This window comes from Pinus tabuliformis, chromosome 5_2 (assembly GCF_031772625.1).
Source record: "Pinus tabuliformis cultivar Carrire ecotype Pingquan chromosome 5_2, CPIR1, whole genome shotgun sequence".
Taxonomy (NCBI): domain Eukaryota; kingdom Viridiplantae; phylum Streptophyta; class Pinopsida; order Pinales; family Pinaceae; genus Pinus; species Pinus tabuliformis.
The window spans coordinates 548,210,082-548,354,260 of record NC_142306.1 but is presented as its reverse complement, the minus strand read 5'-3'; the positions used below and the strand labels follow the sequence as shown (position 1 = coordinate 548,354,260).

The following is a 144,179-nucleotide window of genomic DNA, read 5'->3' as shown; positions in this document are numbered from 1 at the left end:
CATCTTTTCTACTGATCAGAACGTCTAGAAAGGGGATCTTACCATTCTCCTCAAGCTCCATCGTAAATTTGATATCGGAAGATATAGAGTTAAGGTGATTGAAGAACTTCTCAAGCTCTGCCCTACCATGAGTCCAATTCAGGTTGGTGTCATCGACAAATCTTTTCCACCATGCTGGTTTTAGGTGGAATGAGCCAAGGGCTTTTCTTTCAAAGTACTCCATGTATAGGTTGGCCATGATAGGTGAGAGCGGGGAACCCATGGCGACTCCAGAAATTTGTTCATAATAGTGATCTTGGAAACTGAAAAAAGTGGACCGCAAACAGATTTCTGCAAGCTTCGTTGTTTCAGTATCGGTGGCCATCTTTATAACTTGAACAGCTTCATCAAGAGGAATCTTCGTGAACAAAGATACGACATCAAAGCTTACAAGAATATCATCCTTATGCACTCTTTTATTCTTAATGAGCTTTACAAAATCACTTGAGTTTTTTATAAAAGAGTCAGTGTTACCAACCAAAGGTTTTAGGATCTTAGCTACATACTTGGCTAATTCATAGGTAGGGGAACCAATGGTGTTAACAATTGGTCTAAGGGGAACCCCTTCCTTATGGATCTTTGGTAATCCATAGATTCTAGGAATAACCTCATTCTATGAGGGAGATGTTGGGTAGGAAACAATCAAGCCTGGACTAATATGACTTGGGCCAAGGCACCTATTTGACCAGGTAAATTTTCTTATTGAGAGCTTAAGATAAACTAACTACAAAGAGGAAATTAAGTCCTCCATTTGTTCTCTAGATGGGTCTCTGATAATTGAGCCCCCCTTTTTCCCAATTGTACAGCGTGGTGTTGAAATTGGTAACTAGAAAGTAGTTGGATTCCCATTCAATATATTTTAGATTTAATAAGGAGGACCAATAGGCTAATTTATCAAGGTAAGTATTTGGCATGTAAAGATTGATAAAGTTAACAATCTTATCCCAAGGGAGGTGAAGAAGAAAAAATGTCAACTAATGTGCTGAAGGAAGGACCTGAATTAGCTGAAAATAGGAGGCAAACCACATTGTTCACAGGCCTCCTGTGGCTCCTCTTTAGTTGATTTCTTTAGCCATATTGTTTTTCCAAATTTTCCTACATTTATGGAGGATAGCTAACTCCATTTTACTCTCACGGAGTATGCATATTTGGGGTTTTTTTGTTTTGATTATATTTTTTTTACTGAAGTATGTTTTTCTTTGCTTCCTAGACCTTTGCAGTTTCAAGACATGGCTTTCTTCATTTAGAATTTGATTTGGGGGATCCTCTAGAGGGAGGGACAAAACTACTTTGAACTTTGGAGCTTCTAGTGTTTGGATTATAACAACTAGTATTTTATTTTAAATATTAAAAAATTTAAGTATTTATATGGAGAAAAATATCAAACATTGAATATGGAATTTGATCCAAATTGGATCATTATATTTTTTGTCATCCATATCGATGCATTTAGAATGGAAAAAGTGGAGGAATCAATTCATGGGACTGTTTTTACCGACGGGACCAAGTTTGGTGAAATGGAGTCTAAAACCTTCCAGGAACATTTTGAGGCATCAAACGATGTTTTTTTTTGAAGTTAAAACTTTTTCATCTTAATGTAGAACCTTTTCATGCTATTCTACACACAGAGACCTTTCCAACGGTGCAAGAAGCACGTCAATTAGAGTCCATATGCAAAAGTTATGCCACTCAGAAGTTGACCTTCTTGTTTTCACACCTATAGTTTGGGAGGATGCTGCGTCAGCCCCCATTATTCATGGAAAAGGGGCTAGACACGTGTTTGTGATGTAAAAGACTCTAGAAGAGTTGATGTGGTCAAAATTAACCACTAGTAGGCTATTAAGTTGTGTTATAATCGAGACACTAGGAGGAAGAGGCATTCCATTCTTTCGAGAGAATTTTGTTCCATATCTGAGAAAAAATAGGCAGGAGAGATAGGAGGTAGAGCACATGGAGAGGATTTGTGCACTATAGTAGCCCACATACCATAGGCATTACTTCTTTGTACCTGTAGCCATATTTCCAGACAGAGAAATAGAGTGAAGCAACCTCACCTTCCACCTGGGTTTTCTCCCGAAAGGGATTCCTAAATATCATATATTATGTCTTGTGTGTGTTTGTGTGCTTATTTTGTCGTTGTCTACTTTTCTGCATAATTTCCATTCGCATGCATGCACTAATTACAATTAAATCCACAAACCTTAAAGTTTAATAAATTGTAATAATGTAGAATTTTCAGAGTTTTAATATAATATTGTTAGATATGTTGTGACGAACTGTCCAATGGAATATCCATGGTAGTTTATGGATCATTTGGTATCAGAGCTAGGTTTCTTTGGTATTTGTGGATATTTGTAGGGGATCTAGGTCGGCAGGGTTGAAAACTGTAAAACCCTAATCATGATCGATGAATATGTAAATGAACCTTGTGATCCCACAGAGGTGAGGTTTTTGCAGCTTGAACAACAAGTCACAGATATAAACCTCAATATAAACCTCCTCATGGTGGCTCGAGGAAATAAGCTGAGGATATTTAGAGAAGATGGGGGTTCGAATGCAAAGGAAAAATCAGAAGGGGGATCGGGAATACATGGAGAACCAGCTGAAGAAAGGACTCAGAAAAGATCAACCTAGTTCGAGTGCCATGAATCAATCCCTATTCAAAATGGAAACAAAAGTCGATATCAAGACGTACCATGACGAGATCAACACTTTGAAGCCGAATCACTGGTTGTAGCAACTGGAAGTTTATTTCAACGTCCATCAAATTGAGGAGGGGTAAAAGATCTCATTTGCGTGACTGAAATTAGAGGGCCATGCACTGACTTGGTGGGAGAGTCGCACGGAAACCCTAAGGTTGGAGGGAGAACCTGTAGTGACTAAGTGGGAGGATTTGAAAACCCTCATTAAGTCACAGTTTTATCCCCTTGGTTACGTTGAGTACCAATGGATCCGGTGGCATTACTTCAGGCAAAAGTTGGGACAAAGCATGCAGGAGTACACCACATAATTTTGAAAGATGGCTATGGTGTTGGGTATCTCTCCAAGAAGGCATATGTACTCCTCAAGTATTCGGGGGTCTACACCACCATCTGCGTGAGCAAGTGATGTTGTTCAAGCCCAAATCGGTGGACGAGGCTTATGTACAAGCACAATACCTAGAGAACATAGGCCTGAAAAGAGCATAATCAAGTGGATCGAAGCAGAAGGAGAAAATGGAAGCTTCTAAGGAGGGGAAGAAGAAGCAAAAAGGGGGAAAAGATAAAAATACAATGGCCACAACACACTAGTGCAAAGATCCTAACAACCACTACAACCACTGCAAGATTGATGGCTATATAGAATAGAAGTGTTGGAAGTTGCATCCAGAGCTAAACCCGAGAACAAGAAGAAAGATAGTAAGAAGAAGAATCTCATGGCCATTGATTCGAGTAACCAAGTTGAAAGCAACTCAGACGTGGATGATAAGATCGTTTGTACATCAGTGCAAAAGGAGGTGAATTTGAATAGACTTCAACAACAAGAAGAGAAATGACCAAACTATTCCATATAAAGATACAGGTCAAGAAGACAAAGATTGATGCTTTGTTTGACTCAAGATCGTAGGGGAATCTCATTGCAACAGAGCTTGTCAAGAAGTTGGGGATAGAAGTTTGTGATCATCCAAACCCATATCCATTGGGATGGCTAAATAAGGATGCAGAGTTGAAGGTAACAAAACGATGCAAAATTAGATTTGATATCAGTGCTGATTTTATTGATGAAGTAGATCTGGATGTGGTTCCCCTTGATGTATGTGGAGTTGTGTTTGGGAGTCCATACATGTACATGCGTGATGAAATATTCATGAGGAGAGCTCACCAATACTGACTCATCAAGGATAAAAAAAAATTCATCATCAACATGCACAAAGGAAAGTCAAAAATTTCACTAGTAAGTGCCAACCAAGCCAAGAAATTGATCAGTTCCGACAAGAAGAACATTTATTGTTTTTAAGAGAAAGTCAGTCTAAATAGAAGTCAATAAGAGGCAAGGCATCCCTGAAGGGGTGTATTAAGAAACAAAAACAACAATTGGAGGATTTGTTACAAGCATACAAGGATGTGTTCCGAGAGCCCAACGGTTACCACCTAAGAGAGAAGTGGAGCACGAGATCCAACTATTTCCATACTCCCCATTGCCAAATATTGGGTTGTACAGACAATCTATTATAGAAGCAAGTGAGGTGAAGAAACAATTGCAACAACTGCTGGAACAAGGTGTCATTCAACCGAGTGGGTCACCCATCATCATTGTGCTAAAGAAGGATGTCACTTGGAAAATGTGTATAGATTATAGGGCATTGAATAAAATCATGCTCAATAATAGAGGCCCCCTACCCAAGATAGATGATCTGCTAGATTAGTTGCAGCAAGCAAAGTATTAAAAAATACAAACAAACAAACAAACAAACAAACAAAACAAACAAACAAAACAAAACAAAAAGACAAAACAAAACAAAAAAAAACCAAACAAAAAAACAAAAACAAAAAAAAACAAATAAATAAATGAATAAACATTTAAATAAATAAATAAATTATTGTTAATCAGTTAGTAAATTGAAAGCCGAAAATAAAAGAAGACATCAAATATTTTTCAATTAACTATTAATAGCTCCATGATTTGCCCTGATGATGGACTCACTAAGCTAGTCTGGAACGTTGGTTTCAAAAATTGTTTACAAGTTTTTCCACAAAAAAAGAACCAAAAAAAAAGAAGAAAAAAATAAAGAAGAAGAAGCAAAGTATTTCACCAAGCTGGACTTGAAGTCTGGATATCACCAAGTTCAAGTCAAAGAAGAAGATACATGGAAGATCACCTTCAAAACCAGGAAAATGTTTGTATGAGTGGTTAGTTATGCCATTTGGCCTATTAATGCACTAGATATGTTTATGAGATTAATGAATGATATACTTCGCCCTTTTATAGATTCATTTGTTATTGTCTATCTGGATGATATACTAGTATATAGCGCTACTCGGGAAGAGCATATTTCACATTTGACATAGGTGCTGGAAACATTTAAGAAGCACCAGCTTCTAGAAAATCTCAATAAGTGCGAGTTTGTTCAGCGGTCCTTGGTGTATCTGGGGTATGTAATTAGTGGAGGAGAGCTAAAGATAGATCCTTCCAAGATGGAGGCCACCATGAAATGGCTAGTGCATACTAATTTTCTAAGGTCAGGAGTTTCATTGGGGCAACACAATACCTAAGGAAATTCATAGCCTCATTTTCAGCGGTAGCAGCACCGCTCCACGCCATAACAACAAGTGGCAAGAGTTTCCAGTGGGGAAAAGTCAACAAAAGGATTTTGAGGAGCTAAAGAAGAAGATCAATCAAGCACCAGTTTTGGCATTACTAAACTTTTAGTGTCCCTTTGAAGTGGAGACATGTGTGAGTAGGTATGTTATGGGAGTTGTCTTGACACAAGGAGGAAGGCCTGATTGCTACCATTATGAAGTATTTCATGGGGCAGTTCTTAACTACCGTACCTATGATAAGGAGCTCTATTCCATGGTGCAAGTTGTGAAAAAGTGGAAGCACTATCTGATGGGAAAGGAAACAATGATCCACACAGATCACCATCCATTACAGTACTTGCAAGCCTAGTGTAAGCTACAATAGACCAGGCATTACAAGTGGATAGGGTTTTTACAACAATTTCATTTGGTGATCAAGTATAAGAAGGGTAGCACAAACAATTTGGTCGATATGCTTTCAAGGCCACCCACATCAAAGATTAGAACTTTGGGGACTCTTATGCACATGGAGCCATTCACCTATGATGCATATAGAGAGGCATATTCAGAATATGGTGACTTCAAGGAGGTGTATAAAAAGTTGCAAAGTCAGAGTCATGTGTACGATGGTGACAACACCATTCACTCCCATCTCCAGGATGGGTTACTCTACAGGTTGGATAAGTTATGTGTTCCTAAAGGTGAGCATTTGCGACTAATTAAAGAGGCTCACACCTCCAAGATTGCAGGGCACTTTGGTGTAGGGAAGACTGTGGCTAACTTGCAAAGGTATGTGTATTGGCCCAAGATGCAAGAGCAAGTAGCTAGGTTCATAAGACGATGCATGCTTTATTGTACCAGCAAGCCTGGCAACAGGAAACAGGGTCTGTATCATCCCTTACATGTACCTACTCGTCCTTGGGAAAGCATTTCCATGGACTTTGTGGGAGGTTTACCGACAACAAAGAAGGGACATGACTACCTATTTGTGTTAGTTGACAAGTTCAACAAGATGTGTGTTCTGATGTCCTGTAAAAATACCATCAACAGACAAGAAGCAACAAACTTGTTCTTTGGATGGGCCTGGGTGCACTTTGGGATACCAAGGAGCATCATTTCAGACATGGAAACAATATTTCTCAGTGCATTATGGACTACATTGTGGGAGAATATGGACATAAAGTTGAAAATATCTACAACATTCCTTCCACAAATAGATGGACAAACATAAGTAGTCAATAAGACTTTGGTGCAACTTCTGAGGGGATACAACGAGAAGCATCTAAAGACCTGGTATGAAAATATGGTATAGATACGACATTCTTATAACATAGCAACCCACACTTCTATAGGAAAGTCTCCATTTGAGACTTGTTTTGGATATTTTCCACCTTCACCTTTGGATATTGCATATAGGAAGCAAGGAGGAGTGAGGAAAGATCTTACAGGAGATGCTTTGAGAACTGAAAAATTTATAGAAAATTTAAGGTAAATCCATCTATAGGTACAAGAAACATTGCAGAAGTCACGGGAGAAGTATAATGCTAGGCATTATCATCACAAAACAGAGAAATCATTCAAGGTGGGAGACAAAGTATGGCTACAGTTGAACAAGGAGATGTTACAAGGGCCTAACAAGAAAATCAAGGCTCTAAGGTATGGTCCCTTTGAGATACTGGAAAAGGTGGGTGATAATGCCTATCGACTCAATTTACCACCATATATGCACATTTATTCGGTTGTGAATGTAGATAATTTGAAACTCTATGAGACTTCCACGCTAGATCAGGAAGAGGAACAAATCCTACCTTGTATGGAGGATTTGGCACCAGACACTCAGGAAAAGATGAACGAAGATACATTTTTGTAGAATAATTCTAGAACTACAAGACAATGGCAGCATGACCTTTGGTAGATTAGGTTGAAGGGATAGCTTCCAGACAAAGCTAAATGGTACACCAGAGAGAAGGTAAAGGAAAATTGTTCTCACCCCATTCAGTAAAAGCTTTTGGGGACCAAAAGCCTCCCAAAATGGGGAGGTGTGATTCAAATTGGATCATTATATTTTTTTTCATCCATCTTGATGCATTTGGAATGGAAAAAGTGGAGGAATCATCTCATGGGACCGTTTTTACCAGCAGGACCCAGTTTGGCGAAATAAGATCTGAAACCTTCCAAGAGCTTTTTGAGGCATCAAACGACATTTTTTGGTGGTAAAACTTCCTTTCTATAACACACCATCTTTTCACGTTATTCTACACATAAAGACCTTTCCAGTGACACAATATGCGCGTCAATCAGAGTAAGTATGCAAAAGTTATGCTACTCAGATGTTGACCTTCCTATTTTCACACCTATAGTTCGGGAGGATCCTGCGTCAGCCCCCATTATTCATGGAAATGGGCTAGCCACATGTTTGTGATGTAAAAGACTCTATAATAGTTTATTTTGTAACTCTAGTTAAGAGTTGATGTAGTCAAAATTAACCACTAGTAGGCTATCACGTTGTGTTATAACCGGACCATTAGGAGGAAGAGGCATTCCATTATTTCGAGAGAATTTTGTTCCATAGTTGAGCAAAGATAGCCAAGAGAGATAGAAGGTAGAGCACATAGAGAGTATTTGTGCACTGTAGTAGCCCACGGGCCATATGCATTACTTCTTTGTACTTGCAACGATATTTTCAGATAGAGAAAGAGAGCGAAGCGACCTCACGTTACACCTAGTTTTTCTCCTGAAAGGGTTTCCCAGAGAACATATCATGTGTATTGTGTGTCTGTGTGTGTGTGTCCATTTTGTCGTTCTCTACTTTTCTGCATAATTTCCATTCACAGGCATGCACTAATTATAGTTAAATCCAAATATCTTAAAGTTTAATAAATTGTAATAGTGTAGAATTTTCAGAGTTTTAATATAATATTATTAAATCTATTGTGACGAACTGTCCAATGGAATATCCACGATAGTTTATGGATAACCATTTGAAAAGAAAAACACTACAATTTCTCTCAACACTGCAGAGCTATTGAGAACCCAACTCACCTTTGGTAGTTTCCATTAAATATGAACCATTAGTCTTAAGTTCTTTAAGTCTCTATTGGGCCGCCAAATTAACATTCACTTTCACTCTATTTTTCACCTTTATCCTCATTTTGTCACCTCATTCCATCACATTATCATTACATAACCCTACATTATCATTACTACATGAGTTCACATTTACATTTTCCAAAGTTATTAATTTCATGTATTTAGAGTGATTTTATGATTAAAAGTTAGAGAAGTAACATGTATTTGCTTATACCTAAAAGTGGATTGAGTTTGATGACACATGTAGATCATTTGGAAGCTTCCAAGACACCCTTACGTGGCCTCCCAAGATCAAATTCGAATTTCAACTCAAGAGGTGGACCATATTCCAAGGAGAAAGATCATGGAGATCTTGATGTGTCATGGGATTTGTATCTAGTATTTAGGGATAAGTTGAGACAAGTATGGATCTAGTAGATATTTAAGGGATCTGCATTTATTGAGTAGATATCCCTAATTCATATATAAATAAGAGAAGCATCTTTCAAAGGAAGGGGAACAATTATCAGTTATTCATTGCATCAGATTTATGATTGTTCATTCAACATGAATAATATCATTTTCTCCAAATCACGAGTTATGAGTGTTGTTTGATTCTTAAGGTGTGATAGTTGTTTATGTGTGCTCATTGAGGAATGGAAGGATCCCCATAACGAGATAAGTACACTTTGTTGTAGAGTAATGTTGTGAATATACTAATTTTAATTCTGATGTTCATCTTATTTCTTTGTTGTAAATACTTGTAGATAATTTTAGTGTGAATTCATGTTATGGCCATGTTTTGTTGTGTGAAGGTTGATCTCCTTTTAGTAGTTAGTTTTTATGTGAGAAGGACAACCAGGAACCCCTAAGTTAGGAGCCTTTTCTCCATGAGCTAGACTGAACTGAAACAAGATTTACTTTCTTATATGCTTTCCTAGATTACATTTATGTGAAGATTGATTTCCTTTCAGTAGCTAGTTTTTATGTGAGAAGGACAACCAGTTCCTCCTAAGTTATGAGACTCTTCTTCATGAGCTAAGAACTGAACTGAAAACAATATTTACTTGCTTTCATTTATATGCTTTCTTTCTTGCTTTCTTAGGTGTTTGGCAATGTTATTATAGAAAGATTGTAGAAGGACAATCAGGACTCTTGAACAAGAGACTCTTATCTATCTTCTAAAGTATACTAATTCCATTAATCAAACATTTGTAATATGCATTTCCATTCTAAATAAACTTCCTACACCTGTTTCATCTGAGGTCCCATATATTTTGGTTTGATTCTAAGTTTACGAAACCCTCGGGTTGACAAATTAAATGATAGGGATTTAACAGACAATTAAATTGCCCAACATTTTGGTGTCGTTGTCGGGGAAGCAAATTTAGATTTAAGCTAGTTAGGAGGATTGTTTAAGAAGCATTTTTATTTAGGGTTAATTGCATTTAGGAATTTTCATTTAAGTTTATTCTCATATTGAAAACATAGAAATAGAATAGAAATAAAAAACCCCCATTCACTAAAAAAAAACAAAAATACAATAAAAATCCATCTTTATATATGGAAGAACGATGAGTATAAGTTTGGAACAACTCACTCAGATCCTAGCAAGAGTCAAGATCTCCTCTTCTTGCGGAGAAGAGATATTGACAACAGCCAAAAGCTTAACTACTCCTCTAGAAGAAAACAATGAATTAACATTCGAAGAATCATGTATATTTGATGATGAACAATTATTTGAACAAGAGATTGAGAAGGACAAAGAGAAGTTGCAGCATGATCTGAATCAGAGTGGAAATCATGCCTATGAAAGCCTTATCGAAAGGTGGTTTCAATGGTTTCAAACAAGTACGAGGTTAGATCAATTTCATTTTTGTTCTTATTTCATTAAATCACACTCACAAAAACTAGATTCGATCATCCTTGTATATTTTCATTTTAAAATTGCAAAATTGAAAATGAACATATTTTTACTACTATTGCGTGAATGGTTACATTGGAAATTTAATTACACGTAATGGTTTGTAATTTTCAATTAGCATAGAGTAGGTAGGATGATATTTTCAATCTCGAATAAGTATGCTCTCCTCCTGTGTTTTCAATCTCGAGGATCAAAAAGTAGAATGTTTATAAATGTTTTCAAGGTTGCAATATACTTGTCTCCATTTGCTATTTTTTTTTCATCCTAAATCAATAAAAGAATCCTAAGTTGTTTAGATTAGAATAAAATTTAAATTCTTTATAAAAAAAGATTCTAATTTTAAAACTATACATATATATATATATATAATAAAATTCATTTTTTTTTAAGATTTTGATTTTAATAAAAAATAAATTACAACAAAATTCAAATTCTTTAAAAAATTAATTAAAAAGAAATTTAGGAATTAAATTCAGTTTGTTTTTAAAGATTTAAAAATAAAATAAAAATATCATTAGAAATAAATTTATTTATTTATTTTTTAATTTGTTGCAACATAAAAATTAAAAATATTTAAGAATAGAATTTATTTTTAATATGTAATTTAAAAAAAATAAAATTAGAAAATAATTCATATATATATATATATATATATATATATATATATATTTTAAACAAACATAAAAATAGAAAAGATTAAATATAGGATTTAATTTTTGTAGTTTTTAACACAATAACAAAATAAACAATTAAAAATTTTAATTAAAAAAATAATAATAGGGATGGGAAAGAACTTTTGAGGACTTAAAACAAGAGCAAGATGTTATTGAAGATGCTGCTAAAAGGGTGATCTTGTTGTATGGCAAAAACCCATGAATGCAGTTTGTCAGATTAAGTAAGCTACAGGAAGAAGGACTTGAGACCATTTGACGTTCTTTCGATGCACAGAGGACGATGCGTAGGCATGGAGAGATTGAGATCGGGGATGAGATCATTTAGCTGTTCGTTTCGACAATGAGGACAAGGAACGAAAAATCTTTTGATGAAGGAAACGAGGCAAAGTTTGTCATGGCGGGGAAGCGACATCATAGTTTCAACTCTGATTGTCGACGAATTCCTAAAAGGCAAGCCATGAATGTTTTTGTGCATAAGCTTCAGACGCATTATTTGTCCATCATCAATAGCTTGTGCTTGTAACGCCCTGAAAATGCACATTGTATAGAGGCACACTGATTCCCATTTAAGGAATAATCCCAATGGTCACTAATTCGAGTCACGGCTTTGTCATATGCCCATTATTTAGAACAACTTCGAAGGGGGATACCAAATGAACCAGTTGCTTCGCTTGAGCTAGCCCATTCGCTGTTGTCCATCTTATCGCCTTGCAAGCATTATTTCGTGCGCAATTATAGATTTACAATCTCGCCTTTTGCTCTCGGCCAAACTGATCCAGATTCGAGTAGATATGTTCCAGCAAAAGCTCCGGAGCAACAATCCACAAATAGGTTGTCCAAATTTCAAGCTTGTTATCGTTGGCAATGGAAGCACCAGGAAGACAATTTGTGTCAAACAGTATTTAATTGGAGAGTTTAAATGGAAGTTTATCCTCTTGATTTATTTACAAATTCGATTTAATTGCTCGGATACTACGCTATTATCATGGGCTATTATTATCATGGGATAGTGCGCTATTATCATGTTCCCCAACAAATTATCTAATCTGTATTATGTGGGCCTATGAGTTTTTTTATTTCATTAATTGCACCATCCACCCCAGCAATAAGACCGGCTTATTTTGATCCAGAATTTCGATTTCTTCAGCATGAGAAATCTCTAGCTCAAGAATTCATTGAACAATCAGCGATGTAGGCGAAGTAATCTGGCTATTGCAAAGTCTTTTATGGATGTTTCAACTGCCCATAATTTTTCATGCGATTTCCAGTATCCCTAAATCCCAGGCTTTAAGGTGTTATATAAAAAAAGGATTTACGTGGAGAGGCAGAAGGGAGAATCAGAGTAAAGGAGTTTCGGGAAGAGTTTAGCTACGTCAAGGGTTTTCGCGCAGCTATACAAGGATTTAGTGCATCTATACAGAGGCTTAAAAAAACACAAGATTCGCTCACGACAAAAAACAAAGTAAAATAGAGTAAGTTTGGAGTAACACAATAAAACTTAGGATTAAATTCTAATTCATGAAAATACATTCATATGAGACTGCGGCTCATTCACCAAGTAAAAACAAAGGTTTATAGTGATTTACACTTCACCAGGGGTTGCGGAATAACACACAGTAAAACACAGTAACTGTTGCTTTTATGCGCCCACGAAAATTTGCTCCACGATTTTCTCTCCTCACAGACTCTAATTGTCTAACTTACCCAACCTCTATCGCTCTCTCTACAACAAAATGACTTTTACATTCATGTTTATCTCAAAATATAATTTTACATTAATACATGGCAAAGCAAAATAATTCATACACTGTTGTTGTTGAGTGTGGATAGTAATTACGCAGGTGTTTGTGGAGTGTGGCCAACAGTCGCGCAGTAAATACTTGCCCATATTTTCCAAACTTCACTAAATGCCTTAACTTCTGTGATGTATTCCAAAATGGTCCACACGGTACTTATATTATGGTTTCAATCCTTCCATCTTCAAACAGAGGCACAACCTGTAAAAATACTTTTGATAAGTATGGTGGCTATCAGGGTGTTTATTGCAGTGGTTGGGACTATTATTTCCAACACTCCCCCTTAATCACAATTGCTGCTATTGACAATCCCCAAATAGTTTTTGAGATCAACAAAACTTTCACGTGCCAATGGATTTGTGAAGATATCAACAAATTGTTCTTGTGACCTGTAGTGCTGCAACACAAATTCATCATTGTTAATCAACTCTTTGATAAAATGATATTTAGCATCAATATGCTTGGTACTCTTGTGAAAGACTGAATTCTTTGACAATGCAATTGCTGAGGTGTTGTCGCAGAAAATAGTTGTCGTTCCTTCTTGGTCACGACGAAGATCCCTCAACATCCTTCTCATCTAAACTGCCTGACACGTTGTTGTTGTTGCTGCGACATATTCAGCTTTTGCTGTTAACAGTGACAATGTTGGCTGCTTCTTAGAGGCCCATGAAATGGCTCCACAACCCAAATAAAAAACATATCTTGATGTTCTCTTTCTGTCATCGACACTTCCTACCCAATCATTGTCAGTGTAACCAACTAGCTTGAAATCACTTGTTGTTGTGTACAAAATGCCATACTGTTTTGTCCCATTGACATACCTTAGAATCCTTTTTGTTGTTTGCCAATGTGTCTCTTTGGGTGTCTCCATGAACCTTGACACCAAACTTACTGCATTCATTATATCCAGCTTAGTGGCGGTCAAATACATCAAGCTGCCTATCATGCTTTTGTATAATGTTGGATTGACATTGCTGTTGCAATCTTCTTTGCTCAACTTTAACCCCATGATAGTTGGAGTTGGTGCGGGCTTGCTATTCTGCATTTTAAACCTCTCCAAAATGTCTACCACATACTTCGCTTGAGAGATAAAAATGCCATTTTTTGTTCGCTTCACTTCTATGCTCAAAAAATATCTTAACAATCCCAAGTCAGTCATTTCAAATTCACTTTTCATGACTTGTTTGAAATTATCGATGACGAAATCACCACTACCCGAAAGAATCAAATCATCTACATATAAGACGACAATAAGCATCTTACCATCGCTCTCTTTGATGTAGAGAGTGGGTTCACCATCACATTTGTCGAAACCATTGTCCAACAAGTAGGTATCTATCCTGCTATACCATGCGCACGGTGCTTGCTTCAACCCATAAAGAGCTTTCCTAAATCGATACACTTTGTCTTCTTGGCCTTCAACCTCATAACCAGGCGGTTGCGCAACATACACTTCCTCTTTTAGCACTCCATTTAAGAACACTGATTTTACGTCCATTTGATACACTTTCCATTTATGCTGCGCGGCAATTGCCACAACTATGCGCACTGTCTCCATCCTCACGACTGGCGTGAACGTCTCCGCGTAATCTCTTCCATGTTGTTGCTTGTATCCTTTAACAACTAGCCTTGCTTTATGCCTTTTAATCTTTCCCTCAATGTTTCTTTTGGTCTTATAGACCCACTTCACTCCAATGACATGTTTTCCTTTCGGAAGGTTCACTAACTCCCATGTGTCATTCCTTTCTATTACTTCTATTTCTTCCTCCATTGCTGCAACCCATTTTTCTTCTTTGACTGCATCCTCAAAATGGATTGCGTCATCTACATGACAAAGCAAGGCAAATAAGGAATTCAGACCAACGCTACTATCAACTTCATCTTGCTCATAAATTTCATTTAAATTTCTAAGTTTTGGTCTTCTTATGCTTGCTGAAGATGGGCTTGACATGTCACTTGGTGTTTTGCTTTGTAGTGTGCTTGGAGAAGCACTTGCTTGGTTGCGCGAAATTGTCATATTATTTGTTGATGGTGTTGCTTGCTGCCTGCTTTGTTGCACTTGAATAGGAGTAGAGGGAGTCACTATTGAGGAATTACTTGTTGTTGTTAATTCCTCTTTGTCCTCATGTGGTATACATGCTTTAACATTGACTGTCTTCTCTAAACTTCCATCCCATGCTTCCTCTTCTATAAACTGCACATCTCTGCTGATTATGACCTTCTTGGTTAATGGATTGTAGAGTTTGTATGCCTTGGATTCATCACTGTATCCAACAAATATACATTTCTCCCCCTTGTTGTCCAACTTCTTCCTCAACTCATCTGGGACATGTGCATACACCACACATCCAAAAACTCTCATGTGAGTGACACTATGCTTTCTTCCACTCCATGCCTCTTTAGGAACTATGTTCTGGACGCTTTTGGTTGGACATCTATTCAAGATATATGCTGCACAAGCGACAACTTCAACCCAATAATCATTTGGCAAATGCTTTGCCTTCATCATACTCCTTGCCATTTCCATAATGGTCCTATTCTTTCTTTCTGCCACACCATTTTGCTGAGGTGTATACCTTGTTGTAAATTGCTTGTGAATTCCATGCTCCCTGCAAAAATGAAGGAAATCATTTGAGATGTATTCTCCACCTCTATCAGTCCCGAGGACTTTGATGTAGTGTCCACTTTGCTTCTCAACAAGAGCTTTGTATTGGCGAAAGCGCTCAAACACTTCACTTTTCTATTTTAGGAAATAGACCCATGTATTCCTTGTGTAGTCATTTATGAAGGTCAATAAATAGTGGCTACCACCAATTGATGGTGTCTACATTGGTCCACATAAATCTAAGTGGACAATCTCCAAAGGTGCCTTTTCCCTTACTGACTTTCCTGCTGGAAATGTCTCTCTATGTTGCTTGCCCAAGATACATCCTTCACATAGGCTGTCCGGTTTTTCTATGAGTGGTAGTCCCTTCACCATGCCTTTCCTATGCAGCAAATTCAAACCTCCAAAGTTGAGATGTCCAAATCTCAAATGCCATAACCAATTTTCATCTTTGACCTCTACTTGAAAGTTTACTTGTATGACAACTGCATCTTTTCTTGCATCCTCTTGTGAGTTCATTGAGAGTTGTGCTTGTGCACCTTCTCTTTGAAAAGCTGACCTTATTTTAGGGGAAACATTCTATTGTTTGTCATCTGAACCTTTGCAATCAACTGTCTTCTTGGAGGTCTATCCAAAATTGTGCACACATCATTTTTGAAAAAGACATTGTAGCCCTTTTGTATGAGTTGTCCAATGCTCATGAGGTTATGCTTCAGACTGGGGACAAAGTAAACATCTAAGATGTACTTCTTCTCCCCCTTCTTTGTTAGGATGTTAGCTCTTCATTTTCCCATGATAGAGACTTTTCTATCAATCCCTAATGTCACTTCAGATTTCACACTTTCATCTAGATTGGAAAACATTTCTGTGTTTCTTGACATGTGGTTGCTACAACCTGAATCTAGATACCATATATCACTTTGTTTTTATTGTGCTACATTACAAGCTAAAAACATGTTATCATGGTTCTGACTTTCTTTTGTAAAATTTACACTTGGTTTGTTACTAATGTCATATTTCTTCTTTCTACATTCATTTGCATAATGACCATACTTCTTACAGTAATGACATTGAACTTGAGATTTATCATACCTCTAACCTTGTGCTTGATTTTGGCTTGGGCCTTGACTTGGATTTTGATTGCTGCCTCTTCCACTTGAGCTTGAAGGGCTGCTTCTTCCACTTCTGTGTGGGCTTCTTCCTCTTCCTCTAGCATATGATCTTGCTCTACCTCTACCTTGACCAAATGAAACTTGTGTCTTGAAGGCATGCTCCAATGAGGAGCTTGTTGCTCTATTCAGTCTATGTTCATGAGAAATCAGTGATGCATTAAGCTCATCCACTGAGAACTGTGAGAGATCCTTTGTCTCTTCTATGGCCACAACAATGGCATCAAACCTTGCTGACAAACTTCTCAAAACTTTCTCAACTATTCTTCTTTCCTCAAGTGTCTCACCATGAGACCTGATTTGAGTAACCAACCCACTTACATGTGTAAAAAACGAGTCTACATTCTCACTCTTTCATACACGGTTTTTCAAAATATCTTCTCAACATTTGCAACTTTGTTGTCTTGACTTTTGCCATGCCTTGGTAGGATGTTTGGAGGGTGTCCCATGCTTACTTGGACTTCGTTGCTGCTGCAACCCTTGGGAAAATACTTTCATGAACTACTTGGAAAATATAGAATATGGCTTTTGAATCCTTCTTCCTGTTGTCCCTTAACAAATCTCTTTCTGCTTGAGATAAGACATTGTATGTTGTTGCATCTGTTGGTTCTTGAAAACCATTCTCCACCAAATCCCAAATGTCTTGAGAAGAAAACATGGCCTTCATTGTAATAGCCCAATAACCATATTTTTTGCCATTAAATTGAGGTATTTGAGGATTAGTCAAGCTTGTGCTTGATGTTTCCATTTCTGAGTGTAAGAAAAAAAACTTTCTACCTGCTGGTAAATATGCTAAAAACAATCTGCCCTCAAAACAATTTTAACTGCTAGTAAAAACACTTGTTTTTTTACACTAACAAAGTTTAACCCACTCCGATACCATGTTAGAAAAAAAAGGATTTACGCGGAGAGGTAGAGGGGAGAAACAAAGTAAAGGAGTTTCGCTAAGAGTTCAGCTGCGTCAAAGGTTTTCGCGTAGCCATAGAAGGATTTCACACAACTATACAGAGGCACAAAAAACACAGAATTCACTTACGATAAAAAAGAGAGAGTAAAACAGAGTAAGCTTGGAGCAACACAATAAAACTTAGGATTAAATTCTAATTCATGAAAATACATTCATATGAGACTGCGGCTCATTCACCAAGTAAAAACAAAGGTTTATAGTGATTTACACTTCACCAGGGGTTGCGGAATAACACACAATAAAACACAGTAACTGTTGTTTTCACGCGCCCACCAAAATTTGCTCCACGATTTTCTCCTCAGACTCTAGTTGTCTAACTTACCCAACCTCTATCGGTCTCTCTACAACAAAATGACTTTTACATTCATGTTTATCTCAACATACAATTTGACATTAATACATGACAAAGCAAAATAATTAATATGCAGTTGTTGTTGAGTGTGGACAGTAATCGTGCAGGTGTTTGTGGAGTGTGGGCAATAGTCACGCAGTAATACTTGCCCATATTTACCAAACATCATTAAATGACTTAACTTCTGTGATGTGTTGCGGAATGGTCCGTGCGGTACTTCTATTATGGCTTCAGTCTTTCCATCTTCAAATAGAGATGCAACCTACAAAAATACTTCTGACTAGTATGGCCGCTATCAAGGTGTTTATTGCGGTGGTTGAGATTATTATTTCCAACATAAGGCAGAGGAAGAGAATGTTGGTGGAGGTGAAACTGGTGTCGTGGCTGTTGGATCAAATAAATATTTGGGCCTGTCACCGATGCTCATTTGAAAATCAAAGAAACCCAACTGGATATTGGAAATGTGGGCAGAGACGGATCACCCAGAGACGTTGCGGTGCAAAATGAATGGATATCTGTAGATCCATATCTGAGGCAACGTATGAAACAACCCAATGATGGGCTCTATCTCCAAAATTTTCAGTTAAATCAGGCAATCAAATCTCGTGCAATAGGGAAAGTAGTGGCATATGCTAATTTGAAGTTTGAAGATGGGGATCTTGTTTCAGGGCTTTATGAAGTCTCTGAGTATGTTGTTGTTCCAGTAGTGATTCTCAGAAAAAATTGACACCAGTGTTGCTAAACCATTCTATTATTTTGGACTTCTGGGGATGCCCGCCTTGACTGCATGGATTGGTTTCAAGATCATCGAAAACCCTAAGCCCGGGGATGAAGTATTTGTCACAGCTGCAGCAGGAGTAGTGGGAATGGTTGTTGGGCAGCTTGCCAAAATCAAGGCTGTCTTGTTTTGGATAGTGCAAGTAGCGATGAGAAGATTCTGAGAAATATACCAATGTGAGCAGGTTAACCTGTTCAAGGAAGAATTGGGTTTTGATGATGCAGTAACATCCGAGACTCCAAGTTCATTGATTTCATCAGATTCTAATGCAGCCGAAGATTTCATTGAGGTGAGTGAGTAAATAGAGTCGAACATGTCTGAAGATAGCACAACCAGATTGCCTCATGTTCAAAAAGGGAGAAATGGTGGGTGGCCTGAACATTGCAAGGGCGGTGCCTTCATAAAATGGGTAGAAAAAGGGGATATTGTCATGAGAAAGGAACCAGTTTTAGCCATCTCACAATCCAAGCTGAGAAACAAATTCACAGAAGGAGAAGAAGATAGTGAATTAACTGATGCTAATGCAGAGCGCAAGAGGAGGAAGAAAGTCAATCACAGTTGAGCGCAGTCCTCAGATCTCCTTTGAGCTAGACTTTTGATCCCAAAATTGGGTGAGCACTTCGCTGAGCTGAGTTGTATTGCAGAAATAACCTACCTTCTGCGTATCAACATCTGCAAGACAAAGCAAAAATTGAAAGGAGATGTGATTCTTGTCAGAGCTCGTTGCAAAGCAAGTTACAACGGTGAAATTGCTTGAAATCCTTTGGCCATTAAATTTCAGGCATTATGATTTTTGCATTTTTACCCTTTTTGGCGTTTAGGTTTTGTGGGTGTACTGTGGTAATTGGTATCTATTGTTGCGTTTAATACTACTTTAGGGTTTATTATTTGCCATACATAATCTAGTTACGAATGGCGATTTAATGTTTTTAGGTTCTCTATATCCATCTGTTTTCATTGAATAGTTCTTTGTATTTTGTTTTTGTTAAACTAGGTAAATTTTTGTCTCACCAAACACTAATTATGTAGGTTTTCACTTCTTTTTTCTTCATCTTAAAAAAAATAAAAAAATCAAAATCAAAATCAAAAACAATTTTTTTGTGATTTTATTATTATTTATAACAATACAAAACAAATTTTAGTTTTTGAAAAAAAATAAAATCAAAACAATAAAAAAAATAATAATTCAAAACAATTAAAATCAAAACAAATTAAAAAAACAATAAAAAAATGAAAATTTTGCAAATAGACATTTCATAACTCTTGAAAACAACTTATGCTAACTTGCTTTCTTGGAGTTACTTCAAAGGAACTTGCACGCAAAGGCAACAAGTAAAAAAATCATTTCATTTTATTTTGGTTGCTAAGCATTCATACTCATTCCTGCATTTTATATCTTTCAAAAAGCTCTTACAATTTTCATGCAGGATTTGTGCTAAGCTTTTACAGGTGCGCGACAATCCAAGTCCATACAGATGTGATCTCTAGAAATCACAATAAAACATGCATCATTAAAGCTTGAAGGAGCTAATTCTCAATTACATATGTCGTGACATTTGTCGCTACACAAAAATATTTTGCGTCATGATATGTTTACCCACACTTCTCCTTCAAAGCCTCATCAATCATCCATGTTAAAGTCCATTGATTCATTGCCTTATCCATCATGACTTCATACATGTCTACTTTTATGAGTCGCATACATTTTTGCCTACTTTTCAGTGCATCTTTTTACCTCATGAATAAACCATCTATCTCTCTACATTTCCTTGTTTTCCTTGCCATAGAAATTGTTTGACCATAACATCTTGTATCTATAGTCCTACCAATCATTTTGTACGAACTCGCATTGACTGATGTGGGAATCCTTAAGGCCCACCTTTCAACAAGTCTTGACCCATCAACCTCAGTGCCTTATGTGGGACAAAGACTAGAGTCATTATTAGTACCTTGAGGCTTGCATGCCCTAATGATAAGTTTTCTCGCCAACGAACAACAAGAATACATTAATGTCCCTTGTTTGTTGGATCTTGCAAGTGGCTCAACATTAGCTCATTTATTCACAATTTGCAAGATGGACTTGGGTACCTTGGCACTCATTGATATTAATGGTGAGTTTGCCTCGCATTGGTTAACGAAATTCATCAATGGCTGATAATCCAATGACTTCTTTCCATGTTCGACATTGACACATTTATTCACATGGGAAGAATTGTGCCACGATATGGGACGACATGAAGACTATATGATTCAGTACCATATTCAACAATATTTTATACTTTGGAACATATTTAATAGCAGTAATAAATGATCCACATTCACGACTTCATCCATCATGTATGCAACCAAGACACATATCACATTCTTGTATTATTCATTCCATGTTTCAGCAGCAGGAACTACAATTTTCTACATATACACAGTTTGTCCACTTAGATAAGTAAAGATATGTTCTTTTCTAGCTTTTTATCATACAATTCCTTTGATACTGAAGTTATAATTTGTAAAAAATACGTCACCATGTTCATGTTCATACCTCATATTCACATTCATATTCCATTATCACCTTTCATATGTCATATATGTTCTAACCAACATACTTTTCCAAACAACTACTACTGCATTATGATTCAAACGTTACATGTTTTGCAAATAATGATCGAAGAATGAATGGTTGATTAAATGTTTTCAAAGTCTTTTGATGCAACACAAAGACAAAGAAAGTATTGTTACACAAGGACCAATACTAATCAAATTTTGGCTGCCACACAAGAACCAACAAAAATAATATGTTGCAATCAAATATTTATCAAAAAGAACACTTTTCAAATAGGAACAAAGTTGTTAAAAAGAAAATTATGCAAAGCTAAAAAATCGATATCAACCAAAGTTCATATAAAACCAAGACAATGCAAAAAGATTAAATCATGATAAAGTGAACCAATGCAATAGATTGCATGAGGACATGCAATAACTTAAGTTGGGGGGTATGTTGGGCCGCCATATTTAACATTCACTTTCACTCTATTTTTCACCTTTATCCTCATGTTGTCACCTCATTCTATCACATTATCATTACATAACCCTACATTATCATTACTACATGAGTTCACATTTACATTTTCCAAAGTTATTAGTTTCATGTATTTAGAGTGAATTTATGATTAAAAGTTAGAGAAATAACATGTATTTGCTTATACCTAAAAGTGGAATGAGTTTGATGACACGTGTAGATCATTTGGAAGCTTCCAAGACACCCTTATGTGGCCTCCCAAGATCAAGTTCAAATTTCAACTCAAGAGGTGGACCATATTCCAAGGAGAACGATCATGGAGATCCTGATGTGTCATGGGATTTGTATCTAGTATTTAGGGATAAGTCGAGACAAGTATGGATCTAGTAGATATTTAAGGGATCTACATTTATTGAGTAGATATTTCTAATTCATGTATAAATAAGAGAAGCATCCTTCAAAGGAAGAGGAGCAATTATCAATTATTCATTAGCATCAGAGTTATGATTGTTCATTCAACATGAATAATATCATTTTCTCCAAATCATGAGTTATGAGTGTTGTTTGATTCTTAAGGTGTGATAGTTGTTCATGTGTGCTCATTGAGGAATGGAAGGATCCCCATACCAAGATAAGTACACTTTGTTGTAGAGTAATGTTGTGAATATACTAATTTTAATTCTGATGTTCATCTTATTTCTTTGTTGTAAATACTTGTAGATAATTTCAATATGAATTCATGTTATGACCATGTTTTGTTGTGTGAAGGTTGATCTCCTTTCAGTAGCTAGATTGTATGTGAGAAGGATAACCAGGAACTCCTAAGTTAAGAGCCTCTTCTCCATGAGCTACACTGAACTAAAACAATATTTACTTTCTTATATGCTTTCCTAGATTACATTTATGTGAAGATTGATTTCCTTTCAGTAGCTAGTTTTTATGTGAGAAGGACAACCAGTTCCTCCTAAGTTAGGAGACTCTTCTCCATGAGCTAAGAACTGAACTGAAAACAATATTTACTTGCTTTCATTTATATGCTTTCTTTCCTGCTTTCTTAGGTGTTTGGCAATGTTATTATAGACAGATTGTAGAAGGACAATCATGACTCTTGAATAAGAGACTCTTCTCTATCTTCTAAAGTAAACTAATTCCATTGATCAAACATTTGTAATATGCATTTCCATTCTAAACAAACTTCCTACACCTATTTCATCTGAAGTCCCATATATTTTGGTTTGCTTCTAAGTTTACGATATCCCCGGGTTGACAAATTAAATGACAGGGATTTAACAGAGAATTAAATCACCGAAGAGTCTCCATTCTCATCACATAGAAACCTGCAAGGTTATGCAAAATGTCTCTAGTAGGTAGACCAAAAAAGAGGAAGAGACAACCAATGCTTCCATTTCACATCTTGGCTACGATACTTTTTATTTCCATCACTTCTCTCTACATTCTCCAAACAATTAATTCACTTCTCCTTCGTAGATAGTGAAAATTTTCCTTTTCTCAATTGTACAAACCCTTGAAATCTATCATTTTTGCATTTTTGCTTTCGATAGTAAAAAAATACCCAAGCTTACTATTCAATAATTTGCTGCAAGTTAGATGATCTTATCCAAAAGCTCAAATCCAATATGTAGTCTATGTTGGTAGATCAATTCAAATAGTACCTAAAATGCTAGTCGAACTTAAAAACTGTAACATCTTGTACTCTGGGTAGATGCCCATTTTAAATTATTCCCCTTATCCCAAGGAAAATGCACACAACATATTCAACTACACCTATTAAACAAATAAACACCCTTTGCTACACCTTTTAAATAAATAAATACATAATAATAAAAAATGGTAAAGAGAAAATGCAATATCTTTAAGCATCAAATCCATAACTACCAACTTACTAATCTTACATTTTGAAATTTACAAATTCAAACTCTCTATACATATTATATAATCAATATCAATTCAATCTTTGGATCTTAAAGACAAATTGAGAACTAAAAAAAGCTTATTATCATGGACTAAGTGATCCTATTCAATTTTCCTCCTTAACATTGGAGGTTGTAGTGTAATCCCAATATGTACCAACAAGAGACGTGTCATAGGCATCTGTAGCTAGGGATGAACTACATTCAATCATATTGATTTGGATAATCTTGACAAATGTTAAGCGACTAGCCTAGTTAGTTAAAAACCTTCTTGTAAAAACAAAAATTATCAAAACCAAAATAAAAATAACCTTTCCTCTAGTGCCTTTATCTCTTAATGCAGGTAATATAATGGTGTTTTAACAAAAAAGTTCCCTTTGGTTAGAGCGGGATGTATTTTCTCACCACTTACGTAAATTTCCCAACACTTTGCATTATATAGTCAATAAATCACATCAATCCTTATTGACATAAATTAAGAAGATTGATTTCCTGATATAAAACATTGTGAAGGGTGGCTATTTAAAACGAAAATACTACCTCTACTATGCAAGAGTTTGTCGTGTGAGATTAAATATAACAAAACACTACCTCCCCTATGCAAGAAATTAAAGTAATCATAGATCAATTGAACTAGGGTTAATCGATGGATGAACACAATAGAATAATAAAACACAAAGAGGACAATGATTGAACATTTGTAGTGAGTAGTTCATTCATCTAAAATTTCATACTAATCAAAGATTATTAATGCCATACATCCATCCAATGACTCATTGAAATCTTCTAGTGAAAGCATTATCATTTGCATTGATTAAATAGAGTGAATGCATATATTTGAAGTTATTGAAAATAAAGGTTGAATGCACAATCATGAAAAATAAGCCACCACTCTTTGTAATGCACAATAGACTTTATAGACCCCACAAAGGGTGGTGAAGAGTTATATTTCATTAACCACTACCCACTATGAGCATTTAAGTTTATTTAAGTTTATTGGTAAATGGTACTTGAGATTCAATAATAACATTCCGTCCAAGTGACATCCTCCAACATATTTCCAAATTGTAAGCAAACTACTGACATTTTATGAAAATTATCACTTGCCATAAATACATTTTTGTGACTTATCAAATTCTAACATTACTATCCCCTTAATATTTAGATTTGATGGATGCATATTTTGCCTATCAAACTCTAACCTTGCTGTCCCCTTAAAAGAAGACCTTGAATATAATAAAAAAACATCTAATGTGATTCAAGATAAGATATTTCTTTGTTTAAATGATATCTTTGAATGCACAAATAAATTTAACAATCTGAAAAACCTTACATCTTAATTTTTCCCAATTTCTAACCAAATTTCATTTTACAAAAACAAAAAGCAAGAAGTTGGGTGGTTACGCTTTCTTTAGAATTGAGATTTTCCCCGTTTCGGAACAAATTTCAATTTCCTTAATTAAAAAAATAAAAAACACTAGGAAAAAAGCCAAAAAAATTGCTTTGTTACACTTCTGCCCATCCCCTCGCTCAAGGCCGCTCGAGGAAGAAGACATTTGAACTTCGGGCCGTAAATGGCTCTAGAGCAGGCGACAACCAAACCGTTGAAAGGGAAGCAGTAATCCAAATGGCTGTAATCTAAGCCAAGGTTCCACTCCGGGTGTTTCTGTAGAAGCACCATGTAGTAACAGTCACCGAGAAGGACCACATCGGCACAATTTCATCGGTTTCCGATTTCTAAACACGCTTAATTCACGAGTACGCAACTACTTTTCCAGGTACCTATCTTGACATTTCATGTCTTTTAAATTAGACAACGTGAATTCAATTCACTGAGTCAAGACTGATTTGGTGCGTCGTTTTTGAACTAAAACTGAAAAATTACTTGAGTATGTGGTTTCTTTTTGAAATAAAAGATATCAATTTTCATTAATAGTACAATATATAGAACAAACTGGGGTTTAGATAGTTCTTGATCCCATTCTCTTAAGATTGTTTTTCCTACATAGGCCATATACCTACTTGTAAAAGGGGGCTGTGAACAAAGAGCTCCTCAAACTTCTTAACACACTTATGAGACGTCCGATCTAGTGGATATAAAAAAGATACTAAACATATCTATACTGATAAGGCCTGGTATAGTTTTTATCTATAAACATCGAAGAGATAGCAAACAAATAATACCCGACAAACTTCGATGAACCAAAAGGCCAGACATGATATCATTTCTTTCTGCAACTTATTTATTCAAAATTTGTTGGTTGTGCATGATGATGATGATGGGCTTCGTTCCCTCTGACAATCATTTGAACTCTTCCTTCTAGAGTTTGATTATCTTCTAGCCAATGTAAGGGTTCACATATGTAGGTAAATAGTAGGTCTACCTGGAATTGGCCAGCATGAATAGTGAGTGACGAATTGGTCTAAGTAGAAGATTATATTAATCATTCACACAAACGGTTGCAAATGATTGATATTATTACCTTTTGGGATTGTTGGGAGATATTCTCCTATTTCTAAGAGTTACCACGTAATTATCATCATTCTCCTTATATATTTGGTTAATTGAGCACTTCTCTGTTTATTTTTGAAAATTTGGATCATAACAAAGAGAGGATCTTGACACATAGCTCCACCTCTTATTTTCATGCATCTAGGCTTCCTCCTTTGTTGTTCCTTTTGTTTGCCCCGGCTTTATATTTGGTTAATTTAGCATCTGTGGTGATTTATGTTCTCTGGTTATTTATGTGAGAGGATCTTGACGCATATATTCACCTCCTATTTTCATGTTTCTAGGCTTCCTCCTCTGTTCGTTTGGTTTGCCTTGGCTTTAGCCTCCATGGTTAGCCATCAGGTATTTTGTTCCCCAACCTTTTTACGTGGGTGAATATTATTTCAAAGAAGGCCAGTAACAGTACACTAATCTTCTCAAGGATTTGCTTTTGCCTTCCAGTTTCACATTGCCTTTATACTCTATCCTACCTTCAGGGCTTCAGTCAATAGCTTCCAATTGGTCCCATCAAGCAGGTATCTATGTCCTTCATTTGCAGCCAATTTAATTCCTTCCAGAACTGCTATTGCCTCTGCCTAGTTATTAGTTGCCTTCCCTAGAGCTTTACTGAAACGTGTGAATGAGAAACTGGATTCACGTTTGAGGCACCTTCAAAATTCAGTTTTATGAAGGGAGGTCCTGGAGGACTACACTGTGTTTCTCCTTCGGATTGTTTTTCCATTTCTCCCCTTTGTTTTTAATTTCCAGATCCTCTGTACCACAATCTTGTAATAGTTTTTCTTGTTCTGGGCTTTTAAAGGCCTCTTCCTTCCTGGGTATTGCCTTCATTGTTTCAATTTTATTTTCTCTGGTTTGAGCATTGTTGGCCTATTGATGGCTCTTGACCCTAAATATCCTTGCCCATTGCCATCCTCATCGATCTTTCTATTAGGAGATGTTTGAGAGTTTCCTCCTCCCTGCAATTATAGCATAAAGTGGGTCTTTGAATTCCCTTTCTCTGGAACTTGTCCTGCATTAAAATTCTGTTTTGGATATGCTAATTTGGGACATTTATTTTGGTCACACACTCTTCACCAATTTCTATCTTTGATGTTTTTGTTCATTTCTTAGAAGAGGAGTGTAGAAATGTGTTTTACTAAGAAAGATCCTGAGCAACCCATTCCCCATTGAAGTTGCTCTGCCTTTTGGAATAAGGAATCTTCGTTAGTTTTTCTTAGGCAGTTTCGCTCAGGCCATTAGGCCAAGTGGTTTTAGTTTTCCATTGTCTTTCTTTTAAAACGATATCACCCATTGATATTCTGCAGTATCTCAATAGTCAACTATTTTGATCCACCTTCAAAGATTTTCTTTATTTGGGTCAGGACGGAGTCTGTTTCTCCCCTTTGTTTTAAATCTCCAGATCCCCTATACCACAACCTTGGAGGAGTTTGTCTTTATATGGGCATTTAAAGGCCTCTTCTTCCTAGGTTATTGCCTTCATTGTTTCAATTTATTTCCTCTGATTTGAGCATTGTTAGCTTATTGAAAGCTCTTGATCCCTAAATATCCTTATCCATTGCCTTCCTCATTGATCTTTCTCTTAGGAGATGTTTGACAGTTTTCTTCTTCCTCCAATTATTGCAAAAATCGTATCCTTGAATTCCCTTTCTCTGGAGCTTGTCGTGCATTAAATTTGTTTTCTAGATATGCTACTTTGGGACATTTATTTTGGTTGCACACGCTTCACCAAGTTCTATCTTTGATGCTTTTGTCCATTTCTTAGAAGAGGAGTTTGTAAGCTTGTTTTGCTAACAAAGATCCCGAGCAATCCAATCCCCATTGAGATTGGTCTTCCTTTTGGAATAAGTGATCTTCCTTAGTTTTTCTTTGGAAGTTTGGCTCAGGCCATTATGCCAAGTGGATGTTATTTTTTCTTTGGAAATTTGCCTCAGTCCATTAGGCCAAGTGGATGTTAGTTTTTCTTTGGAAATTTGACTCAGTCCATTAGGCCAAGTGGATGTAATTTTCCATTTTTTTCCTTTAGAATGATATCACCCATTGATATTGTGCAGTATCTCAACAACAACTGTTTAGATCCACCCATTACCTTCAAATATTTTCTTTATTTGGTCAGATCTGAGTCTTGTACCAAAGGATGTCATTGATTCCAATCCCCATTGAGATTGGTCTTCCTTTTGGAATAAGTGATCTTCCTTAGTTTTTCTTTGGAAGTTTGGCTCAGGCCATTAGGCCAAGTGGATGTTAGTTTTTCTTTGGAAATTTGACTCAGTCCGTTAGGCCAAGTGGACATTAGTTTTTCTTTGGAAATTTGACTCAGTCCATTAGGCCAAGTGGATGTAATTTTCCATTTTTTTTTTCTCTTAGAATGATATCACCCATTGATATTGTGCAGTATCTCAACAACAACTATTTAGATCCACCCATTACCTTCAAATATTTTCTTTATTTGGTAAGATCTGAGTCTTGTACCAAAGGATGGCATTGATTCCAATCCCCATTGAGATTGGTCTTCCTTTTGGAATAAGTGATCTTCCTTAGTTTTTCTTTGGAAGTTTGGCTCAGGCCATTAGGCCAAGTGGATGTTAGTTTTTCTTTGGAAATTTGACTCATTCCATTAGGCCAAGTGGACATTAGTTTTTCTTTGGAAATTTGACTCAGTTCATTAGGCCAAGTGGATGTAATTTTCCATTTTTTTCTCTTAGAATGATATCACCCATTGATATTGTGCAGTATCTCAACAACAACTATTTAGATCCACCCATTACCTTCAAATATTTTCTTTATTTTGTCAGATCAGAGTCTTGTACCAAAGGATGGCATTGATTTCAATCCCCATTGAGATTGGTCTTCCTTTTGGAATAAGTGATCTTCCTTAGTTTTTCTTTGGAAGTTTGGCTCAGGCCATTAGGCCAAGTGGATGTTAGTTTTTCTTTGGAAATTGACTCAGTCCGTTAGGCCAAGTGGACATTAGTTTTTCTTTGGAAATTTGACTCTGTCCATTAGGCCAAGTGGATGTAATTTTCCATTTTTTTTTCTCTTAGAATGATATCACCCATTGATATTGTGCAGTATCTCAACAACAACTATTTAGATCCATCCATTACCTTCAAATATTTTCTTTATTTGGTCAGATCAGAGTCTTGTACCAAAGGATGGCATTGATTGCATGAGTCATCCTAGAAGAAAGCTTTTTCTCTGTTACAACATAGTAGTTTAACACCCAGAAAGTGTAAAGTCCTAAGCACCAAAGTACTAGCTTTGTGTAACTCAAGAAGGCTACCCATTGTTGCCTCAGTTGCTCTTCCTCTCACTTTAGGTTGGCTCTTCTCCAACACTAAGGGGGTTTCCCTAAGTAGGATTGTTAATGCTATGGAATGGAGGCTCTACTTGATGGTTGAAGAGTAAGCCTTTACAAAACAAGTGGTTGTATTAGTGGTGAAAGGATGAATGTTTTGAGAATAATAAGGTGATGGAAACCCTAAGACTAGTGCCTACTAAATCTTGGCCAAAATGGAGTCAAGGGAGTGTGGATTTAAGAGGGTGAATGCATGAATATTTAAGGCAAACAAGGTTCGTTATACATACCACAAATCAGCTTTAGCTTGCTGAAAATTATTGTAGAAAACTAACCTTGGAAGCTAGGGGTGCTAATCTTAAACATTGTTATGAAGGTGATGCCATATTACTCTAACAACAACTTAGTTTGTTAGATGCAAGATTAACATAACAATGATAGATATAAGAGGGATTGTATCCTCACTTTACAACGTCCAAATGACAAATAATCCATTACAAAGCCTTCATAGCAAATTTCAAGGGTTTCTTACAACAATAAACAACATGTGAAAAGTAGTGCAAACATAAAAACCTGACATAAACTACAAGCAATATCTCCAAATTTTCCAATAAGCTTGTCTGTATGATGTACAATGTAGCCCAAGGGAAGAACTCCTTCAATCCCCAAGCTCTCAACTGTCACCCCACAAATGGAGAGAAAACTCCTTGGTATAGAGGGAGGCTCTTCTGTCTTGTAAAGTCCTAAACTACCTAGGCCTGTTACATGACTCCATTGCATCATACTAGCATCATTTTTACAATGTCCCCGCAGGGCTGTGGAATTTGGAAAACAAAATGAGAAGAAGAAGGGGCTTAAAAGCATTGATGAAGTCTGGATCTCAGATTGATCTGATGGTGCTGGAATGCTCTAAGTGTACTTTGATCATAGAATCTTTGAGAAATCTTCAAATGCAATTTGAGCGGTCAACAAGTCTCATGGAGTTCCTCGTACCTGTTTGTTGAGGAATGCTAGGCCTCAAATTCGTTTATTCTACCGATATTTCCATAGTTTGTTAAAGATTAGATTTATGGGCTTTGATATATCTTTGATCAACTATTTATTTCTGTTGATAGATCACTAAAAAGGCACATCTAGGCCTTGCAGTAGTGAGAGCCATGTCCTTGATCCTTTAAAAACATAATATTATTTCCTTTAATGTAATAGGTTGGGCATTTAAATATAAGGTGCTCTTTTGTTTCAAATGTTAGCTAGAAAAACCATAATTGTTTTTATCTTTATATATGTCTGCTTTGCCTTGACTTGTAGTTGATGTGATCTATTGAATTAAAAAAATATCGACTCCACTAATTTTGCTCTCTTGATGAAGTTTACATGATATTGATCATAGTGTTTTTACCATTGCATATAAGATCCAAATTCTTGTTTTTGTGGTTCTAGAGAAACATGTAGACAAATATTGGCGAATATGAGATTATTGCCTTATTTTAATAGATTCATTAAAAATCATTTTTAATCATTTTGTAGTGTATTTACATGTAAAAAGTCTCATTATTATTTTATCTAACAGGAGGAAGTTTGAATATGGTGGGTTCATCAGCGAATAGCCCAAGGCGAATGCTTTCTTTATCTAGGGAAAGAGCATTTGTATCCATATTGGATGATGAAAAAGAAGGCAGATTTGCTTTATCAAACAAACAAGGTGCAAAGCTTTTGGAGGTTTATGGATTTGTGGGCTCTATCTCGACCATTGTGGCTGCAGGTGAACCAACTTGCTTAGAAATACTTCTTAAGAGGATTTATGAGTCACTCATTTAGTCACAATTCATAGTTCATTAGTTGAACATTTTAAAATAGAAATAACACACATTACAAATGAATTGTTTTTAGATTAAAAACTCTTATGTAGATACCTTATTATTTAATTTCGTATGTGTATAGGATAGAAGAGTAAGATAGCCCCATCGAATGCTTGTTGTTATTGGAAAATGTAACTAGGTTCGGTCTTCATAATTGTACTTGAAGTCAAAATGTAATATATTTGCCAAAAGAAAAGCAAAAATAATTTTTATTATTTTTGAATTGGCTTATTAAAGCATGGGTTTCATGCTTGGGTCAAATGTATAGGTCAAGCCTCCATTGTAGGCTTTACGATATTTGTCAAAGTCAATTTGTTTTTTGATTAAAAGACTCTTTCATCATCAAGTCAGCCTCCTCAACGACTCCTTCAAGTTGGCCTCAAAGAAACAGTCATAAAATGATTCATGTCAGCCTACAATAAAGACACATCTCTTCATGGTTCATGTTGGCGGCTCATTTAGTATGGTCATACCACTATATATACAAGCCTATGATTTTCGCATAACACAATCTCAAGTTCGGATTTCAGAGTGCCTACTTTCGATGATTACATAGAAGTTCAAACATAACTTCAGAGACATAATTTGGGTGATAAGTTCGGATATCACAATATGATGACTTCAATTTGGTGCTACTTTAGAAGGAGAGGCTCGTTACATAAATAAACTCGTAGTACTATGACTTCAATTCGGTGCTATTACAGTGATGCTCTCATAGTTTCTTGGTGCTATTATAATGATGCTATTACAGTAGATAAAGGAACTCAGATTGTTTGTAGAGGTGTTCTCTTCGAAGACAAGTGTGAAGAAGAATGACAGGTACAGGAAGCCATGGAATTGATACATGACAAGGTTGACTTGATGGATGGAGGATGTCTTGGTTTAGATTGTAAGGGTCTTGGTCATCTCATCTTTTGAATCTACTGATGGAAGAATTTGTGATTGGGTTTTCCCCTCGAGGGGGGTTTTGCCCTGGCAGCGTGCCTACGTCTTGTGTTCTCTTCTATTTGTTGCTCGACATTAATCTTGATGATAAGAAAAGATAATTAAAAGATCTAATACTAATAATGAACACATCACAAGTTAATTTCATTATGAGGAAATTCATTTAACTGCCATCTCTATCGATTTTCCGACATGATATTGGAGCTATGGTCAAAGTCAAAGGCAGTTTGAAGAACACGTATATAACCTTGAAGCATTCTCAGCGCTGTCAAGATCCTTGAAGGTGACAAGTGATATTTCAGTGCTGCCACAGGGAGAAACAATTCAGTCTTTTCAGAATAGGTTCAAAATTATTTTTGTGGTGACACAGTCTCTTCATTTCGTGGCACAGTCTCTACATCTCGGTAAAGGCTATACATTGCTCCACTGTTCAGAGAAAAGCTCACATAAATCTCAGAAGGACAAGTTCGAATACATCTGAAATGGAGTTCGGATGTCACAAATTAAGCTCTCGATGATGAAACAAAAGTTTGGATTTAAGAGAACAAGTCGTCGGTGCTATAACAGAGATTAGAAGTTCAGAGAGGGCAGAGGGTTCGATATCATTACTTGGATAGGATATCTATGCTTCCACAGTTCGATATTATGTATACACAGTTCAGTATTATCCCTCCCATAGTTTGGTACTGTTATAGGCTCGGTGATACTATAGTTTGATGCCTCCACAGATTCGGTGATATGATACATGACTTGGTGCTACTTCATATCACAATTTGGGTACCATCTTAGTTCGGTGTCACTACAACGACAACAATTTGTTGATGTTACAGTGAAAAAATATCACAATGAAGAAATTGGATCAACCTTCAGAGAACAAGGATCGATGAATTCACAATCTAGAAGAGATATATATTCAAAGGTTTTTGATCAAGTGTCACAATGATCTAGTTCGGATTAAATTCAAATTGATCAACTATTTTCTTGCAAGCCTTCTCTACAACATTCAACAGATTGAGAACAACTTCTAACACAAGTAAGTATTGTGATCTTTGTGCTTTAGTCATCTAACAATGTGTTTACAGTTTCCAAGGAGAGCATCAAGTCCTATAAATCATTGATCTTTCAATTAAAGAAGTTCAAGGTATGAAAACTCAAGGTACAAATATTTATAAGCTTTTATTATGTCTTAGATGGTCCATATAATTCTAGCCTAGACAAAAGAACCTTGAACCTTACCTTGTAGGATTTATAAAGCAATCTAGGATGTCAAGTAAAATCTAGGAGTCCCTACAAGGTTTGTTAAGAAAGAAAGGTATGTTCTAAACTACAAAACATTGATTTCCTTATAATAAATGTTTATTCATTTGATAATTTATTACTAACATCATTATGTACAACTATATTGAACCATAATGATTCTTGCTTTGGGTGATTTATCACTCGATAAATCTACCCCTTCACATCTTTAATTGTTCTTATAGAACCCTATACAGGTTCTTTGGAAAACTCTAACCTAAGGGAATGCTAATGTTAATGTCCGAAACCCTAAAACTGCTTAGGGTTATTGAGAAATGCTATTTAAAGGTTTTTGCTGATGATGTCATGTTTGGGATTTCGGTATGATCATGAAAACCTAACTTGTTAGGGTTGAATGATGCTTGTATGAGATCTCGAACCTTTGAAATTTTGGAATAGTAGGGTTTGCTTTGCTATGTTATGAAACCCTAGATCTTTAGGGTTTGGTTAGGCCTTTGAGCAAAACCCTTATTATGTATTTAGAGTCCTAGGAATGAAACCTAGGTATGTGTCCATTGGTTGAAACACTAGCTTGGTCTAGGATGGTATATATGTCTAACATTGCTTGACATATGATGTGCTTATGATATATTGATGAATTCCTAGATATATATGTTGACTTAAGTGTTAATAGTAATGAGTCCTAGGGTTTGGAAACAAACCCTATTCAAAGTTTGATGGTCTAAGATGATGTTTGGAAAATCTAGGGTTTAGTAGCTAAAACCCTAGTAGTAGTTAAAATCTCTAAGCATGTATCTATGAATCTATATAGTGATTGCTGAGAATTTGTAGATTGAAATCTAGGGTTTACATCAAACCTTAGTAGATACTAGTCATGATGTTGATTAAGCTTTGATTGGTTTTGATTGTTGAAGCTCATATATGAAATCTAGGATATGTATGAAAATCTTAGTGAGTCCAACATATGAATTTTGAAAGTTGTTAGATTCATTGATTTGATTTGTTTCTAGGGTTTGCTATATGAAGGAATTTGTTGTTGAAAGAATATTGAAACCCTAGATATAATGAGTTTGATTGATGAGCTATGAATGTGAGTTAAGGTTTGTAACTAAACTTGAGCAAGAAGTTGAAATATAGTCTCTTGCTGATTATGTTTGTAAAGGCTAATGCTTCCGCTATTATAAGTTTTTGATATGGCTAACTTCATGCTTCTATAATTTTGGTTGTACTTGCTATCTAAGTTGTGCAGGTACATCATCTTCAAGTTGGTGAAGATGATCGTAAGTAAAGCTGATGTGATAAGCATGACATATGAATGACTCTGATAAGAAGGATGGAAGCCATGAAAGATTCTTCCATGTCGTAAAGAAGAAGTAGAACTCCCTAAGTTAAGAAGGATTCTGGATGAAATCTCCCTATGATAAGAGGATGGTTGAGAATATTCCTTGTATAGGAATGATTAGATCTTATCTATTTAAGAGGGAGTGACAGGTATGATTCTTTGCTTCATGTGTCATGCACTAGACCAGGACTAACAACCGTAAGTTCTAGTGAAGGCCATGAGTGAGAGAAGGAAATTGGAGAATGCATTTTGAGGTGTTGCTAAAAGAAGGAAAGCAGGATCCAATTGAAGAATATGTTGCTGCATATGAAGTAGGAAGGAAAGTGTATAATTGAGGAACCTTCTGCCAAAGATTCGATTGATAGTCCTACTATGAAAGGTTGAGAAGCAACATCAAGTCATTTGGAAGCCCCCAAAGGTTTGTATTTGATTATGTGAAAGTATATTGTTGATTGGTGTTGTGTTTTTACAAGTAAATCTCTTGAAGGTTTTGATAGCATGCTGGTTACCAATCGGTTTGATTGGGAGAGATTTGTTGTTCTTGATCTACGGGATCAAGGGGTGTTGGGGCTTTGTGAGTGAAGCATTGCCTGGGAGGACATTTGGCCGACAATTTGTGTTGATGTCTAGGTCCCAAAGTTGGAAGAGTGGCGTTGGTCATTGAGCTTTGACACGCACTTGGATCCTTGGGTTGATGGTTAGCAAGTAAGCCTGATGTTACCTAGAGAAGCTGAAATCTTGAGTCCATCCTAGTCACACCCATATAGATTGCCATGTTCAGGAATCTAGTACGTGGCATTGTGGTGCCTAAATTGTTGAGAGACCAATGGATAGATTTCCCTGGTCAAGAATCTAGTCCATGGCATTGCGATACCTAAATTGTTGAGAAACCAATGGATAGGTTGCCTTGGTTAGGATTCTAGTCCATGGCATTGCGGTGCCTAAACTTCTTCATAGATGATGTGGTTTGAGATCTTCCTTATATCTCTTTGATTATATGTAAATATGAATACCTCCCTAGTTAAGAGGGAGTGCTGGAAAATGTAACTAGGTTCCGTCTTCATAATTGTACTTGAAGTCAAAATGTAATATATTTGTCAAAAGAAAAGCAAAAATAATTTTTATTATTTTTGAATTGACTTATTAGATCATGGGTTTCTTGCTTGGGTCAAATGTATAGGTCAAGCCTCCATTGTAGGCTTTAGGATATTTGTCAAAGTCAATTTGTTTATTGATTAAAAGATTCCTCCATCATCAAGTCAGCCTCCTCAACGACTCCTTCAAGTCGGCCTCAAAGAAACAGTCATAAAATGATTCATGTCGGCCTACAATAAAGACGCATCTCTTCATGGTTCATGTCGGCTCATTTAGTATGGTCATACCACTATATATACAAGCCTGTGATTTTTGCATAACACAATCTCAAGTTTTGATTTCAGAGTGCCTACCTTTGGTGATTACATAGAAATTCGGACATAACTTCAGAGACATATAATTTAGGTGATGAGTTCAGATATCATAGTATGATGACTTCAGTTCGGTGCTACTTCAGAAGGAGAGGCTCATTACATGGATAAAATCACATTACTATGACTTCAATTCGGTGCTATTACAGTGATGCTCTCACAGTATCTCGGTGCTATTATAATGATGCCATTACAATAGATAAAGGAGCTTAGATTGTTTGCAGAGGTGATCTTTTCGAAGACAAGTGTGAAGAAGACTGACAGTGATAGGAAGCCATGGAATTGATACATGACAAGGTCGACTTGATGGATGGAGGATGTGTTGGTTTAGATTGTAAGGGTTTTGGTCATCTCATCTTTTGAATCTACTGATGGAAGAATTTGTGACTGGGTTTTGCCCTTGAGGGGGGTTTTGCCCTGGCAACGTGCCTACATCTTGTGTTCTCTTCTATTTGTTGCTTGGCATTAATCTTGATGATAAGAAAAAATAATTAAAATATCTAATACTAATAATGAACACATCACAAGTTAATGTCATTATGAGGAAAATCATTTCACTGCCATCTCTATCGATTTTCCAACAATTATGAATAAATTTATATTTGTGTTTTACTTGAGAGATAGGTTATGTTGATTGTTTGGCTGTTGAGAAACCACCTTGGGCCAACATGGATGTTCTCTAGTGAATACTGTTGAGAAATTAGGTTGACTGTTCATTAGGGTGGATTTCTCTTCTTTGATAATAGCTTGTGAATGTTGTTGGCTTCTTATTAATATTGATTGTGTTCTCTTCATCAAACAATTACCAAACATACAAAACATGAAGATCACAAGAAACAAAGAACACAAGATATAGGATCCAAGTGAGGGTGAAAACCTAACAAGGGGGAAAACCCAGAAAAATTCTCTTCTTATAGAATCAGATCAAAGTGAGATATCCAAGACCCATGACCATAGAAAGACTCCAACCTTCTAGATGCCAAGTCAGACCCTCCTTCCACATAGTAAATCAATAAATAGCAAGAGACCAACAAAATGTACAACATCAGAAACAAACCTTCAACAAAAGATGTGTCAAGGCAGAACTTCCACAAATCCGAGCTCTAGAAAAACCCTTCTTCGTCAATTTCAGACTTTGGCCGTCTTTCCTTTGCTATCTTTTTTTGCGATATTTTAGAATAGATCATGGGAATTGCTTGTGTCCAAATGAGCTCAATTCACCCTCTATTTATACTGTCCAGAGGGGTTCGAATATACATGTCTTCTGGGGCAGGGCCAACTTGGCATCTAGAGGCAATTTTGACCCAAATTACATATTTGAAAATCATTTTTCCAGGCTATAAATAAACCTTTGACTTTGACCAATACAAATAATAATGAGCATGAAGAGAATGCTTAAAAAAACAATAATTTGACTTGAGCATGAAAACCATGCTTGAAAAATTAAATTTCTTTTTCTTCTTTTTGTTTTACATAAAATATACAATGACACAAGTACAAAGATAATTATGAAGATCGAACCTAGTTACATTTTCCAACAAATACTATAGTCCACCTTTTCCCAAATGGGCATGGAAAACTATTTGCAGAAACACTTCTGGCATTTGGTAACATCCTTCAATACAAAGAAAACAACTTATTGCAAGTTGATGAAAATTAATAGTTCCTTCATCCCTACAAATAATTTATAATGTAATGTTTTAGAAATTTCAAATAGAACATATCTTATAGATTGTCTTAACTTTTTGTTAGTGTTGCATCTCGATACCACTATAATTTTTCCCCTACATGGAGATACAAAAGTCATTTAACAAGGATTGTTAGCCACACAAATAATGTTTGAATTTTTTGTTTGTTTGTTTGTTATGAATAGATGAATCGACAACTCGGCCAGTTTTATACTCACATGAAACGAGGTTGATTCCAACCACTACCACTATAACCTCTAGGTGCCTATATGACCCCTTTTGCAGACACATGTATCGAGATATTTGAACCTCAAATCTCTTGGTACATAACACTTCACTATCACAACGATCGCCAAATGAGCTGTTCCTTGGGGGTTGGGAAACTTAAAATTGTCTCCTCTCAAATTTTTAATTTGCTAGTCCATGTTAGTGGTTTTCCCTATTAGTTGTGCTCTCTTACCTTATATCTTTTATATCTTGCCACATTCTTTATGACATGTTCTCCTACCTATATTTAACCATTAAGCACTAAAGTGGGCATAATCACTCTTCGTCTTCTTATTGATGTTGGTTAATCGCCTTCTGACATAAAGGAGTTATGTGCAAATTTGGAAAAATAATATTGTGACTTGTAATATTTTGTTTATGCCTTGATTTTATTTTAATTTGGTTTTGTTTTGGCTTTTATTAGATCTCCACTTGTGTTGATGATTGATTCTTAATTATTTGTTTCGAATCATGTATCTATTGTTGATTAACTTTTATATAGTCTAGTTGGGATGGGATTTGAAGATCTCTCATGGGGTGAACAAGGACATACACAATTTGTTTTGCATTCCAATAGATAATAGTGGTTATGGATGACATTTTTTTTGGGAACACTCTATAATAGTGAATTTTGACTCAATCCATACAATGCTAATTTCCTTTGACATTTGAGTTAGGTTGTAGATGTTATCCTAATTGATTTTTTTTTTAGATCTTGGAAGTTCTATTTTTCATTCTTCTATGCTTTGGCAATGGCATATTCTTCATATGTGCACAATAACAACATTGTAAAGGAATTCACATACAAGGACATAAGGTAGGAGATATGCAAGCACAAGAGAAGAATCGCTGTAATTGTACACATGCTGTCCACTTATTTGTATTAGCTATATATAGGAGTACAAAGTGGGAGAATGACTAAGTTTGACCAAATCTTTAATAAAATACAATAAAGTGGATGAGTCATCAATTTGGACCAAGTAAGTTGAAAAGGTGGGATTTTAAAATACATGTTCATTAAACTAAGTGTCATTGTTAGTTTTGTTGGAAATGTAAGTAGGTTTGGTCTTCATAATTATCATTGTGCTTGTATCAATATGTATTTTATGTAAACGTAAAAAGAAGAAAAAATAAATTATTATTATTATTATTGTTTTTATTTGTCAAAGCATGTTCTTCATGCTTGTAGGGTTATTTGAGTCAAAAGAGAATTTATTATGAGTCAAAGAAATGTAATTGAGTCAAATTCCCATTTGGACTTCTTGTAAGAAAAGAAAAATAATATTTTTCGAGTCAAAGTGTCAAAAATGTCACCACAAAGACCAAGTCGGCCTAAAGAGGTAGCCATTCGACCACCTGGACATGTATAAATACAAAATAGCTCAATATCATTTGATTGTCTATCATCACTTCAATTTTTGTGCAAGGAGGATTTCAATGAAAGTCAAAGGAGAGAGAAACAAGTTGATTTGTGCCCTAATTTTGTTCACACGTTCGAGTTATCTGAGGCAGATTTTGTGATGTTGCAGGGCCGAAAATTTAGGGATTGACTAGAATTCAAATATTTGACTAGCATTGACTTTTGATGATTATGACTTGTTGAAGATGGCTTGGATGGTTGATTTGGGTCTTTGTGGCAGTCTTGGTCTTGATCTTAGGTCTTGGATATCTCTCTTTGATTTGATTCTATAAGAAGAGGATTTTCTTGGGTTTTCCACCTTGTTGTGAAAATTCCAAACACGAAATTCTATTGCAGTCACTGATTTGTTTCTCCTACTTATTTTCCGCAATAAGTTATTTACAAAACCCTTCAGTAAACATCAAAGTAAATTCTATTGCAATTGTCACATAATAACATAGAGAAAAGAACAAAGAAATACAAGCACAAGAATCAATCTCATCAACACAGTTATTTTTGGACAATTGTCCCTAGAAAAACCCAATGCAGGAAAACCGGTGCAACAGATGAGGGTTTATTTATTATTCTTTAGCAACAATATCTTTACAAGGAATGATTTTGCAGCACATAGAGAAACCTTCAAGAAAACACCCGAGATAATTTTCCTCCTCCACTTGGAGAAAATTCCAACACCCTAGAGACCCTCTAGCCTTCACCGTGTCACCCCTGCATCATTTGTGTGAGGATTGCGTCACCCCTGCATCATCTGCATGAGGACTGCGTCACCCTTGCATCATCTGCATGAGGACTGCGTCCCTAGCTGCGCTGTCTCTCAGAGCTCTCCCTCTGCACTGTCTCTTCGAGGCACTGCGTCACCTCCTCCTCAGTCTTTTACTGATACTGATACCCTCCTCTTCCTTCACCCTACAACTCTTCCTCTAAAATCGAATTCTTTCTCCTTGAGAATCGATTTACCTCGTGTTACTGAGTATTTGCCCAGTCTGTCTCCAACTGACCCTCATGTCTCCTCGTATACTTTTCCTGTTGATGAATCAATGACTGTGATCTAATCTCTAATCAACGGCTAAGATTAAATTAGACTTGATCTTCATCTCTTAGAAGCTTCTCACCCATATTTTCATTAATACCCATTAATATTTTTATTTTCCTAAGTTTAGACTTAGGAACCCTATTAAAAATATTAATTATTTTAATAAAATACAATTCGGGTGGAATTTCACCAAACTATTTCTAGGTCTTGGAGATCTCATGTGTTCCAGCCTCTCCACAAAATTGCGGAGCTAGAGCACATCCGATGCTATCCAAAATCAACACTCCCTCTTAGCGAAGAATGTGCTCTAGCAACACTTCCCAGTAGAAGTATCACAGTGATCCATGACATCGGCCCTCTGTGCTATTGATGCTCTGCTTGTTGCCCCTCATCCACTGCGCTGCTGCAATCTGTACTGCTGCCCATGACACTGCCATTGTCACTGCTATATCTGTACTGCAATTCCCTCTCAATATGCTGCATCATGCTGCCCATAGCACTGCCACTGCTAAGTGCTACACTGCAACTCCCTGCACTATTCGCTTATGCTAATGAGACAGATTCTCAATCATTCCCATCTTCTCCCTGAAATAAACAAACTTTGTTCTTCCCAGAGCCTCTGTGAGAATGTCTGCCACTTGTTCTTCTATAGGAGTGTATGGTAACTGTTCTGCCCCTCGCTGGACACAGTATCTGATAAAGTGACACTCGATGTCATTGTGCTTCGATCGATCATGAAAAACTGGATTCTCAGAGAACTTGATGCAACTCTGATTATCACACAAAATATTGGTCGTTTCCATCCTTCTCCTGAGTAGATTCACAAGCAACTTCCTAAGCCATATGGCTTCACATGATGTTGTGCTAGCTTCCATATATTCAGCTTCAGTTGAGCTCAGAGCTACAGATTTCTGTTTCCAATGTTGAAACAATACCCAATGGTATTTTTCCGATCTACTGAACTTATAGCCCAATCTGCGTTAGTGAACCCACTCAGCTTGATGTCATTGCCTTAGGTGTACATTAATCCATGCTCGATTGTTCCTCATATATATCTGAGAACATGCTTGGTTGCTGCCCAGTGCGCCTCTTTGGTTCCACCATGAACTGACTGAAGGTGTTGACAGCGTAACAAATGTCTGGCCTGGTATTGACCAGATACATTAGGGACCCTATGAGCTGCTTGTACAAGGTGGGATCAACTTCTTTATCTTCAGACGCATCAATTTTCTTCCAGTTGGTAATCATTGGAGTAGCCATAGGTCAACAGTGATGCATTCTGAACCTTTTCAAAATCTCTGTAACATATCTTCCCTGTCTAAGGAAAAATACCACCCTTTTGCTGCCAAACCTCCAACCCCAGAAAATAATGCATCCGTCCCAAATCCTTCATGTCGAATTCTGTAGCTAGGTTTTCCTTGCAATCTTTGATGAGCATGGATGAACCACTTAGAAAAAGGTCATCGACGAATTAGAGACTCATTCTCTACAATCAGATAGTAGAGGTTGGGATTTGTGTCACTCTTGACAAATCCCATCTTGTGCAAGTAACCATCAATTCAACTGTACCATGCTCTCGGTGCTTGTTTAAGCCCATTCAAGGCTTTTTTCAACCTGCACACATGAGATTTCTTCTCATGTATCTCAAAACCCTCTGGTTGCTCAATGTATACTTCTTCTTCTATCACCCTGTTCAAGAACGTAGTCTTGATGTCCATCTGGTGAATCTCCCACCCCATCTGTGCTGCAAGGTATATCACGGATATAAAAGAAGTATACCTGGCTACTAGGGTGGAGGTTTCTTTGAAGTCTATTCCTTCCTTTTGAGCATACCCCTTAGCCACGAACCCGGCTTTGTATTTTTCCACACTGCCATGTGCAACATATTTGACCTTGTAGATCCATCGTGAACCTATAACTGACCTATCTTGAGGTCTAGGCACCACTTCCCAGACATCATTGACCATTATGGAACTGTATTCCTCCACCATAGCATCTACCCATACTTGATGCTGAATGACCTCCTGAAAACTAGAGGGTTCTCCAACCTGAGCCACTAAGGCTTAGTATCTATCTGGTTGTCTGCGCTCCCTTTTTTCATTCCTAGGGGCTCCAACGAAATCCTCTGCATCTCGTAGTATCTGTCGAAGTTCCCGACTCATTCTTTCACTGGTAGTGGGTTGATCTATTTGCTCCTCCTCTTGAGACTCCACCTGCTGTGGTACCTCTGGATTCTTGTCTTTTGGAGAAATACTGGTGCTGATTTCTGCTCGTTGAAGTGGCTGGACCAATGGATTATCTTTTGACTGCTCTTCGGAAGGCATTTCTCGGGATTTTCTAAAAGCTTTATCTTCCATGAACTTTACATCCCTCCGTACCACGATCTTCCTATTCCCCGGAAGATAGATTCTATATGCCTTAGCATTCTCGCTATATCTCACAAGATATCCTTTTTCTACAGTTTGATCCAACTTCTTTCTCTTTTCTTCAGGTATATGGCAGTACACCAAACTCCCAAATATTTTGAAGTGACTCACTTTAGGCTTCTTTCCAATGAAGACACTCTCCAGAGTAATCTTACCTAATGCCCTGTGAGGTGTCTTGTTCTGGACATATACTGCTATGTTGCATGCTTCTACCCATAGAAATTTGGGCATATTCTGATCATACAACATTGCCCTTGTTGCTTCAACAATAGTCCTGTTCTTCCTCTTTGCTACTCCATTTTGCTCCGAATTGTATGGAGCTGTCCACTCGCTTCTGATGCCTTCCCTTGTGCAGAAATTAGTGAAGTCCTTATCAATGTACTCTCCACCATTGTTTGAGCGCAACACTTTTATCCTTTTCCCTGTTAGATTCTCAACTAGAGCCTTAAACTCTTTGAATCGATCAAAAACCTCATCCTTGGTTTTTAGAAAGTAGATCCAAGTCTTCCTGGAATGGTCATCAATGAAGATGAAGAAGTATTCGACACCACTAAGAGATTTTGTGGACATGGGTCCGCAGATATCTGAGTGTATCAATCCCAGAACACTCTTAGCCCTATTGTTACTTCTGGAATAAGCTGCTTTGGCGTACTTGCTTAGGGCGCACCCTCTGCATACGTCATCTCGTTTGGTACCTAACTTTGGAACTCCCATGACGGTTCTTTTGAGAATTCTTAGAGCCCCATGGTGTAAGTGCCCCATCCTCCTTTGCCATAGTTCATTCAAATATTTTTCTCCATTGCTGCCTATCAGTGCTATTGGAGATTCTAGCTGTAACTTATATAGTCTGTTATTTCTGACTCCAATTTGGGCATTCTTCTTCCAACTCGGATGTTTGACATACAATTTCTTCCCAATGAAGAAAACATCATAGCCCTTGTTTTGTAACTGAGATACAGAGAGTAAGTTCATCCCCAATCCAAGGACATGTAACACATTGGTAGCTCGACGCTGATCCCTTGCTTCTGTTTGAAAAACTATAGTACCTCTTCCTATGGGGGTACATTTTTTCTTATTTCCCATGGTGATTATGAAGTTCGTTTGTTCTTCTTGATAGCTCGAGAAACATTCTCTTATTCTTGTCATGTGCGTAGAAGCTCCACTATCAATATACCAAACCTCAGAGGAAGCAGAACTTGCCAAGCAAGCGACTTCTTTTCCAGTCTGGAAGCTAACATAGAATAGTCGTGATCCATCTTCTTCATGCTTTCCTCTTTCCCAGTAGAACTGCGTGAGTCCTTTTGAGTTAGCTGCGCCAGTATCATGCTCCCGATTCATTGCAGATTCTCTAACCCCGTTGCCCGATCTCAACTCTGATACCATCTGAAAATTTCAAACATGAAATTCTATTGCAGTAACTGATTTATTTATCCTACTTATTTTCCATAATAAGCTATTTACAAAACCCTTCAGTAAACATCAAAGTAAATTCTACCGCAGTTGTCACATAATAACATAGAGAAAAGAACAGAGAAATACAAGCACAAGAATCAATCACATCAACTATTTTTTTGGACAATCCGTCACAATCGTCCTCAGAAAAACCCAATGTGGGAAAACCGGTGCAACAAATGAGGGTTTATTTATTATTTCTTCAGCAACAATCTCTTTACAAGGAATGATTTTGCAGCACATAGAGAAACCTTCAAGAAAACACCTGAGATAATGTTCCTCCTCCGCTTGGAGAAAATTCTGACACCCCAGAGAGCCTCTAGCCTTCACTGCGTCACCCCTGCGTCATCCGCATGAGGACTGCGTCACCCTTGCGTCATCCACATGAGGACTGTGTGAGAACTGCGTCCCTAGCTGCACCGGCTCTCAGAGCTCTCCCTCTGTGTCGTCTCTATGAGGTGCTGCTTCACCTCCTCCTCAGTCTCTGACTGATGATGATACCCTCCTCTTCCTTCACCTTGCAACTCTCCCTTTGAAATCGAACTCTTTCTCCTTGAGAATCAATTTCCCTCGGGTTACTGAGTATTTGCCTGGTGTGTCTCCAACTGACTCTCAAGTCTCCTCTTATACTTTTCCTGTTGATGAATCAACGGTCGTGATCTAATCTCTAATAAATGGCTAAGATAAAATTAGACTTGATCTTCATCTCTTGGAAGCTTCTCACCCATATTTTCATTAATACCCATTAATATTTTTATTTTCCTAAGTTTAGACTTAGGAACCCCATCAAAAATATTAAATATTTTTAATAAAATACAATCCAGATGGAATTTCACCAAACGATTTCAGGGTCTTGGAGATCTCATGTGTTCTAGCCCCTCCACAAAATTTTGGAGCTAGAGCACATCTAATGCTACTCAAAATCAACACTTGTGAGGTTTTTGCCCTGGCTTGGAGCCGACATCTTTGTATTCTTTGTCTCTTGTGATCTTCATGTTTTGTATTTTGGTAATCGCTTGATGAAAAAGAGAATCTAAAATATAATAAGAAGGCAACAAACATTCACAAGTAATTATCAAGTAAGAGAAATCTACCTTAATCTACAAGCATCTTGATTTCTCAACATGGTATCAGAGCTAAGGTGAAGGAAAGGCAGTTTGAAGATCACTTCTAGTTGGCTTATTTGAATACAATATTGCAGCAATGATCTCTTCAAAAGAAGGGTTTGAAGAAGTTATCCTCTTAGTAGCTCTTTCTCTCTCAAAGACATTATTGAATGGCTCTCGGAATCATCATCATGTTCTCACTCACTCACACGACAAAAATCTAACTCAAGGCATTGATCCGAAGTTTGTAGCATACAAAGCTTATACTTCTTTTGCTATCATCTTTTGTTTGAAATTTGAGCTCAAGAAAAAGGAATGCGGAGATCTGTAGTATGCTCTTTATCCAAGTTCTATAACTATATGGAAGGTCAAATCTTTGAAACAATGGTATGCGAAGTATCCAAAGATTTAAGATTTGTAAAATCTCTATGGAAGTTGTTTGAACTAATCTTTGAACTACATATGAGGCAAGTAGTAATGCTATGTAGAAAAGTACTGTATAAGAAAGTTCTGGGCATTCAAATCCTAGTAATGAAGCACATCTAAAGTCTGCGGTGATGTTCTATGAAACAATCTGAACTCTCTGATGGCTTACAAAGTTTCTGAAGCTTATATTTCACCTACAATACATGAAGATTCAAGGCTATGTTTGATGTAAGTTCTACTCTTGTATACAATCCAAGTTCTCCTATGACAACAATGCGAAATTATGTGGCATCATTTCAAGTCTCTATTGTAGATTTGAGACACAAATTCGAGTTCTCTAATGACTTGACTGAAGTCTGAATCACCTATCCAAGTTGTGTGGACAAATGTACACAAACCAAAATCTTGAAGAGCGTAGTCTGTAACCAAGATCTAGTAAAGTGACCTATCAATCTCTGCTAAGAAGGCTGGAGTTTGTGACTTGAAATCTGAAAGCAAAGTTTTGTTGTTTCTATGATTCGAGTTCCTAAGACACATCTTTCTCCAAATACGAGCTACAAACCTGTGACAGTATCTCTGTGTGGTGCAGACTTATGACAATCTTTCTATGATGTGAACTTGTGATAGATGTAATGAACTAAGAGTTATGGCTTGTTACAAAACAGGAACATGACAGAGTCTAGAAAGAATGCGAGTGTACTGTGTCATGCAAAATATACCCATGACATTATTCTTCTGTGACATGAATCAAGACAATATCACTATGTAAGAGACCAACATCCAAACTTTTGGCAATCCACTGTCATCTATACCAAAGACCAAGACAAAAACAATGGCCTAAACCTATTACCAATTTGAACTGTGATAACATCTAAAACTTTTGTGGCACTATGATTATATTATGAGGTTATATCTGACGAGCACCAGTATTGCAGCAAAAATGTTGCAACTCCCGGGGCTACCAACTTTACTTTATCAACTCGGCGTTCATACAAACTTGGAGGTGACAGTGCTGTATACACAAGTAAAAGTGATGGTTCTGCCTTTTGTCATTTGTTCAACTGGCGAGAGACCACTAGGGTTTTCAAGCCAGACTTCTATGGATTTAGAAGAAGCTTGATCATTGATGAGGGAAAGAGAAATCTACTCTAAGAGAAAGCTTGTCTATTGCAGTAAGGAAAAAGACTGAAATCCAATGCTAAAACACACCATTTCGTGCCTAACTGCTAAGAGACTATGTTTAAGAAAGAATGCTAGATTAACATCTGTGTTGCACGGGTACCCGCACCCGGGGGTGGGGTTCTCGAACCCGTCCCGGGTTCCCGCACCCAAGTCCCGGATTCGGGTACGGGTTCTTCTCAGACGCACCCAGAAGAACCGGGTTCTTCAAAAAAAAAATTTGGGTTCTTAGCCTTTGACGGGTTCTTGGGTTCTTGGGTTCTTCGGGTGCTTGGGTTCTTGGGTTCTTCAGGTTCTTCGGGTTCTTCAAGTTGGGTTCTTCGGGGTTCTTTGGGTTCTTCATTAAAAAACTAATGGGTTCTTCAATAAAAAAAATAATTTTTTTTATTGAAACAATGAAATTAAAAAAATAAGTTAAAACACCCTAAATCTTAAAGGCAAATATCATATATGAAATACCAAATATCTGATAGACTTAGTCAGATACCGTGATACGCTATACTCATTGTTCTTGGCGGCAGAGCACCGCGACATACCAGTTTCGCAGCAGTGGGCAGCTTCAGCGTGGACCGTGGGCAGCTTCCGGCAGCAGTGGGCAGTGGACCGTGCAGCTTCAACGGCAGTGGACAGTATTTACAAGTTCTTTGTAGAGTCTAGGCTCGTGTTCTCTGTTTTCAGTGTAGTTTTTTCTAAAACATGCAAACAGACTCTTTTTCTATGGTAGAATCTTTGAAAGGCAGATGATATATTTTTTATAACGTATTTGATTTGTTTTAATCGAGAGGGGAAATAGAAGTAGAACTTCCAAATTCTGCGGTAAAACATTTTACACAACTATATAAAATTATTCAATAGATCAAATTTACAACATAAATCGCCAGATTTGCTCTGCGGCTAAGCCCATAAGGAAATTTTCAGGCTTAATATCTCGATGAAGGAAACTCTTTGAATGCACATATTCAATCCTATTAATCTGCAAATCGAAGTAGTAAAGAAGATAGTTTCAATTCATTTCATGAAATATTTCCATGGCCTCCTATATTTTACTGATACTTCTCTTGGTGAACACCTGACTCAATGGCTACTGGTTTACTGTAAAAAAACTGAACTAAGGAGAGATCCCAAATTAACCAGGAATACCAGGACTGAATAGAGATATCTAAGTGGCTGATGCACACCCTTCAAGTCACATTATTTGCAGCCTTATATGTTTCAGTTTTGGGCTGTAGATAGTTTATTAGACAACATCTACCAATGCCACAGATCACAGTATTTGCAAATGTTCCCAGGCAAACGTATTCAATAAAGTTTGATTTCATAAATGGATTTAATAATAAATACAGCAAACAAAATCACAACTTAAATTTAGGAAGAATAAGCATCATGCAAGAATATACGTGGATCTATATCTAATTTTTTAGAATGTGGGAAATCGCTACTTGAAAGTGGAGAAAGTGAAGCACCAAACAATCACTGAGTTATCAAAACAAAACTATAAAATGAATGATTTGTTCAAAGCAATAAAGCTTTAGGATTAGACGCCCATCAGTTGATCAACAAGCATCAAAACAGTCTTCAATGAGAATTCCCTACTGCAGTAATTAAATAAATCCTCGAGACTTGGTCCAAGTATATCTAGGACCATGACATTAAAATCACCTTCAACACTACACAGTAAAATCGAAATCCGTGATTACAACCCACCAGTATAATCGTAATAACAGATCTGAGATTATATTAGAATATAGAAGGAATTGGGTTCTGGTTAGAAGTTAGAACAGCTAGTTGTATTGTATCTTCTTTGTAGAGAAAAGGGTATGCCTTCTACAGCCATCTCTCAGTTCTGTTTTTGGCATTCTGCCATATATTACCATCCCACAGTGAAGTAATTCACCCACAAGACTGTGGGAGTGATTAGTTGCCGTTGGAGTGATTACTATTTATTATTGGTGATAACTGATAAATTTTGAAATTTCAATGTCAATGTTGAATGTTCAATGATGTGCAATGTTTAAATGATTATCATTAAAGTTTTCTTGTTTAAAGTTGAAAAAATATACAAATTCAAATTTCACATATATTATTAATTATAAATTATAAATTTATAAAATATAATTATTAAAATTTAATATTATTATATTACCCGACGAACCCACGCACCCTGTTTCCAAAAATGCCGTCCCCGTCCCCGTCCCTGTCCCCGCACCCACGTTTCCTGGCAACATAGATTAACATGTATGAAATTCAACTATCTTAAGCATGTAAATTCAAAGCATCAACATTCTACTACTGTGCATGTAAATAGCTACAACAAATCTGTTAGATTTTAAGCTTCTGTGGTGGTTTCTTGGAGTAGCATGATCCAGATTATCCATAGTATCATGTTTAAACATGATACTGTGGATAATCCGGATCATGCTACTCTAACAAATCTGTTTTTTTCTTTTTTATCCTTCTATGGAAAAACAAGTGAAAGCTAATCTCTTTTGGTGATGTGGCAGGTGGCTTAGGGATGCTGGTGGATGGTTGGAAGGTTTGTGAGACCTTTAGGTGACCTTGTGTGGATTTCTAGAGGTTTTCTCTCAATTTGGCCTCAAAACAGGGCACTACAAAAAAACCTACAGGATTCCCTGTATTTCTACAAGATACAGCCGAGAGAAAAACGATGGGTGCTAAAGGTGATGGAAGGCTTAGGGAAGGTGGTTGGTGGATGGAATGGAGTGAGAAAATGCCTAGGATCACTCAGAACTCAAAACCAAGGTTGGGAGATGGTTGGATTTGCTCAACATGCTTGGAGAATTTTCCTTGAAAAATGATGAAATTGGTGAGGGTCTTAGTGAAAGTGAGGAATGATCATGGATGGATGAAGTTGGAAGGAGGTTGCTTGCTATGAGATCTCTCTCTACTTTTGAAACACCTGCACTGCATCAAACAATGATATTTGCCCAAAAATCATGTAACCAAGAAGAATTTCAATAAGCTAGAAAAACAGAGTTTAATGAGCTAGCTGTTTGCTTCATGCATGAGGAAAATTTGCAGAATAAGATGAAATCATTGATGAGATCTACTATAAGACTGAAGATGGAAGAAATGATAGCTAAATCCTACACTTGCAAACTGATCAAATGCTGGCTTAAGCACAATAAACTCTAAATTCTATGAGAAAGTAGAATTCTGTCTTTTTGGGGCTGCATGGGGGTCCTTTCCTCAAATCATGATCCCTGAAGGAAGAAGTGAGGCCAAGACACCTACTGACAACTTTTTGATGCTCCTTTTATCGCTTCTAACCTATTGCTGAAGTAAAGCACAAATGGAAGCAAACTAATAAACAAACTAATCAAATCTACACTATTTGCAATGAAATACTTCTAAAGACAATTTAACCATGAATCTATGAAATTAATTTAAGGATAGAGATTCAAGAAGAGGAGCCTTTGCTGCTAGGGTTGGGCCCTAACCCAAGAGCTTCAGCTCTCTGAGTTAACTCAGTACTGGATCAAGAAAAATCTCATTCTCATTATCAAAACAGAAAATTACATAGCAATGTCTTCCACAAGTTTGGAGCTAAAAAATAACTAGTGTTTTTACAACAAAAATTCGAATCCTAATGAGGCTCTAGGCCTCTTTATTTTATACAACTGAATCTCCAACGACTTCCTTAAATTTAGGGAGGCTTGGCTCCCAAACTCGATATAAACTGACTCTTTGACTGTCACTTTCTCGGCTGTCTTTTGATCTTCATGACTTGGCTACTTGTACTCCGAGCTAGTGTGATTGATGGAGGAATATTCGAATGAGGGAGGAGTAAATGAGGAGGATTTACCTCCTACAATCTCTCTTCCTTGTCCCATTCGAGTTTCAGCCTTTAATCTTGCCAAAATTCCCTGATTTTCTCTCACAAACCTACATTTAATGCACATTAGTCCACTAGGCATAATATCTCACTTTGACTCATCTCATTAAACAAAATATAATCAAAACATGTAATAAATTGTGAGAAGAGTTGATTTGGCTAAGCTAGGAAGTGAATTAAGGTCCATATAGTTACCCAATGATGAGGCTCATCATCACCCTCCTACTGGAAGTGTTGCTCATCCTCTTAGCAACTCAATCAATATCCATATCTTTCATAGCCCTGTTGGCCTCCCTGACATCCCATGCTTCTGCTGTGGTCTCTTCTTCTTGTGCAGAGAATCCTTCCTTCCTTTCTATCTCCTCCTATTGCTTTCTTTCTTCCTCTTCCTTCCCTCCTTCTAACATCCCCAAGAGCAGTGGTGGATTGAGTCTCAAGCCAATCCAATTGACTTTGAGCCTTTAGATGGTTTGCTTGTACATGGGTGTTCTGTTCAGTGGCAAGTGCCTCTCTCATTCTTTGAGGAGAATGGTACTCTTTGATTTTCAAATTGTATGGCAGAGTATTCCATCTCCTTTGGCAAGCTTGCATGTTGTCATCCCCTAACAGCCTGAACATATCCTCAAAATGTGTAATTGCTTGCTCTTGGGTAGCAAAATACCTGGGTGCAAGTTGAGGATCATTTGCAATTAAATTATGTGCGCTGATGATAGCCATTGGATTTGTCTGCTCAGCTCTTATCATGAGAGGCTCTGTTTGTTCTCTTGCCAATATCTTCTTCATTTCTGCAGCCCTTGCTTCCTCATGGTTCATCCAGATGCCAAGGCCATTAACTGTAAATCCCCTAATTTTGCATTAGGGTTCCATACATTCAGATCTGTCAAGGCCATGTTATGCAAGTAGAACTGAGACATCTTATCCCTATGCTCCAATGTGCTTTGATCACAAAGATCAATGAACTGTCTATAATCCTGGAATGGCATAGTGCCTCTCTGTGCTAGGGTCTTGATTTGGAACTGTAGCCACTGTTCCTTAAGGTATAATACATAGGACTTAGCTAGCATCCTGCACTGGATTGCCTCTAAAGATAAACTGGCCATGGTTGCCAATTGATTCTCTTTTTCTTGCAACTGTCCTTTCAACCATGCATTTTCTGCCTCTAACTGAGTTTTCATTATGGCCTCTCTGTCCCTTAGGCTGCTTAGTTCTTTGCCCATCTCTTTGAGCTTCTCCTCCATGTGACCTATGTCCTCCACTCCCTTGGACTTGGCAATCTGCATCCATCTATGTGTTCTGGCTCTTTCTTTCTCAAGCTCAAAGAAATGGGATGACAAATTTTTGTGGAATGAACCTACACCCTTCAATAAATTTGTAGTAGGAGTCAAGGTTAGGTTGACAACTAGGTTCCCTTAGCTCTTGGTCCTCCTTCTTTGGTTCTAGCTGCATACTCCCTTATTCAATTTTTGGGTTTCCCGTAGGTTTAACAGAGTTTCCTATAGGATTGCCTTTGCTTCCTGTAGGTCCTGCTGTGTATCCTGTAGGATTTCTTTTCCCTTGGATGAGGCAGATCTAGTCATAGGCCTTCTCTCATAAGTGATAGGAGACTTAGGGGAGGTTTGTGCTGAGGATCCTTCTCCTTGAGTTTTAATAAGAGGAGCCATCTTTTCCTGCTGTTTAGGTGAGTCTTCAATAACAATGGGAACCTTGGTGGGAGTTTGAGGTTTTCCCTGCCTTATCCTTGTACTCTTTCTTGTTCTAAAGTATAATGGGGTTTGTCTCTGTTTTTTGCCTTTTTGTTTGATAGGGGTGCTAAGGGCAATGAGGGCAGTTGTTGCCTCTCTTTCAGTGGGCTGTGGAGACACCCTGGGTGAATCCTCCTTGTCTTCTGCCTCCTCTTTTCCATTCCCCTTTTCATCTTTGTCTTTCTCCTCTTCTTCACCTTGTTCATCAGTTTCCTCCTTGACATATTCCTCTGTTTCTTCACCACTTTCCTTCTTTTTCTCTTCCTCTTCTTCCTCATCTATGTCTTCTTCATCCCTCTCTAGATCCTCATTTGTTTCAGTTTCCTCTTCACCCCTTTCACTGGCAGTAGGGCTTCTGTCATATGTGAGGCCTTTTATATCCTCCTCTGTCTGTATGTCTCTAAAAGTTGCCCATGTGATAGGAATTCTAAGGTTGTGGAGGGCATCTTCTATGTTGAGTCTGATTAACCCATGATGGGCCAGGTGCTGGTAGTTTCCTTCCTTCACTTTTATGCTCATATCTATCAGGGATTGAAGAAGGAAGTAGGGTATGCTAAGTCTGAGGTGAGAAGGTGTATCTTCTCCAAACCTCAATTCTTCAAGAAGCCTAAAGTGGTATCCATATACCACACTATACCTACCTTCACATGATATGTATTTTATATGGTGGTAGCTTATTTCATTCCAGGGGTATGGTAGGCTTGCTCTTCTCACTCCATTCTTGTCTTCCATGGCCTCCTCTCCCTCTAGGAACCTAGGAACCAAGGGACCAGATGGGGGTGGCGTCTCAACACGATCATCATCCTGGAATCGCTCAAAAAATTCATACCAAAAAAAAAACGCTAGTTAACAAAAACAATTAAAAACATGAATTAGAGATGCTTTATAAGGAAAATTCGTACCACAATGGACATACCTGGATAAGAGCATCCTCTAATTGCTCTAATCGCAACACTCCATCCTCCAAATTGGGCTCCTCTAGATTCTTGTCCCAATTCTTAAGGTCTTTATTAGTCTTTGCATCATCACAGTAATGGGACAACAATCGCAAGTTGTAATGAACATAAACTAAGCTCTCTGCCCGGTCTAAACTTAACCTGTTCCTTTTAACATTGTGGATGAAAGAATAAGAGCTCCAACACCTCTCTGCAGAAGAAGTGTTTACCACCTGTGATAGCACCCGCAATGCCAAAGTCTGTAGACGTGGAGTAGCCCCTCCATGCATGTTCCACCACTGAAGAGAAGAAAATTTTCTCGATCTCTAATTGCATGCATGCTCCCAAATGGGCCAGTGTTAAGTGTATAGTTGCTCAACTGTCTCCGTACCATGGCAGCGTCCTCCTCATCAGGGATTAATTTACTCAATGCAATCATATATTTTTTGTGAACCTCTTGATCTTGGTGTGGTTTTCTCTTGCTCCCTCCCCCAGGTGCTAGTGTTGAAAGCCATGATGGATGATAGTATTTAGGTGTCAAAACATATGCTAATGCATGCAATGGAACATTTAGCATTTCCCATCGGTTTTCCACCTCTGCACGAATATAATTGTACAAGGTGATATCTCTAGGCTCAACAATGTCTTTAATTTGCCCCAACGTGCTATCCATTTGCTCATACACCTCCCCAATTATTGGTCAATCTGAATCTCCAAACTTGATCATGTAATAAATTGGTTTAGTGAATTGCAAAACATATTTAACCTGCGACCAAAAGTACATGTCAAGAATAGTGTCCTTGGCTGCATTAACACCATCTCTATCAGTGTTAATTTCATCCCATGTTTCAGCACACACTATATTAGTTAAAGCTTGTCTCACCTTCACTAGCCACCTAAAGGTGAGGTAATAACTGGCAAATATTGTCTTTGCAAGTTTAAGCAACTGCAACTTGGAGTAAGTGCCATAGAAGTAGTTTACCCTTGTATGCCCTACGATGAATTTAATGAGTTGCTTCCCTCTCCTGTAAAGCTCATTAATCCACCCACATTCTTTATGCTTCACAATATCATGCATCAAAAGTTTCAATGTCTGAACCAGGCACCCAGACCAAAAGATGTGTGGATGAGTACGCTCAATAATTTTTCCTACTGCCTTACAATTTGCTGCATTATCTGTGATCACTTGAACCACATTATTCAGATCAACATCTTTGATTGATTGCAATAGGAGATCTGCAATGTTTTGTGAAGATGCACTAATGGAGGAGGAGTCATGACATGTAATAAATACTACAACACTAGCAGAAACACCAAGAACATTTATCAAATGTTGGTTTCTAATATTTGTCCACCCATATGATACAATGGATACCCCACAATCTACCCACTCATTTGTAAAACGTGTCAAAGCTCTTTGAACCTTTGCTTTTTCTCTTTCTAATAACACTGTTCTAGCTTTCTCATAGTTGGGGGACTTGTATCCTTTTGGGGCTTCATTGATGGCCTTTACCATTTCATGCCAATAGGGAGAGCGAAGCACATTGAATGGTACACTGCAAGCACAAAGAAATCGGACTATCTTTCCATCCACATCATCCCTCCTAGCAACATTAAGGAAATCCCCTATTGTTCTTTTACCTCCAGAGCTTCCAGAAGTACCATGAGGAGATGAGCTACCAAATCTAGAGGTTGCACTTGATTCAGAATGAGTTTTTTGTTTCTTGCTTTTTTGTTGTGCAACCTCCTCTATTTGGATGTATTTTCTTCTTTGTTCAGATGAAATGTTTGGGCAAATTTGTATCCCCGCAACACTCTTTTTATCATCACTTTCCATCACCCCACAAAGATGCCTCCTCACACGGGTATATGAACCACTAAATGGTTTTCCTCCATGACAACCATGAGGGCACAAAAATTTGTAGCTTCCACCACCCTTTCCCCCTTCAAGTTTGGTCACATAGTTCCAGAAGGGTGTTAATGCAGGTTTCTCCTCTAGTGTTTCAGTTTCCTCTTCAGGTTCAACTTCATCCCCTTCCTCTTCAAATCCTTCCTCCTCATCATACATTGGGTCACTCGTATTGGGACCACTGTCCTCTTGTGCTTCTTCCCTTCTATTCCTACTCCCCCTTGCCATCATTAAAACCAAAAGTGGAATGATACGTAGAAGCCAAAAGAACACCATCTTGGAATATGGATATAGGTGGTGGACAACTTGTAAGTAAAGGAGCAAGTAGAAACAATGGGAAAGAGTAGGAGAGGGAGGAGAAAAATACAAAAAAAAGGTCAAAAAAATAAGGGAGTTTGGGGTTTGCACTTACCTCTTTAGCTCTTGTAGATGAAGTCCTCCAAGCTCCTCCTCCTTCTCCTAGCTCCTCCTCCTTCACTCCTCCAAGCTCTCCTCTCTTCTCCTCTCTTCTCCTCTCTCTCTTCTCCTCTCTTCTCTTCTCTTCTCTTCTCCTCTCCTCTCTTCTCTTCTCTAACTCTCATAAACTCAAAGTGAGTAAATGAGGGATGAATGGGGGCTTTAATCCCTTCATTCCTCACCCTAACCCAAGGTGGACCCACCCCCAACAAGCCAACTCACACACAAAAAAAAACAGTTTTTTTTTGCCGTGTGGCAAAAAAAAAGGAAGCACGCACGAAATCGTACGCGATTCGTACGATTTGGCCTTCGAAGCGTGGGGCTTCGTATGACCGAAGCGTCGTACGAAACGCGCTTCAGACACACGCTTACGGAATTTCCAGGAAGCGTGTTTATCAATCTAAAACGCGTTTCGGTTTTTCTGAAGCGCGTTTCGGACGACGCTTCCCCCACGCATCCGTATGGATTTCGTTTTGGGGTTTAGATCCGGGGGGGGGGGACGTTTCCTGCAACACTGAACTGCACTGCTGATCTAGGTTCCTCGGCTAGAAATCCTCAGTAACAACTCCTCTGGCCCTGCTCTGTTAGGTACTGTTCTGACTACAGTACCTCACCAACTCCACTCTGCAATATTTCTGTAGCTTTCTAGACTCCAGCCACTGCCTCTCTGTGAACTGCATCAGTGCCTCTCGAGTCTCTGCCTCACGCTGGTTCTGCATCACTCGAGATGGGTCTGCGTCAGCCCTGGGATGCCTTGCGTCAGCTCTCTGGCCCTCTACGTCAGCAACGCTGGCCTCTCTGAGGCTCTGCGCAGCTCCCGACTTCTTTTGCGTGGCTCTAGCTGGCTTTGCATCACACTTCTTGGCTTCTGCGCTGCTAGAAACAACTTCTATTTCATCGGGCAGCTGTTTTCTACTGCTATTGCTCCGCTCAATTGATGTCTTTTAGTCCTCCTGTGATCTGCAACCTCGCTTTGGTACCATATTGAAGTCTCTAAATTTACTTAGTTTAGAAACCCTTCATGCACTTTTTCTGATTTATTCCTACCTACTTGTTATTTTTCTTGAGCAAGTTATTTACAAAGTAAACACTGAAAAATAAACACCAGTGCATTCTCAACATATTATAGATCAACAACTAAAAGAAACAAGAACAAACACACCACGTGACACCATTATTTTTGGACCAATGTCCCCGGAAAAACCCAATGCGGGAAAACCTGTGTAGCTTTCTTAGGGTTTTCTTATTAAGCAATATCAGAGTACAATCTGGGTGCCGAAACTGGCCTACCCAACAGAGAATTTCCTTAGCAGCTATACCTCACAGTCTGAGAGAAATCTCCTAGCTGAAACCTCGGAAAATCCTTCCGGCAACTCTTCAGCACAAAATTGCTCCTGCAACCCCAGCTTCTGCCCAATCTGGACTGTGTCAGTCTCTCTGTCTCACGCTGGCCCTACGTTAGCCTTTCTTGGCATGCGTCAGCTCCAGGAGGCCTGTGTCAGCTTTCTGGGCCTCTGCCTCAAACATGCTGGCCTCTCTAGTGCTTTGTGCAGCCTTTGGCTGCCTCTGCGTGGCCCTGCATGAGCCCTTGTTGGCTCTGCGTCACTCTCCTTGGCTGCTGCGCTGCTCTCCCAGCACAATCTCTGCCTTCTTTGTTTCTCTGTACTTAATGCCCCTCAACTGCTGTCCCGATCACTGATTCTATCTCTCTTAGCAAACACCGCTCTAGAGAATAGAATGACTGATCATCTGGTGTGTTCTCCAAGTGACCCTCAAGCCTCCTCTTATACTTTTCTTATTGGCATCTCAATGGCCGAGATTAAGTCCCTAATCAACGACTAAGATTAGATCTGGCTTGATCCATGTCTTTTGGACCACTCTAACACAGATTCATATTAATACACATTAATATTTTATTTTCCCTAAGTTTAGACTTAGGGACTCCTTAAAAAATATATATTATTTTAATATCTCCTGATCTACCTAGAATTTGCCCAAACCAATGTTACACGAAGCACCCCCCTGGTATGGGAGCCCACAATTTGATTCATTATCATTTTCAGGGTGGTTGGGTGATGCGAGGATGGTGGTTCAAGTCACCTTCAAGTTGGAGACTGAAAACACTTAAGGGAGGTAGGGTGGTGCTAGGGCAAGTTGAAGCTTGCTAGGGTGTTGGAGCATCCTTTCAGCAGCTACTGATAAAACCAGGGCATTGGAGCATCCTTCTAGTTGGAGTTGGTAAATTGAATGCTTTTCTAGGGTACTAGGGAGTTGGGGTTTTTCCTTTTCAGTTGGAGCTGAAGCATTTAATGTACTCACAAAATTATTAGAAAAGCGTTAGGTGGTTTTTGTCCAGGAGGGGTTTCCACCTAACAATTCTTGTGTTTACTGTCTGTTGCTTATTTACGGTTTAAATTGTTGCTCGAGATTAATTAATTCTCTGAAAATATTAATAAATTACTAATTGCTAAGAAATACTGATTCACGCCCCTCTTCGTTTCACTGATCTTGGAAGGCCGAATTTGCTGCTGCTTTGACCGAACTGTTTGGAGCACTGCTGAAAGTTGACCATTAACTGATTAGGGCTGCTGCTGCTGTTGACTTTGACCAGATTTGCAGACTTTGACTTTAGATCAGATTTGACTTGTTGGCTCATCTTTGACTGGATATTGATTGGTTGGTTTGGATAGTCAAATTTGTTGACCTTTGACTCTTTGTTGATGAACTTGAATATTGTATCTCTCTGCTGAACATTTGATGACAATCTAATAGAAGAAGAATTTGGAAAGGGTTTCCCCCTTGTGAGGTTTTTCCCCAGTCTTTGACCAAATCTTATGTCTCTCTTGTTCTTGTTCTTGGCTGTCTTCTATTGTGCATTTGGATTACTGTTCTATCTACAATTGCTTACTGTCATTGGAAGATTGAATTTATTGGATAAAATGATTGCTAATTGAAGTAGATTTGTGTTAAGTGATTGTGCTAAGCATAGAACTCCGGAAAATTAACATCAGTAAGTAGCTCACCCTGGTCTGCAACCGATGGCTCATTAATTTCAGCATTTAAGTTCAGGGCTGGTTTTGTGGGTTTCCAAGCAGGCAAACTCCATCAAACATTGGGATTTGAATGGTTGTCTTCCCCTTCAGTGGGCAAGTAAATTTAAATGTTTAACAACACATGGTATCAGCCAGCCATTGCTCCTATGCTCACGCTGGCATTACAGTACATTATAAAAATCGGGGTAAATGAAAGGTCTTTCATAATCTTGTTGTATATGTTTCAGCATATTTCTTGAAGTCTTGCACAATTATCCTCCCATTTAATGCTAGGAACTCTCTTAAGTCTTAACTTGTTCCATGAACATTAACCTGGCCATAATGTGCTATCTCCTTTAATAGTAATAGGTTTCAGTTGTCCAATTTGGAACCCTCATGACTTATTCATTTATCCTTATAAGTGGGCCTCGTTTCCAATATTATCCTTTGGACTCATGCAGACATTGTGAGAACCTTGCTGTATATGGTTTAGCATGTTTCACAAGTTTTTGCATGATAATCCTCCCCTGAGAACCTTACTGCTTATAATTGATCTATCAATGATAAAAATATGGAAGTACTTTCAACCCTCATTGATAAAAATCAATGACGTTATGCACGTTGATGACTTAATTCCCAAGGGAACTTTGCTCAACCTCTTATGTCATTTCACTAATAGCTTGACCAATGAACGGTTAGGATTAAGGATTTTGCATTTTATCTGACCAATCAATGGTTGTCATAAATGAATTTGCATTTTAGCTTGACCAATCAATGGTTGCTATGAATGATTTTTCATTTTGGCCATATCTGAAGACATCAATCTACATGCATGTATTTTTTGTTCTCTACTTTGACATTTTTCATAATAATGGACACCTTTCATTATTTTCTTTTCAGAAATGCTAGTCTTGTTATGAATGTTCCATTTCTGTGTACATGTTCGAAAGCTAATGTTTCTATGCCAACAGGTTTGTTTTTCTTGTGGGCATATTTACCAGAACCTTGGCTTCATTATTTGGGTATCACTTACTATCCTAGTAGGTGAGTTTCAAATCATACTTTTCGTTGTAGTACCATCTTTAGTTTCGAGATTTGAGTGCTCTACTTTTATATGGTTGACTTGTAAGCTTTATAGCTTGTTATTTTTAATGCCTTTTTTTAAAACTATCCTTGAAAGTTTATTTTAATTTGAAATTTAGTGTCTTTTTTGGTATTTTCTGTGAATTTCCTTTTGTTTTACAGAGTTCCTTAGTTTATATATCTGTTCATAATATATAAAAAATTCTGATTGGTAGTACCAGAGAGTCACACGAGTTTATATATCTGTTCATAATATATAAAAAATTCTGATTGGTAGTACCAGAGTCACACGAGTCATTAAAACATGGCAGTGTACAAAAATGTGAAGAACTAAAGGAACATGGCCTTAGACTTACATTGATGTAAACATGGGACTTAACCATATTGACAAATTCCAAGTGAAAGGTCACATAAGGGATCATTAAATAAATAGAAATGACTTATTTTAAAGGCATGCTCCATTTCTCTCCAGGTGTTTTCTTATTTGATTGAGGCATCCTGATCTTTTGATTTTTCACTATAGTCAGGATCAGTGCTCAAAAGATGTTTGAAGTTCTAGTCATGGTTGCCTGGGTATGCAGATATGTGGGTAAACCAAGACTCAAGTACAGGCATGGAATACCTAGTACAAATCCCTAAATACTGGTTTTGTTGTGTGCCTTTATGAGTATCTCTATGGTCTATACACGTCATTTCAATAACAACCCTGTAATTTTATTGTCTTCATGTCCTATCTTCCTGATAGTGACAATTTGTAGTAACCTGCATCAACCTCCTTATGTTTGGACGTGGATCATTTGAAAATGTATTATGTACATGTGTAACTTAATGCTTATCGTTAACTTACTCCTTATTATTCGGTCAAGGATACCAGCAGTATGTAAACAAAGTGTATATGCAAAAAGTTATGTGAATATGTTAAAAGATTCCTAACAAAGGCCTAATGCCAAGACATCAATATCAAATGTAAATAGCGTATAGGCAATGATCGTTAATATTACCTAGGTCATTAGAGACCTCAGGATGAAGAAACTCAAGCACTTGCAGTTCATGCAGAGAAAAGAAAAGGAAGAGGAAATTTTGGAAAGTTTGATAAGAAGAATACAAGTAGAAGACCTGCTCTAGTTCAAGATCAGAAGAAGAAGGATATGTCAAGGATTAGGTGCTTCAATTGTCATGATTTTGGACACTATGCCTCCCAGTGTGCTAAGAAGAAAAGGAAGGAAAAACAACATGCATCAACAACTGATGTTGATGATGATGATGAACTTCAACCACAAAACAAGACAAAGGGCTCAGGTAGAAAACTTGATAGGGAAGAAGTTCAAGATTTTTGAGGTGCGATAATGGAAGAAAGTATACTTCCTATTAAATTATGCAACTAGGGTCAAATACCACTTTGGACAACTCATTTGATGGAGATGATGATTGCATTGAATTCCTGTTTTCGAGAGGACCAAAGTCGACCTAAAGATCATCAAATTTGGACAAGGGAAAGTGTACTTATGAAGAAAAACTCACATATGCACATTTGGACAGGTTGGCCCTAATGGTAAATTGGTCACCCTTGGAAGCCTATAAATACAAGTGACTTCAAGCTCATTTGGACATCACCAAGCATCTTCTTCTTCTCTTGTTCATTGATTGGTTCGCACAAGTCTAAGGTTGAGACGACAAAAGAAGTTCGCAAAGGTTTGAAATTACAAGGTCTGAGGCTCGGATCGGTTTTTAGGGTTTTAGATTACAGTCGTTGGCTCATCACAAGACAAATTCGACCACAATCGCTGGTATGCAGGATCAAGGGAGCGACTGGAAGCCTTCAGTCGCTCGCACAATTCCTCCTCCATGTGATCGGGAAGTTTGACTGAAATTGACCATTGATCGAAGCTGACCATAGTTGACTGCAGACAGGAAGAGTTGTCTCTGATATATTCTGATGCTGGAAACATATTTCTAAATTTTATTGGGTTATTTTGATGGATGATATTGTATTGGGCTCATTGTACTCTCTGTTGAACATTTTATGATAATCTAATAGAATTAGAATTTCAAAGGGTTTTCCCTGGTCTTTGACCAACCCTGGGGTCTCTGGTTGATTGTCTCCTTTGTCATTGCATTTATTGTTCTATCTTCAATTATTGTTGATGATTGGAAAGACTAATTGTTATTGGAAAGATTGCTAATTGAAGTATTGAATTGGGCTAAAGTAATTGATACAACATAGAACAATCTGAAAATTTAACATGGTATCAAAGCTAAGGTGAAGGACAAGCCCAAAAGGAGACAAGCATTGAAGCAATCATCTTTGGGAAAGTTGAAGGAGCTAATCTAGTCAAGTCAAGATGTCTTCCTTCTTCAAGGAAAATGAGAAGTTGGGTGACTCATCCAATTTTGCTGCATGGAAAGTCAGGTTGGAGATCATAGCTGATAACAATGATGTTTTGGAATACATTCAAGGAAAAGTACCTGAGCCTCCGGAGAATGCATCTGCTGCTTGCGAAGAACAAGTACAAGAAAGGTGAGTTGAAAGCAAAGAAAATTATAGCTGATGGTTAACAAGATAATTGACTTGCATATGGTGGAAATTTGAGGAAGTCTAAGGACATGTATGATAAGATAACTGGCATGTATGAAGTCAACAATTTGAATGAAATCATCTCCTTGAAAGATCAACTCAAAGACACAAAGATGAACAAAGGAGAGTCCGTGCAATCCTACATAATGAGGATATCTTGTCTTAGAGATCAATTGCAAAGAGTTGGGGAATCTGTGCTTGACAAGGAATTGTTGATTGTAGAGGTTTCCTTCCTATTTGGGAAACCTTTATTACTACTATAAGCAACAACAATATCCTCCTGTCATTTGATGAAATTGCTGGAAAGCTCACTCAAGAAGAATCAAGGATGATATCAAGAGGAAGGATTCAAAAACATGAAGGAGAGCCCATTGCATTCATCACTCATGACAAGAAGAAGAAGAAAGGAAAAGGAGGTCCATCAAATTCAAGAAAGCCTCCTCCTTAAAATTCAAATAGAAGGAAGGAATTATTGCACATTGAATGCTACAATTGTCATAAGAAAGGCCACTATGCTCGAGATTGCCTCGAGAAGAACAATGGACCACGCTACAATACTAGAAGCAACAACAACAAGTTCAATGATCAAAGAAGAAGAGATGACTGAAGGAATGATCGCAATGGAAGAGATGAAAGAAGAAGAAGAGATGCTCCAAGTGATCATGAAGAAGATCGTTGTCCACAAAAGAAGTCAAGATTCTCTAGGTATGAAAGTAATGTTGCGAATCAATTTGAATATATTCTTATTTATGATCTTACTAGTTCATCTCCTTCGGATTCGTGGGATAGTTGTTGGATGATAGTGGGGTCACTCATCACTTTTCTGGTTATAAGGAAGTTCTCTCTAATTTGGTAGAGAGGGAGTCAAATTTGAAAATTATTCTTGGAGACAATTCCACTCATCCCGTTAAAGGTTTTGGGTCTGTCAAATTTCATTTGAATTCCGAGGAATCTATTTTTCTCCATGATGTGATGTATGTGTCGGGATTGAAGAAGAATTTGGTATCAATATCCACTTTGGAAGACAAAGGGATGAGGGTTTCCTTCATCAAGGGAAAGGTTCTTACTTGGCCTGTTGGATCACCTATGAGAAATGCATTCACATTGGGATCAAGATATGAAGGACTCTACAGGGTTACTGGAAGACCTCTTCTAGCATTGGTCCATGATACTAATCATCTAAGCATGATATGGCATCGAAGATTGGCCCATGTACATTATGATGCTCTCTCAAAGTTGGATAAATTAGTCCCAGGGATTCCCAAGGTTCAAGCCCATCATGATGGAGTATGTCCAGGTTGTGCCAGTGGAAAGAAGACAAGGGGACTATTCCCCTATAGCGAGAACAAGACAAGTGACATCCTTCATCTCATTCATTCTGATATATGTGGTCCATTGCTTGTGCATTCTATTGGTGGCCGTCTCTACTACATCACCTTCATTGATGAATTCTCAAGAAAGACATGGATATATTGTTTGAAGCACAAGGATGAAGCCTTTGAAATGTTCAAGGAGTTCAAATTGAAATCAAACAGGAAAGAAAATGAAAAGATCCAGGTCTGACAATGGTAGAGAGTACATATCAAAGGAGTTCATTGATTTTTTCAAGGAGGGTATCTAGAAAGAGACAATTGTGCCCTCTAATCCCAAACAAAATGCAGTGGCTGAAAGAAAGAATAGGTCCATTATAAAAGTTGCAAGTGCCATGCTCCATGATCAAAAGTTGCCGAAGTTCCTTTGGGGAGAAGCAATGAATGCTGTCGTATATGTTCAAAATAGGGTGCCTCATCAAGCATTAGACAACAAGACACTTGAAGAAGTATTCACAGATGTCAAGCCCGATGTTGGTCATCTCCATATCTTTGGCTGCCCCGTATACTTTCATGTGCCGAAGGACAAAAGAAACAAGTTGGAGGCCACATGAAGAAAATGTATATTTGTTGGATATTGTGAAAATTCCAAACCATTTAGAATATATATTCTTGTTCAAAGGAAGGTTGAAATTTGCAGGGATGTTACATTCGATGAAGATGTTGCACTCTGAAAAAAAGGGGACCTTCCTCTGCCTCCTCTTGTTGAGAAGAATGATGATATGGATATTTTAGATGGTCCTTCCATGCTTGAATCTGAGACAAATATTGTTGATTATCCCATGGAGCCCATGGATCCCTTAGATCCTCCTCCATGTCATCCTCCTGCCAGGAAGATGCCACTTTAGCTTTGAGACACATTACAGGATGATGAGGGACGAGCTCCCATTCGAAGATCATTAAAGAAAGGAAGAAGCCATGCAACTACCAAGGATATGTTCCATCCATGAACACTATGATTCAAGCCGAACTTGCCACATTCGAAGAAGTCGTAAAAGAACAAGTTTGGAAAGATGCTATGGTCGAAGAATATGAATCGATCATTAAAAATGACGTATGGGATGTTGTGCTGAGACTGAAGGGGAAATCTGCAGCAACTTCAAAGTGGCTATTCAAGATCAAGCATGGAGTTGATGGTAGCATTGATAAATACAAGGAAAGGTTCGTGGCTCAAGGATTCTCCCAAAAAGAGGGAAAATATTATGATGATATATTTGCACTCGTGGCTTGATATACAACCATTCGTTCGATAGATTCCGTTGCCATGTGTCAAGGATGGACCCTAGTTAAAATTGGCAACTAGGGCCAAACTCCATGTGGATCATCTTATTCATGGCTGATAATATTTTTATTAGATTCCTCTCATCGAGAGGTGTAGGATTGATCTAAATATCATCCGATTCCAATAAGTATTTATGGATATATGAATTTATTTTGATTATGGACTAATTGTCTAAGTCGACCAGCAACTTATGTAGGGTCAGAAGCCCAACATTCGCATCTATTCAACCCCAACGTTTTCATATAAATATAGAAGGTCTCCTCCTCATTTGGACACGCACATCTCATCACATCTCTCTCTCTTGCACAAAAAATAGTCTCTTCTCTATCCTGCGCAGATAGGACTCTTCTCTCACACATGTGGAAGGAAGGACGCAGAATTTAGGGCTGCAACTGCAGATCGAAAGTTTGACCAGCGTTGACCATCATTCTCTCTCTCAGAATTGCACTGTAGGTGAACCTGACTCTCTGTGGAAGGCCGCATTTTTTGGTGAAGGAATCAAGTCGATCCGACGGTCGGTTTGCAAGATATTGTCTGCCCTAGTTTAGGGTTGATCTAGGGTTCGTTGCTACTGATGTAAATCAGATTTCTGTACTATTTCTCTTTGCTGAATTATTGAAGATAAAGGAAGATTTGATCAAAGGGTTTCCCCATATTGGGGTTTGTCCCTGGCTAGCCACCACATCTTGTGTCTCTTGTCTTGGCTTGTTTTCTATGGATCGTTTAATGTTCTATTTGCACTTTACTTAATGTACATGTGATTGCTAATCTGTGGATAATAATAAGAAAAAAAGTAAACTGCTCTAAGCATAGAACATACCATAACTTAATATGGTATCGGAGCTGAGGTGAAAACAAAGCCCAAGTAAGAGCAAGAGCAATCACCAAAGAGAAGGTTGGCAAGGCTATCTAAAAGAAGTCATGGGGTCCTCAACACACTTCCTTGCTGAAGATAAGCTTCTTGAGAAATCTGACTACCACATATGGAAGATGTCTCTCGATCTTACATTAGAAGAACAGGAAGTGTTGGATCATGTGAGAGGCGGAATTGTTGAGCCTCTATCAAATGCATTTGCTGCTGCTCGGATTTGTTATCACCCCAAGAAACTCTCCTAGGTTGTATATCAGAGATGCTCGGGAACATTACAAACTCAACAAAAAGTTGGATAAATGGTGGATGAATGAAAGAAATGCTGCATATTCAAGCCAGATAATCACTTCTACTGTGCTTGACCCCAGACATGGGTGAACACCCCCAGACTACAAGGCTTTTAACCACCAATTACTCATAGTTTTAAAGAAAATGTGATGATGGAGAACACTGATCACACCAGCAGATGCACAAGACCCTGTGATGGCCAGCTGCAACTAGTTAAAAGGTTTGTAAATATGTTTTCTAATACACAGATAGGATGACAGCTCTCTGGCATTAAAATAACAGAAACCTGCAAACAAATTCAATGATACATGCTAAATCCTAACACAGAGGTGGGATGACAGCCCCTCTAATGCTAAACATTAACAACACATGAATAAATGTAAAACGGGCACAACCTGGAACAAGAAGAAGAAGTGGACAGTGAACAATTAACAACAAAAGAAGCTTGCATTAGCTGAAAATGAAGACCAAACGCTGCAGGTATCACAGCAGTTACAATCTCCAGAAGTTGAACCTTACAGCAAAATAACACTCATCAATCTATTACATTCTGTTTTCTCAGTATATATGGAGGTTGACTACAAAATTGCTCTGCAAACCCATGCGTGGAGGGGTCATAACTGACCATGAACCACAATTACAATCAGAAATGGGCCTCTGCTGCACACTGCTGATTTTAATGGACAAAATCAACCTTTTTAGATAGTTTGATGTCCTTCTCTGGCAGCTGGAGTATTATCTGCATGAATTTCAATAACTGCTGCAGTCATTGAACTGCTCGAGGATCATTCTTCTCGTCCTTGGCCGTGCTGTCTCCTTAACTGTGGTTGCTGAGAATTCAATGCACAGTGTATCGGATGATATCTTCCTTCTTCACGTGCAGAAAACATGCCGAAAACATGAAAAGTGCATGAAAATGGACGATGGCCTGCAAATGAATACTGACCGTTGGATCTAACAAATAGACGGTGGAGATTGGATCGGAGGGCGCTATCGGGGAAGACGGGCGGAGACAGATCTGGGTTAACGAGGGCCGTTGGAACACCGTCGGGGATGATCGGATGGCCATCGCATGAGGAAGATGCGTGATAGATAGTCGGCGGGAGATAGCGGTTTCGCGGGCGGGTGGTTTCCCCGCACTGCTTATCGGGCGGCGGTGGTTTACGTACAGGGCGGAGCGACGCAATCAAACAACGACACGTGGCTGTAGGGTCCGGCGGGAAACCGCCTTCCCTGCGAGCTATCGCGTGTGCAGCTTGCAGGGAGAAGACTAGCGAACACCGTTGGATGATGAGGCGGGCGCGATCAGACGGTCAAGGTAATAAACTTGTGCTCCGGGGTTGATGTGACAGGTAACGGTCTCGGCGAGTAATGAATTTTATTATATGCGTGGTTATATAATGCATGGTTATAAGGTTTAGCTTTCTCGCCCGGGACCAAAGGAAAAATGGGTTATACGGGGTTTAATAATGTTAAAACACAAAAATGCCCAGTAGTCGGTAAAATAAAGGGTTTAGGCGGGGTTTTGTGGAAAACGGAGGAATGGGGAGCCATAAGGGTGCAAGCGGGAGTTATAAGGGAATAAGGCAGAATGAAGGAGAAAGCATAAAAAAAAACTGCTGCCAACCTTATACAACCAGACCAACAATGCTCAACACCTATTTTGATCCATCAAGTATCAAAGAACATAACAGAGCTAACGCTGGCTCCTTCTGGGGATGAGATCCTCCCTGTGAGGTCTTAAGAACCTGCAGATCAATGCCTTTTCAGCTGAAAACAAATTAGCCAAAATTCCTAGTGTTCCATTGGGCTTGGAGTCTACTGCATCTATACTAAAACTGATAAAAACACAATATTTACAACTTTTAAGGCCAAAGACCTTAAACAACATAAACTTTCAAAAACCGCCCATTAACTGGGCCATCAAAAACTGTCTCTTCTCCCATACTTTTCAGTATGAAGGTTTTCAGTATGAAGGTGTTGTTCCCTTCATCCTGTGAAATGATGAAAGGCCCTATCCAAAAAGCATTAAATTTCCCATGATTACCTTTCTTTTCCTTTAGTGCATCCCATTTCAAAACCAAGTCACCAACCTGAAAATTATGCCTTTTTGTCAAAGGCTTCCTTGACCTTTTTTTGATGTGCTACAGCCTTTTCAACCAACTGTTCTCTAATCTGATGTATTTCTACTAGATCAATGATCCTTTTTGCCATGTCTTCTTCCTCATTCTGCTCTGTTTGAAGGAATTTAGCCACAAAGAGAGTTAATTGAATTGGGAATACAACATCAGTGCCATATACCAGCTTGAAAGGAGAATTGCTTGTGGATTTTTTAATGGTCACTCTGTCAGCCCACAATGCATACTTGAGCTTTGAATCCCAATTCTTTTTATTTTTCCTCTAACAGTTTTTTAATTATCCCGATCAGACTTTTATTAGAGGATTTTTCCAGACCATTTCCTTGAGGATAATATGAGGTGGAATGAACAAGTTTGATACCCATTGAATCACACATTTCTACCAACTCTTTTGCCATGAAAGCTGCTACATTATCTGTGATCAGTTTATGTGGACAACCAAATCTGCTGAAGATATTCTCTGTCAAATACTTTATAACCACATTATGATCAACCTTCCTTGTAGGGACTGCTTCAATCCACTTAGTGAAATAATTAGTGGCTACTAATATCCACCTGTGCTGGCCACTAGAATGTGGATTGATTTCTCCAATAAAATCCAAGCCCCACTGCTGAAAACGTCCTTTTGCCTGAATTGGTTTTAGGGGCAGGGATTTTAACTGCTGTTTTCCTTCAAATCTTTGGCACCTGTCACAAGATTTAACAAAAGAAAATACATCAGAAAATAAAGTGGGCCAATAGTACCCCGCTCTGAGAATTTTATGGGCTGTGGTTTTCCAATAATGGTGCCCTCCACACATGCCGTCATGTAGCTGCTACATCACTTCAATTGACTGTTCCTTGTCTAGACACCTTAAAAATATTCCAGATGGATCCCTCCAGTAGAGCAGATTTTCCATAATGCAATACTTTGCTGCTCTAAGTTTTAAAGTTCTGGCCTGACTTTGAGTAAGTTCTGAAGGGATTTCTAGCTTCAGATAGAAACAAATTATTGCAGCGTACCAATTACAAGAAGCTAGATTCTCGGCCACTAACTGCTTCCTCTGTGGTTCAGCTGTTTCTTCCTTTTCTGCCTGACCATTTTCTGCATTTGCATATAGGAAATCAATGTTTAACGATTTGCAATTTTCTTCAGCTAATAATTTGGCAAGTCCCTGACCTCTGACCAGTGTAGTGGGCTTCAGCTCTATATTAAATTCTATCATTTTAGCAATCCATTTTGCCCTTCTTCCATCAACATCGGTTTGAGTAAAGACATCTTTAATTGTAACAGAGGGTACATATGCAATTATTTTGGAATGAAGGATATAAACTCTAAAAGCTTTCAAGGATTTAATAAGAGCATATGCCTGTTTTTCTATAATATCATGCCTTAGTTTAACATCCCTCAAGTTCTTACTGAAAAATGCTACTGGATGTTCTGAACCTTCTTTATCTCGCTGCAATAAAACTGCTGCAATGGTGTCTTCAGAGGCAAATGAAAACACATGAAACTCCTTGTTGTAATCTGGGCTTATTAATGTGGGAGCTTCCATAATGGCCTTTTTGATGGAATCAAATGATTTTCTTGCTGCGTCAGTCCATCTTACCTCTGACCCTTTTCTCAACATGAAGGTAATATGCTTCACATATTCAACAAAATTTGGAATAAACCTTCCTACAAAATTTATTTTGCCCAAAAATGACTGAATATCCTTCTTCGATCTAGGAAGAGATAAAGTCTGAATTGCTTTGACTCTTTCTGGGTCAATTCGGACACTTGTAGCAGACACAACATGTCCTAACAGCTTGCCTTCTTCTAAAGCAAATTGAGATTTTTTGGGATTGACTGAAATCCCAAACCTTCTACACTTCAAGAACACTTTTTTCAAATGCTGTAAATGATTTTGATGGCTGCTGGAGTATACTGTTATGTCATCAAGATAGATAAGGACAAATTTGTCCTTCTCTCCCACAAACGCTATATCCATAGCTCTCTGAAAGGTGGCTCCAACATTCATTAATCCAAATGGCATTTTGGCATACATAAAAGTGCCCCAAGGAGTGGTAAATGCAGTCTTTTCTTGATCATCTGGGTGCACAACAATCTGATTAAAGCCTGAAAGTCCATCCAAAAATGACATCACTTTAGCTCCTGAGACCTTTTGCAGCAAATGTTCCATCTTTGGCAGAGGATAGTTGTCTTCTTTGAACATTTGTTCAAATTTTTGAAATCAATACAGTCTGATTTCTCCACTCTTCTTCCTCACCACCACTAGATTAGCTACCCATTTTGAATACCTAAGAGGCACTATAATCTTGGCAGCCAACAATTTTTTAATTTCCTTTTCAATCAAAGGAAGAAGCATAGGATTTATTGGTCTCAGCTTCTGTTTGAAAGGAACGGTGTCTTTCTCCAGAGGGATTTTATGCTGAATTATGTTCTTGTCATATGTTTTCAGATCACTATACTCCCAGGCAAACACATTAGCAAATTGCCTCATTAAATTGCAGTATTCAGCACTTTGATCAGCAGACAAATGAGTGGACAAATTTACATATTTAGGCTGACCTGGACTTCCTATATCATGCTTACAGACTGCAGATTGGTCTTCTTTTTGGGCAGCTTTGTAAGGCACATCATTTGATCAAACAGTGTTTCAAGAGGAATTAAACCCTTGGGAATATGATTACTAGGAAGCTGGACTATGCTGTTTTTACCAATTTTATTTCTAAGCTGGGATTGGGGGCTTTCTTGCAAGGCTTCATTCTCTTGGTCAATTTGCATTTCGGAAAACTCATCAATGACCTGAAGGAACCTATTCAATTCATCATCATCTTCAAAAACTTTCCAATGGTGGACATTATCGGGCAAGGATGGTCTATACTTCATTTGGACTTCATAAACTAGTTTGGGAGGCATGGGAGGTATAAATAGACTGGCATAAACAACAAGGGAATCGGCAAGCTGATTTTGGGCTCTAGGAATGTATGAAATACATAAATAATCAAAAGACTCTCTGACTTTCCATACCTCATCTCTGTATGCTTTCAGCCTTGGGTGCTTTGCTTGAAATGTTTTATTTACTTGCTGAATGATCAAATCAGCATCTCCAAATACCTTCAGATTCTTGATTCCTCTGTCTTTTGCTGCATTAAGGCCCAATAACAGAGCTTCATATTCTGCTATGTTGTTTGTGACTTGAAAAACCAGCTTAAAAGACAGCTGAATGCTTTCTTGTTGTGGAGATACTAGCACCACCCCTGCTCCTGCAGTCTCTCTGGAACATGCTCCATCAAAGAACATCTCCCAAACCTGACTTCCTTGCTTTTTCTTGGCCTGAACTGTTGGTTTCCTGATCTGCATTACAACCTTCTGAGATTCTTCTATTTGAAGAATACATGCTCCAAAATCAGTGTCCACTGCATAAATGGGATGATTTGTAGGATTATTCTCATCACTGATGATGTATGCCAGCTGTGCTTCTCTGTACAATCTCCTGCTTTCTCCTCCAAAAGCTGGGACAGTTGCATAAGAAAGATCATTCTGTAAGGTCCCACCTAGTCTCTTAATCCACCCTCTGGATAACAGCATGCCAAACTTAGGAGGGACATTTGCTACCACAATATCCATCATCATACTCTTCATGGGCAGCTGAGTTAAGGTAATGGCCAGATCCTTAATCAATCCAAGACATTTCACCTTCCTTGAATCAAAAGAAAATAAATCATGATAGGGTCTAGTGATATCAAGGCCTAACTCTTCCATGACAGCTTTAGGCATTAAATTGTGGCTGGCCCCTGTGTCTAGCAGGCAATTGTGGAGGATTTTATCATGAATGGTCAAGGAGACATAAAAAGATGGAGAATTATTATCAGCAGGTTCAATCATAGGGCTGAGCACAATGGCAGGCTTGTCATCTTGCAAATTGATAGAGTCAGTGGAGGTTTGTTTGGTTTCTAGTTCAAGGGCTTCAACGATAGGCTTCCTAAATATTTCACTCTTCACCAACTCAACCAGAGGCACATATTTTCAATTTTTGGACCTCTGACTCAAAGCTGAAAGAGGAGGGCAGCTTATCAGAACCTCTTACCTCTTGAACTGGAGCTTTGAGGATGACTGGATCAGCTGCTGGTCTTCTTTGTTTGACATTCTGTGATTCTGCTTGGACAACAGCTCTTTGGGCAGGATTCTCCTTGGCATTCTTTGCATTGGATCTCAGATTATATCTCTGTTGGTCACCAGTTTGTAGGACAACTTCTCTATCCCATTCTTGACTGTCTTGTTCCTGCAACAATGATTGTTCATACTTAGCCAATGTAAAAAATGCAGTGCTGCCTTTATCTTCCATGCAGTGAATTTCATCCTCTTCTTGCTCAAATTGTTCCTCCTCCATGACTACATTTTGGAAGGGAGCTTTAACTTTCTGATCTTCTTTTGATTCTTCACCCCTCTGCATAATATGTAACTGCTCATTTTCTCTTCTGAATAGATTCTGATTTCTTGGAGCAAATGTATTCTGCTGCCTTGTTTTCCTTGACTCTGTTCAACTTTCAGCTTAGAAACTTCAGTAGCCAATGACTCTATCATCTTAGTCATTTTGTCCAATTTAGGCTCTGAAGATGAAGCAGAAGAAGTAGAAGCCTGAGCTCTCTGCCTCCTTCTGTCAGCTTGATTTTTTAACTTTTCTGCAGCCATAATATTAGACTCTACTTCTAGTGCTGCATCCTGCATGTCTGCTAGAGTAGCACATCTCCTTTCTCTCAACAACAAGCAGAAATCAGAGTCAAAAGCATTGGCATAAGTTAGTTTGGCAGAGGTAGGAGTAGGCTTTACCTTAGCTGGTATCTTACTATACATTCGATTGAATCTTTTATTAAAATCAGGCAAAGATTCACCATTTTCCCTCTTCAGATTACCAAACTCAGTATGATAATACAACAAGTCTTTTTTATCTCCCCATTGCTTCAAAAATGCATCATCTAATGCTTCAATATCTGTTATAGATCTCTGGGGTAATTCTCTGAACCACTTCCTAGCCTCTCCATCAAGGCTCTGAACAAAAACTCTCATCCACACATCATTTTCACTTATATCTAAATTATCAGCATAACTGTAAAAAGCTTCAAGGTGTTCTTCTGCTGTTACTCCCTCTGTACCAGTGAATTTAGGCATATATTTTTGATATTCTCCCACAGGCATAGGATTTAAAGGCACAGGCAATACCAATGGTCCATATCTGGCAGCTACAATTCTTTCTATCCTCGTAGGTGCTTGCTGTCCTGCCATGATTGGAATATTTGGAAGAATACTAGCAGCTTGAATGGTAGGGAGTAATGTGATGGATGGCAGAGATAAAGGGATGTTTTGGACTGAATGGGAAGCTTTCTTTGGACTGAGATTCAAAGGGGAACTAACTGCACAAGGGGCTGAACTAATCTCTGAAGATTTTTCCTTATTAACAGTGTTGATTTCTAAATCCTCAATCTGTACATCTTCAACAATAATTTTATCTTTCAGAGATGCATGAGATTTTTTAGGCTTACCTGATCCTGATGCCCCTTTTTGTGAAGCTTTCTTCGATTTAACAGTTCTCTCAAGGTTCAGGCACTGGTTCAGTTGGTAATTTCTGAGGATTTCTTTGAGTATGTCTCACAAACTGAGCCAGAACTTCAATGTGGAGTCGCCAAATGATGGTCTTCCACCAGTGTAGTCGCCAGATAGATGATTACAACCAAAAACTGCATTTAAACCTTGTCTATCATCAAAGCTTGAAACTGTGTCGTTCTCCCAGGGAAGCTGAGCTTTGATTCTCCTCTCCCCGGGAACGACGCCAATTAATGTTATCACCCCAAGAAACTCTCCTAGGTTGTATATCAGAGATGCTCGGGAACATTACAAACTCAACAAAAAGTTGGATAAATGGTGGATGAATGAAAGAAATGCTGCATATTCAAGCCAGATAATCACTTCTACTGTGCTTGACCCCAGACATGGGTGAACACCCTCAGACTACAAGGCTTTTAACCACCAATTATTCACAGTTTTAAAGAAAATGTGATGATGGAGAACACTGATCACACCAGCAGATGCACAAGACCCTGTGATGGCCAGCTGCAACCAGTTAAAAGGTCTATAAATCTGTTTTCTAATACACAGACAAGATGATAGCTCTCTGGCATTAAAATAACAGAAACTTGCAAACAAATTCAATGATACATGCTAAATCCTAACACAGAGGTGGGATGACAGCCCCTCTAATGCTAAACATTAACAGCACATGAATAAATGCAAAACAGGCACAGCTTGGAACAAGAAGAAGAAGTGGACAGTGAGCAATTAATAGCAAAAGAAGCTTGCATTAGCTGAAAATGAATACCAGACGCTATAGGTATCACAACAGTTACAATCTCCAGAAGTTGAACCTTACAACAAAATAACACTCATCAATCTATTACATTCTGTTTTCTCAGTATATATGGAGGTTGGCTACAAAAGTTCTCTGCAAACCCATGCGTGGAGGGGTCATAACTGACCATGAACCGCATTTACAATCAGAAATGGGCCTTTGCTGCACACTGCTGATTTTAATGGACAAAATCGACCTTTTTAGATAGTCTGATGTCCTTCTCTGGCAGCTGGAGTATTATCTGCATGACTTTCAATAACTGCTGCAGTCATTGAACTGCTCGAGGATCATTCTTCTCGTCCTTGGCCGTGCTGTCTCCGTAACTGTGGTTGCTGAGAATTCAATGCACAGTGTACCGGATGATATCTTCCTTCTTCACGCGCACAAAACAGGTAAAAAACATGAAAAATGCATGAAAATGGACGATAGCCTGCAAATGAATACTGACCGTTGGATCTAACAAATAGACGGTGGAGATTGGATTGGAGGGCGCTATCGGGGAAGATAGGCGGAGACAGATCTGGGTTAACGAGGGCCGTTGGATCACCGTCGGGGATGATCGGACAACCATCGCACGGGGAAGATGCACGACATATAGTCAGCGGGGAGACAACAGTTTCGCGGCGGGTGGTTTCCCCGCACCGCTTATCTGGCGGCGGTGGTTTATGTACAGGGCGGACTGATGCAATCAAATAGCGACACGTGGCTGTAGGGTCGGGCGGGAAACCGCCTTCCTCGCGAGCTATCGTGTGTGCAGCTTGCGGGGAGAAGACTAGCGAACACCGTTGGATGATGAGGCGGGTGCGATCAGACGGTCAAGGTAATAAACTTGCGCTCCGGGGTTGATGTGACAGGTAACGGTCTCGGTGGGTAATGATTTTATTATATGCGCGGTTATATAATGCAAGGTTATAAGGTTTAGATTTCGCGCTCGGGACCAAAGGAAAAATGGGTGTACGGGGTTTAATAATGTTAAAACACAAAAATGCCCGGGAGTCGGTAAAATAAAGGGTTTAGGCAGGGTTTTGTGTAAAACGGAGGAATGGGGAGCCATAAGGGTGCAAGCGGGAGTTATAAGGGAATAAGGCAGAATGAAGGAGAAAGCATAAAAAAAAACTGCTGCCAACCTTATACAACCAGACCAGCAATGCTCAACACCTATTTTGATCCATCAAGTATCAAAGAACATAGCAGAGCTAACAGGAACAAATGGACCAAGGGGGAAGTAAAAGCTAAGAAGATGATCCGGGACCCTATCGACAAACGCTTGGTGGCCTACATCTCCGACTTGAACACCTCCAAGGAAATCTATGATAGAGTGGTGAGTTTATTTAAAGTTAATGATGCAAATCAAGTCTTGTTTCTTAGAAATAAGTTGAAGGAAATTAAGAAGGGCAAAGATGAGAGTATGCAAGCATACTTCTTAAGAATCACTGAGATCAAGAACGATCTCCTATCTATTGGGGAGATAATTCCTGATAGGGAAATGGCACTCACGACTCTTGGAGGATTACCGTCTGAATGGTACGTTTTCAAGACTACTCTTCTCAACAATAACATAATTCTTGGATTCGAGGAATTAATGGCAAGATGCATTCAACAAGAAACAAGGATAGAAGAGCAAGAAATGTCCATACCTAAAGGTCCTCCCGCTGCCTTTTCTTCTCATGCTAAGAAAAGAAATAATTCTGGGACTAAATCAAAAAGAAAGGCTGGACCTAAGGGTGGAAGAAAAGGACGATGTTACATTTGCAATAAAGCAGGTCACTATGCAAGGGAGTGCCCTGAGAGAAAGGACTCACACCGAGATGATGATCAAAATCCCTCTCAAGGCAATCAAAGAAATGGCAGGTCAAATGGCCGAGGTAAAAGGAGTGCTGGAAATCAAGGAAGAGGACAATCATTCAAGAAGGCAAGAAATTCCAGGTATGAATCTAACACTGTTGACAATAAGCAGGATGAATATTATCTACCGGCTACTCTATCTACCTCTGCTCCTCTACACTCGCTGGGAAATTGGCTTGTTGATAGTGGTGCCTCAAGGCACTTTACTGGTTACAAAGAAGTTCTCCATAATCTGACAGAGAAAGAAACCAACCTGGAAATTGTCCTTGGAGACAATATGAAATATCCCGTGAAAGGTGTAGGCAATGTCTCTCTTAAATTGAATCAAGGTAATACAATCCACCTACAGGATGTATTATATGTACTTGATCTCAAAAAGAACCTGGTGTCCATTTCGGCAATGGAAGACAAAGGCTACAAGGTGGCTTTTAGCGATGGCAAGGTACGTGTATGGAAAAACAATATTAAAGATGCCTTCACTCTTGGGTTTCGAGTTGATTCATTATATCAGGTTGGAGGAAGTCCGCTAGGTGTCATGTCTTGTAACACATCTCTTCAGGGATCGGAGGTTTGCTCACCTTCATTATAAAGCTCTACTTGATGTAAGAAAAAAGGTGATCGGGATGCCCGAGTTCAGATTAGAGCAAGAAGGTGTATGTCCCGGATGTGCCGAAGGAAAGCTAAAAAGGGGACCATTCCCCTCAACCCAAAGCAAGACCTCCGATATATTGCAATTAGTTCACTCAGACATATCTGGTATGATGCTTGTGAACTCCTTGGGAGGATATTTATATTACCTCACTTTTACAGATGACTATTCTCGTAAGACTTGGATATACTTCTTGAAAAAGAAGGATGAAGTGTTCTCCTGGTTTCGACACTTCAAAGCCTTGATCAAGAATCAAACCGAAAAGAAGATCAAGATCTTAAGGACTGATAATGGGACTGAATATGAATCTAATGAGACTTTTGTAAAGAGGCTGGCATTAAGAAGGAGACTACTACACCGTACACTCCTGAGCAAAATGGTGTGGCAGAAAGGAAGAACCGTACGATTGTGGAAGCTGTCCGTGCTATGCTCCATTGTCAAAGACTTCCGAAGTTTCTATGGGCCGAAGCTGCAAACACTGCTGTATATGTACAAAACCGATGCCCCCATCAGGCATTGGGTTCCAAAACTCCTGAAGAAATGTTCACCGGTAAGAAACCTGATCTATCTCTTTTTAGAAATTTTGGAAGCCCTGTGTATTTTCATGTGCCGAAAGGGAAAAGGAACAAATTGGGTGCATTTGGAAAGAAAGGAATCTTCGTGGGCTATAGTGAAAATACTAAGGGCTATAGAATCTATGTAGCTGGTCAAAGGGAAGTCATGATTAGTCATGATGTCACCTTTGATGAAGATATGGCTCTCAGCAAGGTGAACAATCTTCCTAATGTGAGGAGCTCTCAAGAAGCTGACATCAGGGTACTGAAAGAAAAAGATGATGAAACAATACCCGATGTGGAAGAACCCATGGATCCTATTGATCCTCCTCCACTTGAGCCTTCCTCTTCTAGGAAGAGGCCTTCATGGCTTAGGGGGACACTTGATGATGCTGAAGGACATGCTGCACCCCAAGGAACCTTTCGTGAAAGTAAGAAACCAAACAGGTATCAGGGATACCTGACCATCATGAGCACGATCATTCAAAATGAGCCTTCATCATTCTCAGATGCTGTCAAGCATCAAGTATGGAAGGATGCTATAACCGAAGAATACGAGTCTATAATGGAGAATGATGTCTGGGAAGTGATTCCCAGACCCCTGGACAAGATAATTGTCACTTCTAAATGGCTTTACAAGATAAAGGATGCAACTGATGGAAGTACGGAAAAGTATAAGGCTCGTTTTGTCGCTTGTGGCTTCTCCCAAAAGGAAGGTATAGACTATGACGAGATATTTGCCCCTGTTGCCAGATATACCACCATCCGCTTGATCATAGCCCTTGCGGCTTCACAAGGATGGAATCTACATCAGATGGATGTTAAGACTGCGTTCTTGCATGGTTCGATCAAAGAAGAGGTCTATGTGGAGCAACCCGAAGGAGATTTATGATCGAAAATCTCTTGTGCATGTTGAAGAAGGCCCTCTATGGGCTGAAGCAAGCACCCCGAGCATGGTATGAGAGGATCGATAGCTACTTGATGAAGCTGGGATTCACTAAGAGTGAAGGCGATCCTAACCTTTACTTTAAGGTTGAAGATGACAAACTTCTCATACTAGCGCTGTATGTTGACGACCTCTTTCTAATAGGTGCAGATCCTCTCATTCACAAATGTAAGAGGAAGTTGGCTTCTGAATTTGAAATGAAAGACCTAGGACTTATGCACTATTTCCTAGGACTTGAAGTTTGGTAGAAGCCAGGGGAAATTTTCCTATCTCAAGGAAAATATGTGGTGAAGGTATTGGAAAGATTCGGTATGGTGGACTGCAAGCCCATAACTACCCCGATGGAGCTTGACTTCAAGAAGTTAAGCAGTAGTGTTGCTGGACCTGTTTTACAAAATGCCACCGAGTATCGTCAACTCGTCGGAGCATTAATGTTCTTAGTGAACTCCCGTCCAGATATATGCTTTGCAGTCAACACATTGAGTCAACATACGGTTGAACCTCACCACATACATTGGATTGGTGCCAAGAATTTGTTAAGATATCTTCGCGGCACAATTACATACGGGTTAAGATACACTGCTGGAGACGTGAGACTACTTGGACACACTGATGCTGATTGGGCAGGCACTGTGGTGGACCGTAAGAGCACTTCCGGGTGCTGTTTCTCCTTGGGATCTGCTTCGATATCCTGGATGAGCAGTAAGCAGAAATCGCTGGCTTTGAGCACCGCCGAAGCAGAGTATATTGCTGCTAGCATGGTCTCCTGTGAGGCAGTCTGGTTGCGAAATCTCTTCAGTGAGCTGTTTGGATTTACATTGGATACCACTGTGATCCTATGTGACAACCAGAGCGGGATCCGTTTATCAGACAATCCCGTATTTCACGATCACTCCAAGCATATCGATATCAGGGACCACTATATTCGAGATATGGTGCAGCGAGGAGCAGTAAGGCTCCAACATATCGGTACAGATGAACATGTCGCCAACATTTTGACAAAGCCCCTAGGAAAGGTCAAATTCCTGACTTTCCGAGAACGACTTGGTGTCGTTCAGAGACCCTCCGATGAGGGTCAAGTATGATGTACTGAGCTTTGGGAGCTCCAGGGGGGCGCGGGTTACTTCTTGGAGCGACACATGACCACAAGGTGACTCACCATCCCCTGTTGGTGCACTTGGTATAGGGTAAAAGGTTCAACCTTCCCCTGTGACACCCCGTGGCGACTATGGAACAGGATGATTAGTTCTCCTGTGGACTTTGATGATGTGTTCCCCATGGCGACTGTGGACAGGATGATTCGCTCTCCTGTGGACAAGATGATTCACTCTCTTGTGGGATAGGATGATTCGCTTTCCTGTGGACTGGATGATTCGCTCTCCTGTGGACACAATGATTTGCTCTCTTGTGGGACAGGATGATTTGCTCTTCTGTGGACAGGATGATTAGTTCTCCTGTCGAGGCATCCTACCCATGCAGTCTGGGACTCATGGGAAGTACCTCTCATCTGATTAATGAGCAAGGAAATGAGGATAGGGACCATAGTAGTACCAATGGAGGCATCGCTGTATCTACCGTACTCCCTATGCTAGGATGACCTTCATTGATCTGGGATCAATGATATTGGTCTAGGACCAGTGAGAGTGGTACCCACTATGACATTGACTTCAGGTCAGTAGAGGACTGGTCTGGGACTAGTGGTACACACTCTAAGACTGACTTTGGGTCAATGGAGGATGGTATGATACATCCTCGATCAGTTCTTCTTCATAATTCGAGCAGAGCAGAGCAGAACAGAGTAGAGCAGAATAGAGCAGAACAAAACAGAGCAGACACAACAGAGCAGAGCAGAGCAGGGGTCAAGCTATACAGGGCAGTGCATTTGATGGATGAATAGTAGCGATAGACAGACAAATTGCAGATGGAGTTCTCCCTAGTTGAGATGGAGTGTTAAAATTGGCAACTAGGGCCAAACTCCATGTGGGTCTTCTTATTCATGGCTGACAATAATTTTATTAGATTCCTCTCGTCGAGAGGTGTAGGATTGATCTAAAGATCATCCGATTCTGATAAGTATTTATGGAGATATGAATTTATTTTGATTATGGACTAATTGTCTAAGTCAGCCAACAACTTATGTAGGCTCAAAAGCCCAACAGTTGCATCTATTCAACCCCAACGTTTTCATATAAATACAAAAGGTCTCCTCCTCATTTGGACACACACATCTCATCACATCTCTCTCTCTCCTGCGCAGATAGGACTCTTCTCTCACACATGTGGAAGGAAGGATGCAGAATTTAGGGCTGCAACTGCAAATCGGAAGTTTGACAAGCGTTGACCAGCATTCTCTCTCCCTTAACTGCATTGTAGGTGAACCTGACTCTCTGTGGAAGGCTGCAGTTTTTGATGAAGGAATCAAGCCGATCCGATTGTCGGGTTGCAAGATATTGTCTTCCCTAGTTTAGGGCTGATCTAGGGTTTGCTGCTGTTGATGTAAATCAGATTTCTGTACTATTTCTCTTTGCTGAATTATTGAAGATAAAGGAAGATTTGATCAAAGGGTTTTGCCATATTGGGTTTGTCCCTGGCTAGCCGCCACATCTTGTGTCTCTTGTCTTGGCTTGTTTTCTATCGATCGTTTAATGTTCTATCTGCACCTTACTTAATGTACATGTGATTGCGAATCTGTGGATAATAATAAGAAAAGAATTAAACTGCTCTATGCATAGAACATACCATAACTTAACAACCCTTCATCAGATGGACGTGAAGACTGCATTCCTCCAGGGTATGTTACAAGAAGAAGTGTATGTTGAGCAACCACATGGGTTTGAAGTAGAGGATCGAAAGACACATGTTTGCAGATTGAAGATGGTTTGAATCAAGCCCCCAGAGCATGGTACACCCGCATAGACAATTATTTGGTGAAGTTGGGATTCACAAGAAGCAATGACGATCCCAACCTCTACTTCAAAGTAGTCTAAGGTATGTCGTTGATTTTGGTTTTATATGTTGACGATCTATTTTTGAAAGGTAGTGAGCCCCTAATGATTGAGTGTAAGAGGGAGCTAGCCTCTGAATTCAAGATGGACCTTGGACTCATGCACTACTTTCTAGGTTTTGAGGTGTGGCAAAGGCCCGATGAGATTTTCCTTTCACAAGGAAAATATGTTGTGAAGCTATTGGAAAGATTTGGAATGACAAAATGCAAGTTCCTACCCACATTGATGGAAATGGACTTCAAGAAGTTATGTGGAGAAACTGCAGGACTCTGTTTGGCGAATCCATCTTAGTATAGACAATTGACTGTGGCTCTGATGTTCCTAGTGAACACCCATCTGGACATATTCTATGCAGTGAATACTTGAGTAAATTCATGACCGAGCCTCTCCATGCACATTAGATCGTTGCAAAACATATTTTGCGATATTTGCATGGGACAATCACATTTGGTTTGAGATATTTTGCCGAAGATGTTTGACTTCATGGATACATCGATGCTGACTAGGCAGGAAACGTTGTCGACAGGAAGAGTACATCTGGATGTTGTTTTAGCCTTGGATCTGCCATGATATATTGGATGAGCAGGAAGCAAAAGTCCGTAGCATTGAGTATCGCCGAAGCAGAGTATATTGCCGCTAGCATGGCTAGCTGCGAAGCAGTTTGGTTGAGGAAGCTCTTTGGAGAGCTATTTGAGCAGATCCTAGACACTATAGTGATATATTGCGACAAAAAGAGTGGGATCCGTTTGGAAGAGAATCCCGTATTTCATGACAAGTCCAAGCACATAGAGATCCAATATCACTTCATTTGAGACATGGTGCAGAGAGGAGCCGTTAGACTCCATCACATATTGACAAATGAGAAGATTGCAGATATTCTCACCAAGCCTTTGCCGAAAGGGAAGTTCTTGTTCTTCAAAGAGCATCTTGGATTGATGGATGTGACGCCTCCTGATAAGGGGCATTGCTGATCAAGGGCACTGAGCCAACTCTTCCCCCATGTTTGAGCTCCCAGGGTGAGGAATTGAGATGGAGGGCTCCTGGGGTTGAGGGATCTCTGGACAATAGGGTATCATCCCTATCTGTTACCCATAGGGTTGGAGATGTTGCTCCCCTATCTTGGTATTTGTAGAGTATACCCTAGTTGACATCATACCCACAAGTCGGGCTTGTTGGGATTGTCCCTCCCCATCTGGCCAACAAGTTGAGGAGGCTTGGGGCATGCGATCCTTACCTTTTGGTAAGTCGAGTATGGAGCCCAAGTTCAAATTGTGATGATCAGTAGGCAATAAGATGGGTTGAGATGTGATCCCCAATATCACCTATTGCTTGATATAGGGTTAGAGATATTTAGCTCCCCCATGAGATTTCGGGTTGAGATGTACTCCCCAATGTGGTTTCAGATTGAGATATGCTCTATGGCAATGTAGAGGGTGGTAGCTTTAACTCAATGATTTTTGTTCTTTAGATTCGAGAATGTTTGATTTGATAGAGTTGAGTAGTGATGGGACATGATATGATGACAGGATGACATGTTGATCGATGGTTAGATATTGACAGGTGGAATTCTCCCTAGTTGAGAGGGAGTGTTAAATTATGCAACTAGGGTCAAAATCGACTTTGGACAACTCATTTGATGGAGATGATGATTGCATTGAATTCCTCTTTTCAAGAGGACCAAAATCAACCTATTGGTGATCAAATTTGGACAAGGGAAAGTGTACTTCTGAAGAAAAGCCCACATATGTACATTTGGACAAGTCAGTTGTAATGGTAAATTGGTCACCCTTGGAAGCCTATAAATACAAGTGACCTCAATCTCATTTGGAGATCACAAAGCATCTTCTTCTTCTCTTCTTCATTGATTGGTTCACACAGGTTTGAGGCTGAGACGAAAAAAGAAGTTCGCAAAGGTTTAAAATTATAGGTTCTGAGGCTCGCATATGTTTTTAGGGTTTTGGGTTACAGTTGTTGGCTCGTCACAGGACAAATTCGACCACAGTCACTGGCTTGGAGGCTCAAGGGAGCGACTGAAAGCCTTTAGTCGCTCACACAACTCCTCCATGCATCCAGGAAGTTTGATTGAAATTTGACCATTTACCGAAGTTGACCACAATTGACCGCAGATAGGAAAAGTTGTCTCTGATATATTCTGATGCTGGAAACATATTTCTAAATGTTATTGGATTATTTCGCTGGATGATATTGTATTGGGCTCATTGTACTCCTGCTGAACATTTTATGACAATCTAATAGAAGGAGAATTTCGAAGGGTTTTCTCCCTAGTGGGGTTTTTCCCTAGTCTTTGACCAAACTTGGTGTCTCTTTTTGATGTGTTGATTGTCTCCTTTGTCTCCTTTGATGTGTTCTATCTTCAATTATTGTTTATGATTGGAAAGACTAATTTCTATTGGAAATATTGTTAATTGAATTATTGAATTGGGCTAAAGTAATTGATACAACATAGAACAATTGAAAATTTAACACTTTCAAGGACTTCAATGATTTTCTGCAAGGAGGCAAGGATGAAGAGGAAGTTGGCAGATCCCTGCAACCCTCAACAATTTCTTCCTTGATCTAGAGATAAGTACTTCCAATCATATTTTTTCTCTTCTGATTTTTTGGTCAACCTCTTGTTGTTTTATTTTGTTTGCGTTAAAGACCAGTAAAAGATTGCTTGGTTATGATTTTTGCCTTTTCCATGGCCTCTTGAATGGGGTTTGTAGAAAGGAAGAATAGTTCCATTGTGGAGGCTACCAAGGCGATGATTCATGTAGCGGATGGTAGCATCAAGAAGTACAAAGTGAGGTTTCTGGCAAGAGGATTCTCCCTGAAGGAGGGAGTAGATTACGAGGATACTTTTACTCTAGTCGCTAGATGGTAAGGTTCTTGAGATTGGTGATCGGGAGGGAGGATTGTACAGATTGTTAGGATGTCCAGGACCGTTCCAAATGACCTAGAAGGGCTTCCAGTTTAGAGGGAGCAGATAGTCAGGCAGAGCACCAAGAGTAGCCTTTCAAGAGGATGTCATGAGTTGAGATTGTCAGACTAGATGCTCAGAGACAAGAGGTCTCTAGGAGCAGTATGCTTTCTATGAAGGGACAATTCCAGACAACAAGGTACGCTTCAATAACAGAGGGAGCAATAGTGGCAGAAGGATTTACTTTCATGACAAAGGGAGCAACTGAGATTGCCACAGGGAGATCTGCTTCAATGTCAAAGGGAACACCCAAAGGGGGTGACTAGAAAACAACTTTGGTGATGGATCCAATGAAGGAAGTTGACCAATTTATGGTTGAGTTGAGGCATGTGGTAAAACATGTGTTAAGGTACCTGTATGGTATAATTGGATATGGTTTGAGATATGTCTCAGGTGATCAGTGAGGCTATAGGGACATACTGATTCAGATTGGGTCTGGAGTCCAGAGGATATAAAGAGCACTTCATAGTGTTGCTTTAGCTTGGGATCGACTATGATATCCTGGTTTAGGAGGAAGCATACTTCTGTCACATTTAGTACTGCAGAGGCAGAGTATATTGCAGTGAGTGCCACAAGTTAGGAAGTAGTGTGGGTTTAGAAGCTACTTGCAGGGCTATTTGATCAAGTACATATCCAGTACATATCCATAGACGAGAAGATTGCAGACATTCTCACCAAGCCTATATTTAGAGCGAAGTTTGTATACTTCAAAGACAATTTTGGCGTGATAGAGAATGTCTCATTGAGAGGGAGCGTTGATGTTTTTGCAACTTGCAGAATCAGGCAGACATTCTCCCATGAGGTCATGCTGATTTAACTAGGGTAGAACGACACATTCACCTCCTGGGCCGTGCTGATTTGTCTAGGGGTGAATGGCCCGAAGTGTTTATGCTTGCAGGATAGGGTAGACATTCTCCCACAAGGTCATGTTGATTTGACTAGTGGGGGAATGATATGTTCACCCTGTTGATTTTTGTAGCATCAAATGTGCTCTAGTCTCGAGATTTTGCAGAGAGGCTAAGACACATGCATTCTCCAAGACCCAGAAATCGTTTGTGAAAATTCCACCTAGAGATGGTTTAATTAAAATAATTAACCATTTTTTAATGTATTCCTAAGTCTAAACTTAGGAAATGTGATCAATTAAAGTGTATTAATTAAATTTGGTGCGAATCTTCTAGAAGAAGATGAGGATCAACTCCCAGTTAATCTTAGCCTTTGATTATGTTTTAATCTCAGCCTTTGAAGCCTCAACGAGAGATTATAAGGAGGAGCTTGATGGGCACTTGGAGAACACACCAAGATAGTGAGATCTAGAGATCGAATTTCTCAAGAGTAGCAGCGCTGAGTTGCCTGAGAGAGATTGATTGATCTTCTTGCAGTGAGGGGTAGGGATAGTAGATCAGAGGGGATTTTTCCAGTTCTGGGGAGCGCAAGGCAGAGAAGGCAAGAGAGGTTTAGAGAGGCAGCGTAGTGCCACACAGAGGCAGCGTAGTGCTTTAGAGGGAGTCTGTAATTTTGTTGGGAGGGTCGAGATCTAGTGCCAGAAGCCGGGGTGTGAGACTGGAGGGCCAGAGAGTCAAGTTCCAGCCAACAAATCAATCAACTGGAAGGGTGACACAACTCCCTGAAGTTGTGACGCAGAGGTAACATGAGACCACATAAAGGCAGCGTGGGGTTAGCCATCCAGAGCCTGGATCAGAGTGGGATCGCCAGTGGTAGTGTGAGAATATTTCTCACTACCTCTTTGCCAGTTTATTCTCTGTATCAGATTGCCAGTTTGGGCATCTAAAGGTTTGTACTCAGAAACTACTGCATAATAATAAAACCCTCAGTTGTTGCACCGGTTCTCCCAAGTTGGGTTTTTCCGGGGACATTGGTCCAAAAAAATGGTGTAATTGTGTGTGTGTTTATTTCTCTCATGTGCAGTATTTTATGTTGTGAAGGTTGCAATAGATTTTATTTCAATGTTTGCTATGTAACACTCTAAATAACTTGATTCAAAAATTAACAAGTAGGAGAAATTTAATCGGTGGTTGCAGTAGGAATTTGGGTCATTGAATTTTCACACGCCCATGGAGCCATGCTGATTTGGCTAAGGGTGAATGGACCAGGGCAGCATAGGCTATACATTCTTCCATTAGAGCCATGATGATTTGGCATCCATAGAGTCATGTTGATTTGACTAGGGCAGAATGATGCATTCACCTAAAACGCCATGTTGATTTGGCTAGGGGAGAATGGCCCAGGGGCAGACTTTCTCCTAAGAAGCCATGTTGATTTCGTTGGGTCATGTTTATTTGACCAGAGGAGATTGATACATTTACCCTGTTGATCTAGATTGTCATTGATGTCAATATGGCAATATTCTGAGATACTAAATGAGATTGAATATATATATATAGACAGAGTAGAAGCAGTAGATCCAAGGAGGAAAGCCTAGGAGAAGCAGATCCGTTGATCTAAAATGAGGGTTTAACAACTTGTTATGCTTACAAGAACCTCCCACTCCAAAGCTTAACAAATATATGATCTAGCTTATGTTGACAATTGTGGAATTAAATACTTGAAACAGGTGTATGTCTTTGTTTGTTTTTAACTGTTTAAATGCTTTAAGTCCATTTGTTTCTGCTGATATTAAACACACATAACAACCATATAATGCAACAAATAAACATCAACACATAACAACAAATTTAATCTAGGAGTTCACCCGAATATTGTGGGCTACGTCTCCTTGAGCTTTTGTCATCTTGACTTGGCTCTTTGGGATTATGGTAAAGTTTCTTTTACAAGTTCCACACTTAACTCCAAAGGCTATTGCACTGAACCAATGGGCTTAGAAAACCATCTATATCCCTGTCATGGCTGTCATCACTCTGCAAATAGATCTAAGGTCCCTTAGACTTGATTCCTTCAATCGATGCACTGACCTACCCTAAGCTTCTTGATGGCACTAACTCTTTCAGAATTCTTCAACTGTCTCTGAAACCTCTTCTATCGTCTGCAGCACATATTAGACAACAACAATAGATTGATCATTTTCTCAAAATAAGTACTGCATCCCCAAACTAGGCCTTCCTCCATGGTTGGCAGTGGGCTGCCTGAAACGTCCCTGTAGCATCTCGACCTTTAGAAGTCTCCAAATGCTTCTGCAAACCCCTGCAATGGATTCAGAAGGTTCATTACAGTTAGGAATGACTGTTGGTTCACTGAAAACGAGTACTGGTAGCTCCTACAATTGCCTCCAACCCCTGGTGGCCCTGAGCTCCAAAATCTCCTTGGATGAAAATCTCCTTGAAGATGACTTCTTTAGCTTCTCTGGACTGTTCCATTAGCTTCAGAAAACTCCAATTAGCCTAGTTAGCCTCTTGTTTCATTCATTTTGGTTGAAAATTGCTCCTGGAGTGACTCAAATAGTTTCTCCTTAGAAATCCTCCTCCAAATTTGGAAGAACTCCAGTTAGGGCTGCTAAATCTAGAAGCAGGCCCAAAAATAGTGGAATCCACCAAATTTACCGCCAACTGCTAATCTGATATTAATTAGTGATAAGTGCTATTTAATTAGGCATAAACACTAAGCGCTCCCACTACCCGTAACATTTAACATTATGTTTGCAGTGGTCAAATGGAAACAGAGTTAACCTTGGCGGTTACATGAACTGGAGGTTAGCGTTGGCAAACGACGGTTATATCGCGGCATGTGAACAACTTTCGGGGACTGTTGGCGGGCCTAACCCCCAAACCGCAACTAGTTACAAAACAAATATGCACCGCTGCCTTTGTATGTTAAGAAACATGTCAGGTGAAGATGGTAGAGCTCTGTTCTGTCTTGCCGGAGGTCACAGGTTTGATTCTGTCAAGACCCCAACAAAATTTTATAATACCATTCCAGGGCCACGTGGCGGCCTCCAGGCTTGCCATGTGTCAACACCTGATTGGTTCCCAAAAAGGAATATTTTAGAGAATATTCCTTGGAATATATATTTTTTTAGTTTTTCCAAAAATCAAAATTTTCTTGGAAATTACAGTTTACTGGACTTTTCAAATTGCGATAACTCCATATGGTGTCGGTTTTTCGATTCGTTTGCAGCGCCGGAATCAGGAAGACGAGATCTATCCGGTCGCGCAGGTTCAATACTCTTTCAAACACTTTGAAATTTGAGCTATCATTAAGGTCCTGGATCAATATCTGATCACTCCTCCCCATTGGGAATTTGTTGGACCCCAAAAGGTTGATATACTGATCTGAACAATAGATGAGAGTACAACACCCTCTTCTTTCAGCCTCTATGCATTTGCCTTGCATGACTAGTGCCTTTGAACCAAAACTCGAAGGTAGTCGACACTTCCCTTCATGGATGCGCTTGTCCTCTTGTTAAGAACTGTCTTCTTTGAACTCATTCAGAATGTATAGGAGGTAGCTGAGCATTGCTTCCAAGGCACTTCCATGGCGACCTTTGTTGCTGCAAATTTTTTTCTGACATCTTGTCAAAATACAAGAAAACAACTTGACGACATAAATTCTTGCTCCATCAAAAGAAACAAATTTCACATCATGTGAATCATCATCATGTCTTTACATCTTGTGTACAAATAATTGACTAAATCACAAGCCGACAAAAAACATGCCTTTTCAAACATTTGACCCTTCAAGTCAAGCATGTACAAAAAGAATTTTAACGATTCTTTTTCAAAGATGAAACACTTCATCATTATCTCCCTTTTACAATCTTGGAGACCAAATCAACTTTTCCAAGTCGACATGACATTGCATGCATGTTTAAACAAAGCAATATGATGGTCGATTGCTTTCCATCAAGTCAATTACACATACATGTTCAAATACAAGGAAATCATTAACATCCTTGTGTTCATACATACCATTCTCATGTATGCATTCCATTCTTCAACTTTCTCTTAAGTACAATCATAAGTACAAGATCCTCAATCATATGTACATGTACTTACAAAGCTGAAATGAATATAATTTTGCTGCAATAAAGTGAGTCTACATACTCAACTTTTCCATCCTGCAACTTGCATTCCATTAGCAAAGAAATGCAAATAGATGTGATACATTTCTTTTCACATCAAAAGACATGTAACTTTAATTGTATAAGAACTCTAGCCATTTCTTACCAATACACACATCAATGATGGAAATTTCCTTTCCATTCTTGCCATTCTCTTTTTCCACCTTCTTCAAATTTTGTGGAAGCATTGTTGGATTCAAAGTCCAACACCTTTCAGCAATATGTCCTTGCTTATGGAAATAAGTACAACACATGTTCATCCTCTTTACAACATAATTTGCATTGTCCAATGGTCCTTTGGCTTCTTGCCTCCTTTCCTTCAAAAGTTTCCTGTATGTGGCCATTCTCTTCCAACATCTAGAAACACTATGGTTAACCAAACCACAAAAGGAACATGCAATTTTTTTCCAATGCTTATGTGGAAATTTACCATGCTTAACATAATCAAAAGAAGTGTGATTGAAATCAGATTTATACCTTTCTCTTTTACCTTTATTACCTTCATGAGGAGGTGAATCAAATGAAGAAGTAGCTCCCTTGGGAACACCATCAATCTCTTCATTGTTTTTAGAGCTTTCACAACTCTCTTGTTCGAGTGCATGCTTATGAACACCTTCTTCTTGCAAAGCATGTTTCAAACAATTGCATTCCCCGTGAATACAATATTTACAAACTTGAGGTAGAGAACCTAAAATGAAACTCCTTCTAGGAACTGTTTCAATTGCCTTCATGATTGCTTTGGAACTTTCTCCATAAGATTGTCCATAGCCAAGACTCAAATACTTAGGCCTTTCCTCAACCATTATTGGTTCAACAATACCCTGTGCATGTTTGCCCAATATTTTTCCTTCATAGCCCATTTTTGACATCAACTTGGACCCTATGCCTCTTGTATGTTTTTCAAAAGAACCAACATGAACATTCTTAGAGGAAATTGAAGACAAACTAAAATTGTTTACCTCTTCTTCAAGTTGATACTTGACTAAGGCTTCTTTGGCAACAAGGAGCTGTGTCTTCAACGCATGCATCCTTTCCAGATTCATATTTGCAATATGAAGTTGACTCTCCATTTCCTACAATTTGTCAGAAAGCAACTGCTTCTCTTCCAACATGGAATTCAACTACTCTCGAAGTTTGGTGCTCTTCCTTTCATCCTCATACATTTCTCTCACCATATCCATCATGGTGAACAAGTCTTGCTTCATGTCTTCATCAAAGAATCTTGTGAAGGAGGAGAATTTGGAACACTCACTTATAGAAGTTGTCATCATAAAAATGAACAAAAGCACTTCAACAAAATTCACAAAGCTTTCAAAAAACTAATGACAAATTTCTGAACTAAATGGTAGTAGAATCAAATTCTTATTCAAGCAGCCTTTTCTAAACAAACCCTCTTATGCTTCAAGGGTTGCCTTGAGGTCCTTTGGGTAAGGAGAATGCCTTCAACCCTTCTTCCTTCTTGTCCTCTCCTGGACTTAGCTTTTCAGTAGCTTTCCCTTCACCTTTGCAAACTCAAACAATAGTCAATTTACAAACAATCAAACAGTAGAATTTGACTATTTGAACACCTTTCAAACAAGCAATCTTTTGCTCTGTCAATCAAGCATCTTGCTCTGATACCACCTGATCTGAAATGAGGGTTTAACAACTTGTTATGCTTACAAGAACCTCCCACTCCAAAGCTTAACAAATATATGATCTAGCTTATGTTGACAATTGCGGAATTAAATACTTGAAACAGGTGTATGTCTTTGTTTGTTTTTAACTGTTTAAGTGCTTTAAGTCCATTTGTTTCTACTGATATTAAACACACATAACAGCCATATAATGCAGCAAATAAACATCAACACATAACAACAAATTTAATCTAGGAGTTCACCCGAATATCGTGGGCTACGTCTCCTTGAGCTTTTGTCATCTTGACTTGGCTCTTTGGGATTATGGAAAAGTTTCTTTTACAAGTTCCACACTTAACTCCAAAGGTTATTGAACTGAACCAATGGGCTTAGAAAACCATCTATATCCCTGTCATGGCTGTCATCACTCTACAAACAGATCTAAGGTCCCTTAGACTTGATTCCTTCAATCGGTGCACTGAGCTACCCTAAGCTTCTTGATGGCACTAACTCCTTCAGAATTCTTCAACTGTCACTGAAACCTCTTCTACTATCTCCAGCACATATCAGACAACAACAATAGACTGATCATTTGCTCAAAATGAGCACTGCATCCCCAAACTAGGCCTTCCTCCACAGTTGGCACTGGGCTGCCTGAAACTTCCCTGTAGCATCTCGGCCTTTAGAAGTCTCCAAATGCTTTTGCAAACCCCTGTAATGGATTCAGAAGGTTCATTACAGTCAGGAATGGCTGTTGGTTTGCTGAGGACGAGTACTGGTAGCTCCTACAACTGCCTCCAACCCCTGGTGGCCTTGAGCTCCAAAATCTCCCTAGATGAAAATCTACTTGAAGATGACTTCTTTAGCTTCTCTGCATGTTCCATTGGCTTTAGAAAACTCCGATTAGCCTAGCTAGCCTCTTGTTTCATTCTTTTTGGTCGAAAATTGCTCTTGGAGTGACTCAAATAGTTTCTCCCTAGAAATCCTCCTCCAAATCTGGAAGAACTCCAGTTAGGGCCGCTAAATCTGGAAGTAGGCCCGAAAATAGCAGAATCCACCAAATTTACCACCAACTGCTAATCTGATATTAATTAGTAATTTAGTGATAAGTGCTATTTAATTAGGCATAAACCGTTTTAAGTGCTAATCCCGTAATTAAACTAATTTGGGATTAATTAAGGTTAATCTGAAATTAATTAAGCGCTAAGCGCTCCCACTACCCGCAACATTTAACATTATGTTTACAGTGGTCACGTTAACCTTGGTGGTTACATGAACTGGAGTTTAGTGTTGGCAAACGACGGTTATATCGCGACATGTGAACAAATTAAGGGGACCATTGGTAGTCCTAACCCACAAACCGCAACCAGTTACAAAACAAATATGCATCGCTGCCTTTGTATGTTAAGAAACATGTTAGGCGGAGATGGTAGAGCTTTGTTCTGTCTTGCCAGAGGTCATGGGTTCGATTCCATCAGGACCCCAACAAAATTTTATAATACCATTCCAGGGCCACGTGGCGGCCTTCGGGCTTGCCACGTGTCAGCACTTGATTGGTCCCCAAAAAAGAATATTCTAGGGAATATTCCTTGGAATAAATATTTTTTAGTATTTCCAAAAATCAATTTTTTCTTGGAAATTACAGTTTATTGGACTTTTCAAATTGCGATAACTCCTTCATACAGTGTCGGTTTTTCGAACCATTCGTGGCGTCGGAATTAGGAAGACGAGATCTATCCGGTAGCTCAGGTTCGACACTCTTTCCAACACTTTAAAATTTGAGCTATCATGAAGGTCTTGGATCAATATTTGATCATCCGTGAAGGAACAAGAGCAAGAAGCCAAGAGGGAAAGCCATTGGAATTCAAGAACAAGAGCAGTCAAAGAAAAGCTATCGGAAGAGTTCTTTGGAAGTAGGTTATTGGAAGTTATAGGAAGAACAACGATATCAGAGAAGCAAAGAGGAACACATCAACAAAGAAAGAGCTAAAGGGAAGAAGAGCCATAACGGAGGAGTTAACAGTGTTATCTGAGAATGTTAAATTGGAAACTAGGGCCAAACTCCATGTGGGTCAGCTTATTTATGGCAGCTGATATTTTTATTGGATCCCTCTCGTCGAGAGGTGTAGGATAGATCCAAGGATCATCCGATTCCGATAAGTATTTATGGTGATATGAATTTATTTTGTTTATGTAATTATTATAAAGCCGACCAGCTCTTATGTAGGCTCTAGAAGCTCAAACGTCATGTTTATTCATCACTTACGTTTTAGTATAAATTGGCAAGGACTTGAAGTCATTTCACACATGTATTCTTGAGGTGATCTCCTCTCCACGTCTTGGGTTTTTGGAGAAGGAGAGAACATAGAATATGCTGGCCTAGATGATGCCCTAGCTCACACGCAGATGATGCCCTAAATTACAATCAGTATGCAAACCTATACGTTGTTCATGATGAATCTCTATACGCTGTTCAGGAAGTGAAACCCTACGCTGTTCATGGAAACACTTCATACATATTCGCATGGCATTACGCTGGCCATACACATAGCATTACGCTAGCCATATAATATACGCAGGTGGAAACATATATGTTGTCATACGGAGCAAATGTATGTGGTTGAAAGAATCGCACATTATTCATGGATATATGTACACGCAGGTGGAAACGCATAAATTGTCATGCACAACGTAAGCAATATATATATATATATATATATACGCTTCATGCTGTATGGAACACAGTCATATAGACTGTCATATTTATACACTTCATGATGTATGGAACACAGTCACATACAATACACTGTCCAGAAGTAAAACGCAGTCAAAGCATATGGAACTATGCTGCTCATTGAAGACCTAGCCGCAGTCATAACCACAGCCGCAGGACCTAGCTACAATCTTCATGAAGCACCCATACGCAGGTCAATGGGGCTATATGGTGGTCAATGAAACAGTGATACCCTGTGTATTCAATAAAACATAGATACGTTGTCATGAATATCACACAGTCATATATACTTAGGAAATGAACGCAACAATTATATATACGCTGGTCACTGAGATAGCTTACGGAACAATATACACATATATATTCTTAGGTAAATAAAATATATATACGCTGACTTGTAGCCTAATACGCAGGTCATAAACTAGCATGGAAGTGAAGCCGCAGATATACAAAGCTTTAGGTGACAACATGGTAAATCCAAGGCTGTGAAAGAAGCAGTCTTTCTAAGCATATTGGACAGTGTAATAAAATAGTGATCTGAAGATGAAAATCTTGGATGAAGGGATTATGTTACACAGCATCCTGAGATATAAAAGTCAATGTATTATGACAAGGGCAGCATGATAATTATGCACATTAGCATGGGCAGCAACATAATGATAACACGCATTTGTAAGGACAACAGCATGATGATGATGCATATTAGTATGGGCAACATGATAACATGAACATGAAGGGCAGCATGATAAGATCATGGACATGGGCAGCATGGTGATTATCATGATTAGTGCAACATGGTGCAGTGTGTAGTGGTGCAGCGAGAGGACCAGATGCAACACGATGATAGGTGAAGGAGTCACCTTGAGAATCAGTTGAAGCAGAATGTCTTCAACTGATCTCATCGTTATACAAAATGATCTATGCTAGATATAGATAAGTCAAAGTGTTGACTTCTGTTGTAAATGTACTCTCTCTCTCTTTCTCTACTGAACTTTGAAGATAAAAGAAGATTTGATCAAAGGATTTCCCCACACATTGTGGGGTTTGTCCCTGGCTTGCGCCACATCTTGTGTCCTCTTGTCTTGGCATGTCTTCTGCGATTTATATTTATGTTCTATCTGCAGTTTATCTGAATGCTGATGTGATTGCTAACTGTGAAAATTCAAATAAATTGCTCTAGCATAGAACATACCTAAACTTAACATGGAATCAGAGCTGAGGTGAAGACAATGCCCAAAGCAAGAGTGAAAGAGCAATCACCAAAGATAGTTGGGACAAGTCAAAAGGATCAATGGGTTCCTCATAATTCACCCAGGGTGAAGTCGAAGCAGAGAATGGCGCAGCGAAAGTTTCTGATGGCCCATCTAAAGATCACTTCATTGGAAAGTTCGGATCTAAGGGTGGAAGGAAAGGTAGATGTCTTGGTTGTCAGTTCGGACCTTATGCGAAGGAGTGTCTGAATGGCAGAGATACAAGTCATCTAGGACACGATTGACTCTTCAAGGAAGCAAGGAACCCCAGGAATGGAAGTCGAAAGTTTTTAAGGTGGCATTCGTCGATGGAAAGGTATGTGTTTGAAAATAGAATTTTCAAAAATGCTTTTGAGTTTATGGTTGCATTAAGTTACAAGAAGTTCACTGAGGGACGATGTCCATTGACACATAGCACCGGAGGTCTGTGAGTCAGATGGTGTCAGGGAAGCCTGAATTCAAAAAGAGCATGAAAGTACATTTCTGAGATGTACCGAAGGAAAATCTTATAAGGGGACCATCCCCTTCATGCCACAGGTCCACGGGTTTGGATCAACCCGAGGAGTTTCATTCAGGATTGGGAATCTCATGCATGCAGGTGATAGAAAGCCCTCTATGGCTTAAAGCAAGACACCCCGGGCATAGTATGAGAGGATCAGCAGCCATCTGATGAAGCTGAGATTCACTACGAGTGAAACCGATCCAAACCATCTGAAGGTTGTGGATGACAGACATCTCATACCGGCACCTATGTCTGACAGGTGCAGACCCTCTCATTTGTAGAAGGCAGAGGGAGTTGGATTCCGAATGTGGAAAGATAAATTGCAACCCTGTGACTACCTTGAGGATCTTAAATTTCAAGAAGTTATATGGTAGTAATGTCGGATCAGATTTGGGAAATGCCTCTGAGTTTCATAAACTCATTCGCGTTGATGTTCTTAGAGAACCTTCGTCCAAATACATGCGCTACAGTTAGCATGGTGAGCTCATATTTGGTTGAGCCTCACTAGATTGGTGCCAAGAATCTTCTGAGATGTCTTCAAGACACAATCTCTCATGGATTGAGATACACTGTCGGGAATATGAAAATGCATGATTATTCGAATGCTGATTGGGCAGGCAGTGTGGAGGATCACTGGAGCACTTCTTAGTGTTGTTTCTCTTTGGATTCTGCTTCGATATCATGGATGAGCAGGAAGCAGAAGTTAGTTGTTATACGCACCGCCAAGGCCGAATACATATCTACGAGTATGATCTCGTATGAAGCTTCCTGGTTGGGGAAGCTCTTCAGTGAGCTGTTTGTACACATGATGAATACCACTGTGATTCTCTGTAACAACCAGAGGTGGGACTCGATTATTAAGGAATCCCGTATTCGACGATTGCTCTAGCAGATAGACATCAAATACTACCTTATCTAGGATATGGTAAGTCGATGAGCAAGGAGGCTCCATCGCACTGAGATGATGTACAGGTTGCTAAAACCTCGGGGGAAGATCAAATTTGTGATTTTCCTGAACGACTTGGAGTCGTCAAGAGACCCTTGTACAAGGGTCCTGCATGTTGCATACATTGAGCTCTGGGAGCTCTGTGGGCTTGCGGTTCTTATTAGAGCAACATACGACCACAGGGTGACTCACCCTCCCCCGGTGGTGCGTACTGGAACAAGATGATTCGCTCTCTTGTGGGACGAGATGATTTGCTCTCTTGTGGAACAGGATGATTCGCTCTCCTGTGTAACAGGATGATTAGTTCTCCTGTGAGGCCTGGATTGATGTGTTCTCCATGGTGATTGTAGCAGGATTGATGTGTTCTCCTGTGAGGCCTGGATTGATGTGTTCTCCATGGCGATTGTAGCAGGATTGATGTGTTCTCTTGTGAGGCCTGGATTGATGTGTTCTGCATGGCGATTGTAGCAGGATTGATGTGTTCTCCTGTGAGGCCTGGATTGATGTGTTCTCCATAGCGATTGTAGCAGGATTGATGTGTTCTCCTGTGAGGACAGGATTGATTAGTTCTCCTGTTGAGGCATTCTACCCATGTAGTCTGGGACTCATGGGAAGTACCTCTCATCTGATCAATGAGTAGTGTAACAACCCTGCTAAATTAATCCACCTTCTAAAGTTTTTAACTCTATAAAAACCAACTATGCGGAAATTTAAACTACAAATATGTTAAGATTATATATATATATATAAATTAAATTTAAAACATTATAAGTTTAAATTTTATAAAATATACAATTTAACCTTATAAAATATATATATACATTAATATTACAAATCATAAAATTAAATTATGTAAAGTATATATATATATATATAACTTATGTAAGGTAAAATATAAAGTATAAAATGAACTTTATATGTAGTGTTATAAATATAAAAGGAACTTTATATTGAATGTCATAAAGTACGTATATAATGTTATAAAGTGTACACAATAAAACCTACAGGTTATACGAAAGTTATATGCTATCAAGTCAATTAATGGATTCAGGATATTATTTCATTAACCTACCTATGAGTCACCCCAGCCATTAATAAAACGCGTCCGAACCAGCAGGACATTCATTGCTGAAACGCAGAAGTCAGGGAAAATATCCGGGAAACTTGAATGCAAGGAAGGCGGTGGCTGCAAGTGGGAGGGCGGCCACCGCCAGACCAGGGGTTAAATAGCAGGGTCTGGACCTGAAGAAAGGGGGGGAAAAATAACCAGAGAATTGTGGATTGATCAGCAGAAACCAGGAGAAGTAACCTTGGAGTGGAAGAGTCTTGAGTGATCTGAGTTCTGGGCACGGAGGGACAGAGAGCCTCTGTGGAGAGCTTCTCTGGATTGAGCAACCAGGTTGCTCTGTTTGGTAGGGTGGTTTTGGCCATCCCGAAATTGGATCAAATCAGCCAACAGTTCAGAATTTCCAGCTCAGCAGCAGCATCGGAGGTCAGCCAGCAGTACAGGTAGGTGCAGATTTCAGTTCTATGCATTACTGTTTTTTTTTTGAATTTTATGGTTATTTCTATGGTTGCTGTAATAAGAAAGTAGGGTACTACACATGGTATCGGAGCCGTGTTCAAACCTTCGGGATCTCACAGGCCCACGCTCCTGTACACTGTGATTTAATTCCGCCAGGATTTAATTTTGGCTCTTACAGTTCGGGATCTCTGACAGTTCGCATCCCGTTCCTTGCATTAAAACTTCTCTGTAATTCGTATGAAACTCCATTGATTAAACTTACTGGTCGTTAGGGTTTCAGAGAGTATTAAACTCGTCTTTATTTTCGGGGTTTAGTTGTTGCTGCCCGAGAAGAACGCAGCTATCAATTCGGCGACAGTCGGAATCCGGAGATCCTTCAAGATCCTCGAGGATTTTCACAAGGACATTACTCCTGGATCGAATTGGTTTTAAGATAACCAGGACCAGTGACGGAAAGTTGGTAGTCAGGGGAGTGCCGAAATCTAACTGACGAACTTTTGGTTGGCCGGTTGCATAAACTATCGCAATCCAAGCGTGTACTTGTTCTCTCGTAGGATTATATATCACCGGAGATCCATTATTGCGTCTGCCGGGAGTCGAATTCGGGTCTATTGCTTGGAAGGCAATTACCCTAACCGTTGGACGCAACCATATTAACCCGAGTAGCTGTCGCATTTTGCTTTAATAACGAGATGTTAGATATGTGCTCTGAAGCGGAATGGTAAAATTTAAATAAAAAAAAAAAAAAACCACAACGCAAGTCACGAGTTCGACCAAAAGTGAAAGCAAAAGACATGAAAACCGTGAGTCATAGCGAACGTTTGAAAACGTAGGCAGTTCGGTCGCCTGAAATAGTTTCGACCGGTTCAGTCGCCTGAAATAGTTTCGACAGAATGTTAAACGCCTGCGTTTTAGCAGCAAACCCGTCGCCTGAGAGATTCGAACTCTCGCGGGGAAACCCCATGTACTTAGTAGGCACACGCCTTAACCATTCGGCCAGTGCCATTTGCTGTAGTAGAGTTGTGGGCTACTGCAAGGGCGCTGTCATCACCAATAGGCGAATATACAGTCGGGTCCGTCACACTCATCTTTACAGGCCAGCTGAGCAGCCTTCAATTGGCCGCAATATCCATAGGAATCAATGTGATCGTAATATTCAGCTTCGGGTTTATGATTTATTTAGATAGTTATAACGCGCGGTACTAGGGAATCGAACCCATGGCCATTTGTCCCAGAAAATGCACTTCTGGAAGACTGGGATTATTGCTATAAAAGGGAACTTTGAGCTACTATAATGACCGCGACCTAGCTAGCTCCTCTCTAGCACAAAAGATGCTTCGCTACGGTGAGGTTCAGGTTTACAATCCACTCGTAAGTCGGGTGAGTGTAATTGAGTATGTTTAGACTTGGTAAAAAAAAAATATATATATATATATATAAACCTGAATCTACCTGCACAAAATCAAAACTTTTAAATTAGTATCTCTCACATAATTTATAATCTGCAAATGAAATCAGAACTTTTAAATTTAGTATCTCAGAACTTTTAAATAAGTATCTCTCACATAATTTATAATCTGCAAATGAAATCAGAACTTTTAAATTTAGTATCTCAGAACTTTTAAATTAGTATCTCTTCAGAATGTGCAAAAGGACCTTGTTCATTAAGGTTTTCATATGCGACGAGTAGTAATATTTGTACATCAAAATCTGAGATCATATTGGAAAAGGAACAACATATCACTCAGAATTGTTTTACTAGGAAGTTCACAGGAGCACAATAGTGGTAGAAGAGAATCTGGGCAATGAATTTAGGAAGACTATAGACAATATTAATATAGAAGATTCTAAGTAGTGAATTTATAAGATTGCAGAAGCAGTTTATTTCTTATAGATCCATTTGCCAAATGACAATGTTGTTATAGTGCAACACGTGATGCACTTTGTCAGAATGGTCAGGTATTTTCACGAAACTATAGGTTTAAAGATACACAAATTTTCTTAAACTTCTGTCTGAAGAGTAGACTATTTTGCCCTAGGGTCACTGACATACAGTCATTTTCCAGACATCAGAAAACATAAGCACATATAGATTGCTTGCTATACATTGCTGTGACTATTACACTAGGGTAGACAGATTATATTAATCAATCCAATTTGAGAGAAGGGAGTCAACTATCCAATTTATAAAAAAGCAGTCAATTATTTAGGATCATAGTTTTAAAAACCAGAACTGGGTTTTGAACCAACCCACCTAACTAACCGTGTTTCAAACTGGAACTGGATTTGAGAAAAATACATGAAATAATTACTTTTTAAAAAAAAATGAAAAAAATATATTTTTAGGATTGCAATACCTTTCCGAGCACTGTAACTGCAGCTTGGGTTGAACAAAAGTGACTATCCACGAGCTTCCCCATGCTCCTTTTGTTATCCCTTTTATAGGAGAGGTTAGAAAGGCAGATTCTTCTACCTGTAGCTTTCCTATTTTCAGTGCAAATGTTATATGTGCAAATTGTGTCTGTCATTCCTTGTGCTGAAACGATATATTTGGAGTCTATGCATTTGTTATGCTTAAGTAAATTAAAAGAGAACACCCTCAGCAGCTTGTAAACAAACTGTTTGACCAAGTATAGTGAGCATTTTGCTAAAATCTAAGAAGGAATACTACTCATTCAGACCAAGATCTGGCAGCCTTTCGTCCATGTACACAATGTAGGTCACTAACTCTGGAGTAGCAAGATTATGCATCCATTTAAAGCATGAAATTGTTGAGAAATGTCACGAGACCACCAAGGATGTATGGAAACTTTAAAAGCTATATGCACTCGATAAAAGAAATAGACATGTTGAAGTCATCTGTTTAGTAAAGGATAATAAATTACGAACAAGTGTTTGTTAACGAGAATGCATCAACGGTTCAAAATAAAATGTTTTAAGGTAATGACGGCTAAATATAGTTGAAAGAATAATGTTGTGAGAGAAGGAATATTATTGTTTCATTAAAATGTTAATGCTCCTTGCCTTGTTCACCATATCCAAGTTGAGGAATCTAGGTGTTTTTGAATTTTAAATGAAATCATTACAGTATTATTCATGTGAGTCCTCCACTGAAGCAAATCACATCCCAGACAGAGAAATAGTGGTCCCAATTGTTAGGAGTCTATAACCATACTTCTGCATTATTCATTTTTAGAAAACCCTGCATTAGGACAAGGAGGTCGCGTGGCCACCCTCCTTGACCTCGGTACCAGTAAGATCCGCCTAGCGGGTAAAAATAGCAAAACTATACCCGTTTTAAATGTGAAGTTGCAAGGAAATTGGTGTGTTAAAATTCGGTTATCCGCCCCATTTTTTTTTATATATATACATTTTATTTGTGTTCAGGGACCATTACGATGGTAAAGACGTATGAGCGACGACGACGTGACCAGGCAGCATCATCACCATTAGTGCCGCCACCGTCACCATCGCCATCCCCCTCACCCTCGTCGCCACCAAGGCAACCGTCAACATCAAACGCTCCAGCGCCAGAGTTGGCTGTGATAATGAACTCTTTGGAGGCCTTGTTGGAAACATTAAAGGAATCAACTAAGGCTAAAAACAAGGAAGAATCTCAGCATGTAGCCACCAGTTCAGCGGAACCACATAATTCGGAGCCCAGAGGATCGAGAGAAGACATCTCTAGAGAGCTTCAGAAAATTAGACTCCCAGAATTTTCGGGAGGTCGAGCTGGTGAACGCGCTGAGGCATGGTTGGAGGGGATGAACCGGTGCTTTAGGTTAAGAGAATATTCGCCTTCAGCAAAAACAAAAATTGCCGTGTTTCAACTAAAGGAAAGTGCTCTGATTTGGTGGGGAAACTTGGAAAAGCAGCTACACCTTACATCAGACAACGTTCCATGGGATCTGTTTGAGGAAAGGTTCCGCGCGAAGTATTTACCTCCATATTTTCAACAGCAGCAAGCCAGAGCCTTTCATACACTAATTCAGGGAAGTAAAACGGTGGAAGAGTACGAAATAAGGTTTATGGAGCTGGTAAAATACATTCCCTACTTAGACTCTGATGAACGTCAAGCTGAACGTTTCATATTTGGGTTAAACCCTCGCATCAGAGCCTTGGTAAGTATGTGGAAACCATCATCGGTAGCCGAGGCAGTCGAATGTAGCCGTTATGCAGAAGAACACCTTGGAATCAAAAAGGATATAGGGCCAGCAGGGCCTTTTCAATCTGGGTTTCCAGGGAAGGCTCCCCGGAACATTTTCAGAGGAGGTAGCTCGAGGCCACCTTACGGTAACAGGTTTACCCCAAGTATGGGGACAAGAGTTCCCATGGCTGTAAACACTATAGCTGCGGAATCATCCAGCACCAGACCTTGGGCGTCGCGAGGGACTACCGGTAGAGGAAGGGGTGCGAGAGGAACCAACATGGGAGGACGCGGCTCGTTCTCTAGAAACTCGCACCTTAATTCAGGAGGATCAACGCAGCTCAATTGTTGGGGATGTGGGGGGCCGCATTTCCAGCGTAACTGCCCAGAAGCGTCATCGGACATATTGCAAAGCACTGGGAGGGAGCCGATATCAGCCAAGCGAAGTAATCATAGAATTCATGCAGTAGTCAACCACGACCAAGCAGCCCATCAATCCACTGTAGTGGAATCTTCAGGTATTATCAATGGTGTAAAACTCAAAATCTTATTTGATACTGGTGCCACAGATAGTTTCATTTCGTCATATGCATTAACCAAATGTGGGCTGGCAGCTCGTAGACAAAATGATTTCCACCAAGTGGAAATGGCCTCAGGAGAACTCCAAACCGTGGGCTTGAGTGTGGATCAATGCAAAATTGACCTAGGGGTCTGTTCGACTAAACTAAAAGTCTATGTCACCACCCTAGGGACGTATGATCTTATCATAGGTATGGATTGGCTGGAAGCTCACCAGGCGTGGGTAGATTGTTATGGAAAAAGGATTTTGGGCTTAAATGATGAGGGAGAAGTAATCCAAATTCAAGGAATTAAGAGAGAAATTTCTTTACGCTACATTTCGGCAATGCAGGTGAAGCGTTGTTTAAGAAAGGGTTGTCAGGCTTATGCAATTCACGAAGTAAGCCAGGGAAAGGGACCATCCTTAGAACAATATCCGGTGCTAGCCGAGTTCCCGGATGTATTTCCAAAGGAACTACCTGGATTACCCCCGGTAAGAGAATTGGATCTCACTATTGAATTAAAGCCGGGTACCCAACCGATCTCAAAATCGCCTTATAGAATGACAGCGCCAGAACTTCAGGAATTGCAAATCCAGTTGAAGGAACTACTCGATATAGGGCTTATTCGGCCCAGTACCTCACCTTGGGGCGCTCCTGTAATTTTTGTAAAGAAGAAAGATGGATCCTTAAGATTATGCATAGACTATCGGGACTTGAATCGGGCTACAGTAAAGAATCAGTACCCTATGCCGCGAATCGATGATCTTTTCGATCAAATGAAAGGAGCTTCTGTCTTTTCAAAAATTGATCTTCGATCAGGGTATCATCAGCTAAGGATTTCTGAAAATGATATCTCTAAGACAGCATTCCGGACACGTTATGGGCACTATGAATTTACTGTAGTACCATTTGGGTTAACAAATGCGCCAGCCGTATTCATGAATCTTATGAACAGTGTTTTCCGTCAGTATCTTGATAAATTTGTACAAGTCTTTTTAGATGATATTCTCATCTATTCCAAGAATGTAGAAGAGCATAAAGAGCATTTGCGGTTAGTATTGTCCTGCCTTAGAGAACGTCAGTTATATGGAAAACTGTCCAAGTGTTCCTTCTTTCAGGAAAAGATTCATTATTTGGGTCACATCATATCAGGTGAAGGGATTTCAGTAGATCCGGAGAAGGTAAAAGCGATCATGGACTGGCCAATACCGAAAAATGCACATGAGATACGAAGCTTTATGGGCTTAGCAGGTTATTACCGGAGATTTGTGGAAGGATTCTCCAAAATCGCGAAGCCAATCACAACCCTCCAGCGTAAAGGTGTTAAGTATGAGTGGACCGAGGAATGTAATAATGCATTCTCTGAACTCAAAAGACTACTCACTAGTGCACCAATCCTAAGAGTCCCGGATATGGGCAAAGACTTTACGGTATGTACGGATGCATCTAAGCAAGGGCTGGGTGCAGTATTGATGCAGGATAAGGGAGTGATAGCTTATGCTTCCAGAAAGCTAAAACCTCATGAAGAACTCTATGCTACTCACGATTTAGAATTGGCCGCTGTAATACTAGCTTTAAAGATCTGGAGACACTATCTGGTGGGACGAAAGTTTACACTTAAAAGCGACCATCAAAGTCTACAATATTTGTTCACCCAAAGAGACTTAAATGCCAGGCAAAGGCGATGGTGTGAATTCCTAAGTGAATATGACTTCGGAATATCATATATTAAGGGAAAGGAAAATGTGGTAGCCGATGCCTTAAGCAGGAGACCCCGGATATTTTCTCTCATACCCATTAAAGTGGACTTAAGACAACGAGTACTGGATCGTCTTATCAAAGACAGCTGGTATTTAAAGGTGAGGGCAAGTCTTGAAGGGATTAAGGCAAAAGAATCTAAGTTCGAGGGTTATGAATTAGAAAGCGATGGGATCTTGCGATTCCATGGAAGGATGTACATTCCTGATGATAAAGATCTTCGAGAGACCATCCTCAGGGAAGCTCACAAAGCCGTATATTGTGCTCATCCTGGAGTAGGGAAAATGTATGCGGATACCAAGAAACTCTTCTTTTGGGCAGGCATGAAGCGGGATATCACTCAATTTGTTGCAAAATGTATGGAATGTCAGCAGGTAAAGGCAGATCATTGTCACCCAGCGGGTCTCTTACAGCCCCACGACATTCCTATGTCTAAATGGGAGACCATTTCTATGGATTTTATCACTGGACTACCTCTTACTTCTCAAAGACACAATGCCATTCTGGTAGTGGTGGATAAATTAACAAAAAGCGCCCATTTTATTCCGGTAAGAGATACTTATGATGTTGCGGACGTGGCTCGAGTATTCATAAACGAAATTATCAGATATCATGGAGTACCTAAGAAGATTATATCCGATAGAGATTCGCGATTCACTTCCAGATTCTGGACGTGCATGCAGACAGCCTTAGGTACTCAGCTAAATTTAAGCACGGCTTACCATCCTGAGACTGATGGGCAAACGGAAAGAGTAAATCAAGTACTTGAAGACATGTTGCGGATGTATGTAATGGATCAACAATCCCACTGGGAAAAGTATTTACCCTTGGTTGAATTCGCATACAACAACAGTTACCACAGTTCGATTGGGATGCCTCCATTTGAAGCTTTATATGGCAGACCCTGCAGAACGCCGTTAAGTTGGGACAGGTTAGAAGATCGAGTAATAATAGGACCAGAATTAATCCATGAAATGGAAGCGCAGATCAGGCAGATTAGAGAGCGATTAAAGGAAGCACAGGATAGACAAAAGAGTTATGCTGATGCTCACCGGACTGATAGGAGGTATGAAGTAGGGGACCAGGTCTTCATCCGCATCAAGCCAAATAAAAGTACTATTCGATTCGGAAAAGGGACAAAGCTGTCACCCCGATTTATAGGACCGTTTAAAATCGTGGAAAGAGTTGGACTTGTTGCCTATCGTCTTGCCCTGCCATCTCACCTGCATAGAATTCATAATGTATTTCATGTTTCTGTATTAAGGCATTATGTAGCTGATCTATCTCATAACATCCAGTGGAAAGAATTGCAGGTATCGGACGAGGGAGTCATAACGGTCGAACCGTTACGTATACTGGAACGTAGAATTCGACAGCTGAGGAACCGCCTGGTGGACCAAGTTAAGGTCCAGTGGGACAAGTATAGTCCTGGATCGGCGACTTGGGAGGATGCAGAGGACATATGTCAGAGATACCCTAGTTTATGTCCATTTTGAAGAACTTTACACTACGTTTAGTATATATATTTACTTCACCTCTGTCAGAGAACCAAAAACATTTGAATGATTAGTGATAAACATGGAACTTTGCAGCATAATATATGTTTAAATTCTTGCTGGTACATGGATACCAAAATAGTATGGGTTTAATTCCTGCGGGTACATGGATACCAAAACAATATATGTGATTATATTACTCAATTATAAATGTTGAAGAAAAGATTAAGACCGTCAAATGAATTTACTTCTGGTAGAAATTGAACAATATAAATCTATTTTATTTTATGCATGTCAAAACAAGCAACTGAAATAAAAGACAGGAAGTGAATACACCCTATAGAAAAGTTAGAATACATGCATGAGAAAATAAACAAAATTCTGTTATATATAGATAATACATAAGTTATTTCGAATATGCTGATGCACATCTTACAAATGCTGGGTAAGTATAAGATTGCAGGTAAACTTGCAGATAAACTACGATTGCAGATAATTGATCCAATTTTCGAGATGACCACGTGATGACAGAACTTAGATCAGTTAAAGCTCAAAGTGATTCTTGATAGGGTAGTAGCCCTGATGCTACTGGAGGGGTGGAGGTGTTACCCACCGTTTATCCTCCGAAACCTGGAGTCATGGGAGGACTGTGCGAGTCACGCTCCCCTAGACGTGTGATGATGACTGCCGGATGCCTACTGGGAATCAGGTCGGTATAGTCGACGCTGTTACCTTTGTGTTATGAATGGTTAGGTCAGTAAATTGACGCCATGGCATACTCTAGTAGAGGACGGATAGGATGGGAGCAGAAGAGATTAGGAAGGATAGGATGAGTTTGTATAGCTTGGGAAGCTAGATAGGAAAAGGCATGTCCGTTAAAACCTTGAACCTAAAGCTCTAACTTCGGGACGAAGTTTTCAGAAGGGGGAATGTATGTAACAACCCTGCTAAATTAATCCACCTTCTAAAGTTTTTAACTCTATAAAAACCAACTATGCGGAAATTTAAACTACAAATATGTTAAGATTATATATATATATATATATAAATTAAATTTAAAACATTATAAGTTTAAATTTTATAAAATATACAATTTAACCTTATAAAATATATATATACATTAATATTACAAATCATAAAATTAAATTATGTAAAGTATATATATATATATATATAACTTTGTGTAAGGTAAAATATAAAGTATAAAATGAACTTTATATGTAGTGTTATAAATATAAAAGGAACCTTATATTGAATATCATAAAGTAAGTATATAATGTAATAAAGTATACACAATAAAACCCCAGGTTATACGAATGCATATGCTATTAAGTCAATTTATGGAATCAGGATATTATTTCATTAACCTACCTATGAGTCACCCCAGCCATTAATAAAACGCGTCCGAACCAGCAGGACATTCATTGCTAAAACGCAGAAGTCAGGGAAAAATATCCGGGAAACTTGAATGCAAGGAAGGCGGTGGCTGCAAGTGGGAGGGCGGCCACCGCCAGACCAGGGGTTAAATAGCAGGGTCTGAACCTGAAGAAAGGGGGGGAAAAATAACCAGAGAATTGTGGATTGATCAGCAGAAACCAGGAGAAGTAACCTTGCAGTGGAAGAGTCTTGAGTGATCTGAGTTCTGGGCACGGAGGGACAGAGAGCCTCTGTGGAGAGCTTCTCTGGATTGAGCAACCAGGTTGCTCTGTCTGGTAGGGTGGTATTGGCCATCCCGAAATTGGATCAAATCAGCCAGCAGTTCAGAATTGCCAGTTCAGCAGCAGCACCGGAGGTCAGCCAGCAGTACAGGTAGGTGCAGATTTCAGTTCTATGCATTACTGTTTTTGAATTTTATGGTTATTTCTATGGTTGCTGTAATAAGAAAGTAGGGTACTACAAGTAGGGAAATGAAGTTAGGGACCATAGTAGTACCGATGGACGCATCGCTGTATCTACTGTACTCCCTACGCTAGGATGACCTCCATTGATTTGGGACCAATGATACTGGTCTGCGACCAGTGGTAGGTTTTGTACCTACTATGACGCTGACTTTGGGTAGGTTGAGACTGGTCTGGGACTAGTGGTACATACTCCGAGACTGACTTCGTGTCAGTGCAAGAATGGTCTGGGACCAGTGAGAGTGGTACATACTATGACGCTGACTTTAGGTCAGTTGAGATTAGTCTGGGACTAGTGGTACACTCTCTGAGCCTGCGATACTGGTCTGGGACTAGTGGTACATACTCCGAGACTGACTTCGTGTCAGTACAGGACTGGTCTGGGACCAGTGAGAGTGGTACATACTATGACGCTGACTTCGGGTCAGTTGAGACTGGTTTGGGACCAGTGGTACATTCTCTGAGACTACAATACTGGTCTGGGACCAGTGGTAGGAGTGGTACCCACCATGACGCTGATTTTGGGTCATTTGAGACTGGTCTGGGACCAGTGGTAGGAGTGGTACCCACTATGACGCTGACTTTGGGTCAGTTGAGACTGGTCTGGGACCAGTGGTAGGAGTGGTACCCACTATGACGCTGACTTTGGGTCAGTTGAGACTGGTCTGGGACCAGTGGTACGCACTCTGAGATTGACTTCGGGTCAGTGGAGAATGGTATGAGACATTCTCGATCAATTCTTCTTTTTCATAGATCAGCGAAGCTAAGTTGAGCAGAGCCAGAGCCAGTAGAGCCAACAGAGCTGAGTAGAGCAGAGCAGAGCCAGTGGAGCTGAGCAAAGCTAGCAGAGCCAGCAGAGCTAGTAGAGCTAGCAGCGCTGAGCAAAACTGGGCAGAGCAGTGCAGGGCATTGATGGCAGAGATAGTACAGTCAAACTTAGGATCAACGGATGGAGTTCTCCCTAGTTGAGAGGGAGTGTTAAATTGGCAACTAGGGCCAAATTCCATGTGGGTCAGCTTATTTATGGCAGCTGATATTTTTATTGGATCCCTCTCGTCGAGAGGTGTAGGATAGATCCAAAGATCATCCGATTCCGATAAGTATTTATGGAGATATGAATTTATTTTGTTTATGTAATTATTATCAAGCTGACCAGCTCTTATGTAGGCTCTAGAAGCCCAAACGTCATGTCTATTCATCACTTATGTTTTAGTATAAATTGGCAAGGACTTGAAGTCATTTCACACATGTATTCTTGAGGTGATCTCCTCTCCATGTCTTGGGTTTTTGGAGAAGGAGAGAACATAGAATACGCTGGCCTAGATGATGCCCTAGCTCACACGCAGATGATGCCCTAAATTATAGTCAGTATGCAAACATATACGTTGTTCATGATGAATCTCTATATGCTGTTCAGGAAGTGAAACCCTACGCCGTTCATGGAAACACTTCATACATATTCGCATGGCATTACGCTGGCCATACGCATAGCATTACGCTAGCCATATAACATACACAGGTGGAAACATATATGTTGTCATATGCAGCAAATGTATGTGGTTGAAAGAATCACACATTATTCATGGATATATGTACACGCAGGTGGAAACACATAAACTGTCATGCACAACATAAGCAATATATATATATACGCTTCATGCTGTATGGAACACAGTCATATAGACTGTCATATTTATACACTTCATGATGTATGGAACACAGTCACATACAATACACTGTCCAGAAGTAAAACGCAGTCAAACCATATGGAACTATGCTGCTCATTGAAGACCTAGCCGCAGTCATAACCACAGCCGCAGGACCTAGCTACAATCTTCATGAAGCACCCATACGCAGGTCAATGGGACTATACGGTGGTCAATGAAACAGTGATACCCTGTGTATTCAATAAAACATAGATACGTTGTCATGAATATCACGCAGTCATATATACTCAGGCAATGAACGCAACAATTATATATACGCTGGTCATTGAGATAGCTTACGGAACAAGATACACATATATATATTCTTAGGTAAATAAAACATATATACGCTGACCTGTAGCCTAATACGCAGGTCATAAACTAGCATGGAAGTGAAGCCGCAGATATACAAAGCTGTAGGTGACAGCGTGGTAAATCCAAGGCTGTGAAAGAAGCAGTCTTTCTAAGCATATTGGACAGTGTAATACAATAGTGATCTGAAGATGAAAATCTTGGATGAAGGGATTATGTTACACAGCATCCTGAGATATAAAACTCAATGTATTATGACAAGGGCAGCATGATAATTATGCACATTAGCATGGGCAGCAACATAATGATAACACACATCTGTAAGGACAACATCATGATGATGATGCATATTAGTATGGGCAACATGATAACATGAACATGAAGGGCAGCATGATAAGATCATTGACATGGGCAACATGGTGATTATCATGATTAGTGCAGCATGGTGCAGTGTGTAGTGGTGCAACGAGAGAACCAGATGCAACACGATGATAGGTGAAGGAGTCACCTTGAGAATCAGTTGAAGCAGAATGTCTTCAACTGATCTCATCGTTATACAAAATGATCTATGCTAGATATAGATAAGTCAAAGTGTTGACTTCTGTTGTAAATGTACTCTCTCTCTCTTTCTCTACTGAACTTTGAAGATAAAAGAAGATTTGATCAAAGGATTTCCCCACACATTATGGGGTTTGTCCCTGGCTTGCGCCACATCTTATGTCCTCTTGTATTTAATTAAGCGAAGAAGGAAGCCGAAGGTCCAACAAAAGAAGAAGGGAGCCAAAGGTTGAGCATTCTATTGACTGGGTTATTTATTGAAAGGCTCGGACCTGTGTTTGACAGTGATTTGAGCATTCTATTGACTGGGTTATTTATTGAAAGGCCCGGAACCGTTTTTGACAGTGATTCAGATAACAGTTCAAAAGGATGCTCTGCGGATCTAAGAAGATTATCTGAGTATGAACAGGGTTGTTCTTAGTTGAACACACAATATGGAATCGCGACAGTCACTCCTCTGAAGAAGTCACTCTAAAGTAGTTACTCCTGACGTAGTCACTTCTAAAGCAGTTACCGCGATAGTGAGAATAGAGGGTCGAAACAGAGAGCTGTTTTGAAAAGACATTGAGGCCTAGTGCATATATCTTGTTGATGATGCATTGTTGAAATCATCATGAGGTAAACTTTGCAGACTCCGTTGGGCAATATGAAGAATTGTGAAGACTCTTTCATATGAAGATAGGTTGTCATTGATGAAGTAGCATGGAGACTACAGTGAAGCTGTAGATTGAAAAGAACTCAGTGAAGAAGATTTTGGGAGCCGTGAATTACTATAAAACATATCTAGACAAAGTATAGCAGTGGGTTGGAGCCCAGAGGGTTGGTGCCCTGAAGGTTGGAGCCTCGAACAAACAAGGTAGGTGCCTTGAAGGATAGGGTTGGAGCCCTAGAGGATCAGTGTCCTCAAGAAACCAGGTTGGAGCTTGTACCAGAGAAGGGTTGGTGCCCTAGGGGTTGGAGCCTGTACCAGAGAAGGGTTGGTGCCCTATGGGTTGGAGCCTCTAAACGCAAGGTCGGTGCCTTGAGAAGATAGGGTCGGTGCCCTAGGGGTTGGAGCCTCTAAACGCAAGGTCGGTGCCTTGAGAAGATAGGGTTGGTGCCCTAGAGGTTGGAGCCTCACAAAAGACCAAGTTGGTGCTTGGCAACAGGTTGGAGCCTGGGAGATTGAAGATCGGTGTCTTCATCAAGGGTTGGAGCCCTATATATTGTACTTGATTCATTATAAAGATTATATTAATAAAAGAATTTATTCCTATTTCTTATTTTGTGTTCTAAATATAATTGATTAACTGGTAAAAGTAACAATGGAAAAGGAATATTGATTCACCCCCCTAGTATTTCCAACATACCCATGGGGCCATGCTGATTTTGGCTGGGGGAAGTGGCCCAAGATACCAATTTTCCCTGCTCTGGGATGGAGCGATCTATATCTATAGACGTGCAGGTGAGGAGACACTACATCTGTGAAAATTCCTCAACCAGAATCCCTACTGCAGCAATTGATGATATTACTTCTATTTGTTAAATTCCTTTAAACAAATTACTTGTAGTTTCCTACGACAAATATTGTAATACATACACTGTAACCTTCACTTAATTAAATATTATGTGGAAACAAGAGACTAAGCAAGAAAGAAAGTACAACACAATTGACACCGTTATTTTTGGACACATGTCCCCTGGAAAACCCAATGCAGGAAAACCGGTGCAGCAGATCTGAGGGTTTTATTATTATGCAGGAGAAAATCCGAGTACAATTCTTGGATGCTCAACTAGCAATCCGAAATAGAGAGAAACTGGACAAAATGAATGGTGAAATGATCTCACCTTGTCATTGGAAGAATTTGACCTTGACCTCACTAGAAAGAGGCTCTATGTCCCTTTTGCGTTAGTCTCCGCGCAGAACTACGTCAGCCTTACGCAGTCTCTGTGCCACCTCTACTGGGGACTGTGCTGCTCTTCCTTCTGATCCTCTGTTGCCCAAAAACTTCGATTTCTAGCCTCTCGGTCTCACACCCCGTCTCTTGGCTTCTGAAACTCAATTTCGTCAGCAAGAATTTGATCTCCCTCTAAGGCTTGCGCTGCCATTGCGCTGCCATTGCGTCAACTCTGTGTGGGCCAACGTTTGCCTCTCTCTGGACGTCGTTCTGCGCTCTTTTTGCCTCATACTCTCAAGCCTAGGAAAACTTCTTCTGGATACTCACTGCCCCTCTCTACAAGAAATCTCCTCGATCAGAACTTCCTTTTGAGAAGGAAGGAGATTCATAGGAGGGATCATCTCAGTGATTTGGGGCATTTTCTAGGAGGTTTTACAGCGTCCTTCTAGCAGTCCGAGTTTCGCAGTTGCAGCTGAGGTTGGGCTCCTTGGGGGTCGAATTTCACAAATTTGAACCAGACCAAACTCTTTCTAGGTTTTTCTGGGTTTAGGCCAAGGAAACAAGGAACTGAAATCTCATAATTTTCTGAGCACAGGAAGCAGTGATTCCAACCCTTCGATTTTAGCAAACAATTGAGTTTGTGGGCAGCGTAGTTCAGTTTGGTGCAACAGTTGGGGCAGCCTTCAGTTCAGCATTTGCTCACCTGGGTTTTGTCATGCTTGTCCATTGAGACAAGCCTAGGTGCACCATTCTATTTTGTCATTGTATTTTCCCTTGAAGAATTAATAAAATGGCTCAACAGTTCTCTATTTCCAGTGTTTTCATGGGTGCTTGATGTAAATTTTGTTTTTCTGATTGCTGGATTGTTTGCATGCTTTGTTTATCACTTAATTTCCTGTTTAGGAACATTACAGTGGTATCAGAGCCTAGGTCTTGGCTCAATTGTGGGGATTTTCTCCTATGAGAGAAGGGGACATCACATACAGGAGGCAGAGGTACTGAAGCAGAGAAAGAGAGCTGGAAATTGCTCCAAACACGGAGGATAGGGGGAAGCAGTGGTAGCAGATGAAGATATGGTAGAGCCTAAATGTAGGGAGGAGATGGATATTGACAACCTCTTGAAGGCTTTGAATGATTTAGCAAAGGGCCAGAAAGAGATGCTGGAGGAGATAAAAATGCAGAACCGAGAGAGGACCAGCCCTAGAGGATTCTTATTTGGGTAAACTTTTGGAGCCTCCTAGCAATTCGATCACCCTTCATCGGCAGCACAACACCCATTAGCTAGTGGGTTTGCTCGAGCCACACTGCTCTCTTTCGTGCCTGTGGCACAGATCAAAGCAGTAGGGGGTGAAGACCCCACACAGATGGGAGAACACTTTAGAGAGTGGCAATCTATGGGTGCAGACTTAAGGGAAGCACTCTCTTTTAGAGATTTCTGCAAGCTCAAGCAAAATGAGAAGAGCAAGGGCTATGGAGGACAGGGCACGCAGAGCTATGAGCTGCAGAGGACCATAGGGAGGATGTACTTCCCTACATTCGATGGCACTACCAAGTGCACTACTCGGGCTTGGGTTGAGAAGATGGATACGTATTTCTAGCTCAACTAGATGATAGAGCTGGAAGCCATCAAGATGGCCATGCTACACATGGAGTGGGGAGCCCATGACAAGTGGTTTCATGGTTTGGCCACCTTGGGGCATGCTAATGTGGCTTCATATGAGGATTTCACCAAGAGGGTGGTGGAATGCTTTGACCAGAGGGATCCGAAGGCCCATTTCAGGGAGCTAACCCAATTGCGCCAGATAAGCAACCCAGAGCAATACATTTCGAGGTTTCTGCGAGTTTCAGTGTTTGTCCCGAACATATCAAATGCTTGGAGGGTATATACCTTCAGAGAGGGCTTATTCAAGCCCTTGCGTGGACTGGTGAAGTCATGCCGACCTTCCACGCTGCAGGAGGCAGTTATGTGCCTAGATCTACATGGGGCCATCCCCAAGACTAGAGCACCTTTTCCTACATGGACCCTTTTTCCCTAGAAGGGGCATGACACTAGACCCCCACCTCCGAGAACCACCCAAGGTCGGGGGCAGCTGGATGATGAGACATGGAAGGACCTCAGGAGGAGGAATTTGTGCTTCACTTGTCGGGAGCCCTAGGCACCAGACCATCGGTGCACTGCTGGCAAAGCACATTATATTGAGGTCTTTTCAGACAGTGACCAGGAGGATGAGATGGAGCAGGAGTGGTGAGAGTTCGACAGATAGGGGACCACCACCACCACCTCCACAGGGAGGGGCATCCTTTGCTCTATCCATGGGAGTCCTTGCTTCGTTATGCGGGGTCCCCAAATTCTTGACATTGAGGATCAGAGGCACTATACAGGGACAAAGGGTGTCGATATTAGTTGACAGTAGGGCTACCCACAACTTCATAGATGCCTAGTTGGTTCAAAGGAGGGGCCTCACCACGATTGAGTTTGAGGGCTTTTCAGTCTTGGTACCAGGTGACCGTACCATGCAGTGCATTCGGTATGTGCCTGCTTTGACAATAGTTATGGGAAACTACTCTATGATGGACCATTTCTTTGTGGTCGATATGTGCCAGACACCAATGTGGTGATGTGTGTCCAGTGGTTATACTCCCTTGGGCGAGTCACTACTAATAGGAAGAAACTGGAGATGGAGTTCACTCAGACGGATTGAAAGTCAATGGTCCTTAGAGGCATGCGTTCATATCCACCCCAGATAGTCTCAGCACATAGGATGGAGGTAGATCTGCGTCATGGAGACATAACATGGCAGCGCCCTACTTGAGTTTTGTATAAATACATTACAACTCTCATTTTACATTATCATATTTTTCTGCAGTGGAGTTGAGGGTCTCAGAGGTTGGAGGACAGGTCCAACCACCACCTCCAGACATACAAGCCTTGTTGGACAGGGACGCAATGGTGTTTGGGGATATTCCACTAGGTCAGCCGCCAGACCGAGGATTCGAGCACACCATTGAGCTGGAGCCGGGTGTGCAGGCAGTGATCACTAGCCCTTATAGGCATCCTAAGGCATATAAGGATGAGATTGAGAGGGTCATCAAAGAGCTGTTGGCATTGGGCCATATCAGGCCAAGTTCCAGTCCTTTTGCTTCACCAGTAGTGTTGGTGTAAAAGAAGGATGGAACCTTGCGCATGTGCATTGACTACCGAGCCCTCAACTGGAAGAGACTGAAGAACAGGTACCCCATCCCCTGCATAGATGAGTTGATGGATGAGCTTAGAGGAGCCAAGTACTTCTCTAAGATAGATCTACGTTCGGGGTACCACCAGATCAGGGTGAGGGATCAGGACATCCCCAAGACAACTTTTCGGTGCCATTATGGGCACTTCAAGTTCCTGGTCATGCCATTTGGGTTGACCAACGCCCCGACTACTTTCCAGTCATGTATGAACCATGTGTTCCGGAGGCAGTTGAGGAGATTTGTGCTGGTTTTCTTCGACGATATCTTGATTTACAACAGGACTTGGGAGGAGCATCTCCAACACTTGGAGGAGGTGCTGCGTATTTTGGAGGAGCAGCAGTTTTATGCCAAACTGTCCAAGTGTGAGTTTGGCCTAACCAAGATGCTCTACTTAGGGCATATCATTGGTGCAGATGGGGTGAAGGTCCATGAGGAGAAGATATGAGTTATCTGTGATTGGTCGGTACCTAGAGACATGACAATGTTGAGGGGCTTCTTGGGCATCTGCACTTATTATTGAAAGTTCGTCAAGGGGTTTTCGTAGTTGGCAGCCCCCCTAACAGATTTGACCAAGAGAGGGGCTTTCACATGTGGACTGATGAGGCACATGCAACTTTTGATCGCCTCAAGGAGGTGATGAGCAGTTGTCCAGTTTTAGCACTTCTGGATTTTTCCTAGCCCTTCACCGTGGAGTTTGATGCATTCGGGGAGGGAGTTGGAGGAGTACTATCTTAGGATGGGCACCCCTTTGCTTTCGAGAGTTGGAAGCTCTTACCCCATGAGCGGTCATATTCTATATATGACAGAGATGTTGGCCATCATGCATGCATAAGTTCCGACAGTATTTGTTGGGTAACATGTTTCAGGGAAAGACTGATCACAATAGTCTTTGTCACTTCATGGGGCAGCAAGGCCTCAATGACAGACAACAAAGATGGGTCAGCAAGGTGCAGGGCTATGACTTCGACATAGAGTATTTTCGGGGAAAGCACAATGTTGTGGCTGATGTCCTATCACGGAGACCCGCAGACCTATCACTCATAAGCATCTGCCATGATTGGAAGGCCCAGTGATTGGTGGAGTAAGGATAGGAGGGCATGCGAGATTTTGGAGGGTACCCACGCAGATGAGCACTATCGAGTGATGGACAAGGTTATCTACTATAAGGGGCGCGTCTTTCTGGTGCCCAGGTTGCAGTTGAGGGAGAGAGTGCTCCAAGAAGCACATGACTATCCATTGTTAGGGCATCAGGGGTTCAAGAAAACATACATGGCAGTCAAGGAGCGATTCACATGGAAGGGCCTCAAGGGGGACGTGTTGAAGCACGTACATGAGTGTGAGGCATGTCAGTGGAACAAGGGGGAGTTGATTCACCCTGCAGGATTGTTACAGCCACTTCCCATCCTCGAGGGGAAATGGGAAAGTATCTCCATGGATTTCATCACGGGGCTCCCCACAGTGCAAGGCAAGGACTACATTTATGTAGTGGTCAACTGGTTGACCAAGTATGCCCACTTTTTCACCATCCCTACCAGATATTTGGCTGCACAGGTTGCAGAGCTGTTCTTTAGGGAGATCTTCCAGTTACACGGGTTTCCCAAGAACATCGTGAGTGACAAGGATAGCAGGTTCATGGGAGGCTTCTGGCAGGAGATTTTCAGGTTGGTTGGTACCGAGCTCACTCCTAGCATGAGCTACCACCCCCAGACAGATGGCCAGATAGAGCGAGTTAATTAGTGGTTGGAGCAGTACCTGAGGAACTATGTGACGAAGCAACAAAGGGCTTGGATCCGGTGGCTGCATTTGGGCGAGTATTGCTACAACACCACCCACCACATGTCCATCGGTATGACTCCTTTCCGTGCCTTGTATGGTCATGATGCATTATCTTTTGCTGATGTTTTTGGAGACAATCGGGCCCTAAAGGCCAAAGATTAGATCCAAGAGAGCGAAGACATCCTCAAGGCTCTCAAGGATAACTTAGTGACAGCACAAAACCAGTAGAAGGTGTATGTAGGCCGGCAATGGACCGAGACACATTTCGAGGAGGGGCATTTAGTGTACCCCCAGTTGCAGTCGTACAGGCAGTCCATGTTGAAGCAGAAGGGGGCCAAGAAGCTACGACCCCGCTTTTATGGGCCATACAGGGTGATCAAGCGAGTTGGGGAGGTGGCCTATGAGCTGGAGCTACCTCTGGGGAGCAAGATTCACTATATATTCCATGTCTTACTCCTTAAAAAGGTGTTGGGGCAACAGGTGATCGCAGCAGTAGAGTTACCCCCATTGGATGATAAGGGCCACTTGGTTTTGGAGCTTGAGGCCATTTTGGAGAGGAGGGAAAGGAAGTTGAGGAGCAGGACCATTAGGGAATTCTTGGTACGCTGGAAGAACTTACTGGATGAGGATGCCACCTGGGAGGGTGAGCACATTTTGGAGCACCCAAGTCTGAAGTTGCTTGAGCGAAAACAACATTTGGAAGGGGAGGACTGTCATGCCCCTTCCCAAATACATTTGTAACAGGCTTATCTCTACAGAATTTTGCACAAAAAAAAGGACCAAGCAATTTCGACGGACTTAGGAGAAATTTCAGCCAGATTAGTTAGCTAGTAGAAGGTGGGGGCCACCCACGTGGGAATTCAAACTAAGCAATTCAAATTTCTTGGAGGGAATTCGTATTGTTGTTGGAGGGGCTCACATGAGGTACAGGAAGACCCGCAAAGTCATAAGGAGAAGGAGCCTCTCACTTGGTCGGTCATTCACACTTGTATATCGAATTTTACTTGACTGTTTGCTCGAGCTGCTTAGTTGAGTCAACTGGCTGTTCAATTCAACCTTACCTTTAGGGGACTTCGAGTGCCACCCTAGGAAGGCAGTTCCATAGCATTTCGAGGAGTTCCGGAGAGTATCTATAGCACAGTCATTCAACTATCTTCAAGGAGTGCGTATTTCTGGGCCATCAGTGGAGAACACACAATGGGAGAAGAGCTATCTTGGGCAAACCATTAGTCGGAGAAGCCAAGGAATCTGAAGGACATCATTGGGCCAGCATTTAGGAAGAGTTTTGGGGCAAGAGAAGGCAGCAAACCAGCGATTGGAATTCCAGGCTTGGAGGACAGCGCAGAGGGCCAGTTCAGTCAATTCGTGGGTCTTGAGGGGAAGAGCTACAACTCGGAATCACAGCTGGGAAGGAAGGAGATTCATAGGAGGGATCATCTCAGTGATTTGGGGCATTTTCCAGGAGGTTTTACAACTTCATTCCAGTAGGCCGAGTTTTGCAGTTGCAGCTAAGGTTGGGCTCCTTGGGGGTCAAATTTCAAAAGTCTGAACCAAACCAAACCCTTCTTGGGTTTTTCTGGGTTTAGGCCAAGGAGCAAGGAGCTGAAATCTCATAATTTTCTGAGCACAGGAAGCAGTGATTCCAGCCCTTTGATTTCAGCAGACAATGTAGTTTCTAGGCAGCGCATTTCAATTTTGGTGCAACAGGTTGGGGCAGCCTTCAATTCAACATTTGCTGTAATGACCATTAATTGGAATACGGTAAGAACCATAACTGAAATACAGTAAGAACCAGAACTGAAATACAGTAAGAACCAAAAACTGAAATGTAGTAACCGTAAGGGATTTTGAACACCTACCTGAACTGCTGCTTGCTCTGGTGTAGTTGATGGCGTTGTGGTTACTCTGATCCAATTACCGGGAAACCAATTCCACCCAGCCAGATTGAGCAGGGCCTGGCTGCTCAATCTAGTAAGCTTCTCGCAGAAGCTCACTGCCCCCCGTGCCCAGAACCTTAGAATGCCTAAAGCTCTTCCCTTGGTCAGTTGTCTTCCTCTGGTTTGCCCTCCCTTCTCTCATGATTTTCTCCTCCTTCTTTTCTGCATTCCTTTCCCCCCTTGACCGGTGCAGATCAGCGGTTTATAATTGTAGGCTTGGCAGTGGCCGCCCTCCTGCCTACGGCCACCGCTCTTCCTCGTCCCGACATGCCTTCGCATGCATTTCAGACTCTCAGATATTTATCCATCTGATCTATGTACTTTGTTTATATTCCAAGTTTGGTTGATGCGTTACCTTTTACATAAGGTTTTAAATTTTATTTTTATTATAAACTTTAATTTTATGAAGTTTAATTTTATATATTTATAAAGTTTAAATTTATATTTATTATAAAGTTTAATTCATATTTATTTTAAAGTTTAACTCATATTTATTTTAATATGAGTTTATCATATTAGTTTTAATATAAAGTACCGAACTTTATATTAGTTAATTAGTTTAGATGGGTCGTTACATACACTCCCCCTTCAGAAAACTTCGTCCCGAAGTTAGAGTTTTTTTTTTTTTTTTATCTGATTACTTACGATAGTAATTAGTACCCCCTTCTTAGATTTTAAAATTTTTGTTTTAATATCAAGAGACTATAAAATTAGAGTTTTAGGTTTATGATTTTAAATGGATAATTCTTACCCTACCCAGGTTCCCAAGCTATTCTAAAATCATCCTATCCTTCCTAATCTCTTCCGCTCTCATCCTATCCGTCCTCTATTGGAGTATGCCACAGCGTCAGTTTTATTGACCTAACCATTCATAAACTCTAAGGTGACAACGTCGATTATACCGACCTGATTCCTAGTAGGCATCCGGCAGTCATCATCACACGTCTAGGGGAGCGTGATTCACACAGTCCTCCCATGACTCCAGGGTTCGGAGGATAAATGGTGGGTAATACCTCCACCTCTCCCAGTAGAACTAGGGCTAATACTTTATCATAGAATCACTTTGAGCTTTAATGGTTCTGAGGTTCTGTCATCACATGGTTATCTCGGTAACTGTTTATTATCTGCAATTATACACTTACCCATACATTTGTAAAATGTGCATTAGCATATTCAAAATAACTCATGTATTATTCACATATGACATTACAGTATAACATATTTTGCCATATTCCATGCATGTCTTTTGACTTTCATCTAGAATGTATTCACTTCCTGACTTCTATTCCATTGTTCATGTTGACATGCATAAATAAAACATATTTATAATATCTTAATTTCTATCAGAAGTAAAATCATTTAACGGTTTTTAACTTTACCTTGACAACTATAATTTAGTAAAATGAACCACATATATCGTTTTGGTATCCATGTACCAACAGAAATTAAACATGTATTATGTCACAAAATTTCACGTATATCTATAATCATTCAAAATGTTTCTGAGTCTCTGATTGCAGTGAAGTAAATATATACTAAACATAGTTTAAAGTTCTTCAAAATTGACATAGATTAGGGTATCTTTGACATATGTCCTCTGTATTTTCCCAAGTTGCTGATCCAGGACTATACTTGTCCCATTGGACCTTAACTTGGTCCACCAGGCGGTTCCTCAGCTGTCGAACCCTACGTTCCAGTATACGTAACGGTTCGACCGTTACGACTCCCTCGTCCGATACCTGCAATTCCTTCCATTGAAGGTTATGAGATAGATCAGCTATATAATGCCTTAATACAGAAACATGAAATACATTATGAATTCTATGCAGGTGAGGTGGCAGGGCAAGACGATAGGCAACAGGTCCAACTCTTTCCACGACTTTAAACGGTCCAATAAATCGGGGTGACAACTTTGTCCCTTTTCTGAATCGAATAATACTTTTATTTGGTTTGATGTGGATGAAGACCTGATCCCCTACTTCATACCTCCTATCAATTCGGTGAGCATCAACATAACTCTTTTGTCTATCCTGTGCTTCCTTTAATCGTTGTCTAATTTGTCTTACCTGCGCTTCCATTTCATGGATTAATTCTGGTCCTATTATCACTCGATCTTCTAACGTGTCCCAACTTAACGGTGTTCTGCAAGGTCTGCCATATAAAGCTTCAAATGGAGGCATCCCAATCGAACTGTGGTAACTGTTGTTGCATGCAAATTCGACTAAGGGTAAGTACTTTTTCCAATGTGATTGCTGATCCATCACATACATTTGCAACATGTCTTCAAGTACTTGATTTATTCTTTCAGTTTGCCCATCAGTCTCAGGATGGTAAACAGTGCTTAAATTTAGCTGAGTACCTAAGGCTGTTTGCATGCAAGTGCAAAATCTAGAAGTGAATCGCGAATCTCTATCGGATTTAATCTTCTTAGGTACTCCATGAAATCTAATAACTTCATTTATGAATACTCGAGCTACGTCAGCAACATCGTAAGTATCTCTTACGGGAATGAAATGGGTGCTTTTTGTTAATTTATCCACCACTACCAAAATGGCATTGTGTCTTTGAGAAGTAAGAGGTAGTCTAGTGATAAAATCCATCGAAATGGTCTCCCATTTAGACATAGGAATGTCGTGGGGTTGTAAGAGGCCTGCTGGGTGACAATGATCTGCCTTTACTTGCTGACATTCCAAACATTTTGCAACAAATTGAGTGATATCACGCTTCATGCCTACCCAAAAGAAGATTTTTTTGGTATCCGCATACATTTTCCCTACTCCAGGATGAGCACAATATACTGCTTTGTGGGCTTCCCCAAGGATGGTATCTCGAAGATCTTTATCATCAGGAATATACATCCTTCCATGGAATTGTAAGATCCCATCGTTTTCTAATTCATATCCCTCAAATTTAGATTCTTTTGCCCTAATACCTTCAAGACTTGCTCTCACCTTTAAATACCAGCTGTCTTTTATAAGATGATCCAGTATTCGTTGTCTTAAGTCTACTTTAATGGGTATGAAAGAAAATATCCGAGGTCTCCTGCTTAAAGCATCTGCTACTACATTCTCTTTTCCTTTAATGTATGATATTTCGAAGTCATATTCACTTAGGAATTCACTCCATTGCCTTTGCCTGGCATTTAAGTCTTTTTGGGTGAACAAATATTGTAGACTTTGATGGTCGCTTTTAAGTGTAAAACTTCGTCCCACTAGATAGTGTCTCCAAATCTTTAAAGCTAGCACTACAACGGCTAATTCTAAATCGTGAGTAGCATAGAGTTTTTCATGAGGTTTTAACTTTCTGGAAGCATATGCTACCACTCCTCTATCCTGCATCAACACTGCACCCAGCCCTTGTTTGGATGCATTAGTACATACCGTAAAATCTTTGTCCATGTCTGGGACTCTTAGGATTGGTGCACTGGTGAGTAGTCTTTTGAGTTCAGAGAATGCTTTATTACATTCCTCGGTCCATTCATACTTAACACCTTTACGCTGAAGGGTTGTAATTGGCTTTGCGATTTTGGAGAATCCCTCCACAAATCTCCGGTAATAACCGGCTAAACCCATAAAGCTTCGTATCTCATGTGCATTTTTCGGTATTGGCCATTCCATGATCGCTTTTACCTTCTCAGGATCTACTGAAATCCCTTCACCTGATATGATGTGACCCAAATAATGAATCCTTTCCTGAAAGAATGAACACTTGGATAGTTTTCCATATAACTGACGTTCTCTAAGACAGGACAATACTATCCGCAAATGATCTTCATGCTCTTTCTTATTCTTGGAATAGATGAGAATATCATCTAAAAAGACTTGCACAAATTGATCAAGATATTCATGGAAAACACTGTTCATAAGATTCATGAATACGGCTGGCGCATTTGTTAACCCAAATGGTACCACAGTAAATTCATAATGTCCAAAACGTGTCCGGAATGCAGTCTTAGAAATATCATTTTCAGAAATCCTTAGCTGGTGATAGCCTGATCAAAGATCAATTTTTGAAAAGACAGCAGCTCCTTTCATTTGATCGAAAAGATCGTCGATTCGAGGCATAGGGTATTGATTCTTTACTGTAGCTCGATTCAAGTCTCGATAATCTATGCATAATCTTAAAGATCCATCTTTCTTCTTCACAAAAATTACAGGAGCGCCCCAAGGTGATGTACTAGACTGAATATGCCCTATATCGAGTAGTTCCTTCAATTGAATTTGCAATTCCTGAAGTTTTGGAGCTGTCATTCTATAAGGCATTTTAGAGATCGGTTGGGTACCTGGTTTTAATTCAATAGTGAGATCCAATTCTCTTACCGGGGGTAATCCAGGTAGTTCTTTTGGAAATACATCCGGGAATTCAGCTAACACCGGATATTGTTCTAAGGATGGCCCTTTTCCTTGGCTTACTTCTTGAATTACATAAGCCTGACAACCTTTCCTTAAACAACGCTTCATCTGCATTGCTGAAATGTAGCGTAAAGAAACTTCCCTCTTGATTCCTTGAATTTGGATTACTTCTCCTTCATCATTTATGCCTAGAATCCTTTTCCCATAACAGTCTACCCAAGCTTGGTGAGCTTCTAGCCAATCCATACCTATGATAAGATCATATGTTCCTAAGGCTGTGACATAAACTTTCAGTTTAGTCGAACAGACCCCTAGGTCAATTTTGCATTGATCCACACTCAAGCCCACGGTTTGGAGTTCTCTTGAGGCCATTTCCACTTGATGGAAATCATTTTGTCTACGAGCTGCCAACCCACATTTGTTTAATGCATATGACGAAATGAAACTATCTGTGGCACCAGTATCAAATAAGATTTTGAGTTTTATACCATTGATAATACCTGAAGATTCCACTACAGTGGATTGATGGGCTGCTTGGTCGTGGTTGACTACTGCATGAATTCTATGATTACCTCGATTGTTTGATATCGGTTCCTTTCCAGTCCTATGCAATATATTCGATGAAGCTTCTAGGCAGTCACGTTGAAAATGCGGTCCCCCACATCCCCAACAATTAAGCTGCGTTGATCATCTTGAATTAGGACGTGAATTTCTAGAGAACGAGCTTCGTCCTCTCATGTTGATTCCTCTCGAATTTCTTCCTCTACTGGCAGTCCCTCGAGATGTCCATGGACTGGTGTTTGATGATTCCGCGGCTATAGTGTTTATTGCCATGGGAGCTCTTGTCCCTATATTTCTTGGGGTAAACCTGTTACCATAAGGTGGCCTCGAGCTATCTCCTCTGAAGAAGTTTCGGGGAGTCTTTCCTGGAAATCCTGATTGTAAAGGCCCTGCTGGCCCCATATCTTTTTTGATTCCAAGGTGCTCTTCTGCATAACGACCGCATTCGACTGCCTCGGCTACTGATGATGGTTTCCACATGCTTACCAAGGCTCTGATGCGAGGATTTAACCCAAATATGAAGCGTTCAGCTTGACGTTCATCAGAATCTAAGTAGTGAATGTATTTTACAAGCTCCATAAACCTTATCTCGTACTCTTCCACCGTTTTATTTCCCTGAATTAATGTATGAAAGGCTCTGGCTTGTTGTTGTTGAAAGTATGGAGGTAAATACTTTGCGCGGAACCTTTCCTCAAATAGTTCCCAAGGGACATTATCCGATGTAAGGTGCAGCTGCTTTTCTAGATTTCCCCACCAAATCAAGGCACTTTCCTTTAGTTGAAACACGACAATTTTTGTTTTTGCCGAAGAAGAATATTCTCTTAACCTAAAGCATCTGTTCATTCCTTCTAACCATGCTTCAGCGCGCTCACCTGCTCGACCTCCTGAGAATTCTGGGAGTCTAATTTTCTGAAGCTCCCTAGAAATGTCTTCTTTCGATCTTCTGGGCTCAAAATTATTTGGTTCCGCTGAATTGGTGGCTACATGCTGAAATTACCCTTTGGTTTTGGCCTTAGTTGATTCTTTTAATGTTTCCAATAAGGCTTCCAAACAATTCATTATCACAGTTAACTCTGGCACTGGGGCGATTGATGTTGATGATGGTCTTGGTGGTGACAATGGTGATGGGGATGATGATGGTGACGGTGGTGGCATTAATGGTGGTGATGCTGCCTGATCACATCGTCGTCGCTCATACGTCCTTACCATTGTAATGGTTCTGTTAGAGTTGGTCTTGTTGCCCTCCATCAGCGATCAAAGCTCTTTGCATTTGTATAAATAAGTGTCTCATCAGTGTCAATTTTTGCATCCCATTAGGCATGCCATAACCCTGATGGAGGAGCTGGTGTCTTTGTCCCCCTCTTGGCATTGCTGGATCAGGTCATTTCAGTCCTTAGTCACTTTCAAGCTTATCTTGTCTTGTCTTGAGGTCAAATTCCTAGGTCTAGGGTTTTGGTCAAAATGGTTTACAAGGTCATGTCTCTGAAGGTCAGTAAGTGCTCAGCAAGCCAAAGGGATGGTTTTAATGGTGTTTCTTCGCAAATTTCTCTTTTGTACAGTTAATCTTCACCTTGGATTTAAAAACTCTGTTTTTAAAGCCAAGGTCATTTTTAAATGATTTTGCAAAAAATGTAAAAATTCAAAAGTTTTCAAAGGACATCATGTAACCCTGGCTCCTTGCCAAGATCCCTCAGATGATATCCCTGCAAAAAGAATTGAGCAAAAGCAGTAAATGAGTCAATTTCAGGACAAAGGAAACCAAAAAGGTCAATTTTATAAAGTGTCAAAGCAAAACATTATAAAGTGGGTTTGGGCATGAAATTTATTCAAATGAAAGCTATAAAGGCCCAATCTCCCTCCATTTACCCTCATTATGCATTCAAGTCACTTGCAAGAGAGTTTGGGCGAGTGATTGAGTGAAAGTTGCGCGAATTCGGGAGTTTGACAGGCGCGCGACCCGTCAGGCCAGGCACGCGACCCGTCAGAGGCGCGCGACCCGTCCAGCGCGTTCCCACAGTTCATTTTTTCAACGGGCGCGACCCGTCAGAGGCGCGCGACCCGTTGGGTGAGGCGCGCGACCCGTCAACGCCCTCCCTTTGAAATCACCTGCAAATTCACCCAAGGAGCTATCAAATCGCCGATTTGCTTAAGGTAGGCCCTCCAAACTCAAATTGGTTGCTTGTTATGTTTGAAGGACATCATGAATGTGTTTTTAAAGATCAAATTGTGCAAGAGAAAAAGCTCCATATGGCTGTATATTAAATTTGTAAAAATTTGCTAGGGTTTTATGCTGTTTCAATGGTTTTTCCCTTGTAATAATTTTTCCTCATTCCCATTTCATTTTCCTTGTATTTCCATGTAAATTTCCCTTTTAAATTTGTAAAGAAAATAAACCCTACCCCTTTTCCCTAAAAAATAAAAATCAAGCCCTAACCTTACCCCTCATAATACCCATGTAAACACATGTATTTAATGATGCATATGCAGTGATGTTTGCAGTGTTTTTCCCTAAATTCCCTGTTGTATACATGTATTCCCCTTTTCCTTTTAAAAATTGTCCCTCCCCTAACATTCCCTTCATGCTCTTTGTCCCCCTTGAAACAACATACAAATCAGCATTTTACAAAGCAGAAACAACAGTACCTTTTGGCCACTCTGCTCCTTAAACAATGTCAGAAACCGAAACCTATGAGCAGAGTGATGACCAGGCATCAGCTTCAGAGATTGAGATACAGAGGAGGCCTCATAAGGGTGGTAAGGGTGGACATCATAGGCGAGAGGAGCCCACCTCTTTGACAGAGTTACAAGCTTGTCCTATGGCAGTCTCATGTTACCAGTACATGTCTTGCTATGAGTTTTGTGAGAGGATCTCTCGGATTCAGCACCACAGAGAGTTGGCTCGCCTGTTTGTTTTACACTTGCATGATGGACATGTCAACCTTGCCGGGGTGGGCTTCACATTGACACCTGAGGTGATTGCACAGGCTACAGGGATACCTAATGTTGGAGAGGTATGGAATAAGCGCAAGGTGCTGGACAGTGTTCATTTTGAGCCTTTTGTTAGACCAGCACTCATGAGACACTTGACAGGAGTGTTTCCCTTCAGATTTCTCAGGAGCGATTATGCTCCCATGATGAGGCTCATCATGCACTATTTTACCTGTGACGGCAGATTTTCACAGGTATATTCATACCATATTCGCCTCTTGATGCACTTCACCCGAGTGAGGATGATGAACATCCCTGTTTTCTTCTATTAGAACATAGAGAAGATGGTGTCCATGATGCAGAGGAAGAGCCCGGCACAGCAGTACAGGAGCCTTTATCATTATGGTTTGATTTAGCTAGTGGTTTTACATCAGTTGGCTCAGCAGGGCATCTCATGGGAGGATTTCATCTCTCGTGAGCTTTTCACAGCACCATCACCGCCACATCCTGAGGTTATTCATGAGGAGGGAGGACCATCACAGCAGCATGACATCCCTGTCACTAGACATGTCAGCTCCTCACATTTGGTTACTTATCAGAGAGGCCAGAGGGCCTTATTTGCAGCAGCCAGGCGAGTATTATCTCCACACCAGGTGGAAGGGGTCTCGCCTTCTTCATCGACTCAGCGAGTGTTATCTCCACATCAGGTGGAAGGGGCCTCGCTTTCTTCACCAACACAGGTACCAGGGAGGGGCAAACAGCCCAAGATTGATGAGGGACCATCAGGTGTTCCGGATATAGAGTTTATTGATCTTGATGTCAGTTCTCCTAGCCGAGAGGCAAAGGAGATCATTCAGCACCTCAGAGCTGAAAATGATGCCTTGCAGAGGAGATTAGAGGGTGCACAATGGACAATTTCATACCTGGAGCAGCGCAACAAACAGTTGGAAGATGAGCAGGCACTTGATGAGCTGTGGAGGATTCGTAGTGACCGCCATTTGAACCGGAGAAGACCCGGTGATCTATTGCCCGCTGAGCGAGAGTCCATGCTCATCCGGGTAAATGCACACTTGGAGAGGCTGTTGGCTAAGGCCAACCAAGAGAAGAAATTGCTGAGGAACATGAAGAACCATTATTGGGCAAGAATGCATGTGTGCAAGGCAAAGATGAAAATGTTTCAAAGGCGGTTGGCCAAGGCACAAAAAAGGAGAAAGAGGCCCGATCCCCTCCATATCTTGGCTGAGGCCTCACTGAAGGACCAAGGCACTAAATAGCCCAGCCACAGCACAAATCTCAAGAAATTTTGAGCATTTTGGCTAAATTTTGGTTTTTTCAGGCAATTTACAGGTTTTCTCCATTAACGGGTCTCACCCCCCGCGCGACCCTTCATCCTGGCAACTCCATTTTGCAAAAACTCAGCATTTCCAGATTTGTCATGCAAAGTTACACATGCTCATGGATGGACTTGAGATTTGGTGAAGTTTTGGGCCTCCAAAAGTAAAAAAACTAGCAAAAAATGACTTTCTGCCACTTTTTTGAGTTACAGAAAGCAGTCTTGGGAGATTTGATTTTTGACAGGGCAAATGAACTCCAAATTCAAAAATTCCAGTTGGGTTGGAAAGTAGACTCACAGACCTTTCCAACAAGCCTACTCTTGCCCAATTTGGACACCTGCAAGTGCCCCAAAAGTGGCTTCAAAGGCGCGCGACCCGTGAGGCAGGGGTGCGCGACCCGTCAGGCAGATTTTTCTAAAATGCACTGTACAGCTCAGAAAAACGCAGTTTGACTTTTTGGGGTGAATTATGATTCTCTTTGATGCAATTATTGTACTTTTAAGACACTTTTACTCTTATGTAACACTTCTAGAAGATTCATTCATGAAAAGGGTAAATATTAAATGAATGAATTGGTTTCCTAGCTTATAGAGGCAAGTTGTTTTGACTGCCTAGTTTGTAGTGCTTAGTTTAGAAGTGGTTGAAACAACTCCTAGGATAGTGAGCTCAACCCATGGAGGCAGGCAAAGAGGTTAGATCATCTATATTATGTACTTTCTTGCTCATTTTTATGGTTGGACTCTTGAGGGATAAGCTATCATTGTATTATTCACTGTATCTCTGCAATTTTTGGCTAAGGAAGACCAGGGTTTTGCAGTCCTTTTTGGGATTCTTGTGGTTAGATGTATTGATGGTGTGTTTCTCTATGTACCTGTAAGTGTGTTATGTGAATCATTTCCTTTCTTTTCCTTCTGCACATTAAACAAACGAAGTGTTAAAGTAAGAATTCATGACTGTCATGCTCTGATTTTAAGTTTGTTTAATTTCAATGTTTTCTACTGTTTAAGGAGAATTCAAAGTTATTGTTTGCTCTCCTTAGCTCCTCACCTGTCATTCCGAACCATCCACCTCAATCAAAAGCATCAATACTGTCTCCTACCTCGCCCCAAAGAACCCCCTGCAGAAACTGTGTCCAATCCCTGCACCCAAAATTGCCATCCCCTCAATTTGCCACCAAAAACCCTAAAAACCTTAAATCAACCTTTTTGATCAGTTTACTAGCCTAAAATCAGTGTTACCCTATTGGTCATCTCATCCATTGAAGATTTCACCGAGATAGACCGGAGAGAGCCCTCTCCAGCCCCGTAGGGCTAGCTACGAGGCTAAGTGGTTTGATGTTGCCTTGAGGTTTACCTTTCTCAGCCTGAGGTGAAATTTCAAGCGCTAACATACTGGCGACCATACTGGGGAGAACAACTTGTCTGTGGATTGATGTGTTTGTTTCATAAGTCTTAGACGGAGCCTGAAGTTACGCCAGGTAGCCTTCAAAACGCTTTTGCTTTGCATAAGCGGAAGTAGATAAACGCTGCTTCAGTCAATCTCCGTGAGCTTGTGAATACAACACTTCGATTGCATTTTACCCCAGTACTTGTATCAAGTTCAGATCTGATTGTTGATAGTGGACAACGATCAGACATTGACAAGGCTGAAATCATTCACTGGCGACTCCTTTCACTGAAGAATCCAACGATCAATGCTTCATGGTGACTTCACTGCAGGAAGATCAGTGGCTTTGAGATTTTCAAGATGGATCAGATTGCAAGAAGATATGCTCCCTTGAGCCGAGATCACATTCCAGGTTTTCCGAATAAAATTCCGAAGGTAGATTGGTCAAGGAATTTGCCTACATTTAATGATGATGGTAAGAAGGATGCTGCTTTACATCTAGTTAGATTTCATATGCATATTCGCAAGTTGAAGGCGGATTTTCCTGAAGATTGCTTGATGAAGATATTCTTGGCCACTCTGGAAGGTGCAGCTCAATCTTGGTATGAAAGTTTGCCGCCTGCTTGTATTTATTGTTTAAAGGATTTTCATGCTATGTTCATTGAACGATATAAGAACTCTTATCCATCATTAAATTTGGTTCATGACTGTTGCAAGCATGCTTATAGTTTTATTGAAAGCCTTGAGAAATATTATGAAGATGATAATTTTATGGATGTTGAGATCATGGAGGCTCTGTTTGAGAATCCATTTCAACAACATGAAGAGAACCTAGTGGATACCCATCAAGATGATCAGGGAATTTTGCAGCAGAATCAAGATCAGCAGGCTGAAGATGGCCATATGGCTGAAAATGATGAAAGAGAGGGTTCTATTTCAGATCTGCCCACAGAAGAAGACAGCGTGCAGGGTGGTCAAGATTCAATCTCAGAATGTGATGCAGTCAAGTCAGCTATTTCAGATCAACATTCAGATCATGATTATCAAGAATACCTTGTGCTAAATCCTGAAAAAGAGAATTTTGCTGTTGAGATCATAGACAGAGTTTTGGATTCAGATGTTCATGAACAACAAGGTGAGACCTTTGTGCAAGTAAGTGATGAATCTCCTTTCAATAGCTCAGTAATAAATGATAGTTTGAGTGCCCTATCGTATGAAGATAATTACTGTTTAAGCAGAAGAGAACAAAAGGCATTGTCTCCTTTGTCTGAAGAGGAGATAAATCAGCTCTTGAAAGGTCTTGTTACAGCCCAAGCCACAACAGATTTGCAGTGCACACATAGTCAGGAAAGTGTTGGGAAAACTTCTTCCTCTGTTGAAAAAGATGACTGTCTTGTAGATCAGCAAATAGATAATGTTTTCCTTCACAAAGATGATAATCCGGCTGTGATATCATATGAAGATGGCCTACCATATTGTCAGACTACAGAAGATCATAACATTCAGGATTTCCATTCAGATTCCTCTTCATATGTTTCATGTGCTGAAATGCTTTTCCAAGAAGAGATCTGCCCATCCATTTGTTCAGAGTTTTTTGAAGCCCATGAGCATACTTTCACCGAAGCACATGAGGAAGGCAGATCATAAATTGAAGCAAAGGATACCTTGTTCTTTCAGCAGGAGGTGGCAATGTCAAGTCTTCATGTTTTCCAGGATCCAATGGCAGATTTGTTACAGTCAGCAGTGAAAGTGATTATTGTTGTGTTCAGTGATGAAGGAGATCATGGTCAGCTATGTTTTTGGATGCCCAGTTACCAGTATCTATTGTTGACCAGAAGATCTAATCAGGAGAATCAATCAAGAAGGCATCTGCTTGATTGGTTGCATTGGCATTTTGATATAGTTTGATGTATATTGTCTTGTAAGAAACACAGGTGGTTGTCATCATGATTTCAAATCTTGATGGACTGCTGCCCTTCAATAAGCTTTGTAAGTTCTTGTTTTCGTTAAGTCAGTCATCAGTCATTTATGAGTCAGTTTTCAGTCATGTTGGTTTCATAATTGTGTCGGCTTGAGTCAAGTTTCAGTCAATAAATGAGTCAAAGTCTTGTATTGTTTGCCGAAATAATGACTCCATTGCCCAATGGTTGAATGCACTGGTCTACTCTCCCAGAGGTCTAAGGTTCTTGGCACCTCCAAGGAGCTACCATCCCCATTGGAGCCAATGTTAGAGTCGGTCTTGTTGCCCTCCATCAGCGATCAAAGCTCTTTGCATTTGCATAAATAGGTATCTCATCAGTGGCAATTTTTGCATCCCTATTAGGCATGCCATAACCCTGATGGAGGAGCTGGTGTCTTTGTCCCCCTCTTGGCATTGCTGGATCAGGTCATTTCAGTCCTTAGTCACTTTCAAGCTTATCTTGTCTTGTCTTGAGGTCAAATTCCTAGGTCTAGGGTTTTGGTCAAAATGGTTTACAAGGTCATGTCTCTGAAGGTCAGTAAGTGCTCAGCAAGCCAAAGGGATGGTTTTAATGGTGTTTCTTCGCAAATTTCTCTTTTGTACAGTTAATCTTCACCTTGGATTTAAAAACTCTGTTTTTAAAGCCAAGGTCATTTTTAAATGATTTTGCAAAAAATGTAAAAATTCAAAAGTTTTCAAAGGACAACATGTAACCCTGGCTCCCTTGCCAAGATCCCTCAGATGATATCCCTGCAAAAAGAATCGAGCAAAAGCAGTAAATGAGTCAATTTCAGGACAAAGGAAACCAAAAAGGTCAATTTTATAAAGTGTCAAAGCAAAACATTATAAAGTGGGTTTGGGCATGAAATTTATTCAAATGAAAGCTATAAAGGCCCAATCTCCCTCCATTTACCCTCATTATGCATTCAAGTCACTTGCAAGAGAGTTTGGGCGAGTGATTGAGTGAAAGTTGAGCGAATTCGGGAGTTTGACAGGCGCGCGACCCGTCAGGCCAGGCGCGCGACCCGTCAGAGGCGCGCGACCCGTCCAGCGCGTTCCCACAGTTCATTTTTTCAACGGGCGCGACCCGTCAGAGGCGCGCGACCCGTTGGGTGAGGCGCGCGACCCGTTGGGTGAGGCGCGCGACCCGTCAGCGCCCTCCCTTTGAAATCACCTGCAAATTCACCCAAGGAGCTATCAAATCGCCGATTTGCTTAAGGTAGGCCCTCCAAACTCAAATTGGTTGCTTGTTATGTTTGAAGGACATCATGAATGTGTTTTTAAAGATCAAATTGTGCAAGAGAAAAAGCTCCATATGGCTGTATATTAAATTTGTAAAAATTTGCTAGGGTTTTATGCTGTTTCAATGGTTTTTCCCTTGTAATCATTTTTCCTCATTCCCATTTCATTTTCCTTGTATTTCCATGTAAATTTCCCTTTTAAATTTGTAAAGAAAATAAACCCTACCCCTTTTCCCTAAAAAATAAAAATCAAGCCCTAACCCTACCCCTCATAATACCCATGTAAACACATGTATTTAATGATGCATATGCAGTGATGTTTGCAGTGTTTTTCCCTAAATTCCCTGTTGTATACATGTATTCCCCTTTTCCCTTTAAAAATTGTCCCTCCCCTAACATTCCCTTCATGCTCTTTGTCCCCCTTGAAACAGCATACAAATCAGCATTTTACAAAGCAGAAACAGCAGTACCTTTTGGCCACTCTGCTCCTTAAACAATGTCAGAAACCGAAACCTATGAGCAGAGTGATGACCAGGCATCAGCTTCAGAGATTGAGATACAGAGGAGGCCTCATAAAGGTGGTAAGGGTGGACATCATAGGCGAGAGGAGCCCACCTCTTTGACAGAGTTACAGGCTTGTCCTATGGCAGTCTCATGTTTCTAGTACATGTCTTGCTATGAGTTTTGTGAGAGGATCTCTCGGATTCAGCACCACAGAGAGTTGGCTCGCCTGTTTGTTTTACACTTGCATGATGGACATGTCAACCTTGCCGGGGTGGACTTCACATTGACACTTGAGGTGATTGCACAGGCTACAGGGATACCTAATGTTGGAGAGGTATGGAATAAGCGCAAGGTGCTGGACAGTGTTCATTTTGAGCCTTTTGTTAGACCAGCACTCATGAGACACTTGACAGGAGTGTTTCCCTTCAGATTTCTCAGGAGTGAGTATGCTCCCATGATGAGGCTCATCATGCACTATTTTACCTGTGAGGGCATATTTTCACAGGTATATTCATACCATATTCGCCTCTTGATGCACTTCACCCGAGTGAGGATGATGAACATCCCTGTTTTCTTCTATCAGAACATAGAGAAGATGGTGTCCATGATGCAGAGGAAGAGCCTGACACAGCAGTACAGGAGCCTTTATCGTTATGGTTTGATTCAGCTAGTGGTTTTACATTAGTTGGCTCAACAGGGCATTTCATGGGAGGATTTCATCTCTCGTGAGCTTTTCACAGCACCATCACCGCCACATCCTGAGGTTATTCATGAGGAGGGAGGACCATCACAACAGCATGACATCCCTGTCACTAGACATGTCAGCTCCTCACCTTTGGTTACTTATCAGAGAGGCCAGAGGGCCTTATTTGCAGCAGCCAGGCGAGTATTATCTCCACACCAGGTGGAAGGGGTCTCGCCTTCTTCATCGGCTCAGCGAGTGTTATCTCCACATCAGGTGGAAGGGGCCTCGCTTTCTTCACCAGCACAGGTACCAGGGAGGGCAAACAACCCAAGATTGATGAGGGACCATCAGGTGTTCCGGATATAGAGTTTTTTGATCTTGATGTCAGTTCTCCTAGCCGAGAGGCAAAGGAGATCATTCAGCACCTCAGAGCTGAAAATGATGCCTTGCAGAGGAGATTAGAGGGGGCACAATGGACAATTTCATACCTGGAGCAGCGTAACAAACAGTTGGAAGATGAGGAGGCACTTGATGAGCTGTGGAGGATTCGTAGTGACCGCCATTTGAACCGGAGAAGTCCCGGTGATCTATTGCCCGCTGAGCGAGAGTCCATGCTCATCCGGGTAAATGCACACTTGGAGAGGCTGTTGGCTAAGGCCAACCAAGAGAAGAAATTGCTGAGGAACATGAAGAACCATTACTGGGCAAGAATGCATGTGTGCAAGGCAAAGATGAAAATGTTTCAAAGGCGGTTGGCCAAGGCACAAAAAGGGAGAAAGAGGCCCGATCCCCTCCATATCTTGGCTGAGGCCTCACTGAAGGACCAAGGCACTAAATAGCCCAACCACAGCACAAATCCCAAGAAATTTTGAGCATTTTGGCTAAATTTTGGTTTTTTTAGGCAATTTACAGGTTTTCTCCATTAACGGGTCTCACCCCCCGCGCGAACCTTCATCCTGGCAACTCCATTTTGCAAAAACTCAGCATTTCCAGATTTGTCATGCAAAGTTACACATGCTCATGGATGGACTTGAGATTTGGTGAAGTTTTGGGCCTCCAGAAAGTAAAAAAACTAGCAAAAAATGACTTTCTGCCACTTTTTTGAGTTACAGAAAGCAGTCTTGGGAGATTTGATTTTTGACAGGGCAAATGAACTCCAAATTCAAAAATTCCAGTTGGGTTGGAAAGTAGACTCACAGACCTTTCCAACAAGCCTACTCTTGCCCAATTTGGACACCTGCAAGTGCCCCAAAAGTGGCTCCAAAGGCGCGCGACCCGTCAGGCAGGGGCGCGCGACCCGTCAGGCAGATTTTTCCAAAATGCACTGTACAGCTCAGAAAAACGCAGTTTGACCCAGTTTGACTTTTTGGGGTGAATTATGATTCTCTTTGATGTAATTATTGTACTTTTAAGACACTTTTACTCTTATGTAACACTTCTAGAAGATTCATTCATGAAAAGGGTAAATATTAAATGAATGAATTGGTTTCCTAGCTTATAGAGGCAAGTTGTTTTGACTGCCTAGTTTGTAGTGCTTAGTTTAGAAGTGGTTGAAACAGCTCCTAGGATAGTGAGCTCGACCCATGGAGGCAGGGAAAGAGGTTAGATCATCTATATTATGTACTTTCTTGCTCATTTTCATGGTTGGACTCTTGAGGGATAAGCTATCATTGTATTATTCACTGTATCTCTGCAATTTTTGGCTAAGGAAGACTAGGGTTTTGCAGTCCTTTTTGGGATTCTTGTGGTTACATGTATTGATGGTGTGTTTCTCTATGTACCTATAAGTGTGTTATGTGAATCATTTCCTTTCTTTTCCTTCTGCGCATTAAACAAACGAAGTGTTAAAGTAAGAATTCATGACTGTCATGCTCTGCTTTTAAGTTTGTTTAATTTCAATGTTTTCTACTGTTTAATGAGAATTCAAAGTTATTGTTTGCTCTCCTTAGCTCCTCACCTGTCATTCCGGATCATCCATCTCAATCAAAAGCATCAATATTGTCTCCTACCTCGCCCCAAAGAACCCCCTGCAGAAACTGTGTCCAATCCCTGCACCCAAAATTGCCATCCCCTCAATTTGCCACCAAAAACCCTAAAAACCTTAAATCAACCTTTTTTATCAGTTTACTAGCCTAAAATCAGTGTTACCCTATTGGTCATCTCATCCATTGAAAATTTCACCGAGATAGACCGGAGAGAGCCCTCTCCAACTCCGTAGGGCTAGCTACGAGGCTAAGTGGTTTGATGTTGCCTTGAGGTTTACCTTTCTCAGCCTGAGGTGAAATTTCAAGCGCTAACAGGTTCCTGAACCCATAATAAAATTCTATAAAAATTTTGAGGTAGACAACCGAATTTAACACACAATTTTAAATTTATATTTATTATAAAGTTTAATTCATATTTATTTTAAAGTTTAACTCATATTTATTTTAATATGAGTTTATCATATCAGTTTTAATATAAAGTACCGAACTTTATATTAGTTAATTAGTTTAGATGGGTCGTTACATTTGCTCACCTGGATTTTGTCATGCTTGTCCATTGATACAAGCCCAGGTGCACCATTCTATTTTGTCATGGTATTTTCCCTTGAAGAATTAATAAATTGACTTAGCAGTTCTCTATTTCCAGTGTTTTCCTGGGTGCTTGATGTAAATTTCGTTTTTCTGATTGTTGGATTGTTTGCATGCTTTGTTTATCACTTAATTTCCTGTTTATGAACATTACAACATGCTACATCAATTAGTGCCTCCTATTGATGCCCCTCCCAACAGTGGAAGTAAAGGACCTTAACGGAGGTCACATTGGACTAAGGCCAAAGGATAAATCTCCCGAGAGAAGTATGGAAACAAAGGTACAAACAAGAGCAGTCAGTTATCCAACTTGACCTACAATCTATATTAGCATACCCCAAACATTAAATGAAAGCACATGATTACATAAATGGTAGTATACCTTTTGACAGATGATCCACCTTCCTTCAAGAAGTATGCTAGATGGTAGAGAACACTGACTAGAGCATAGGTGGTGAGCTATGAAATAAAGCTATCTGTAGATCATCATAGGGCTGCTGGCTGGCTGGCTGACCAAAGTGAAAAAAAAATTCTCCTAGGGTTACCTACTTTTGTTGGATATTAGTCACTTCTGGCATTACTGCAATTTCTTTTTGAGTTTGTACTTTTTCGGGAGCTTTATTTTATGGTGAAGTTAATCCATCAGCCATCTAGTTGTACATGCTTCTTATGATCCAAATTCAACAGAGCTACGTCTATGAGTATTACAAGTAGAAGAGAGGACTAAAAGGACAGTTCACATTTAGGAAACACAAGTGCATGCCAATCTTCCAATTTTATTATCATACATGTTGAACAATAAACTTCAGATTTATTGTCGTTTTCTGTAATTTTACTTCTTTTGGAAAGATCATATTTTTAAAGATTTATAAATAGTTTGGGAAATCTGTAATTTTCAAAGATCCATAAAGAGTTTGGGAAATCTATAATTTTAGATAGTGGAGGAATGACCTGTTATAGAGTTTTATGAACCCAACGTTTCAGACTACCAAGTGAGTCCATCACCAGGAGGGGACTTACTTGGTAGTCCGAAAAGTTGGGTTCATAAAACTCTATAACAGGTCATTCCTCCACTATCTAAAATTCTTCTCACCTGTATGGATTCATTATTTAAAAAAATCTATAATTTTCATAAATTTGTAATATTGTAACGTTATTCCTATAACAGTTTGTTTTGCATATTAGCTTACTGGAAGTTTTCTCTAGCTTTTCTTGCACTTTATTTTAAAGGTTTTATGTGAAAATGAGAGCTCTTTGAAATGTACACTAGATCTCAGGAAATGAAAGTTATTGACTTTCCTGTCTTACCTTTTTTCAGGTATTGGGCTTTGGCAATTCCAACGTATGTGATGGTGACAATCATTTTCATTATCTTGTTTTATTTAGGTTTAAACTATATGGCAACAGTTCCTTCAACCTCATGGAATTCTCTTTTTGGTATGTCGAACTTCCGTTACATTAACCCTCCTGGATTTCTTATTGTATTAAGTAGGATTTAACTTTCGTGCTAACTAGTAAACTTGCACCATATTATTGGTATCTCTACTCATGTAAATATTTTAAGAGTTTCTGTCGTAGTTGGTTTTTAGGCATGCACTATTAGTAGTAATGCATGATGATGCCTAGAACCAATTTGTAAAGTTAGATTGTCTCTTGACTTGCTGCACATTTTCATGTTTTGTCTTTAGATAAAACGTAAAGAACAAAGCTTTTCTTTCAACCACCAAGTTCTTCTGTGACCATGGGTGATTCATTTCCAACTGCATCTCAAGTAGTTCCCACAATTTTGTCATTGGTATGGTATAATCTGTAACTCGTTCCTGAAACTGACAACTTCTGCGGGCTTCTGTTGCCTATTGTCTGAGATATAGATTCAAGCCCCACGCATCGTAAGATCCACAAACTTCAGATTTGGAGACAATCTTTGTCTATGATTTTCACGGAGCTTTCGGGCTGGCTTCACTTGTATTCTTTTTCTATTATCTGTCCGAGATAGTTATGGTAGTTTTACTACCAACGCCAATCTTCTTTGGACATGTTATGTGGTTTCTCTTTACTATAGCAGGGATCTGCCTTCTTGTTGTTTGATGAGGGATGAAAAAATGTATCTATCTATGTCTTCATTTTATTTTTGTACATCTTTGCAAGTGTCTCATGGTTGACATGTGGATGTTTCAGATGATCATACAAGAGATGCTTCAAGAATTCTATCTGCACACGCATTTATAGATGGAGAACATCCAATTGATCCCATTTCTGATATTCCAATTACAGAAGTAAACGCTAGTTTATATGGATAAATGGAGGTGGTTGAAGTTGTGGGACATCCATGTCACGATTTTAAATACACTGTACTAGATTAGGCTTAAAATAATCCAATTATTTGCTTGCTTCCCCATGAAGTCCTGTACCAATAAAGACTACACTTGTAAAAGAAAAAGAATTACTACAACATGGAAGTCCTTTTGTATTGATAAAGTTTGCATTAATAAAGGAAATGACTTTGCATGTATTTTGCTGACTTCTGACCTTCTAAGCACATATTAAATCAGCTTCTATTTTCTTTGAAGTAGGTTAAATGAGCAAGATCATGATCATGGTAAGGATCATGGAATTTAACAAACTTCTGTTAATGTCACCACATTATGTCCAGCTACAGATTTGTTAATATATAATAGAGTACCCCATCCTTTATCGATATAATTGATTACGGATTTCAATGATAAAAAATATTCAATGTGTTTATTGGTATCAAACTTTGATCTGTTATATCCACTGTCACGAATGAATCCCATGATTCGAGGTTAATATTTTTTCAAATCCTGCAATGCAATGGAAATGTATTGGCCAGTTATCGTGACGTAACATGTCTTTTTAAGTGCTTGATGCAGAATATTTTTATGTTGTGCTGAAGACTTTAAATTGGATTCCTTTTAAATACTTCCACTGCCATGAATTAGATTGTAAATATTATTTTTAGCTAGAACACATGCTAGTTATCCAATTGTTTTGGAAAATTAATTAACCCAATTCCTGCATAGAATACTTTTCTACATCTAAGATAGGCTATGTAGTCTTGTGTTAGAAGGCTTGAGATTGTTATCTACATGAAATCGATGTTAACGATATTAAAGTTATGAAGATGATGGGTTAACAATTTGGAATTCTTAAGGGGCCATTATTAACCCTATGTTTATTTTTATGACATAATGTAAAATTATTTTTTAGGCTCATACATCTTTTTGCGAGATTAAACTTAAACTTGAAATGGTGGGGTTAGAACTCATTTGTTAGTTGCGATGCTTTCTCTAAGATTTTGTTTCTAGCAATTTTTTTGTTTTCTTTAAAATTTGAAAGGAGATATTTTCAGTGGCTATTTGAGTTGACTGACTATTTTAGCAGGATTGATTAATTGGACTATTAAAAGTACTGCAGAAGCTGATATCTTTGAGTAACTCAATCAAACACGTTGTAGAGGTTTTGACTCTTACATTAGAACAAAATGAACCAAAAACCTGTACAAAGAAACTAAGCCAATAATTGGACTTGGAGGATCCTCAAATTGTTCTAAGAAACAAAGTCCAAGGGAAGGATGCTACTACTTTATGTGATCTTGCCAAATGTCCCTTTGAACAGTTTTATTGACCATGTTGGGTCAAGTCAACTTGATTCCTACCATTCTCACTCCCTTACCGCATTATTTCAAAGTTGTGGTAATTATTGGGATGGTTCAATTGATAAATGATTTTAACATTTGAGGCTTAATTTAGAGATAGATCGACTTGTAAAATGTAGTAACGCTTGTCCCTACAATCGTTCAACATGGTGTTTAAGAATCCATTCATGATAAAGTAAACATATGGATCAAAGTTTTTTATAGTGCAAGTCAATTATGGTCAAACCAATGTCAAACTTGATCACATCACAAAACACAAACGCCTGATTATTCCATCTTGGGTGGAATGCTCGACTGACATTCCAGGTTAATTGCTTTATTAGATTAGAATGCTTTGTTTGATTTCAGTCAATTTTGGGTTTGTCGATTGTACATATCTTTCACTTTCATTTGTTGCATCCTAGTTAGCCTTACAATAAAATGTTTTTTGTTTTAGTTTTACCTAATTGTCTTGTTTTCATTCCACTTGTTTACATGGTTTCCTAGGTAGTTTGTACTCTTGTTTTTTGTTTTTGTTTATTTAAATAAAAGAAGTATAACCTCCTAATCCTTCCAGAAGAATGTACTTAAACATTGAAGTGAAATAGGAAACATATCCAAGTTCTGGTTATTTTCTTTCAGAAATCGTTGTATGGAAGTAGAAGCTTGTCCATCACATTTGATTGATATGTTGATCATTTGAATGATTGGTTCAAGTTGCATGACTATGATTCCGTGAATAACAATTTCTGTTGCCAAAGATATCATTAAGAAGGTTATGAGAATGATTTACCTCTATAGTTTTTTCATATTTATTTTTCCTTTGCTAATTAGTTTGCTTGCTGTTTTTTTTGTGGGTTATCTTCTGCAAAATAAATATTTTGTTACTTGTTTGTGTCAAAGGTTGGAAGCGTGCTTGAGGACCCTATGTTAAGGTAGGTTTTTCCATGAGCTGGATGAGGGACCTAAGCCACTTAAGCCATAGTGCTCAATAAAACGTGTGCCATGTGTACCATCCTTTCTTTGTTGTGATGTCAGTGAATGTCTTATTGTGTGACTTTATTGATATCTTTCACTCTCGTCCACTCCTTGGTGTGAAATGGTCCTTAAACTTTGTTACTTTTATTTGTGCTTGTTCAAGGTACTTCATATCCGTGACCTAAATTTTGGGTATTCTTTGTTATCATTAAAGCGTATTGGAGATATTCAACATGTGTAGTAAGGAACTTTGCCTGTAGAAGCAAGAGTGTTGAGCCAAATTGTACACCCCATTTCAACATGGTTTTCTCTAATTCACAAACAAGGATCGTGTCAACATCTTTTTACGCCATATTTGGAGACTTATTTGTAGACCATGTCTCACTTTGGCATCAGGGATAAATTGGGTTGCCAAATATGATATTCAATGGTGATATTGTTATCTTCAGAGAGGATACCAATTCAACTTTACCTTGCCATTGTAGGGATAAAATTAAACACTTTAGTTAGTCGTGGTCCCTTTCCCATATCTTGGATTACTAATTTAGGGCATGGGCCATCATATACATTGTTTTAAACATCTTATTTACAACATTTGTGCTAGGAAATTTCTTTCAAAGGTGCAGTTGGAGTTAGTTTGACAAATTTCAAGTTGCTTAGGCACTTGAAATTCCTACATCAAAAATACTTCTTTCTTGCTTAATGATAAGCAAACATTAATATTACTTATGGCTCACTATAATATTTCCAACAATATCAATAACTCTAAAATATGATAGTGTTTCTTTAAGTCATAGCTTCCAAACATTGCATGCAAAAGTGGAAACCTTACACAACTTCAAGTACATGGAAAACCTACTTGCTCGCCTTGGATTGAAGTTAGGCACCCTTAGGGAAGAGTATAGGTTGATGGCTTCCTAGCTTTTAGATATAGACCCACTTTTCACTCCTTGATGATGTAGTTATGAATGTGTTAGGTGAGTTTCCAAAGGTAATAGGATGGTCAATTTATATGCATAAAAAATATCACTTGTTATTGCGAGAATTCATACATGGCACCATCACAATAGATGACACTACAAGGGATTTCTAATAGAGTATCTTATATGCCATCTTGAGTTTAAACACTCACAATATTTTGTTAGTTCTTTGATTACATTCAAGCAATTAGTGATTGAGCAATAAATCATTATGGGCCCCAATGTATTTTGGATGTTGAACTTTTCTATACTAAATAAGGCCTTACAATATATAAAAATGATCACAATTTTCACAATAAGTACTCTTTAAGGGTATATGTCTCACAATGCCTACTTGCAATATGCCCTAAAACTATTTCTAATTGGCTAAAGTTTGTGTTCCTCAAATGTAAGGAAACATGTTAATAGCTCAAGACCTAGAGGCATATGGTAGAAGTGAAAGCCTACCCCTTTATGGACCACCAGTAGGTAATTCCAAGTGGCATAGTTTTCCTTTAATAACGACAATGAATTAGCTTGCATTCACATATAGCAGCCATTGATGGTTGCCGTCACTGCTAGTTTGACAACTAAGTCATGATAGGTTTTCTCATTGTGTAAAAAGAATGTCTCACAATGACTTTTATAAGTTGTACTCTCTAAAAAATTACCCTTTCTTTTATAGATTTGAAATAAATACGAAAATTTACATTTTTAATCCAATGTATTTGAATCACATAATTTTTTTTCAATGTATTTGAATCATGGGATGGGTATGTTGAAATTTGTAACTAGGTTTGGTCTTTATAATGACCTATTTGTGATCATGACATTGTATATTCTTTATAAAGAAAGAAAAATAAATTATATTTTATTTTGGAGTATGGGTTTCATACTGAAGTTTGAGTCAAAAGCATGTTCTTCGTGCGTTTAGCTTTTCTAGGTCTTTCTAGGATAAATAATAATATTGGTCATGTGTCATAGTTCCATTTGGTCTCATTGTAATAAAGAAAGATATTTATTTTATC

General features: G+C 39.6%; 1 protein-coding gene and 1 non-coding gene across 2 annotated transcripts; one reads left to right on the top strand and one right to left on the bottom strand.

Annotated features, from left to right (window-relative positions):
• The first annotated feature begins 25,089 nt into the window (after positions 1-25,089).
• On the top strand, positions 25,090-140,071 carry LOC149160107 (phosphatidylinositol N-acetylglucosaminyltransferase subunit P-like). The gene is made up of 5 exons (XM_089436612.1): positions 25,090-25,374; positions 30,974-31,165; positions 60,165-60,237; positions 138,878-138,996; positions 139,738-140,071. Exons 2-5 carry the CDS (start codon positions 30,988-30,990, stop codon positions 139,857-139,859), a joined length of 492 nt encoding a protein of 163 aa, XP_089292738.1. The 5' UTR covers positions 25,090-25,374; positions 30,974-30,987; the 3' UTR covers positions 139,860-140,071.
• On the bottom strand, positions 99,701-99,779 carry TRNAS-ACU (transfer RNA serine (anticodon ACU)). Its single transcript has one exon. It is a non-coding gene; the product is annotated as a tRNA-Ser (tRNA).
• Positions 140,072-144,179: the final 4,108 nt, after the last annotated feature.

Coding starts and splice junctions, on each gene's coding strand:
- LOC149160107 (XM_089436612.1), top strand. CDS start 30,988: ATGGTGGGTTCATCAGCGAATAGCCCAAGGCGAATGCTTTCTTTATCT. Junction 31,166..60,164: donor CTCGACCATTGTGGCTGCAG/GTGAACCAACTT, acceptor CTATGCCAACAG/GTTTGTTTTTCTTGTGGGCA. Junction 138,997..139,737: donor CTCATGGAATTCTCTTTTTG/GTATGTCGAACT, acceptor TGGATGTTTCAG/ATGATCATACAAGAGATGCT.